This window comes from Aplidium turbinatum, chromosome 6 (assembly GCF_918807975.1).
Source record: "Aplidium turbinatum chromosome 6, kaAplTurb1.1, whole genome shotgun sequence".
In the NCBI taxonomy this organism is placed as follows: Eukaryota; Metazoa; Chordata; class Ascidiacea; order Aplousobranchia; family Polyclinidae; genus Aplidium; species Aplidium turbinatum.
This window is the reverse complement of record NC_137477.1, coordinates 26454394-26595715: the sequence shown is the minus strand read 5'-3', so window position 1 is coordinate 26595715 and position 141322 is coordinate 26454394. Positions and strand designations below refer to the sequence as shown.

Below are 141322 nucleotides of genomic sequence, written 5' to 3'. Positions count from 1 at the left end.
GCTTTTCTACTTCCGACTATTACCCTGTGGAGAAAACAATTAGGCTACACAGTCATGCCAAACATAGAGCGTTTTAAAAAGGTGAAAGTTTGCATAGAAAGGTCGCCTTCTCCTAATCAAAGCATTAAAATGTCGTAGCCCACATGAACCATTAACCCACTTATCTTTTTTGGTCTTCATCCCAAAAAATTTACACTATGATCAATTTTGGATACGAATAAATAGCTAGCCGTGTGAATGCTAGCCGCAATTAACTGCTCTGAAAGCGGAAGCTATGATTAATTTTCAATGAAAAACTATAAACAGCTGATGACAGCACGCAGAAAAAAATGAAAGTAAATTTCTTATCAACATAAATCAGGCTGTTCAAAACAAAAACATTTGGAAATGGTTTCGAAATAAGATTTTAATATTTTGTAACCCAAAAAGTCTTTGTTTTAAGCCGTTTAGAAGCAAGTTTTTTGGTGATTTTTTTTCTACAGAAGGCCGTAGGAGATGTCTTGTTTGTGCACGTTTTCCTTTTGTCCAACCACATGCGATTTGTTTAAGTGTATGTTACCGCATGATGTCTCAAAATTTGTGCTTACACTGTATTTTAAAAGAAGTCTTGATCAGATGTCCAGATTGTTCAATCTTTTTCAAAACTTGTTTATTACTTTTATGATGTCATAGGAGATTCATTGGTTTCTGTGGTAAAACACGAGTTAAGCTCAATGCAAACCAAGAGCGTCCATAACTGCAGACAGTGTACACCGTTTCGGCCTTCCGGCTTCCTCAGTGCAGTAGGACACTGGGTATGGCCAGGGAGATAAAAATCTTTATGTGATGTTTTCCTGTTTGTTTAACCTAAGTTAAGAACAATGGTTTTTCAGATCTTACAACCAAAGAAGTTTTCAGAAGAGTAGGCTAGCTAACATTGCTCAACGAAAGGAAGCAGAGCTGTCGGAACGCCATGGCACGTGAAGAAGATAATACAAAACGAAAAAAAGCTCGTATGTTCGAGATATAAATGACCGTAATTCCAGCTCTAAAAAGCATATTGAAAGCAGCAAAACTGACGACAGCACTAAACCTAGCATTGAATGTGGAACAAAACGCATTGTCCGCTCCTATAGCTCAGTGGTAACGCGCCTGGCTCAAGATCACGCGGCGCTGGTTCGACTCTCGGGGTGTGCGTTTGAGCAACGCAATTCAAGACTGCTCTCCATTCTGCAACACCTAGAGAATGGAATAATTTCCCGGCAACAAGACTTCAACAATCGGAAAAACTTCACTCTGCCAATCTCGGTAACCGGCCTTGCTTCAAGAGCCTCTACAAGTATGCGAAGCTACCAGGAATAACCTATCAAGGCTTTGTCAGTCCGAGGATAAAGATCCAAAACCAACAAGCATGGCTTTTTTGTAGAAGACAACGCAACTGCAGAAGTGACACCAGTTTTATGGCAATTTTAAGGATCTTGCCTATCAAAACATTATAAAATACATAACTTATTAGTTTGTTTCTAAGCACTTAAATGTGGTATGAGTTTGAACGTTGGTCTTTTGCATAAATACTTGAATTATTTTTCGCAAAACTTAAGTGGTCCTCGTTGTCAATAAGGTGATATGGGTGCCGGCTGACGTTTTCACCAACACCTCAAAATCTCGGAGACAAATGGGATGTGACCATGGCGGCAAACTACTGCTGGTGCTTGAAAAACGATTATACGAATAATGATATTGCAAGGAAAGCCAAAAGAAAAAAATCACAACACCGTTTGAATATAAACTCAAAAATTTAAACAGAAAGAAGTGCTTATTAGTCTCAATAAAAGCACAAATTTTTTTTTTTTAAATGTCGCCTAGAGTCAGAGGCAGATCTAGGAAGGATCACCCTCTCCTTTAAAATACAGAATAATAACTTTATTCATTGTGTATTTGCAAGGTCGAATTAATGTAGACCTAAGCATCATTGTTTTTTTTGAAATTGTTGTCTTAAAGCTACTTGCTAGATCTTCCCTTGCTTAGATTTGTTTGCATTACTTGTGAACACTGAAATTGTTTCTTGGCTTCCCGTTTGTTTCATTTTAATCTTTAACCACCTGGATCCGACAACAAAATACTGCAGATTTGAAAGAAGAGCACTGCCATCCTTGGAGGCAAAGGATGAACATCCTTCAATATGCTCGACTGTGGCTCCATGCGGCTACGCTGATACTGTCTGCCTAGTAAAGCGTTGAAGCTGTAGAGCAGGGCTACTCAACTGGCGGACCGCGGTCCGAATTCGGACCTTCTGGGTGTTGATGGTAGACCTTGAGTTTTTGGAAGAATAACCTCATTGCCATGTTTCAGGGCTTCTTTAAACAGATTTCTGCTGGGAGGAAGCAATTTTTACTGTGATTATCCTAGTTTCTGGAGGGCTTCGACTCCCAGACTCCCCAACACTTTCTCAAAAATCCAATTTAAATTACATTTTACCTAAAAAAGTGGTTTGGTACAGATAGTTTAACTTTCTTGGTTGCATGTGAAATAACTTATTCACCGGACCGCTAAAAATAATCAACTTGTCAAACTGGACCTTTGTTAAGATTAGTTGAGTAACCTTGCTGTAGAGCAACCCTAATCTTCGGTTTATATAGCGCTATATGAAAAACACAATTGCTATGCTTAGATATCAAAATATCGTTCTAAAAAGTTTTCTATATCAGTTGTAAAAAGATCTATATTTCGTAACAAACAAAGCATCTTCTTGGACAAGCAGTGGGGTTGAATTGCAAGAAATAAAGTGGTGCGTGACCAAAAAAGAATATGTTTGAGTTAATATCTTTATATTTAGCTAGAGATAGAATTTTTACATTTCCTTACTCTTGAGTTTCTAATATCACCATGGAAACAAAACGTCCGTTTTTCTTGGAAGCACTCATAGAATACTTGATAGCAAAATGATTGGCATAGCTTTCTTGGAATAGATTAGAGATGACTGCAACCGCGTCTTTGGCTCGACTATTGAAAAAGGCTGAGGACAGTAAAATAGGTCAAGATAAAAATATGGAAAGGCACCAAAATTTCAACAAAGTGGAATTTAAGACAAAGTAAACGATTTAAAAATTGTATTTCAAAAATGAAAACAGTGTGGTGAGGAATGTGCAGGGCTTGCCCCAGAAAATTTTGATAAGTTTTTTTGTTTTTTTCCATTAGCCCAATAAATAATAGTGTTTGATCAAAACGCACACTGTGCATTTGACCATCAAAAATGGACTCCCGTACGTGTTATAGTGTATGAACCACATTGTATCTCATAACTTCAACAAGCGTTGGAATTGGTCAAATGTAATTGTTAACTCGTAGACTCGTAGAGCGACCAATGCGCTTACTTTGGGATATTGCATTATTATATTATTGAAAAAGCAAAGCGAGCAAGACAATTTTGCAAAAACGGAGAAAAATTAGGCTAGCCTACATATTTTTTTCACAATTTTTTTGGGGTTCACCTGACTAAGTGTCTCCCAGAATCCACCATTGACTGAGGAAACAACATACGCTTTTCACAATTGGAAAGTGTACCACTATTGAACTGCGAATAAAAAGATTGCAAATTCCTTTATTTTTAACAGCACCGTAGCCATAAATAACTGTACTACAACAAATTTTACGTATAAGATTTTAATAATAGAAATAATAGAGCGTTTACATCAAAAGATAATCCCTCAGTAGGTTGTAAAACTCCGAAAAGTTTAAGCTATTTCAAAAAATTAGTTGGATATTCTCGTTTTACTTGCGGGCATAAAAAGCAGCCACAAGTAGTCAAAAATGTTTGGAGTTTTAGAATAGTAATCCAGCAAGTATAAGGATTTAAAAAATCTTCAATTTGTTTTTCTTACACAAATTTCTCGGTTGCTTTGTGGGCTATATAATATTCTTGAAGCCACTCCACATCATAAATTAAATAGTTTTAAGGTTATTGATATTAATAAGCTTTATTTTGACTTTTTATGAATTTTGTGCAGGGGCTTAGTCAGGAGGGGGGCAAACAGGGAAATTGCCCCTTATTTGTTCTCCCCCGAAGTTTTGTGGTGGCCACGCCCCTGATTGTGTGTTATGCTTTATCTATATCACATGATGTCATCAATGACGTACAAAATAGTTTATTACATAGCAATTGTTGCTGTCTGGAACTTGTCTTATAAAGCTAAATTGAGAAATGTACAGTATTAGCCTAATTATTGCAAATGAATGCTATCGAAACCGGCAATATAAAACTAATTCGTATAAATTGAGCTATTGGTGTTTGTTGAAACAAAAAACTTTTCGGAGTTATCTTTGAAAACCTAAGTTTTAAAAATGTAAAAATTTTTTAATATTTATAATAAATGTGTTTTTGGATCGAGTGTTGTTAGAACAGAATGTTTTCCAAGAAAGTAATTTCGAATAGAAACCAAACGACAAAGAAATGTTGTCGTCAACACAAAAATACATTGTGATAATTGTACTTTCAACTGGTTTTGCTCCTCAAGAACCTGTGGTCGATTTGTGTAAGCAAAAAAGGGAAGTAAGTCAGAAACCAAATTATTTTTTACCGAGTCATGAGCGTATACGAATATCCCAGATTAAAATGAAAATCAACTCTTGCAACCAGTACTGCGACAAGGGGAGTCCAGGCGTACTTGTGGGTCCTTGCGTACTTGGACATTAAATATCAGTATTGAAAACTTACTGAAAATACTTCTACGTAAGCACTGCTGAGGATATAGCTTTACTTTTTCACGAAGTGGTTTTTTATTTTTAATATTTGATATGTAGACTTATTTAGTAATTTGTTTATGCGCTTGGCAATTTAACGCAGCCATTTTTTGCTGGAGTTTCATTATAATTCAACAAAGTGCTTTTTTTTATATTAAAACCAAACGTCAAGCTTCCGTTTTGCTATTACGCAAAAGTAGATAAAATTTAGTTCTGCACGCAAGACATTCTTGTAAATTTATTTTTAAACTTTCAACTAACGAAATGCATATGGCTTTTCAAAAATTTTGTTACGTTTAATGCATCAAACATATGACTAGTACAAGTATAGGCTACTCTAAAAAACGCGTCAAATGATATCGAAAAATCAGTGATTTTGAATTTGATTCAAGAATTAAAAAGTTTTCTGTGAAGTATCAGTTTACTTTCGTATCTTTATCGAAAATGTATTTTCTTACATTCATTTTTACGGTATATGCAAATTAGGCTATACTTGAGATTAATTATAGTGCTTGTTTTACGACTGGAAAGAATAATAATGTTGTGGTTTTATTTATTGTTGTTCTACAACAGCTAAGGTCTTTTAGCGACAGGGCTCATTTTTAATTTTATATCAGGTTTACGATGTCATCACATTAATAGCCGACTTATTCTCACTGCTTTATGCGAAAAAGAACACAACCGGAACCATTTTTAAAGTCTTCAGTATGACCAGACCTGGAATCGATCTCAGATCTATCAGCATTGGAGCCGAAGGCAACTTGGCCACTGAGCTGGTTTACGACGGCAAAAGGTCTGAACTAAAATGATTCCTCTATAAAATAATATACGCAAAATTGATAGAATAGATTAGTTACACTTCGAATACCCCTTTCATTTCAAAAATAAACTATATCATCAATTTAGTGTTATGAAACACTGAGGAGCTGTCGTGAGTAGGCTTCAGTGTGGTTTAATGACAGAAGCCCCCAACTCAATCGGCGCACTACTTTTTTAGTAACTTGCATTTCATTTTTTTTAATAGCCTAACTATTTAATTTTGTATTAATGCAATCTTAGAACAATTTAAAACCAAAATTGTGGTTTTGCAAAACAGAGCCAAGCATCTCCCAATTAGTCCCACAACAAAAATGTTAAGATGCTTGATATAGAGAAAGCGTTGCAGTATTTTCGTACTTCTTTGGTGTAGCCTGCTGTAAAGTTGTTTGTCTTTGTAAACAATAGGCTATAATTGAGTGAACTACAAGTGTATCTAAGTAGGCTACCTCATTTTGATATAGGCTACTGTTTCAGTCTATCTACAACTACATGGTTTTCAGTGAAATATTTTAAAGTAAATTTACTTTGCTTGAATACTATCTTGAAAGTTTTGCGCTGTGTTTAAAAAACAATGCACGCTATTACGTTGCTATTTTAAAAGCTGCATATTATCCAAATCAAAAGCGAATTGAAATTTAAAAGTTCCGCATTATTATCAAAACACTTAAAATAGTCTTGCAAAATACTTGTTTATTTGCAAACGCAGAAATAAAACTTTTGGGCATCAGCCAAACACAACAAAATGTAAATTAGGCGTTAGACAAGAGTAGCATCAATCACATCGAGCGCTTTATTGTCTTAAAACTTGTTGTTTGACCTTTCCACATTTTGTTTTTCTGGGAATGCGTATTTTAGTTAAAAATAAACTTCCGGGACTTTGAGGAAGCAATAGCCCGGAATAGATCTCACGTTAACCACGTCACTGAGAATGAAGTCATCTTGTTTTCGGTTAAACTTAATTTTGGAACTTTGTTTAATAAAAACCTATTTTCTTTATAATTATTTTATTTTATTTATAATTAATACCGTATGTAAATTTTCGTTCGTTTTGGTACAGTTATGCTGACAGTGACATCTATTAATTTTGTAGGCTAATTTTTGTTTCAAGTAATTTTGTTTCGATCCAGTTGTGCTGAAGAGTTCTAATGAACGAAAACCGGTTCCACGACATAAATTAAATTTTAAATTTTATTGAAATACTATTGTGAGTGTTTGCCTGGACAAATGAATTAAGGTTCAGACTTTAGGGAAAAAAGGCTATTGATTTGTTTTTTTAGTGATATGCTTTCTGTATTAGGTAGATCGCCCATTTGAGGAAGTGTCATAGTACCAGATCACCTTTTCCAGTTAGTTCTTCCCACTTTTGAAACCTATTTTCTGTTGACTGATAAATAACTCCACGCTCTGTAGCAGTCGTTTATGCTTTTCCAATTGATGTGGTGCATCCCAATGAAGTTTTTGCTCTTTTATGATCCATGAGGTCCAGTGAGGCCTGCTTGGTCCTGTTCAAAGTCTAACAACCTAACTTATTTGTTGTTGATATTCTTAGAGTGCTTGTTGTTGCTTTGTAGGCTATGTTGTTAAATGGTTTAGACAGCTCAGAACATAAGTTTATCTCCCGAAAACTTGTCTTCAGTGGGTAGTAATTTTAGTAAAAATTTAGTTTGACAACATAATAGTTTGATTTTATTATCTTATACAGTCGCATCTCTAGTATACTGCATAATAGCATTAAAATTATGTAATCTAAAAATTGTGAAAAAAACGTGAGTGATGCTCCATGTGTTGCTATGAGGCCAAGAGTATTTTACTTTAAAAGTCATGTTTGCACAATAAACCTTCCAACAAAGTAATGAACACGATAGTCTATAACCGACGCATGTTTCCCAATTAAATGCTTCACAATGTAGGCTACACTGCGACCATCTTTCAAGTTGTCACAACTCTCCACAAGGCTGAGCGCTCAGTGCATAAAGTTACATTTTGTTCTACGTCATTAGTGCCATGCCTGCTCGTCAATCATCAGCAAGAGCCGATTAACTTTGAAGTGCAGATATAGGTGTTGGAATGGCAGGCTAAATTATATTTCCGATCACCGTATATCAATATACAGTGATCCTCAACGCTAGCTATAACGATACAAATGCACCGTTTTTAATCAAGGGTCGGCAGCTTGAGAACCCTTTGTTGTGCGGCTTTTCCTCTTCTTTTGGTTATTTTCCCCCGTATATGTTTATGTGAGTGCTTATCATGTTGAAATTTTTGCTCTTTAAAATTTCTTTGTAATACTCTCAACCTTCTCACTAACATTTGCATGTGTATATATTTGCAATGATGTTTTCTATCTGCATGTACCTGCAGTGATTTTCTAGTAAAATATAAATAGATGAATCAGTGTTTATTTGCCTTGCGATCCCTATAGTAGATCAAGTTGCCTTGTGTGTTAAAAATATAGTGATGTTAGTAATGTTATTAATAGATAAAAAGCAATAACAGCCTTGAGTATTTTAAAAGAGCTTGATATGCTTTTTGAAAATAACGTACTAGGAATGCAAAGTAGGCTACAATTCTGGACAAAAATGCTGCCCTTTGATATCGTGACCGATTGGAAAAGTTTACTTGAGGAATGTTAAGCCCACTTGAATCTAACAACATCCTTGCCTTAAGGCAGCAAGCAACTACGAATATCGTAAAAGAATTACTTATCAATTTTGGTATAATTTGAAACGTCATAAAGTTCCCCAGCATCGCAATCACAGCACGTGATTGAAAGAGTGAAAACATTCCGAAAGCGAAAAAATAATAATTTTATTTGTGTTCGTTGTGACAATATATTATACGCAAGCAGAGCAGTTGTAAATTGTATCAGTACATCAGCTTCTCTAATAAAATGCCAAGAGATTGTTTCTCTAATGTTGTAGTATCAATGTTCTGTCTTTGCGATAAACGGAGATTGTTTATCTTTTTTATATGTCTTGTAACATACTGTGTAGTAGAATAATATTTATCAGGATTTTATGCTTCTCTGAAATGCAGTACATTGTACTGTAGGCCTACGCTAATTTTGATAAGCTTTCGATCCAGACTGCTTGGTACTTTTAATTTTTTTTTTCTTTGTTTTTCTTACTCAGGCGACTTTGCGCAACAGTTGCGAAACTTTTCAAGAGATGAATATGCACTTCGTACAAAGTACAAAGAAATCAGCTAAATTTTTTATAAATTCATTCAAAATGTGGAAATTTTTAAGCATATGATGTACCTACGTAATTGCATCATATCCTTTCGGATGCTCATATTAAAAAAGTAAAACATATTTCGAATGAATTTCTTGTGTCTTAGACTCGGGGACATAGTGTGTGACTCACAAAATCCCCGCTTAAACTTTATGCAATTTCAGAGGTTTCAATGGACATACTTACAACGTGATTTGATGCAAGTATGACGCTGCATGTCATTTCTCATTGTGTAAATCAATTTTTCTTCTGTTTAATTAGGGTCGTGTGAATAAATCACTATCTTAGCGCGTAATATTATAAGGTGAGTTGCAAAGAAAACAATAAACTTGGCGCTTCATAACTTACATATAATTTGTAACAAAATTAAAACTATAAAAATCTTACACTTTATCACTTTTATAGTGTTTTAAGTTTATAAATAAGCTTAAATACATTTATTGTGTTTCTTTTCATAAGAGATGCTAATAAAATATAATAGAAAACATTACCTTAGAAAAAGCGTGTAAAATGTAATTCTGTTTAAAAACTTTGGTTTAATCAGCAAAAGAAGAATGTAAGCCTGGCTTACATCTAATTTGTCAGGCTACATTCTACAGTGGTCCGCTGTATTACATGGCAGCTCTTATTTTCAAGTTATTGCTACCACAACATATCTTTAAAATCATGAGTTACAGCACATGATTGATATTGAAACATATCCTCCCAAATAAACCGTTCCCTTCAATTTTCATGCAATGTCTTAGCAAAATCTCAAAATATTATTTGATAAAATACTTTTTTGTTTCAAACACAACAAAAGCAACTAAGGTAGATGCACCCAAAGGCAACACCAGAAAGATCAATCAACTGACGTCACTAGTAATTTCCAGCACACGTTGTAATACAATTTTGTTAAATATCGCGTCAGTAGTGGATTGAAGCGTATCATTTGTTAAGCAACGTTTTTACTTATGATTACAATAATAACTATAATTAAAATGATCATATTTGAATGTATACAGCATGTAATGTGTCATTAGCATTGATATTTATATTAAATTCGCTGAAGCTTATTTGTCGTCCTGAGACAATGCAACAACCATCTTCACAACTTTGTACACTACGTAGATGTGTGCCAAGTAGCTTAGATTCCCCTTGATTGCATCAGTAGCAGTGAAGCTAATGCAAGGCAAAGATTTTCCGAAACCATAAAATTAGCCTGCTTGTGGAAGAAAAATACGTTTCAAGTTTCAATATTACCGACATGCTGAAAGTTTCTATTAAAAGTAGTTTCACTTGATCACGTCTACAAAAGGTATGAACAAGGTCACATGAATGATTAATTTTTTAAGTATTTACAATCTTTTTGAGTGAAAAACTCACGTTTCGCTTTGGTGAATCACGCAAGTAGTCTTTGATAAAAACATTAAATCAAGACTCTACTATAGACCAACGTCTCTATTTTTTTTACTTCATTTATAAAAAAAAAACGATAATCTTTGAATCATCATCTCAATGAGACAAAAGTTGAAACAGACAAAGTGGCCAAATCTAATTACATTAAAAAATTGGGATTATCGTAAAAAAGATGGCCTACCTTTATTTGAAATCACAGGCTAATCAAAAATCAAAAGAAATCATGGAATATAGTCTGAAAAACAACCAATATAAAAACCATCTACTTAGATTTAATATGACAATACTTTTATCTATTACTCCGGAAAACTTTGCTCTATTGAACTTTTTTTTTCAGTTTATGGTTTTGTTTTCATCTACTTTATGTAACTGCAACAGCTGGTGTTTGAAACATGAAAAGTATAGGTGTGCAAAAAAAAAAAATCAATCAATGCATATGGCAACCTTCACCAAATAACAATATTTTAAACAACACCTGACGGTATTGTTTCTTTCACTCAAAAATACTTTTCATTGAAAAAGCACTTAACCGTATAAACATTATTATATACATTTCTTAATATATCTTTTCAATATACTTGTAAATAATAGTTAGTATTAAAATATTGAAAATGTATATACTTTGAACAAAAAAGTAAAACAGTGCGCCACTGTCTGCAGTTATACTTTGAACAACGCAACAGATATGTGAGGTTTTCTGTTCTTAAGTTATTGTTAGTTTTTTGCTGTAGACATGAAAATATATATAATAGATTGCTGTGTTGAATAGATAAAGATTTGTGTGACGCAAAATAATAGCACTTATATTCTTGCGAAATACAACAACGAGTACTAATTGAAATTAAGGGGTCTCTCTCAAAGTGATAGTCGATGCTTTAATTACACTAGTGAATCATACGTCGTGTCAATTTGAAAATAATTGCCCGTTGTCTTACACAAACAAGTAATTTAAAAATGAATTTATTTTCATGATTTTCGTATTTGTTAACGTATCTATTCAACTTGTAATGCAATTACATCTTTCTGTTGCGTCACAATTATCGCACGCTTTTCCACTCCTTGACTAAACCAATGCTGCCTGAGGCTAAATTTTCAAGACAAAACAGATGGTTTGTCGAGTCAGTTTGCCAGATTGATTTATGCCAGTTTGTTCTGCTTTAATTTTACGAACGTTTACATTACTGTTTGATGGAACATTTACCTGAAATGAGACCTTTAAAGGTTGTTCTATAAATTGCCATTCATCTTTAGTTATTTTGTCATTTTGTATTGCCCTTAGGGTACTGATAACGTAGGAGTGAAAATACAAACAATGGTTTGAATCTCTTGACACCATTGGCATTTAATTTTTGTGATTCCTTGCTAAATTTTGGCTAGTGGCCCTAAGATGAGTGACTTGAAACCTTAGAACAAGTTTGCAGTGCATAGTATACAACAATTTTAGAAAGCTAAATAAAATCAATAGAAAAATGTAAAGTGCCGTACAAAAGTAAGCAACCTGCAATAAAGTTGGTGCCGTGTTTTAGCACACCAGAGCTAGTGACTTTGCCAAGAAGACAGCGTCAGAACTTCCTAAAAGTAAAGGATTGGGATCAGTATAAACTGTTTACTCTTTTTCTAGTCTAAAAATTGTACAACTCGAGTGGTGAGCTGTCCAACAAAAACATATTATGAGTTTTTTTTCATATTGGCGCGCAACTTAACACTAAATTTTGTCCGCTTAAGTTTATCGGTTAAACAATGTTGCTGGGGTCTTAAAAATGTGCATCCATCCACAATGCTCTCAGTTCAGTTTTTTATAAAAAGTCACCGTCAAGCCTTCGATAAAGTTCTACAAACGACATGTGTAGTTATCAAAATCGTTGCAAGGAAGTTATGTACAGAAGGTAGCCACTCCCAGCCAGTAAATCAGTTCTTTTTTTAGACTGATTTAACGTAAAAAAGAACTACATTATTGGCTGGCTAGTAACTCAACGTGAGATGACGCTTTGTCTAAAATGTTGCAGTGGTTGAGTTGTAAATCCTCACTTTGTTACTCTCTGTTTTTATTTTCGCATTTTAGATCTGAAATGTTCTTTGAGATTTTAGACTCAGTGGACTGGTGGTTTCGGAGATTTGTGAGTTGTTAGCAACGCAAAATTGATTTGGTTTTTCAAGCTAGACTTAGTTCTTGCCACTAAAGCAGCAGCCTTGCCTGAAGCTGCAAAAATCTCTTACGGACAGTAAAAAAAAAAACTTGTTATGTGTCAGGTGCGGTGGAGGTTTAACAACAAACGACACATTGGCGAGTTGAAAAGAAGAAAAGCAAGAAAACAATATCATAGTTGCGAATTTCAGTAAAAATATCCTTAGAAAAACGTTGAATTTTCGTTTTTAAGTTAACTGGCGTAATTTTTCTTCCGATTCTTTCGAAATTAGTTGACAGTGAAAAGCATTAAACATTTGACGCATCAAAGTTTTCCAATTTCCAACGTTAGTTGTCAGGGTAAAAATAAACATGGGTGCTGTAAATGCCTTTTCTGTTTGTTAGTTCTACTTCGGCAAAATTGGACTGGCTATAATCACAATTTTCCGATTATTACCGGTAGGCTGTTTGTTTGCCACTGTGCTTCATGACATCATAACTTATCCATAAAAGGGTCAGCTAGCGATTGCTTAATAGTAGGCTGAACTGTCACGCGTGAGAAACGTCATAAGATCGTAATAACGTGATTTCCGAGGCTGTCGCTTTGTCCAATTTTGTCCACTGGGCTTCATGGAAGAGTGGATCTGCGTATAAAAGTGACAATAATGTTTAGATACGTACACAATTTTTGCTTGTTATTGGCTTAATCACCCATCACTTAGTCGAGTAACGATATGGTCAAAAGGATAGCAGAGATTGAGTTGCATGACAGCAAAACAAGGGTGTTTACAAATTTACAGCTAACTATTACGTCAAGGGACACCATGTGACTTTTAGTTTTTTACTGGTTTATAAATATGTTTACTCGGGTTCTAGCACAATTTTGAACCAAGCTTAAGATTGGGTTTAGATTTCTGTAAGAAGCTTTGAAGGGACATTACAGTATGATTAAGTTGTTAAATTGTTTACACTTGTTTTTGCTAAGTATAGTATCTATGCATGAAAGCATGCAAAAAAATTAAAAAGACAGTTCTAGATCTTAAAATCTCTTGAAAAGCATTGATGTTGCATTTGGAAATTCATGGCATAGATGCTAGAGACTATGTCTTCCTATTGTATGTGATCTATGTGTGTTTGTAGAGTGAGACTAGTTACTCCGAGTGTTGTAGCTACAAGAACAGTTTTTATTTATTTTAAAGGAAAATGGAATCTGCATGTAAAGTTTTTCTCTGGCGACTTTTACTTTAGAAGACAACTGAAATTACACGACAGAAGAAGCGATTCCAGATTGCAAATAAATATCATCAGTTTGTTAGGCCTATAGTTATACAGAGAACTTATCTCTCACGGTTTTATCAAAATTTGTCATTCTGATTTTATTCTTTGCAGATTACTAAACGAAGAATTAATTCCCTACGTTTTTTCTATTAGTTTTTATTTATTTATTTATTCTTTTATCATCATGAAATACTTATGCTGGTAAGTTGTTTCATCTTTTATCCTTCACAAGATAATCTAATTTCGTTTTAGCGAAATTTGCAGAATAAACAAGTTGATTAAAAATAAAATCTTCCACCTTGCCACCTTTTATTAGGGGACTAACTGAAGTGATTCTTTGACACCCCAATTTTTCATGTGGAGTTAAATTTCTAAAAGTTAAACAATTTTGAAATTTTGCGCATGTTTACTCGAGAAGAAACCAAATTTTAATTTTTTTAAAGCACCAAAATCTTCATTTTCATGCCAATTTGAAACTAATAGACAAAATATTTTCAACCTGAATGCCATTGTATATGTGCTATTGCATACGCGACTTCCACATGGCGTACATAGTAATAGCTTCAAATAGATACGACGAGCGATAAGGGCGTCGTAATGACGTCGTATAAACCTTTCTCATTGTCGAGTCATTATGAGAAAGCAAACTTGTAAAGGAAATTAATATTTTTCCTATCACATCACTAAACCAATGTAGCCCGTTATTGTCGATAACTTTAATTTGTACGACACAAAAATTACGTAATCTTTATATGAGTCTTAATTAGTTTATGTTCAGTTGGCCACCGATTGTAATTAACGCTACAGACTTTGATTGATTAAAAAACCTCCTTTTTTTAACATGGTTGTTTTCTCAATAAATGTTTAGTACGTGATGGTTTGCAATGACATTGAAAAGTATTTATAAATAACAGCCTTGTTATAAACTCTGTAAGTAAGTGTATAAAGTTGCCCACCTTACGTTACAATTACTGTACTGTAGAAGAAAAAAAATCGAAACTCATCACCAGCATAACTTTTGTGAGAGTATTGTTTGTTGAACCTTTTGCTTTTTGTTTTCAGGTTTGGTCAATCTTTGTTATGCTTGGTATATCTCTTTTCTACGCACGGTAAGCTGATTCACAATTTAAAAGAAGTGGAATCTTTTGAAAATATGTTCTTACAGTAATAGTTAACTTGAATTAACAAAATGTGTTGATTTGCGTTTAGGAAGACTATTTTTAAACATATTGCTGCTTTTTCTTTTTTTTTTCACTCTAGTTAGTACTAAAAAGAATTGATGTCAACCTATTCTTTGATTGGTAAACCAAAGTCGAATATGATTTTGATTCTCCAACGATCACTTTTCATTCTTCATACAGGCGTACACGCAAACACAACAACCGAAGATTGTCTATTTGATTTTATTGAAAGTGTAGAATAAGTTAGTCTAGTCTAGCCTCCTGTTTATTAAGCCCTTAGTGTTGGTTTTCCCGCTTTTCGTATTTCTCTAAGCTTAGCACCCTTTGAAAAAGAGCTTTCCATGCAAGCTCATTGATTTGCCTCAAGACATGAACTTTCAATTCTTGTTTTCTAGTTCACAGTCAAAGTCCTTGTGAAGATACACAACCTTGGTGTAATTCCCAGAAACACCTTTGTAATTTACCGTCTTCCCGAGATATAATGAACAAATTCTGCAAGAAGACTTGTGGTTTTTGTAACATTACGTCAGGTAAGTGCTGCGTGGCTCAGCTTTTTGTGTAACAATAACAAGAACTTTTTTTGAACTTGAGTTTTGCTTGAGGCTGTCTGTTAACTTACTAATGTGTACATCATGCTGCACAATGCACAAAGGGACATAAAAAACACTGGCAGGAGAACTCTTCTTGTCATCTTCTACCAAAGAGCTAAATATAACAACATGGCCTTTTCTTGTAGTTTATAATTAAATAAAAAATCTGTCTAGTAGGGTGAGTATAACTATAGGCTACTAACAGCTGAATTTGTTTTTATTAAATCACAGCCTTAACTACTCAATGTTAGCGTTAAACTTTAACTTTTAACTTTAATCATAGCCTAACCTGTAATTTTTATAGAAACTTTATTATTTACTTTTATAATCATCCCACTATTGAGAAAAACAGCTTGTCTATGTTGTGGTTGTTTTTAAATCTCATGCATGATATAACTCAACCATCACAGCAGTTCGTTTTCGGATTTAACTTTAACAAATGTTAAATCAATGTAAAACGACTGATTTGCTCGCTGGGCATTGTTACACTTTTGATTGTATTTTTATCAGGGAATTAAAGAGTACACAAGTCTACTTAATTACAAATAACCAATAAAACATTGATACAAAACGCGCTTGCTACAACATACAAACATTTTCCAACTATTTTTTCCAGTTTGTAAGGATGCTGGTTGCGAACAAGAATGCAACGAGATTGATGGCCGTCCAAGGTGCGGCTGCTTCACAGGACAAGTCCTCAACTCGGACGGGCGAACCTGTTCAGGTGAGCGACTTTGACAATGCGACACTATACTTTTGGAATTTTTCCTGAGATAAAAAACTCTGCTTGTCTCAATCAAAGTGTTATGCCCAGGCGGCATCCTATATTTTGTATTCGTACTCATAGCCTGCGGTGGGATGGCGCAGCGGATAAGGCGCTCGCTTTCCAATCATGCAATCCTGGTTCGACTCCCGGCTTAAGCTGGTTGTGGAAAAACACCACTCACCTCTACCCAGGGTGTAATAAACTGGGTGCGAGTAGTTGCTGAAGGAAAGGCGGCCGAGAGAAAGGAGCTGGCCACCCTACTCTCATTTGTGCCAAAGGCTTAAGTATACTCAGAACTTTATCTTCTCATCCCCGGATGCTTGGATCAAGTATGGGACTCACCTTTTCTTTTAATTGTAGCCTACGTTGCATTTTAAATTGTAAAAGTTTTACGAGCTGTTATAGTCGATCATTTGTTTTAAAGAAACTTTTTGGCCGAAGCATTGTTGTCTTTAAACTCGCTTCCAGATTGAACCCCAATCACGTATCTATGTAGATCTAGAAACTTCTATAAACTACAAATTTTGCGTTCTTGTATCGTTATAAGGGATGCAAAGTTTGGCCAGGAGAATTAGCTATTGTGAAGTAACACTAAGTAGATTCTAGAAATCTAGATGGTTCTGATCAAATCAGCCTGGGTATAAATGGTCGTGTAGTTTTGACCAAATTATGAAATTTGTCGTTGGAGAGTTGTATGAGCAAGACCTTTGGGAGAATAATTTGGGCCCGGTACCGGTAAGATCCCCGCATCCCAAATCAAGATATCTTAAAAAAAAACTATATCGCAAGAATACGCGTTTCTCCAGGTTTCTGGGCCTCTTGGAAAGTTTTTGGGCCCTAGAATCATTCCTGTCAGGTTACAAAAGTACATTTTGGACCCACCTGTCAACTCACTTTTGGACCCACCTGTCCCTGAGTCGTGGTAGTTGTAAAAGAATTGAACCAGAGTTGTGAATTGAACTTGTTGTAAAGTCGTAGAATAAGTTAGCTGTTGTTCAGAGATTGATGCGATTTGGTTGTTTATCTGTTGGAATGGCTAAACCATTCGTCAGTCCTTAAAAGATTTCGGTCAACAATTTCAAAAGTAGAGTTAGTCAAATTATTTAACTGCTGCTTGGCGTTTGATATTCCATTAATCTACAGTACGTCATCAATCTTTCCAAAGTCTCTTTACGTGTTGGTTGGAGCTAGAGAAAACGTGGTGACACTGTTCCAATGTTTTATCTGTAGAATAAGAAAAAAGCCTTTTTAGGGTCAAGTTTCGATTAAAAATGTTAAAGCAAATTGTGTGCGGTCGAAGCAAAATGTCGTTTTGAAGTATTTTCGTTTCGGCCAACCCAAATTAACTTTGAAACATTTTTTAAAAGAAAAATGCCCTTGCCCCTTAAAACCACTGACCGACTAAAACTTCATGCTAAATCACAGATAGTTTTTATTGTTATTATTATTACTTTTTTGGTATTGATTTTTTGCAGTAGCCTAGCCTACTCGTAGGATTTTTTTGTCTGTTCATTGCTGGTTTTGCAATTCGGAAACTTTCACGGACTCCCTGAGAAATCTTCGCGGAACCCTTGGGGGTCCCCGGACCCCCGGTTGAGAACTGCTGCTTTAGTCTTTTTTAAACGATATGTTAGATGTTGATTGCCATTTTGCAACTATTACAAAACATCTGGTGTTATCGCTTTGTCTTTTGTTTTCAACAAAAGTAATTGAGCATGTCTTCTCGTTCTAGTCACTATTTAATCTTGTTTCATTGCAGATATTAATGAATGTTTGTTCGAAAATTCCTGCCCCGACCCTCAGTTGCCAACGTGCCAAAACACTATAGGATCGTTTGTTTGCACCGTGTGCCCCCCTAACCATATCAATTACTATCAGTCAAACACTTGTTGCGAAAAATCAAGTGAGATTTGTTCTTAATTGTTAAATTTCACCTTTTTTTGTAACAAACAAGATGACGTGATGAATTAAGGTTAACTGTTTTAATCATTTACCTAAATTTGAAAACACAAAAACTCGTTAACCATAATGTTGTCACAACATCTATTCTTTAATACTAACCTGCAAATTCAAAAGCAGAATGACTTGTTTTGAGATTAGTTTTGTCCTAGTTCTGCTAGGTCGAAAACTGTTTGGTTCTTCTGAATTGAGATTTTGTAAGTGGCTGAAAAGTTTCATTCATGCTTTGTTGACTTAAGGGCTGTCATCCTGCGGTCAGAATTCTATAACTGGGGTTCCGTCTCAACCAGGCCCAAACAGTAAGCTGGGACAATGGCCGTGGACGGTAAGAAAATTTACGCTGCATAGGCCAAACAAGTTGCATTTTATAAGTTGATTTAATAATAGTTTTGTTTGATTATTTGAATCTAAACTATAGATCTTTTTGTTTATTGGGTTGTTACTTTCAAAAAGTGTTTTTATTTGAACATCAAACAGTTAAAGAAAATGGATCTTGCATTGCTTTACCTGTACTCTTATGCTCTTAACGTCAGTTTAAAGTGACAGAACTAAAATCGCCCATGTTTCATGAAAAGAATAATAATTTCTCTAAAAAAACATTCACTTGTAGTAATGCCCATTTAAAAAACTTGAAAACCTATTGAACAATAACTCGGATTCAGGAAGTTGGGTTAAGTCGATCGTCTGTTAAATTCTCGACATTTCATTTAACTCTTTCCTAACCAATTGTTTTTGTTCTGTGTAGCTTTACATGTCATTAGAAGTAACTGACTTAACTATTCTGCGACACAGTGAAAACAACTAATTTGAAAATATCTACACATTGTCAAACCTAACTTGAATCAATACAACATTTAGGTATTGGTTTTAGTTGGAGGAAGACCCTGCACTGGTGTTCTCATATCCAATCAATGGGTTGTAATTGCAGCACATTGCTACAGGTTTGAACTGATTTAATAATACTACTGTATATGATATATTTGAGAATACTATCATGCATAATCTCAACTATCTTGTGTGCTTGAAAAAACTGTTTTCACGTTGCTTTACATTTATTCAGTAGCTTACGCACTGGTTTAATTTACCAATATTTTACTTTGTTTTCTGTAAAATTGCAATGAAGAAAATGGCAAAAATAGTTCTTGTGAAGAAGTTTTCGAAATGCATTAATTTTAAACAAATTATATGTTGAAATAACCTATTTAATTGGTCTTCAAAAATATTTGTCTTAAATATATCTTTGTAGTTTACAATAGTTTGCCAAATCATGTGAAGAAAATAACCCTGACAATATTATGTAACTTATTAACATAAACATGTTTGTTTTCTGTTCAAGAGGTGAAAACACAGCCACTGTTGCCAGACTTGGAATCAGAAGCACAAACCAAAATGACTCCAATCGATTTTCAACTCAAGTGAACGTTGATCGGGTGAGAACTGAAAGACTACATATTTTGCAATCTTTTTCTGCAACCACAGCGTTTTGTAATCACAATGTGGTAGTTTAAAATAATTGTGTAAAAATTCTGTGATTTTGGTATCAAAAAATGAGCTTTCAACTGGACGCTTTCAAAACTTTTATTTCAAATTGTTCGATTTAACTTTTTATCTTTTTCTTTTTGTCAGTTGAAATTTTGTTTTCTTTAAAACAGTTGGTAAAAATTGGATGTACTTTCTAACTATCTCTATATCTTTCTTGGTGTTCCAGGTTGTCGTTCATAGGAGTTACGATTTTCCAAATAACAACATAGCTCTTGTCCACCTTGAACGTAGCGTACGGACTTCTTGGGCTGTAAGAAGTATTTGTCTTCCAAATGGAGAGGTTCCCCAAGAGTCCGCAAGATGCTGGATGTCTGGATTTGAAGCTCTTTGTAAGTTTTAAAAAAACTTTTTCTCAAAAAACTTCTTATTGTCCTACTCACTAAATCTTGTGGCTAACACTCTGACTGACTTGGTAAAATAGAACATCGATCAGTTGATGCATTGATATTTCTCTTAGTTTATAATCGTGGCGTCGACAGCATCTTGGTTGATTCCGGAATGAATGTCATCTCAACATCGGCTTGTTCTAAGCGATTGGAAAGCCTTGGACCCAGAAGCAACTTTGGCCACATTCTTTGCGCTCAATTTGAAGAGAAACGACTTCCTTCTTGCACAGGTCAGCATTTTTAAGTTATTCTTTTTCTGCGTAGTTTTGTTTTTGGTGATTTCTATGTGATTTTATAATAAAAATATTTAGGTAAATTTTAAAACGCTGACTCTTTGAAGTACTGACGCTTAATCACGCAGTGTCTTACTGGCCGTTAAAGACTATTTTTAGTTCTTCAAGTAATAGAACAGCTCTACCTCAAAATTCATCATAATTATGCATGCAATGTGCACGAAACATTGTCAGACGGATGTTGGAAATATATCAACATAGTCGGGATAATTGACGGCTCTGGTAATTAAATGTCACCAAACCAAGTTGAATACGTTTTTCAGTTTTTTATTGAATAATGATCGTGTGTGTAATTATCGCCAAATTAATGGTGATAATTTATTTTTTTAAGTTTAGCGCATAAAATATGATATTTGTGCAATATCATGAGGTGATGCACAGTTGATATCAAATTAATAAAAAAATAACAAAGATACAATGAAATCAAGTTATGAAACTAACTAATTAGCCGTAATCTTTGAGCAAGTTCAATTATAACATAAAACCAAACTAAAATGCGGCTACTTTCAGGGGAGACAGGAGGACCACTTATCTGTCAGAGATGCAACAAGTGCGATTTTTACGTCGCAGGAATTATGACATACGGGGATCAATGTCCTCAGAAAGATGTTGATTCTTTTGCTGCATTCTCATCCATTGCAAGCTATGAAGACTGGATTTCAGAAGTTACGAGTCTACCTGTTAATCGAAATGGAGTTTGTGCTTCAAGAAGACCTTGTAAGTCTTCTGATCAAGATGTTTAAAATTTAAAGGTTTTAAACAAGATCTTTTAGAAAAATTATCATTTTACAATAATAAAATGTTTATTAAAGCAAAGCAGGTTTTAGACTACATTCTTGGTTTGAAAGTGGTTATGACTTCATGCGTACTATCTGAATGCATTAGAATTTTAAAATAAATCACTGAAATCATTTTAAAACCACAATTCGTGCGAAAAAGGTTGTATATTTAAGAAGTTTTTGCACATCAACATCACAATCTCAGTAGAGCATTCACAATTTATTATCACTAAAACAGTGATAATAAATCACTACCTAATGACTGTATAAAAGCAATAAAGTTTTTATTTGTATTTCTTCTTTAGTTTGGCAGCAATGGGGAAGATATTCTACCTGCACTCGAACTTGTGGAGGAGGAAGACAAACTAGATCGCGCGCATGCGTCAATGGAGAACCTGGCAGCCCTGGATGCGAAGGTGAAGCAACCGAAACAACCGACTGCAACGAACAACCGTGTCCAGGTACAAGTCCAGCTTACTATCTAAAGTTATATAAGAACGTTTACTGCATTTTGAAACTTTGAGAATTTGAACATGGTTTATAGACTGTGCTCCATTAAATAGTTTTTGTTGCAAATCGTTACTTGTTCTTGGAATGATCGATGCTTGTATATTCAGCACAACTTTTTATGTTTGTATTGCCTGTGACAATTTTCGATAAAACTATAACACATAGTCAAGCTTTAAGCATAGTTTCGTTTGTTTGTAATTAACTGCAACTTCTCACAGTGATTTCATCATAATATCATATGTATCTGCATCGTTTGCTTATCTTTCAAATTCACTGCAATTTTGTGATTTAACATCTTTCAATCGTTTAGCTTGGAGCCGGTTTGGCAGTTGGTCCGATTGTTCTGTTACATGCGGAGTGGGAGTAATTACTCGGACAAGAGTATGTCTTCATGGACCCATCGGAGAAAATGGATGCAACGATGGAACAACGGAACAAACCCAGGTGAAGGAGAATAAACCACAATAGTTTACCTTATCCCAGTCACATTTTCACCTTTCTTGACGTTCATTTGAATTTCATACTAAAAGTGGCACTTTTAGATTTAAAGTAGCTAAAAACTTAAAATGCAAGTGAATTATAAATGTTTTTAGAAAAGTAAAAGCCATACGTTTTGCACAAACAACTTCACAATAGACTGATAAACAACGAGTGCTTATAAATTACCGCCTTGTTGATAGTTGTATGCATAATATTACATACAAATTATGATAAATTTTTTGCAAATTATTCTTCAGTTAAATTATTTTTCTTTTTTCCTTTATTCAACTATTTATGTATAACTTACTGAATATGGCCGAAGGAAAGGAACTGACCACCCTACTATTGTTAGTGCCGAAGACTAAGTATAATGAAAACCTTATCTTCTCGTTCCCCAATGCTCAATAACTGAGTATAAAACCTTTAACTTTACTGAATATGATTGCGTACTTATGCATTTGGTTGATTTACAGTAAGCTTGCAGTTTTAAACATGCTTTCAATACATGCAGGAGTGCATAGAGAAGGCATGTCCTTTCTGGGAAACTTGGTCTTCATGGACTAGCTGCGATCACAGCTGCGGACCAGATGGAGCCCAATTGGCACAAAGACGATGCGTTGGAGGAGAAGCAGGAGAAGGAGGCTGCATTGGTGACGTACACAGACAAAGAGCTTGCAACAGAAGTGAGCTTCAATATTTTATAACAACTTCTTGAAAACATGAAAAATACTTAGGCCTACTTCTCAATTCAACATAATTTTTCAGCAATACTTGATGTTATGAAGCTATAGAACAGGCTGATAAATCAATTTAACCTCTTCATAATTTACTTCAGGATGCCACAACCATCTCTTTTTTAAATCGAACTTTGGTTACGCTACATTACAAATTTGCAATAATTTCATATCTCTAATTAACGTCTCTCATCGCATTAAAAACCTTTACCTTCCTTGACATTAATATTTCCACGTATTGACAGATCAATGTCCAACGTGGAGCGACTGGTCCCCGTTCAGCGCCTGTTCAGAGACGTGTGGCCGGAATTCAGTGAGAACTTCAGGCAGAGTGTGTCTTCATGGAAGTGACTGCCAAGGTCCGGACACGCGAACAGAAAATTGTGATGTACCGTTTTGCTCAAGTAAGTTGAAAGACATAATCAGATCTATTCCAATGCAATCACAAATGTCTATGTAAAACGCAGTGATGTAATTTCAGATTAAATATATTTTCCAATATGACTCCTATAGCTAGCCTACTGACAAAATTTTAAGCCCACAAGCTTGTCAAAAAATTCACATCAATTTATTCTTAAAGGGATACTAAAGGAAAAACCTGACTTGGCGATTTTCCACGTTCTTTGTGTTTAACATGCTACCATAAAACGATTTTCAATAAAATTTTGCCCCATTGCGGTCTGATCAGCATTCCGCGCGTACTTTTGTCAGAGCTTTCAAAACCAGAATGGGCCTGAGCAGCGAAGCGTGCGACTGTACAGTCTACGTCACTATAGACTAGCAATCAGCTGATCACGCAACAATTGTTACTGCGGGCGATTTAACTGTAGGCTATGTATGTATGTACATCAAAACATCAGATTTCAACGTCAAAACATCAGACAGTTTGATCAAAACCTCAGATCTGATGTTAAAACATCAGATGTTGTAACGTGGCCTTTGTTATTGCTGTCTTTTGTGACGTATTCTCGAGCTGTGTTTGCACTTTTTGGTCATTTTGAAAAAAAATGAAAATAAATGAAATATTGGACTTTGGGCCTTGCCAGCGCCATTGAAAACAAATTTTTTTCGGTAATTTTTTTTTGAAATGTATTCTTGAATGTTCAGTTTACGCATTTTAATGCTTCATTCCCGTTTGAAAATTTCATTTAGTATGCCTTTAACATGAAAACCTTAAAATGGTTTGTACTAGCAACTAGTCAGCAGGCTAGACGCGAAGGTTCCAGGTTTGAAAGAACTAAACTACTTCAAGAAGTCAGATGTGTATGTATTCAAGTAGAAGTAAAAGAACGCCATGGTGAGGTCAAAGTGATTGTGCTAAGTAGATTTGCATAATAAAAGCATCAATGACATTAAGTTTTCCTTGTAACCAAGCACAATATTCAATTTTATGGACAGCCTTCCTAAAACTAGTTGAGTTTTCATTGTTGAAGCTTTTTAACGCAGTCTTGAACAAATACTCTTTTTTACTCTTATGTTGCAACTAGTGTTTTTTTTAAGGTGTTTTGGGGGACCGAAACGGTCCCCCAAATTTCTCCAGCAGTTTCCCAAAATTTGGACTTGCAACTACAATAGCCTAATAAATAATTCGTTTAAGCAAATATGGCTATTTTTTGGTATTTAAATGAAACACTTGCGGTCTCAACTACTTAGCGGTCACCCAAACCAAACCTTAAAAAAAAACCTGGTTGCAACTACAGTGAACTAGGTTACTAATTTTTTGTTCAGCATATTTTTAATCAAAGGAGATATTACATGACACACGGATTCTCGATAATTATGGAAATTCCCAGCCGCAAAAAAATTCCCGCACGCAACAAAGATTTAATTACTCACCAACACAAGCTCGCTTTAACTCACGTAAAGCGAAACAAGATTTTAACGCATACAGACGTAAAAGTAATGCAAGAAAAAAGTTTGAGATTTTCAGCTTCACATGTTATAAAGCGTGTTGGTACAAACGTTATTTGTAAAGACTATAGTTTTCTCTTATAAAATTTACCAGTTTAGGTGTAGAATTGTTTTCACAGCCTCGAGCAACTACGTGATTTCACGCCTTCGGGGTACATCGCTACGTCATAAATTAATTTAAGAACTACAAAAACATTTTTCGATTTTTTTTTAAATTTTTTGTTGTGTATAATATGACTTAGATCACGCCCGCGACAAGTTCAACTCAGATAACATTTTTAAAGATCTTTGCAACTTACCGTCTTCTAAGAGATTATAACTTCCTTTATAATAGTCTACAACTACATAACCAAACCTTCTTCTATAGCTACTGCCATATTCTATAACTTTCCACTTCTAGGAGATTGAAAGCATAAAATTTGTATAGGCTATTAAACTGTTATTAAACAAAGGGGTTTCTTATTGTGCGCTTGAGGTGGCAACCAATGGTCACGCTATTCCATCCAGGCGCTGTAGCTATTGGACTGTTTTGCTATCAAGCGCTGTTAACCTATCTTTACTTATCGTTGTCGATATCATTAGATATGGCACTGACTAAAGAAAAAAATTACTGCTAAAATTAAGCATGACAGAAAATTAGTAATAAAACAATAAAGGCATATATATGCCTTTTTAATTTTTGGGATATTTAACTCACTAAATGACACATATTTATGCATTTGAGCTTTACCTGGAGCATTGACTATTTTCCACAACTGATGCATGTACATTGCATTGAAATCTTTTGTATAACTTATTAACTATACTGTGCCCAACGCTTTGTTCAAACTTTCAGCACTTCCCACCTACTCTTCGTGGAGCGAATGTTCGGCCACATGCGGCGTTGGTGAGCAGACAAGACATTGCTTATCCAATTGCGATGAAGTTGTACTAAGTAAGTTGTTTCTAACAACAAAGTATGTAAAGTGTGAACATAAAAAACTAGTCAGTTTTGTTTAAAAAGTAATCAAAAGCTGAAAAACATGCATTTATCTTTTAAAAGAGTCTTGATGATCATGAAATTAATGCGGTAAGTTTTTGTCTTGTGTTATCGATTGCAATCATTTAACGTTTGATTTTTTTCTATTTTTCAGTGCAGCCATGCATGTTGGAGGAATGCGATGACACCACAGAACCTTTCACAGGAAGGTGGAGCGAATGGGTCGTTTTCCAGCCTTGTGATGTCACGTGCGGCAAAGGCGAGATGCTTCGAAAAAGGTGAAATGTAATAATTGACTGCTGTATTTCAAAAACTTGTTTATCAAACCAACAACAATAAGCTTAAAACTAAAATCAATGTTCTGCCAGTCTTTTTTTCCCTTTAACCTTATTTTATGAATGAAACAGAGATGTTCCAAATATGTACGTCGAATATAAACATTTGTAAGCCTACAACTTTTGCTACATTTCAGCTGCAATAGCTTTTAGGTGCAATCCCATACAATTTTTTTTTATTCATGATTTTGTGATATTCGCTTGCAGAGAGTGCCTTGGAGAAGGACAATGTGAAGGAAGTGATATGGAGATCGTGGCTTGCCAGTTAGACGACTGTCCACGTAAGTAGATTTTCAAACTGTTGTAGACACATTACTGCTGTGTTTCCAGCTTGTTATGCAGTAGAACTCACCTATATTGACACCCGAAGGAATCTTGAAAAATGTTACACTATGGCGAAATGACACTGTATCCAAATGCTACTATACTAAACATAGGCTAAATATTGGTGAAGGAAACAGATCAATGTTGCGTAGGCTACCAGTGAGCAAAATCAACCCGTTTCAAATAGATTCAACGTTCGCAACATTTCAATTCATATAAAAAGGACTTTGTTTTTGTCTTTTGTTACCAAAAAAGTTATTTCAAATTTTGACGAAACAGTATACTATATAGACCAACTTGAAATTATAGTTGTAGCCTACATGAATTTTGACGCTTTATTTGGAATTCCAGCTCATCCCGACTGCGCCACGGCGGAAGACCAATACGAATATTGTGACGTGATCAAGAACTTATGCAGAGTATCTAAAGTTATTCGGCAGCGTTGCGCCAGAACCTGTCTCGACTGTTAAAGTATGAAAGACTTTCCTTTTCAAGGAATGCGTTGTATTCACATCAACTGCTCAAGTTTCTAGCAGTATTTGTCGTCAGGATGACATGGCAAGAAAACAAAACAATGAACTTCTTCTTCTAAGTACTTTGCAAGTTAAGACTTTGAGAAGTACTAAACATGTGATAAAGTTTGAAATCATCTTGATTTTTTTCAGGATTCTTAAAATAATTTGATTAAAAAAAAAAAATAGGTTAATATCTACTTATCATAACGGTGTCTTCAGCATAACGTCGTAAACAATCAGCTCGTGGTCTATTAATTTAGTATAGCCTATGCCAAGCTGTGTCGTGTTTTATATTCTTTCAACATGACTGCTGAAGAAATTTTTTCAACATTTAGTCAGCTATACCAAATTACTGTAGCCTGCTGTACGCCCCTCACAAACTTGTGAGGGGCATAAACGTCGCAATCATAGGCATCATGGTAACGAAAAACAAACCTATAAAGTCAAGTGCCTGTACCACTATACAGTATACATGGACATGCGACAGCAGCTCTGTCATGATTATTAGAGTTTTCTGTGTGTGAAATCAGGGGCGCCGGAAGCGGGAGGGCTGGGGGGGGGCGGATGCCCCCCTGCCCTCAATTTTTCTGTGGATGGGGGGCAGAGGAGGCAATGGTGTCCTTTTAAGGTCATGTAAGCTACTGCATATTTTGCAATATAACAATTTCTGCTACCGGTATTCGCTTTTAGCCTAATTACAATCTCTCATTTTTGCCTTAAAAGAACTTTTACAACACAAAATTCTGTATCACAGTAGGTTACATCAACATAGTTTGATGCTCTTCCGTGCCATTGTTCTTTGTATACTGGACAGTGCGGACACTTATTGTATCATTACTCTATAATGAGCTGATAGATGAGCATTATAGCTATATCTTATCTTAAAACTTAAAAAAAGGGCCTTTCAGCAATAAAAGTGCCCTTTTTTCATTATCCTGCCCCCCCCCCAGTCAAAAGTCGTTCCGGCGCCCCTGTGTGAAATGTGAAATATCGCGGTTGTCATCAGAAGGGGTGGTCTTGTTTTTGACTTGAAAATGCAAGTCCATAAAAATATGACACGACGCTGTCTGCAACTGATTATTACCTGCCTATATATGATTAACTTGTGCCGAACTTTTTATACACGTAGGCTTAGTTGTTGTTTATCACTTTACGTAACGATAGACTTTGGTTACAACGTCATAATTAGTATTTACAATTTTTAAAAGGTTGTTTCCATGCACTAGTCTTGATTTCATTTTGCCTGCAAGCTAAATATTTGCAGAAATAATAAACAAAATTATGCTTTCTTTACATGTTGTTATCAACAGCTGTGTGCACAATTCTATTGACCCTGTTTGCATTTTGCAATGCTGAGTTTTGTCATCACGGTGCTATATATCAAAAGATGATATATGCAACCAGTTTAATTTTGGTAGAATTATAAAGGAAGACATTTTTCAGCCAGACTTTTTACTTGGGTATAAAACGTAAACAGGCTACATATGCAAAATTGTACATGTTACACTTTTAACTCAGTCCTGCCAAAGTGGGACAAAAAGAGCGTATATGATTTTGCTGGCAACACTGCATCTAAAAGTTTAGTCCAAAGTTTAACAAAAAATGTTATCACTAATACTCACATAAGAATTGTGTGCTGTAGGCTATGTAACTCATTAACCGAAGCATTTTTTGTTGTTTTGGTATAGGCTTTGGATAAGCAAGATAATAATTTTTTCTTATATCGGTGCGATTGGATTTCGTGCAACTCGACGAATTTCTTGCATTGTAGAGCAGTATTAACAACGCCAAAGTGTTTTATATGTATGATTATTTTGTGACATGTTTGTATATCTTAAAAAAAGTTACATTACTGCAAGAAAAAAACGCGATGCTTTGTTCATCTACTTCTAACCACACCATAAATTGTGAAGAAGGAATCTTTCTGGTTGCCAGCACAAGGTCGAGTACTTATAGTTCCATACAGTATTAGGCAATATTTTCTCAAAAAAACATGCTGAGCGGTGAGCGCCATCACTTTTAAACGCTTCTACGTTTGGTCAGCATTATAGTTAGCAGTAGCCTACAGCTATTTTATTTATAAATTAAAATAGCCTACTGTACATATGAAAACAGCCATTCTTATCGCTTCATATGGACCGCAAGGATTGTAATAAACGGTAAGAATTAACCAGCTATTTTCATTTAGTTTTGCAGATTTATATTGCGTTCTATTTTTGAAATGTTTGTCTTTAATGATTTTGTTGTGTAACCATGGCGTTTTTGGTTTCAAATTTGTGATTCTACAATAATGGCGTATTCAAATATTGATCGTGTAATGAAACCAACTGTTGTAAACATGTGCACATTATGATTTTGTGATGCAAATATGTTTGAGTTAAGAAACCCTGATTCACTTAAAAACGATCCAATATTCAGACTGGCAGATATTTTTACGCTAATAATTAGACTTAGGCTCAAAGAAACGCAAAAGGATGAGAATGTCGGACTTTATCGTGAAATCAATGAAAATAAAAAATGCTAGCCGAAACACAGGAAACTAACTGCAAGACCAATTGTTTGCTAAATATTTGTGCTGGCGGCTTAAATAGTGTAGAAAGCAAAGTAAAATATAGGTATAATAGGCATGATAGAATGTTAAAGTCACTCTGAGATAAAATCTTATTGCCATATCAAGGAGAGGTGTGAAAAAATTAACCGATAAACTGTAGTTAGTCAACAAAGCTTCCTCGTTGCAGGCATAAAACTTTGAAAAGGTTATTCTTACACTTAGCCTACAGAAATAAGTTTTAACTTATAATATTTAAAAAAGTGATTTACCTAGGTAGCCTATCAAACTTTTAATTTTGTAACAAAAATACGTAGGTTACGTTTGTGTTATGCCGTGCGTAGCTATACTGCAGATGTTGAGTTAAGCAAGATAGAGTTCTCGATTTCCTGAAAAGCCGTTTTACCGTGTAAGGCAAAGAATTTCTACATTGTGACCTAAACTTTTTTTTTTGCTTTTTGGATTGTTGCGTTAACAGTGACACAGCGAAAAAAAGCAGAGATACCATTTGGCTAGCCAATTTATAAGCTAAAACAAACGTGTCGGTAGCAGAAAATGTAAACCTATCATCATCATCATTATTGTGACATATATCACTCCCCTAATATCACGATAGAAAAGCATTATTTCGATTTTTTTCTAGGGAACTATTCCCCCTTATAGTAAGGATTAATTGTTAATTAATTTGGTAATTAATTGTTATTTATAAGTTTTAAATATTTGCTTGCATTGACGTTAATAAATAAATTATTAAAAGTAGGTACCAATAAACATATCACGTTTGAATTTCATTTAAGTTTCTCATTTCATGATCAATAGACAATTGGTTTTAGGGCATTGATCCGTCGTTGTGCTCAGTGGCTTCTTATATCGTGACGGCTGTGGGCGCTAGGTGACCTTAGCGTGAGGTGACCTGAGCGTGAGGTGACTTGGGCGCTAGGTGACCTAGCGTGACCTTACCCTTGTATTGTAAAGTTAGTTAATCTATTTCTATCGATAGCGGCATTTATAAAAATAAGACTTCATCAGTTGGAAATATATTAATGCCTATAACTTGTTTGCATTTTTGGAAGCTTGATCGGCAAGGACATTAAAGTGGTTAATCTGAAAATTGTAAACATAAGAGAGGATAAAAGAAAATTGGTAAAAGAGGGGATAAGGAAAAATAGCAATACAAACTTCTTGTTGGTTGATTCCAAAATTGAAATATTTCTGCTTGAAATAGGAATGTATTACGACCAATGCTTAAAAATTTTAATAATTGTTTGTTTATTTTAGGAGTGTATTAAATTTACATTGAAACTTTAAGTGTTTCCTGTTATGCTGTTAGACTACTTTGCTTTATTAATTTCTTGAAATTGTGACAGTGTGTGCTGCTTTAAAACTTTAATTCACGACCTCAATCGACGCTGCATTCATACACAAAGACACACAACTTTATGTGGCATCTCACTTCTGACACAAAAATATTATCATCATCATCCATTTGTATAATTTTTAATAGGTGAGATCTCGCCAGTGCCCCGTTTCTGCAAGTGCCATCGCTTCCCAGCTGGTGTAGAACAGAGTCTACAAGACTATTGACCGCAAGGCATCCCGCCTTGTTGCTAAGGAAGTGTCTGTCTGGTGGCAAGTGGAAACACCACAAAATGGAACAATCTCTGAAGATTTCACCCCAGAAGAATATTCACCAACCGCCCTTCGCCTAAAACTAAACAAGTCACGAGGGAAGGATAAGATCTGCCCTGAGCTTGTGCTCCATGCTACCCCTGCTTCAAGTCCTTGTTACGTAGATTTTTTCTTCTTACTCGCACTACCTCACAATCCCAAAAATCTGGAGAAGAGCTTAAGTGGTTGCAATCCTTAAGCTTCACAAGCTGCCAGAGGACCCACAGAGTTATCGTCCGATATCTCTCCTCTGTGTTCCATACAAAATCCTCGAAAAGCTGATCTATGCTGCGTCAACCTAATTATCGACCTCCCCCCCAAAGGAGCAAGCTGGGTTTCGATGCATAAAATCCACTGTGGGACCGGTCACTTTGCCGCATGGCACCGCAGCTTTACTTGCAAGCTACTCCGCCTGCTTCTAAACTAACATAATGGTCCATATGATCATGGAACTTTTCAGGAATCGAAACTTCACCTTCACCACCGGCAACTCACGGCGAAGCACAGACTGAGAAGCCTGAAAAATGGTGTCCCACAGGGATCCGTCCTGGCTTCACTTCTCTTTAACATCTACACCCACGACCTGTCAAGCACGGTCTCCGCAAAATACGCATTTGCTGATGACCTGGAACTTTTCGACTCTGCAAAATAGTAGGAAAATCTAGAAGACACTCTTAGCCAGAACACAAAAACCCTCTCAGCTTATCCCCAAAAATGGCAACTAAAACTTAGTGAAACAAAAACTGTGACAGCAGCTTTCCATCTAAACAATCGGGAAGCTAATGGTGAGCTGAATGTCCAGTACAACTTAAAATCCTTGTCTTTCTGCACCGAACCATACCATACCTAGGGGTGACATTAGAGTTAGACAGATCGCTCAGATACCGCCACCATTTGGTGTCACTGCGCAAGAAACTGTCATCGCGCGCTGCGCTACACAAGCGCAGCTCCAGTCGGGCCCTCTCAGGCCCGGGACGCAGCCCAGTCCAGCAGCCCTCACGACACTGCCATCAACAGCGCTCTATGCATAGTGACCGAATGTCTGCGTCTCACACCGTTAGACAATCTTCTCATTCTTGCTGGCATCCAACCTGCTGAGCTTTGTCGCGAAGAAGCTACTCTATCTCTCGGTCGACGGGCGTTGGAGCCCAACCATTTTCTCCACTTCAAGGCCTCTTCTCCTTCAAAATGAAATCAAGACAACTATCCATGCTATCCGCTTAACTCTTTATCAACGAAGCTGAGGAACAAGACATCTCTGCGGCTAATTGAGCGGACAATAAAAGGAACTTTCAAAGGAAGTCAAGCACTACCAGCCATACGTTCATTCCCAACGCCGACACCCGTCCCATCGGCCTAACACTTACAGAGACAGGTGTAAGTATGCCTCAACCGTCTCCGTACGGCGTCGGGCTTTTCTGCTGAGCCATGCACTAATGACGAATGGTTTCTTTTTCTCTTGTGAATGTGGTGCTGAGGAACAGACCTCAGACCACATCATCAACGATTGTAGCATCTTCAAGCCACCAAATGGAGTGGAAGGTCTGCGTATCTTGGATGATGAAACCAAAGACTGGCTGCTCTTTGGTATTCTTCCAGCATAGCCTGCGAATAAAGTGAATGTGGGGTAGTACAAGGATAGATTTTCGGCCCCAGAGGCTCACACGACATCGACGGTGAAACCTGGCGTTTGTCCCCGCGCCAGCAGGGGTCCGCCAGGTTTTGCAACCTCTTTGCCATGCTTCTCAGTTGTTGAGATTGTCTATCAAAAATCCTTATATTGATGTCTTCTCTACCAAATCTAGCCATCTCTCCTTTGGTATTCCAATTTTCTTTCTCTGGACAGATGTCTTTTTTGACACTACTAGAGCTTTGTGGTTTGTTTTGCATGGCCAACTTAATGTAAACGATGGTTTCTGAGAAACTCACTCATATTTTCTAGTTGGGTCACCTTTCAGATAATCATTTTTGAGTTTATCCTTCAAAGCGTATCCGTACATGATTCGGAGCGTCTTCAATCATACCTTCAATCTACAAGGGCATCCTTCTATTCCTTGGTGCATTGTACTTTTTCCAAATGCTTTCTAAACAATACTTTTCATTTTTTAGGAAAGCAACCTTGAACACAAAATCTATCAATTTCTTGAATTGTTTTTCATCCAATTTTATGATGATGATATTTAATCATGATGATGATATTTAATGATGAAACTGAATCGGGTACTCTTTGATTTGTACACAGAACATCGATTTCGTATCAGAACTTTTTCATCACTTTTACTTTATCTTCATTCAGAGTGGCTGTCTTTTAACGTCTTTGGCTTAACTTCTCTTGACAACGTTTGCATTTGAAGTCTTTTATCGAACCAGGTTTTGGAAAATTTATGTTCATCTTTTTAATAATTCATTCATTGCAGTAAATACAACGAATAGAGTTGCTTCAACTCTTTTCCCACATACTGGGCTAGGACCAATCTTTGCTGGATTTCTACGTTTCGTTACCAATATGGTCCGTCACCTTCTGAATTAAAAAATCTTGGTTTGACAGTTCATGACAACTAAACGAATGACATAAAGGTGAAAAAGAGATGCCAGGCAGGATGGGTAGCGTAGAAGAAAACCACAGGAGGCATGTGTGACAGAAACATGCCAGAAAAGTTGAGGAGGAAACTTTATGAAACGATGAAGACCAGAAATGTTGTATGGGATGCAGGCGGTAGCCTTGACAAAAATTCAGGAAGAGAAAATGCAAGTGGCAGAAATGAAAATGTTGCGATGGTCTCTAGGGTTGACAAAGAAGGACAGATTAGAAAATGAAATCATCAGAGAACGAATGCAAGTTGGAGAGCTGGAAGACAAGCTGAGAGAGACACGCCTTAAATGGTTGGGCCACGTCGTATAGAGAGACGAAGGTTATGTCGGAAGAAGAATAAGACAATTAAAAATTGGTAAAAGAAAGCGAAGAAGGTCAAAAAGATGATGGAGAGATTGTGTGACAGAAGATATGGAAATAATGAGGGTAAAAGAGGAAGATGCTGCTGACAGAGTAATGGAAGACTGAAGAGCTGTAATCTCCACCGGCGACCTCACTTGCAGTGGGAATAAATCCAGAAGAAGAGTCACCAGTATTAGATCCTGTTCTTTTGCTCACTGGCTTACATCTCTGAACCAGATTTCAAGAAGTACCAAGGTATTCACATATCAGAAGCTTATTCCTGTTATATCAAACAAAAACACATTTTAAATAATATTTCAACTGAAATCATGGAATAATAGGCTACTAATAGTAAGTATAGCATCTTTGCTTCTATACGTTTTTCACAAGCCTCGTAACTTCTCTTAGGAATAAATTGTTTCCTCTTTTGAGTAAGAACAATTTTGGTGACGTCAGTTCTTGAAATACTGGACGGCTGAAAACAAAAATTAATTTAATAGCATTACCCTATCAGTGATTGTTTAGAATTTTTGGATTAATTTTCTTTGTACCATAGCAAAGCTTCCCAAACTGTATGCTAGGTATGTATGCACAGAGCGTCACAACTGTGACAAAAACATGACGTAGGAAGGCAACCTCACCAAACCAAGTTGAATACGTTTTTCAGTTTTTTATTGAATAATGATCGTGTGTGTAATTATCGCCAAATTAATGGTGATAATTTATTTTTTTAAGTTTAGCGCATAAAATATGATATTTGTGCAATATCATGAGGTGATGCACAGTTGATATCAAATTAATAAAAAAATAACAAAGATACAATGAAATCAAGTTATGAAACTAACTAATTAGCCGTAATCTTTGAGCAAGTTCAATTATAACATAAAACCAAACTAAAATGCGGCTACTTTCAGGGGAGACAGGAGGACCACTTATCTGTCAGAGATGCAACAAGTGCGATTTTTACGTCGCAGGAATTATGACATACGGGGATCAATGTCCTCAGAAAGATGTTGATTCTTTTGCTGCATTCTCATCCATTGCAAGCTATGAAGACTGGATTTCAGAAGTTACGAGTCTACCTGTTAATCGAAATGGAGTTTGTGCTTCAAGAAGACCTTGTAAGTCTTCTGATCAAGATGTTTAAAATTTAAAGGTTTTAAACAAGATCTTTTAGAAAAATTATCATTTTACAATAATAAAATGTTTATTAAAGCAAAGCAGGTTTTAGACTACATTCTTGGTTTGAAAGTGGTTATGACTTCATGCGTACTATCTGAATGCATTAGAATTTTAAAATAAATCACTGAAATCATTTTAAAACCACAATTCGTGCGAAAAAGGTTGTATATTTAAGAAGTTTTTGCACATCAACATCACAATCTCAGTAGAGCATTCACAATTTATTATCACTAAAACAGTGATAATAAATCACTACCTAATGACTGTATAAAAGCAATAAAGTTTTTATTTGTATTTCTTCTTTAGTTTGGCAGCAATGGGGAAGATATTCTACCTGCACTCGAACTTGTGGAGGAGGAAGACAAACTAGATCGCGCGCATGCGTCAATGGAGAACCTGGCAGCCCTGGATGCGAAGGTGAAGCAACCGAAACAACCGACTGCAACGAACAACCGTGTCCAGGTACAAGTCCAGCTTACTATCTAAAGTTATATAAGAACGTTTACTGCATTTTGAAACTTTGAGAATTTGAACATGGTTTATAGACTGTGCTCCATTAAATAGTTTTTGTTGCAAATCGTTACTTGTTCTTGGAATGATCGATGCTTGTATATTCAGCACAACTTTTTATGTTTGTATTGCCTGTGACAATTTTCGATAAAACTATAACACATAGTCAAGCTTTAAGCATAGTTTCGTTTGTTTGTAATTAACTGCAACTTCTCACAGTGATTTCATCATAATATCATATGTATCTGCATCGTTTGCTTATCTTTCAAATTCACTGCAATTTTGTGATTTAACATCTTTCAATCGTTTAGCTTGGAGCCGGTTTGGCAGTTGGTCCGATTGTTCTGTTACATGCGGAGTGGGAGTAATTACTCGGACAAGAGTATGTCTTCATGGACCCATCGGAGAAAATGGATGCAACGATGGAACAACGGAACAAACCCAGGTGAAGGAGAATAAACCACAATAGTTTACCTTATCCCAGTCACATTTTCACCTTTCTTGACGTTCATTTGAATTTCATACTAAAAGTGGCACTTTTAGATTTAAAGTAGCTAAAAACTTAAAATGCAAGTGAATTATAAATGTTTTTAGAAAAGTAAAAGCCATACGTTTTGCACAAACAACTTCACAATAGACTGATAAACAACGAGTGCTTATAAATTACCGCCTTGTTGATAGTTGTATGCATAATATTACATACAAATTATGATAAATTTTTTGCAAATTATTCTTCAGTTAAATTATTTTTCTTTTTTCCTTTATTCAACTATTTATGTATAACTTACTGAATATGGCCGAAGGAAAGGAACTGACCACCCTACTATTGTTAGTGCCGAAGACTAAGTATAATGAAAACCTTCACCTTCCTTGACATTAATATTTCCACGTATTGACAGATCAATGTCCAACGTGGAGCGACTGGTCCCCGTTCAGCGCCTGTTCAGAGACGTGTGGCCGGAATTCAGTGAGAACTTCAGGCAGAGTGTGTCTTCATGGAAGTGACTGCCAAGGTCCGGACACGCGAACAGAAAATTGTGATGTACCGTTTTGCTCAAGTAAGTTGAAAGACATAATCAGATCTATTCCAATGCAATCACAAATGTCTATGTAAAACGCAGTGATGTAATTTCAGATTAAATATATTTTCCAATATGACTCCTATAGCTAGCCTACTGACAAAATTTTAAGCCCACAAGCTTGTCAAAAAATTCACATCAATTTATTCTTAAAGGGATACTAAAGGAAAAACCTGACTTGGCGATTTTCCACGTTCTTTGTGTTTAACATGCTACCATAAAACGATTTTCAATAAAATTTTGCCCCATTGCGGTCTGATCAGCATTCCGCGCGTACTTTTGTCAGAGCTTTCAAAACCAGAATGGGCCTGAGCAGCGAAGCGTGCGACTGTACAGTCTACGTCACTATAGACTAGCAATCAGCTGATCACGCAACAATTGTTACTGCGGGCGATTTAACTGTAGGCTATGTATGTATGTACATCAAAACATCAGATTTCAACGTCAAAACATCAGACAGTTTGATCAAAACCTCAGATCTGATGTTAAAACATCAGATGTTGTAACGTGGCCTTTGTTATTGCTGTCTTTTGTGACGTATTCTCGAGCTGTGTTTGCACTTTTTGGTCATTTTGAAAAAAAATGAAAATAAATGAAATATTGGACTTTGGGCCTTGCCAGCGCCATTGAAAACAAATTTTTTTCGGTAATTTTTTTTTGAAATGTATTCTTGAATGTTCAGTTTACGCATTTTAATGCTTCATTCCCGTTTGAAAATTTCATTTAGTATGCCTTTAACATGAAAACCTTAAAATGGTTTGTACTAGCAACTAGTCAGCAGGCTAGACGCGAAGGTTCCAGGTTTGAAAGAACTAAACTACTTCAAGAAGTCAGATGTGTATGTATTCAAGTAGAAGTAAAAGAACGCCATGGTGAGGTCAAAGTGATTGTGCTAAGTAGATTTGCATAATAAAAGCATCAATGACATTAAGTTTTCCTTGTAACCAAGCACAATATTCAATTTTATGGACAGCCTTCCTAAAACTAGTTGAGTTTTCATTGTTGAAGCTTTTTAACGCAGTCTTGAACAAATACTCTTTTTTACTCTTATGTTGCAACTAGTGTTTTTTTTAAGGTGTTTTGGGGGACCGAAACGGTCCCCCAAATTTCTCCAGCAGTTTCCCAAAATTTGGACTTGCAACTACAATAGCCTAATAAATAATTCGTTTAAGCAAATATGGCTATTTTTTGGTATTTAAATGAAACACTTGCGGTCTCAACTACTTAGCGGTCACCCAAACCAAACCTTAAAAAAAAACCTGGTTGCAACTACAGTGAACTAGGTTACTAATTTTTTGTTCAGCATATTTTTAATCAAAGGAGATATTACATGACACACGGATTCTCGATAATTATGGAAATTCCCAGCCGCAAAAAAATTCCCGCACGCAACAAAGATTTAATTACTCACCAACACAAGCTCGCTTTAACTCACGTAAAGCGAAACAAGATTTTAACGCATACAGACGTAAAAGTAATGCAAGAAAAAAGTTTGAGATTTTCAGCTTCACATGTTATAAAGCGTGTTGGTACAAACGTTATTTGTAAAGACTATAGTTTTCTCTTATAAAATTTACCAGTTTAGGTGTAGAATTGTTTTCACAGCCTCGAGCAACTACGTGATTTCACGCCTTCGGGGTACATCGCTACGTCATAAATTAATTTAAGAACTACAAAAACATTTTTCGATTTTTTTTTAAATTTTTTGTTGTGTATAATATGACTTAGATCACGCCCGCGACAAGTTCAACTCAGATAACATTTTTAAAGATCTTTGCAACTTACCGTCTTCTAAGAGATTATAACTTCCTTTATAATAGTCTACAACTACATAACCAAACCTTCTTCTATAGCTACTGCCATATTCTATAACTTTCCACTTCTAGGAGATTGAAAGCATAAAATTTGTATAGGCTATTAAACTGTTATTAAACAAAGGGGTTTCTTATTGTGCGCTTGAGGTGGCAACCAATGGTCACGCTATTCCATCCAGGCGCTGTAGCTATTGGACTGTTTTGCTATCAAGCGCTGTTAACCTATCTTTACTTATCGTTGTCGATATCATTAGATATGGCACTGACTAAAGAAAAAAATTACTGCTAAAATTAAGCATGACAGAAAATTAGTAATAAAACAATAAAGGCATATATATGCCTTTTTAATTTTTGGGATATTTAACTCACTAAATGACACATATTTATGCATTTGAGCTTTACCTGGAGCATTGACTATTTTCCACAACTGATGCATGTACATTGCATTGAAATCTTTTGTATAACTTATTAACTATACTGTGCCCAACGCTTTGTTCAAACTTTCAGCACTTCCCACCTACTCTTCGTGGAGCGAATGTTCGGCCACATGCGGCGTTGGTGAGCAGACAAGACATTGCTTATCCAATTGCGATGAAGTTGTACTAAGTAAGTTGTTTCTAACAACAAAGTATGTAAAGTGTGAACATAAAAAACTAGTCAGTTTTGTTTAAAAAGTAATCAAAAGCTGAAAAACATGCATTTATCTTTTAAAAGAGTCTTGATGATCATGAAATTAATGCGGTAAGTTTTTGTCTTGTGTTATCGATTGCAATCATTTAACGTTTGATTTTTTTCTATTTTTCAGTGCAGCCATGCATGTTGGAGGAATGCGATGACACCACAGAACCTTTCACAGGAAGGTGGAGCGAATGGGTCGTTTTCCAGCCTTGTGATGTCACGTGCGGCAAAGGCGAGATGCTTCGAAAAAGGTGAAATGTAATAATTGACTGCTGTATTTCAAAAACTTGTTTATCAAACCAACAACAATAAGCTTAAAACTAAAATCAATGTTCTGCCAGTCTTTTTTTCCCTTTAACCTTATTTTATGAATGAAACAGAGATGTTCCAAATATGTACGTCGAATATAAACATTTGTAAGCCTACAACTTTTGCTACATTTCAGCTGCAATAGCTTTTAGGTGCAATCCCATACAATTTTTTTTTATTCATGATTTTGTGATATTCGCTTGCAGAGAGTGCCTTGGAGAAGGACAATGTGAAGGAAGTGATATGGAGATCGTGGCTTGCCAGTTAGACGACTGTCCACGTAAGTAGATTTTCAAACTGTTGTAGACACATTACTGCTGTGTTTCCAGCTTGTTATGCAGTAGAACTCACCTATATTGACACCCGAAGGAATCTTGAAAAATGTTACACTATGGCGAAATGACACTGTATCCAAATGCTACTATACTAAACATAGGCTAAATATTGGTGAAGGAAACAGATCAATGTTGCGTAGGCTACCAGTGAGCAAAATCAACCCGTTTCAAATAGATTCAACGTTCGCAACATTTCAATTCATATAAAAAGGACTTTGTTTTTGTCTTTTGTTACCAAAAAAGTTATTTCAAATTTTGACGAAACAGTATACTATATAGACCAACTTGAAATTATAGTTGTAGCCTACATGAATTTTGACGCTTTATTTGGAATTCCAGCTCATCCCGACTGCGCCACGGCGGAAGACCAATACGAATATTGTGACGTGATCAAGAACTTATGCAGAGTATCTAAAGTTATTCGGCAGCGTTGCGCCAGAACCTGTCTCGACTGTTAAAGTATGAAAGACTTTCCTTTTCAAGGAATGCGTTGTATTCACATCAACTGCTCAAGTTTCTAGCAGTATTTGTCGTCAGGATGACATGGCAAGAAAACAAAACAATGAACTTCTTCTTCTAAGTACTTTGCAAGTTAAGACTTTGAGAAGTACTAAACATGTGATAAAGTTTGAAATCATCTTGATTTTTTTCAGGATTCTTAAAATAATTTGATTAAAAAAAAAAAATAGGTTAATATCTACTTATCATAACGGTGTCTTCAGCATAACGTCGTAAACAATCAGCTCGTGGTCTATTAATTTAGTATAGCCTATGCCAAGCTGTGTCGTGTTTTATATTCTTTCAACATGACTGCTGAAGAAATTTTTTCAACATTTAGTCAGCTATACCAAATTACTGTAGCCTGCTGTACGCCCCTCACAAACTTGTGAGGGGCATAAACGTCGCAATCATAGGCATCATGGTAACGAAAAACAAACCTATAAAGTCAAGTGCCTGTACCACTATACAGTATACATGGACATGCGACAGCAGCTCTGTCATGATTATTAGAGTTTTCTGTGTGTGAAATCAGGGGCGCCGGAAGCGGGAGGGCTGGGGGGGGGCGGATGCCCCCCTGCCCTCAATTTTTCTGTGGATGGGGGGCAGAGGAGGCAATGGTGTCCTTTTAAGGTCATGTAAGCTACTGCATATTTTGCAATATAACAATTTCTGCTACCGGTATTCGCTTTTAGCCTAATTACAATCTCTCATTTTTGCCTTAAAAGAACTTTTACAACACAAAATTCTGTATCACAGTAGGTTACATCAACATAGTTTGATGCTCTTCCGTGCCATTGTTCTTTGTATACTGGACAGTGCGGACACTTATTGTATCATTACTCTATAATGAGCTGATAGATGAGCATTATAGCTATATCTTATCTTAAAACTTAAAAAAAGGGCCTTTCAGCAATAAAAGTGCCCTTTTTTCATTATCCTGCCCCCCCCCCAGTCAAAAGTCGTTCCGGCGCCCCTGTGTGAAATGTGAAATATCGCGGTTGTCATCAGAAGGGGTGGTCTTGTTTTTGACTTGAAAATGCAAGTCCATAAAAATATGACACGACGCTGTCTGCAACTGATTATTACCTGCCTATATATGATTAACTTGTGCCGAACTTTTTATACACGTAGGCTTAGTTGTTGTTTATCACTTTACGTAACGATAGACTTTGGTTACAACGTCATAATTAGTATTTACAATTTTTAAAAGGTTGTTTCCATGCACTAGTCTTGATTTCATTTTGCCTGCAAGCTAAATATTTGCAGAAATAATAAACAAAATTATGCTTTCTTTACATGTTGTTATCAACAGCTGTGTGCACAATTCTATTGACCCTGTTTGCATTTTGCAATGCTGAGTTTTGTCATCACGGTGCTATATATCAAAAGATGATATATGCAACCAGTTTAATTTTGGTAGAATTATAAAGGAAGACATTTTTCAGCCAGACTTTTTACTTGGGTATAAAACGTAAACAGGCTACATATGCAAAATTGTACATGTTACACTTTTAACTCAGTCCTGCCAAAGTGGGACAAAAAGAGCGTATATGATTTTGCTGGCAACACTGCATCTAAAAGTTTAGTCCAAAGTTTAACAAAAAATGTTATCACTAATACTCACATAAGAATTGTGTGCTGTAGGCTATGTAACTCATTAACCGAAGCATTTTTTGTTGTTTTGGTATAGGCTTTGGATAAGCAAGATAATAATTTTTTCTTATATCGGTGCGATTGGATTTCGTGCAACTCGACGAATTTCTTGCATTGTAGAGCAGTATTAACAACGCCAAAGTGTTTTATATGTATGATTATTTTGTGACATGTTTGTATATCTTAAAAAAAGTTACATTACTGCAAGAAAAAAACGCGATGCTTTGTTCATCTACTTCTAACCACACCATAAATTGTGAAGAAGGAATCTTTCTGGTTGCCAGCACAAGGTCGAGTACTTATAGTTCCATACAGTATTAGGCAATATTTTCTCAAAAAAACATGCTGAGCGGTGAGCGCCATCACTTTTAAACGCTTCTACGTTTGGTCAGCATTATAGTTAGCAGTAGCCTACAGCTATTTTATTTATAAATTAAAATAGCCTACTGTACATATGAAAACAGCCATTCTTATCGCTTCATATGGACCGCAAGGATTGTAATAAACGGTAAGAATTAACCAGCTATTTTCATTTAGTTTTGCAGATTTATATTGCGTTCTATTTTTGAAATGTTTGTCTTTAATGATTTTGTTGTGTAACCATGGCGTTTTTGGTTTCAAATTTGTGATTCTACAATAATGGCGTATTCAAATATTGATCGTGTAATGAAACCAACTGTTGTAAACATGTGCACATTATGATTTTGTGATGCAAATATGTTTGAGTTAAGAAACCCTGATTCACTTAAAAACGATCCAATATTCAGACTGGCAGATATTTTTACGCTAATAATTAGACTTAGGCTCAAAGAAACGCAAAAGGATGAGAATGTCGGACTTTATCGTGAAATCAATGAAAATAAAAAATGCTAGCCGAAACACAGGAAACTAACTGCAAGACCAATTGTTTGCTAAATATTTGTGCTGGCGGCTTAAATAGTGTAGAAAGCAAAGTAAAATATAGGTATAATAGGCATGATAGAATGTTAAAGTCACTCTGAGATAAAATCTTATTGCCATATCAAGGAGAGGTGTGAAAAAATTAACCGATAAACTGTAGTTAGTCAACAAAGCTTCCTCGTTGCAGGCATAAAACTTTGAAAAGGTTATTCTTACACTTAGCCTACAGAAATAAGTTTTAACTTATAATATTTAAAAAAGTGATTTACCTAGGTAGCCTATCAAACTTTTAATTTTGTAACAAAAATACGTAGGTTACGTTTGTGTTATGCCGTGCGTAGCTATACTGCAGATGTTGAGTTAAGCAAGATAGAGTTCTCGATTTCCTGAAAAGCCGTTTTACCGTGTAAGGCAAAGAATTTCTACATTGTGACCTAAACTTTTTTTTTTGCTTTTTGGATTGTTGCGTTAACAGTGACACAGCGAAAAAAAGCAGAGATACCATTTGGCTAGCCAATTTATAAGCTAAAACAAACGTGTCGGTAGCAGAAAATGTAAACCTATCATCATCATCATTATTGTGACATATATCACTCCCCTAATATCACGATAGAAAAGCATTATTTCGATTTTTTTCTAGGGAACTATTCCCCCTTATAGTAAGGATTAATTGTTAATTAATTTGGTAATTAATTGTTATTTATAAGTTTTAAATATTTGCTTGCATTGACGTTAATAAATAAATTATTAAAAGTAGGTACCAATAAACATATCACGTTTGAATTTCATTTAAGTTTCTCATTTCATGATCAATAGACAATTGGTTTTAGGGCATTGACCCGTCGTTGTGCTCAGTGGCTTCTTATATCGTGACGGCTGTGGGCGCTAGGTGACCTTAGCGTGAGGTGACCTGAGCGTGAGGTGACTTGGGCGCTAGGTGACCTAGCGTGACCTTACCCTTGTATTGTAAAGTTAGTTAATCTATTTCTATCGATAGCGGCATTTATAAAAATAAGACTTCATCAGTTGGAAATATATTAATGCCTATAACTTGTTTGCATTTTTGGAAGCTTGATCGGCAAGGACATTAAAGTGGTTAATCTGAAAATTGTAAACATAAGAGAGGATAAAAGAAAATTGGTAAAAGAGGGGATAAGGAAAAATAGCAATACAAACTTCTTGTTGGTTGATTCCAAAATTGAAATATTTCTGCTTGAAATAGGAATGTATTACGACCAATGCTTAAAAATTTTAATAATTGTTTGTTTATTTTAGGAGTGTATTAAATTTACATTGAAACTTTAAGTGTTTCCTGTTATGCTGTTAGACTACTTTGCTTTATTAATTTCTTGAAATTGTGACAGTGTGTGCTGCTTTAAAACTTTAATTCACGACCTCAATCGACGCTGCATTCATACACAAAGACACACAACTTTATGTGGCATCTCACTTCTGACACAAAAATATTATCATCATCATCCATTTGTATAATTTTTAATAGGTGAGATCTCGCCAGTGCCCCGTTTCTGCAAGTGCCATCGCTTCCCAGCTGGTGTAGAACAGAGTCTACAAGACTATTGACCGCAAGGCATCCCGCCTTGTTGCTAAGGAAGTGTCTGTCTGGTGGCAAGTGGAAACACCACAAAATGGAACAATCTCTGAAGATTTCACCCCAGAAGAATATTCACCAACCGCCCTTCGCCTAAAACTAAACAAGTCACGAGGGAAGGATAAGATCTGCCCTGAGCTTGTGCTCCATGCTACCCCTGCTTCAAGTCCTTGTTACGTAGATTTTTTCTTCTTACTCGCACTACCTCACAATCCCAAAAATCTGGAGAAGAGCTTAAGTGGTTGCAATCCTTAAGCTTCACAAGCTGCCAGAGGACCCACAGAGTTATCGTCCGATATCTCTCCTCTGTGTTCCATACAAAATCCTCGAAAAGCTGATCTATGCTGCGTCAACCTAATTATCGACCTCCCCCCCAAAGGAGCAAGCTGGGTTTCGATGCATAAAATCCACTGTGGGACCGGTCACTTTGCCGCATGGCACCGCAGCTTTACTTGCAAGCTACTCCGCCTGCTTCTAAACTAACATAATGGTCCATATGATCATGGAACTTTTCAGGAATCGAAACTTCACCTTCACCACCGGCAACTCACGGCGAAGCACAGACTGAGAAGCCTGAAAAATGGTGTCCCACAGGGATCCGTCCTGGCTTCACTTCTCTTTAACATCTACACCCACGACCTGTCAAGCACGGTCTCCGCAAAATACGCATTTGCTGATGACCTGGAACTTTTCGACTCTGCAAAATAGTAGGAAAATCTAGAAGACACTCTTAGCCAGAACACAAAAACCCTCTCAGCTTATCCCCAAAAATGGCAACTAAAACTTAGTGAAACAAAAACTGTGACAGCAGCTTTCCATCTAAACAATCGGGAAGCTAATGGTGAGCTGAATGTCCAGTACAACTTAAAATCCTTGTCTTTCTGCACCGAACCATACCATACCTAGGGGTGACATTAGAGTTAGACAGATCGCTCAGATACCGCCACCATTTGGTGTCACTGCGCAAGAAACTGTCATCGCGCGCTGCGCTACACAAGCGCAGCTCCAGTCGGGCCCTCTCAGGCCCGGGACGCAGCCCAGTCCAGCAGCCCTCACGACACTGCCATCAACAGCGCTCTATGCATAGTGACCGAATGTCTGCGTCTCACACCGTTAGACAATCTTCTCATTCTTGCTGGCATCCAACCTGCTGAGCTTTGTCGCGAAGAAGCTACTCTATCTCTCGGTCGACGGGCGTTGGAGCCCAACCATTTTCTCCACTTCAAGGCCTCTTCTCCTTCAAAATGAAATCAAGACAACTATCCATGCTATCCGCTTAACTCTTTATCAACGAAGCTGAGGAACAAGACATCTCTGCGGCTAATTGAGCGGACAATAAAAGGAACTTTCAAAGGAAGTCAAGCACTACCAGCCATACGTTCATTCCCAACGCCGACACCCGTCCCATCGGCCTAACACTTACAGAGACAGGTGTAAGTATGCCTCAACCGTCTCCGTACGGCGTCGGGCTTTTCTGCTGAGCCATGCACTAATGACGAATGGTTTCTTTTTCTCTTGTGAATGTGGTGCTGAGGAACAGACCTCAGACCACATCATCAACGATTGTAGCATCTTCAAGCCACCAAATGGAGTGGAAGGTCTGCGTATCTTGGATGATGAAACCAAAGACTGGCTGCTCTTTGGTATTCTTCCAGCATAGCCTGCGAATAAAGTGAATGTGGGGTAGTACAAGGATAGATTTTCGGCCCCAGAGGCTCACACGACATCGACGGTGAAACCTGGCGTTTGTCCCCGCGCCAGCAGGGGTCCGCCAGGTTTTGCAACCTCTTTGCCATGCTTCTCAGTTGTTGAGATTGTCTATCAAAAATCCTTATATTGATGTCTTCTCTACCAAATCTAGCCATCTCTCCTTTGGTATTCCAATTTTCTTTCTCTGGACAGATGTCTTTTTTGACACTACTAGAGCTTTGTGGTTTGTTTTGCATGGCCAACTTAATGTAAACGATGGTTTCTGAGAAACTCACTCATATTTTCTAGTTGGGTCACCTTTCAGATAATCATTTTTGAGTTTATCCTTCAAAGCGTATCCGTACATGATTCGGAGCGTCTTCAATCATACCTTCAATCTACAAGGGCATCCTTCTATTCCTTGGTGCATTGTACTTTTTCCAAATGCTTTCTAAACAATACTTTTCATTTTTTAGGAAAGCAACCTTGAACACAAAATCTATCAATTTCTTGAATTGTTTTTCATCCAATTTTATGATGATGATATTTAATCATGATGATGATATTTAATGATGAAACTGAATCGGGTACTCTTTGATTTGTACACAGAACATCGATTTCGTATCAGAACTTTTTCATCACTTTTACTTTATCTTCATTCAGAGTGGCTGTCTTTTAACGTCTTTGGCTTAACTTCTCTTGACAACGTTTGCATTTGAAGTCTTTTATCGAACCAGGTTTTGGAAAATTTATGTTCATCTTTTTAATAATTCATTCATTGCAGTAAATACAACGAATAGAGTTGCTTCAACTCTTTTCCCACATACTGGGCTAGGACCAATCTTTGCTGGATTTCTACGTTTCGTTACCAATATGGTCCGTCACCTTCTGAATTAAAAAATCTTGGTTTGACAGTTCATGACAACTAAACGAATGACATAAAGGTGAAAAAGAGATGCCAGGCAGGATGGGTAGCGTAGAAGAAAACCACAGGAGGCATGTGTGACAGAAACATGCCAGAAAAGTTGAGGAGGAAACTTTATGAAACGATGAAGACCAGAAATGTTGTATGGGATGCAGGCGGTAGCCTTGACAAAAATTCAGGAAGAGAAAATGCAAGTGGCAGAAATGAAAATGTTGCGATGGTCTCTAGGGTTGACAAAGAAGGACAGATTAGAAAATGAAATCATCAGAGAACGAATGCAAGTTGGAGAGCTGGAAGACAAGCTGAGAGAGACACGCCTTAAATGGTTGGGCCACGTCGTATAGAGAGACGAAGGTTATGTCGGAAGAAGAATAAGACAATTAAAAATTGGTAAAAGAAAGCGAAGAAGGTCAAAAAGATGATGGAGAGATTGTGTGACAGAAGATATGGAAATAATGAGGGTAAAAGAGGAAGATGCTGCTGACAGAGTAATGGAAGACTGAAGAGCTGTAATCTCCACCGGCGACCTCACTTGCAGTGGGAATAAATCCAGAAGAAGAGTCACCAGTATTAGATCCTGTTCTTTTGCTCACTGGCTTACATCTCTGAACCAGATTTCAAGAAGTACCAAGGTATTCACATATCAGAAGCTTATTCCTGTTATATCAAACAAAAACACATTTTAAATAATATTTCAACTGAAATCATGGAATAATAGGCTACTAATAGTAAGTATAGCATCTTTGCTTCTATACGTTTTTCACAAGCCTCGTAACTTCTCTTAGGAATAAATTGTTTCCTCTTTTGAGTAAGAACAATTTTGGTGACGTCAGTTCTTGAAATACTGGACGGCTGAAAACAAAAATTAATTTAATAGCATTACCCTATCAGTGATTGTTTAGAATTTTTGGATTAATTTTCTTTGTACCATAGCAAAGCTTCCCAAACTGTATGCTAGGTATGTATGCACAGAGCGTCACAACTGTGACAAAAACATGACGTAGGAAGGCAACCTGCCAGTATGTGTATGGTAGTCTAATAAAATCGGCAGTATTTGTAACATAATCGGCTCGGTGGCTTACCGGCTCGGTGGCTTACCGGCTCGGTGGCTTAGTGGTTAGTGCGCCCGCCTCTGAATCGGTAGGCATGGGTTCGATACCTTGTCGGGTCATACCAAAGACTTTTTAAAAATGGTACTGAATCTAATTTCTGCTTGATTTTCCACTGAGTAATGGAGTGGATTCGGGTAATAATGTACTGAGTTGCGCCTTTATACGGCTGCATTAACACTGTCTGCTTTGTAAAGCGCTGAGGAGCAACGCATTCTGTGATGGATACAGCGCTATATAAAAACTAACATTATTATTATTTATTATTATAATCGGCAGTGTCTGCAACACAAACGGAGGCAGGATTTTAACCACTCGTCCACTGACTCCTTTCTGAAACAGAGAGTTGTTTAGTCTCAAAAAGTAAGCGCAATTTAAAATAATTTCAAGTGATTCAATCGTTTTAGTCCATACCAAGCATATTAGCCTAATATTGTCTTTATTAGATGATTTTTTTAATCCTAATTTACCATCAACAGATAATAGCCTACATAATAATAGTTTAACATCAAACTAAAAAAATGTCATAAATATGAATGTATGTAATTTACTGGTCATTGGATTCATCACTTTTGTTCCAAAAATGCTTCCATCTTACATTAAAATTCTCAAAATTTCCCATAGCTTTTAAACATGCTTTAATCTGCATGCATATTTCCTTTTCTTCGAAAATCCAAACGTTTTCTTGTTTTTGGCCTTGCGCCATTATTGGGTTGCAACATTTGTTTTTCCATTCATTAGCACGTTCCACTGAAAAATGTCTGCTCGTCCTTTTGATTTTGTGATCGTCTTGGAAGCTGAGAGAAACGCCGGTTGTTCGTGCAGTTGGGCGATGTTCGTGCATTGGATCATGAGATTCATCGACAGCGGACTGTGTGGTAATTTGTCATTCATACTTAATGAAATTATTTCGCAATAACATACCAATAAAAACATTTTAAAGTACAAAATAGTGACCAATTGCTTCATCACAGAACCAATAGCCTATAAGCCAGAACTTTTTTGCTGATTGTAAAAATTATTTGCCAAAAATGACAGCTTATCACTTCACTTTCACAATTTTGCGACCATGTTTGTCTAGTCTATACATGAGCTCAAAACCGGATTTGTCGCTGTCCAAATCTGTCTATAAAAGGATCTTTTCTTTTCCACTTTTCAAGCGGACTGACTCTCTGGTTAGCTCAACTGGCATTGCTTCCTCCTATCATGTTTAAAGCGCAATACCACATTGTTCCTGTTGTCTTAGTTGCACTGCGCAGGCCAAAACAAAATTTCGGTTTGACTGTGAAAACAAATTTTGATTTCTATTGTTGAAGTTACACGGTTTGCAGGCACACGCCAGGATTGTTTTGAAAGTCTCGGTTATAATATGACAAACAATATCTGTCATGGTTAAGATTAATAAGCACATTAGCATCACGTTTTTCGATGTAATTGAATTCGTGTTTTCGTAAATAAAAATTAAAAGTCGGTATTTAGACTGATTAAGAATTGCAATGCAATGTCTGAGCTTGATTAACGCGATTGGCATTTCATAATTATTGAAAAACTCTGTTAATTAATTTCTTTAATGTATTAAACTTAAAGTGATGTGCTATTCAAGATTTATAAACACATACTTCATGGTTAGACTTAAAACGTGTAACCTTTTTGGTTTGTGGTTAGATGCTGGTTTCTGCTGGTGGTAAAAAGTTATAGATTAAGTACATGGGACGATAAAGGAACCCGTTTTTGTGGCCACTTTCAAGGATGTTACCTTATGTCTTACTGAGATGTAGAATCTAGAATATTTGGATTGGATTTGGGTCAACTCTTCTACATAGTCCCGCAAAATCTATGCTGCATATATACAACACAAGGTATACGTTGTCATGTCTAGAACACCCCAAATTTTGACCTAAGAATCAGAAATTTGGATTTTACATTTTTTAAATGTTGACCTATAACTTCCTGCGTTTGCAAATGCAAATTGCAAAGCATATTAAACATCAAACCAATTAGTAAAAGCAAGCTTCTTTTTGTGTTATCCGGTAATGAGGCACTACACGGTGAAGGAACATATAACTAAAAATTATGTTAAAAGCACGCAAGATAGCCGAGTGGAGAAGCCATGGTTCGACTTTCAAAAGGCCGCCGATTCGATACCGCTAAAGCATATGGTTGTGTCTTTGGGAGGACACGTAAATGCATGCCATCGACTGCAGAATGGCGCCCGATTATAACCCTTAATTTCTCTCATGATTATGAACAGTAAACTGCTCTAGAAAGAAATGTCGACGGCCCTTCTTGGGGCTGTTGCATGCTCAACGGACGATGAATATATGCATTATTTTTGAATTTTGTGTGGCTTGCTGTTCTCAACTCAATGATTCAATGTTGTCAAAATCTTCTCTCCGCTCCTAGCTAACTCTTCATCTTTCATTTACTTTATGCGGAAAATTACCGATTTCTAACATACCCTAAAGTTACGGAAAGCGTTCTGTCATGTTACAATATATTTTAACACCATTTGTATGTTTTATATATGAAATTTTTGTCCCTTTTACATACTTCATTATCTAAAGAAGATTATTTCAAAGGATGCGAAGGTGATTTGGGCTTTCATTAGCAAATTGTACACATTTTGCAAAATATCATTTCATACCAATTCACTTAATATCGTTCCTTGATATTTTTTTCTTAAATACATTTTCAAATTTGGAAACCATCCACAGCCTACACCAGAGTGAAATTAGACCATTTCCAAATTTCCAAAAATTAAGTTGTAGACTCTTCATAAACACTAATGAAGATAGAATAAAAATGCCTTTATTTACATTTAGTTACCCTGGTCATGCCGCATGGTCAGGCCGCATAATGCGATACACGAGTTCAGCGAGTTATAAATGCTGGATACAGTACACAACCCTAAGTTATTGCGTTTAAATGCTTGCGTGAAGAATTGTTCTTTGGAAAGCAAGATTCTTGTTCGTAGAAAAAGATGATCAGAATAGCATACATAGGGTCATGTTTAGCTTTAGCTTGTTGCAATGTTCCTGTAGACAAATCTTATTTTTTTTTTTTTAAATAAGAAGCAATCAAAGAAATTAAAAAACAAACTAATGACCAAGCTGCAATACAACACAAACTAATTTCAAAAAGTGACCTTCGAGCAACTTGTTCTGCCATTTTTCTCATTACTTTATAAGGACACAATCACGAAACTCAGTTTATACGAGCAGTAAAATTCAACTTTGGCTTTCCTGTGTTCTGAATAGCTGTATTCCAAACAGAAATTACATAACTTCTTTTTCCAGTTTTTGCAACTTTTCTGATCTGATAACACAAGCTCGGCAAAATTAAACTTTGAATCAATTTCGACAAATTGCGATGTATTTCCTTGATCTTAACGGCATCGGCTATTTTCAAGAATTCTTATTTGAAAATCGTGATTATTGAAGTCCAGAATTTGAAATGTTGCACTGCATATGCCATCACACATGCCAGACATGTCAAACAGAAACATTTGATTGGTCAGTTTTATCTTGATTATGCCATATCACTGCATCTCGGAATGTAAAAATATTTGGCATTAACGTCACTAGAAAATATTAAACCGTTTTAAAAGTTCAAATTAAATTATGTCAAAATTATTTTTAGCTTTGCTTGATATTATAAAGGAACAACTACTACGTATAATTTTAGCAAACTTTCACAAAGTCATTGATCAGCAATTTATACTTTTCTACTAAAATTAACGGAGCTATACTCGTTCTAAAGCATGTGTGGACACATTCTGCTGAAATAGTTTTTGCTGCTGCGCTGATTTATAATAAGGTCCAGTGGCGTTCGTCTATTTAGACAGAGCAAACGTAACATCAGAGATATCTGCAAGATAATTTTCAGAAAGCTGATTCAAGAGCCGGCAGCTATCGGCTCTCTTAGCCTAAAACAGTTTAGTTGCCAGAAAAGCTAGCTACTCGTGGCTGCACACAGCGAACAGAAATTCACGTCATGGCAGTGAAATCAGGTGAAAAGATATTTCTTGAACTAAAAAAAAGACCTGAGAGCTTTAGTGGCTTGGGTCATTGAGTTACAGATTTACATAAAAATTTGCGCAAAATTAAAGAAAAAGACCATATCAGGTAAGAGCTATAGTTTGAAGTGCATTTTACGATATTTTGTAATATCAAATATAGCTATAACAACTACATATTTTGCACATTTATTAAACCTATTTGAAAAATAGAATTGCAGGATATTGATGATAGGTTACGTTATTGACAGTGGCGTAAGCTCTGCAGGGCAAGAAGTTGTAAAAGAAATTGATTTATTTTTTTTTGTATTTTTACCACATGCAGTCTATTAGCTTTGTTTATTAGCCTACTTTGAAAACATAGGTTATCGAAATTCAATCGTCTCTCAATTATATGTTGTTAGAAAAATTGCAAATTTTAGCCAAAATCTATCATTTACTTGGAAACAATATTTTTCTTTAAGCTGGCTTTTGCTCAGCAGTGACTTTGAAAAACTGTAAAAAGACTTGTATAAAGAAAGAAGTAAAATTTGAAAGATAAGCAACTGCTATGTTTAAATTGCATTTGAAAATCAGCTTAGCTGGTGATAATGTGGCCTACGTATTGTGAAGATCAATAAAAACATATGAATTGGCAGATCAGTAATTAGTAGCCTACTGTGCAATGCTTATGTGGAAAAGTAACGTAAGAGGATCATCAAAACATGAGTAGCCTACACCTATTGTAACTTGTTTTTCGGTATGTAAAATTAACAGGGTTATGAATATAATTGTTGTTTTCATACAGCACTGTCTCCATGGAGAATTTTTGTGCTTTGCAGCGTTTTGCAAAGCCTACACTCCGCACAACATTAGTTTTACCTCGACCCCAACCCTAACACTTACAATTTTTTGGTAATTCACTGAAGAAAGCAAACCTATTTCAACAAAACGCAAAAAAACATTTTTCATTCCATGAACAACCTAGATGTTTTTATGTGGTTTTCGTTGTATATTTGTCGGTGGTAGTCGCAGGCAGAAGCGTAGCGTCTAAAGGGCACGGAGCAAGTGCCCCATCAATTATTTTGAAAGTGCAAAAAAAATTATTTATTGATTATAGAAAAAAAATGTTTTATAAAGTTGAGATGAACATTTTCTGGTTGAAGTAAAATTACAAAGTATCAGGGGTGATGGGGTAGGGGTAACAGATCACTTAAATGACGTAATTCATACAACTGAAACAGTTTTGATTTCAAAACTCAAATGCAAAGTAGAGAAAAGCAATGCCATTTCAAGAATACGCCACTAATACATTTAGTATCGGGAGAGAGTTTGCTTGCTTGTACCAAAGACAGGCAAAACACAACAAAACAACAGGGTTGAGCATTAAAACAATATATTTTACATATTTACAAATTGCTTTAACTGTCGAACGTTTTCGGCTTAAATTAAGCTCTCATCAGGAATCTGAAAATATTTTAAAAAATGCAATAAATTTCAACTTCTTGAAGGTAACTAGCCAACTGAATATAAGCATCCAGAAATACTAATAAATTTGTCTTTTAAAAAATATTGTTTGCAATTAAGTGTTGTATTTAAAAACGTGTTTATGACATCTTTATCCTTTTTCGGTCACACTAAAGTTGGTTAATTTCCTGTCATGTCTGTTGTTAGCTGTGGTCAACACGTTCAAATTAGGCGATGTTGGCTGTTTTATGACGTACAGCTTTAATAATTACGGATAAAGGTATGTCTTGTGGCTTCTACATTGGCTACCGACAACTGTGCAAAAGTAGCTTAGCTCTAAATGTGCAATAGTTAGCAAAACCGCACAGGATACTCTGCTTTTCCGATTTGTCGTCCTATAATGTTTAAAATTAAATAAGGTAAAGGGGAGTCCCATACTTGATCCAAGCATCGGGGAAGGTTCTCATTATACCATGCCTCCAGCACTAACAAGAGGTGGCCAGTTCCTTTCTCTCGGCCGCCTTTACTTCAGCAACTACTCCCACCCAATTTATTACACCCTGGGTAGAGGTGAGCGGTGTTTGTCAAGAACCAGCTTAAGCCGGGAGTCGAAGCAGAATTACGTGATTGGAAAGCGAGCGCCTTATCCGCTGCGCCATCTCACCACAAGTTGCAGCGTAATAAAATGTGATTTGAAGACATTTTTTTGAATTTGGCTTCTGCCAACAACAATGCAATCAAAAATCACGTTGTCTCATGTAGAGCTTTGCTAAAGCAACCTTGCGATAGATCAACTTGAAATTCTGTAACATGGTTGATTGGGTTTAAGCTAAAACTTGATGATAATGTTTGCTCTTTGTTTTCGAAAACGGCCAACGAATCGAAAACATACAACTCATTTGAAAGTTATGTCAACCAAAATAAGCCTCGTTGACTATACGCTTGTGACTTGTCTTTGTTGAGCTATGCGTTTTTTGATTAATTTTGTTTACGTCTGCTTTTTTATCTTTTGCCCATTATGTGAACTGTTTCTCACAAAGTGGTGTGATGTTTATTTGTCATTTCTGTAGTTTGGTGTCAATTTGTGCTAAGTTTTGAATGCAGCAATTGCAGGTTTACTATTGTAAAACTTCCAATTTTTATTGCTAGGCCTATATTTAGCTTTCCAGCTATGGGCCCCTTAAAGCTGGAAATCGAAGCTATTTCTTTGCATAGTTGTGTATGAGTTAAAGGTATGCTAAATCGTTAGCTGATACTTACATACTTTATACAATCAAGCTGCATTTCTCGTAAAAGCATGAACTTATAACGTTGCAAGAAAACATGGCCAACAAAACCAGTTTCACGTGCTTTGATGGGAAAGAAAAGTTTCTCTTTTCAGTGTTTTGAACGATTAATAGCATTGTTTAAACTTTAACAATCTTACATCACCTGGACGAAGTTGAATGCCTGAGGCAGAACAGCATCTCTATTTGATAGCATGCATAAATTGTTTTTCATTAAAAATGAATTGATTGCAGAATAATGACTTAGCATTTTCATCATCTGAATTGTTTGAGTTGCCAGTTCAACTAAACTGTCTGTTTTGCTTGTCATGTCAAGCTTGGATATTCATTCGCAATCGCAGAGCAATCTTTTCAAGTTAGTCTTTTCTTATTCCCACATCGCTTTCTGCTTCAATCATAGCAATAATTAGGGAACAAAAAAACGGTATCCGCTAAACGACATTGGTCGAAGGACCAGCATATCTTGTTTGCCAGTTCATTAATTTTCAAACCAAAAAGTTTTGAATATAGGATATAGCCTACCGCGAAAATCTGCAAAAATGGACTGCCAACATTTTATATGCAGTATAGCTTGTAGACCAGTATAGCTTAAACTCACGTTGCATTTTGTACGATTTGAATAAGGCACAAATAGCAATGCAGTAGAACACTGAGTGGTACCGCCATTCGCGACTAACCCCTTGGCTAATGACTGGTGAAAACTTGCACTTTTCTTGTTGAGATAACTTGCTTTGTATTTGCATTAATTTACGTTCAGCAAACGATATTAAAACAATAACAAGCTAATTTCGATATAAACACTTCACTTCGCCAATGTCATGCTTTGTTTCACGGCCAATCATTCTTTAATTTTCAGTTTCAAAGCAGTTTAGAAGTTACAAAAGGTATAAATTCGCAGTTTTTCAGTATCTGAATAAAACATCTTTATAGTTGCGTAGCACCTTAGCTTAGAACAGAAGTTTACGATCATTTTATACCATCTTATTTTTCAACTTAAGCTGGTAAGCAGCAATTGATTAAGACAAATAAGTAATTAGTAGACCAAACAGTCTTGTTTTGTCACATCTGATATTAAAGAGCTAGTTATTTGATTCGTTAAGTAATCTTTTCTAGCCTATGCATAATATAATAATTTACTATGCACTCAAGCCACTAATTTATCTTCTACATTATGAGCAGAAAGTAGCATTTGAAAGTTTATGTGTCATAATTTTGTTTTTAAAAGTTAAATCTAAACATTCTGGTTTTGTGGTTTCAATCGATGATTCAGCATTTTGGACGATGAGAGCTTTCTATCTTATTTTTGCTGCTTATGCCTTGCTCACTTTTGCTTGGATCTCAGGAATACAAGGTAAACATGTTTCACAAACATCAGACTGCAAATGCTTTAAAATTGATGAAAAAACACTCACTGCAACTAAGCTTTAGTGGTAATAAATCTACCAACTATTGAAATTTTCAGCGACGCTACGTTTTTCAAACGGTATCAAAGTTGCAATGCGAGCAATAAACGCATTGCTACATTTGCCTAAGATTACTGCTTGATGCAAAAAACAATTGCTGGTCCTCCTAAAACAAGCCATCGCTAAAAAACAAATCAAAAACAAGACAACTCTTAAAGCACATGCACCTGAGCAAAAAAAACAGCAGTAAAATCATTGAAAAAAGAGGTAATTTTCTACCAAAAAGCAGGAGTAGTCTCCAACGCAAAATGGATTTGTTGTAAATGCATTACAGCAATAACATTAACAGTATTTTACAACTTCAAGGCCCACTTATAAGATTTTAAGCTCCTAACTCCCCTCCCGGATCCATTTCCAAAACTACTTTCTGGATTCCTGTCAAAGCTCCTGCTTACAACCTTTGGTATGACCCGACCTCAAATCGAAAACAGGCTTATCAAAATCAAAGAAGAGCGTACTCGCCACTTTGCTGTAAAGATGAGGCTAAACCAATATTAGCAATATAAAATAAAAAGGTCATTCAACAAAGAGAAGCGATGGCGTCAGCGTTTTATTTTATTTTTTCAAGTTTGTTGCAAAGTAAGTAGGCCTATAATAAACTTGCTGTCCTTGTTATCAATCTTGTTAGGATGGCATGGAGTTTAAATGCAATGATCACGCATCCAGTCATTGGCTTGCTAGTCGTATCCTACTATTTGCAGGCAACTCAACTTTCCTCAACAGCTTTTGTTGAATGGGTCTTGAGATTTCAAGACAAACGTAAGGTCGAAGCATGTTTACGCCATTGTAAACTTTGCATGCTAGTAGTTGAGCGTATAAAAAAACTGTTTATTTGATAAAACTATTGTCTATATATCTACTCTTTGTATTCTAATCTTTGTTAATGTGATGTAAAACATTTTGAATAGTTTGAAGAAACATTTTTGTCACACAACATTCAGGTTGCCACAACACCGCAACCGGGGAAAACGGTAATGGTGAAACTGGAGAAGGTCTTGGTGAAATAGATTTCGGAGAATTTACTCGAAAGAAGAGACAAGCTCCCAATGTCATATCAGAAGCTGAGAGAGAAGTAGAAAGGACGCGTCTACTGAGAAATTATTTTACTGCTTGCATGGAAGACCGTGTAAGGGAAAAGTTTTTCATATATAAACCTATGAAGATTTTCAATACCATCCCTTGATAGTTAGTAGTTCTTGAAATGTGTTATTTGTATTATTCACGTTTTTCCATCGATTTTGCACTCTTATTGTTATTGTTAGTTCGAAGTAATCTCATTTTTTTTACAAAAGTTAGTGCCAAAAATGATAGTTCCTTGTTGTGTGAAAGGCAAACAAAGCCCACCCACTTCACACCCCCAAACGTGACATCGAGTAAGCCAAACTTAGAATATGACCATGGGTATTTCATTAGTCAGATCACCAAAAGTGATGTGCAAGAATTAATTTGTTATTAACAAGACAAGCAGGTTTGTCTTGCTCAGTAGATTCCAACGTTTTCCTTATAAATCTTTTTATTGGTCTCAGACTTTCTATGCATTTTGCAGTCTCTCGTCCACTGTAGGGTTGAATGACAATCTACATCATATGAAGAACCAAATTTTAAGCTTGACTAATATTGCAATACCAGTATGCAACCGACAGGTTGAATGATATGTATTCCTGCTATGTTTTGTTTTTGTTTATGCTATCTATGTTTGTTTAGTCAATTAATCAAAAACAATGCAAATCATTGCAATGTTATGGAAGTTCTTCTTCATTTTGCTTATGAGGTAGCGATTCAGGCAACATCTCTCAATTGCTGCAACCAGTGCAATGTCTTGTCTGCTGCAGTGTCAATGCCAGTGCAATGTCAATGTCTGTAACCAGTGCAAACCAGTGTAGTGCAATGTGCAGGGTCTATGAGATCCACATGCTCTGCAGGTCGAAACACTAGACAACGGTTTATGATGTGCTGTTTGAGGTTTGCCACAGAGGCTGGTGAGTTACACAAACCTCAGGAAAACATGTTGTGTTTGAAGTGACCAACATGAGTAGCCTACGGAGGCGATTTAAAGTCACCCATTCTTTTTTGGCAAGTTTGAGCCAGATGGTAGGCAACTGTGTCTGGTGTGACTTGAAACTGGTCGGGCCCTGAGATGTTATCATTGCATAAGATCGAAGTGATCTTCATGAAGCGCCATGATGTGGCGAGAATAGGGGCACCTAGAAGGCAGACGTTGACGTGTGAGCTTTTGTGCGTCAAGAGCTGCAGTGTGGGGAAGGTAGCGATTATTGACATCTGCCTTTAATGTGAGCCGTATGGTGGAGTTCTCTCTGTTCTGGTGAGGCGATGCCTGAAAGCAGTGGTGATAAGTTTGTGCAGGGATATCTAAAGAAGGGGATACGAAGGCTTTTATTACGTCTGACAATAGAAGGGCTTTTGCTTTCTGTGTTTATCGTAAAATGACAATTGGCACCGATAGTAGTTTAATAAATTTTGTTATGATAACTTGCATTGCGCTATTAGCATCAGGCCTGGATATTCACAGCATGCTCATGGTTGCTTGTTAATTCAACTACCCATATACTTGCTTTACATCTAGCCTACCGCGAAGGCTTTGTTCAAAAAAACAGCTTACTGGTAACTTTTCAACTGTCTTTGGAAGCAAGTATTCTTTAAATATGCTCTACGTAACATTTGTTAACTGTCTCCTGTAGCTCACTGTACCAGCTGCACTACAAAACTTTCTACGATTTTAAAAAGAACCACATGTTTAAAGCACTACAAACTACCGCCCTGGTAGTGTCACGAGAATAAGGCAATCGCTGCGAGCCTTCATATCCCCTTCTCTAGATATCCCTGAGTTTGTGGGGGTTGGACGCAGAAATCCAATGATTATTCGCAGTGTTGTTCAGGACGATGTCTACCTTTTTTGAGCGTGTGCTGCGGCACTGGACTGGAGAAGCATATTCGACAGCACTGTAGGCCACACAAGCGCAAGGGCAATGGTGCACAGTGTTAAGGTTTTGGATCCCCAAGTCGACCCAACTAGGCATCTAAGAAGGTTGTTTCTTGCTGATGCTTTAGCACGAACTGAGTCAGAGTGTTTTTTTATTTTATTTTATTTTTTATAACTGAATTACCGATCCAGGGTCACTTCCAAGCATGTAAGTGTAGGGCAGGAGTCGTGTCGTATAACGGTTCCACCCAGAATAACTCGTAGATGACGGCCAGCTTCCTTGTTGTTGAGGTGGAAAGAGGTGATGGTGGTTTTAGCTGTGCTGAGTTTTAGCGTTCAGTTCTTCAGGTATTATGAGATGAGCTTCATATCCTTGGTAAGGAATCTTTTACATTAGTCCAGTTTTTATCTGAATATAGTGGGGCCAAATCGCCTACATAGCTGTAGGTCTACTGTGTGGAGTTTGTCTGGGGAATATTGCTCGTGTGAATATTGAATAACATGGGTGCTAAGCAAGATCTTTGAGGAACACCTTTAAAAAAAATTGAACTCTTGGTCTACAAATAAATTGATCAAGGTATTTTGCAAAATAGTTTATAATAATGATGTCACGTTATCTCTAAAATACAATTCAGTCTTACCGTTTACCTTGGTTGGGTCGCTTTTGGATATGTTGTGTTCCAATATTCTGTTTATTTTGCCTGACACTCACACTTTGTGTTTAACTAAATTTATCTAATTAAAAACTCCATTTTTGTACAAGTTAAAGCCATAAGGTTTAATATTGAAGTTAAGTTTCAAATCATTTTTTCTTCATTGCCACAGAATGATTTCAACGACTTGTTTTTTTTACAAAGTTTTACTCTTGTATTGTATCACATATACTCTGTTAGAAAACTTTCGAATATCCATCCGTGATATTATTATCATTGTAGGCACACAAAGAACATTTTGCCTCATACTAACATTGGAATAAATTAAATTAATTGTTAACTAGTTGGACGAGCAATGTGTTTTACTTCGGGATATTGTATTGTAAACAGACATAACTCAGCAACAACACTACATTTAACATTATAAAAACAAAAAACAATAAGCGAACGTTTTCGCCTAGTCATATAGCCCTTTTCAAGCCTATAAGAAAATACATTTTAAAAAGAAATGCTAAAGAATCATATAGTATCACAGCAAAAATATGGTCAAATCTAAACATTTGAGAAACTGCCTCGCTCACACAAAATGATAACTGAAAATTACACAGCACAACGGGTCAAGTATTTCAGAGGTAAAATTAATTGATTGTTTAGACAAGGACTCAGGCAGATTACACAAGAAAGACGGAAGCACAAGAGATAGTGGCACAAAACAAAGTAAATGCATTATTTTCTTATAGGCTTGAAAAGGGCTAGATGACTAGCCGAAAACGTTCGCTTTTTGTTTTTTGTTTTTATAATGTTAAATGTAGTGTTGTTGCTGAGTTATGTATGTTTATTGTTTAAAAGAGTTACCTCTCTACCCAAATTGTAATATTGTATTGTTTTTTCAGTTTTTGATCAGCACAAAAAAACGGCACCCCTTATATTTACTGCTGAAAACGCGTGGTTTCTAAAAGTGTGTGCACTGTTCATGTGCTAATGAAATTTATCTAACCCATGCCATTGTATTACTATACTTCTTATAACAAAAACTCATGGTGGTAATTTTACTTATTTTCATTGCTGACAAAACAGTGACTAAGGTCACTTTAATAAACAGTAACTCAAAATTATCTTTTTTCTCCACCGCAAACATATAGCAAACAGCGTAGCTATCCGTTAACCGCAGAAGAAACAATTAAAAAGTGTATAATTAAAAAAACAAAGACAGTTTTTAAAAAAATGGAATAATTTGCGAAGAAATTTATCAGTTTCTTTTTTTTTCAACTCTTTGCACAGGCTGGCGATCTATTCAGCTGGGACGGAGTGATAGACTTCACTATCCTTGACACACGTTGGTATACAGCAACTGATGACAATACTTGCAGGTCAGTGAATTTTATCAAAGTTGATTAATCCAGTTTATTGCAGATTATACTAGGATCGTAATAAACCGATGAGGAATGCTGTGGCATTCAATCATGATGTTGGAAAAGTTTACAATTCTATCCATTCATAAGTTCCTGAAATAGACTTCTTTTAAAGATGCGTAAGCCTTATCTCTCTTTGGTTTTACAAATTCTGCAGGTCTTTAGGTCTTATGCACCTGCACGCGTTTCAAAGCTCAATAAACTAGCTTAGGTTGAAAAAATATTTTTTTTGATATCAAAAAAGTATTAGTAAATGAATCTATTTCTATTTATGAGTATACAATATTATCATAGATCTGACATGCCAGATTGCTGGAAACAGAGACTCCAAATTTATTTGAGACCAGACTCGAACCTCCTTCAGCCAAGCAGGGATTGCATCGACCAATTAGCCGTTGATGTCAACGCTACAGGAAGAAGTCAGTAGAAAACAAAGTGAACAATTTTATCAAACGGTTTCTTTGTTTAAAACTTTACTGTTCAAACAAATCTAGCTGAAACAAACATAATGTTTTACTATTACAAAAGTATTTTGAAAACGAAGTTGCATTTTTGAAGTTTCTTTTAAGAATAGACTAGCCTACTTGTATTTATTGTTAATAGAAATTGTAAATTTTTATCCAATGTCACGAAAATTTGATGAAACAAACATAACTTTAAAATTACGCATTTTACATTATAGCCATTGTCATACTCACTGCATCTGCACAATTCAAACGTGATATAAAATATAATATATAAATTTAACACTACACGAATAATCTCTAATGACAAAAACAAACACGGTCACGTGAATCATTTTGTGTTTTTTTTTTGCAGTATTTTATAGAAGAAGAACAAAGCGCAATGTTTCCAGATTTCCTTCTTCTACGAGAAGACCAAATTCTAATAACCCAGATCAACTTCAAGATCAATATGCTGCCTGCGTTCAGCAGGTCGCAGTGTTGCCTAGAAACAGAAGATCGATTAATTTAGACTCACTGGTGGAATTTGTAGAAAACCACGCTTTCTGTGGGTGAGTTTTCTGCGTTTTTAACACTAAAACAACGAGGAATTTCCCAAAAAAAAGCAGCTCTCTCAGAAACTGAGCTTTATACTTCGAAGTGGTTTTCAAGCAGTATTTAGGCCACGGTATGAATGTGATCAGTAGCGGCTCTAGAGAAGAGTTTGGGAGAGCATCAGAGGTTTTAAGAAGCAAAAATGTTGAGGCAAGTGCCCAATGTCAAACATGAAGCTTGAAAAGACAATCTAAGTCCGGTAGGAGGTCTTGGGGCTTGCACTCATAGAAATTTAACAAATGATATTTTTTTGGTAACTTTTTGCTTATTTTATAGTCAAATACCTTTGTCGCACACATTACATTTGATCAAGTTTATAAAATAAAAACTAGATTTCTGTGGAGATTTATTGGGTTCGTCTACTGTAGTTTAAAATAATATTTTCCATCGACAAAAAAAATTTCAATAAGTTATCTTTTGATTAAGCTTTAGTAGTAATATCCCAAAAAAAACGAGAAAATTTCATATGCGTTTTTTGGTTTTATTGACGCACGTAAGCCTTAACCAAGTTCTCCCTCTCCCCTCTGGATACGCTACTGCATGTAATCACATGATTGATTGGATGGACTAAATTGACAAATAACAGGCGTTGTATTTCTTTTTTAATTAAATTAGCCTATGATTAAATGCCTTTTTGCATAAACCTCTGTTCGTGCAACCATTGGTATTTATTGTTACGAATGCAGAAGAGAATTGAATAATATATTGTTTTTTTCAAATTTTGTTCTTTTTTTTAAATCATTATCTTACAATTGGCAACTGAAAAGCAAGGTTTAAATCGTAAATGTCAAGTATTTTTGTGTTATAGAGAATGTGGGGTTCGCTCTGATCCGCCTCGAGTTCCAACTCCAACTCCATTTAGAGGAAATATCAGACCTTCAAGATATCCTAGATATCACGGAAACTCTGGATCAAGTGGAAACTCTGGACATTACACAAGTTCTGGACCAAGTAGAAGTTCTAGACATTACGGAAATTCTGGATCAAGTGCGAATTCTGGACAGTACGGAAATTCTGGATCAAGCGCAAGTTCTGGACATTACGGAAATTCTGGATCAAGTGCAAACTCTGGACATCACACAAATTCTGGATCAAGTACAAACTCTGGACATTACACAAATTCTGGATCCAGTGCAAACTCTGGACATCACACAAATTCTGGATCAAGTACAAACTCTGGACATTACACAAATTCTGGATCCAGTGCAAACTCTGGACATTACGGAAATTCTGGATCAAGTGGAAACACTGGACATTACGGAAATACTGGATCAAGTGGAAACACTGGACATTACGGAAATTCTAGAACAAGCGGAAATTCTGGTCATTTTAGACCAAGTGGGAGTCAAACAATTTTAATCCGACCCACACTCTTTTCAAGACTTCCTAGTGGTCTTCCTCAATCACCCAGTAGGTATGTCCATAGAATTGTATCAGGAAGAAAAAAACGCTCAGCACCATTTTCATCAACTCGTTCCATGAGAGACATGATTTCTTCTATGGCATCTTCCTATACTCCCACAAATTTGGACAGCATAGAAGAAGTCGGTTGTACTTCGGCAACAGTTTATCCATTTGTTTTTGAAAGTTTGACGCAGGAAACATCTCCATTGATTGATCCCATCTCTATTTGTAACCAAAGATTTATGGATTTGTTCATACCCAGTAAGTAAATTTCACAAAAATATGCAGTAAAATTAATTATAGTTAATTAATTATTTACTTACGTGTTCTAAACTGCTAGTATTTAGTGACGTAGTTTATTATTAGTTGTTTCTTTTTCATGCCATTGACCTGTTGATGTTTTGAATGCAGGCTACTATAATTGCAGTTTTAAAATATAGGTAATTTATGAAAGCTAGCCATCAATAAAGGCTACTGCATACAGTATATTTTGGTGTTACAAGCTGTCATTTCTTTTATTTATCGCACTTCTCAACATGATATGAAGTTCTACTGAAAATATTCAGCTAACTAATCGATCACCCACAAACGGCATTTCGGTAAAAATAATGAGACCGGAACGTTCTTCAATGTTCAGTTCAATTGTTAAACATCTGTTAATTCTGTCATTACTTCATTCACAGATCCCTGCGCTGGTCTCAAAAACTACTATGACGATGCTTTCTGCAAAAAGCAGCAATCCTGGTGCGATAATTACGGTCGGTTTATGTCTGAAGGTTGTGCCAGAACTTGCTGTGAAAGGACCAACAGACCAGTGGGTAAGGAAAGGTTCAATCTTTCAATCGTTTGGCTTCCTTAGTGTAATCTTGTTTAGATTGCATTAAAGTTAATGCTGTGATGGCGATTGATTGCGCGGTCCAGTGGTAGGCCACTCGCAACACCTTGCCCACCCCACACTCTTAAACGATTCCAGAACTAAACCTCAGAAGAGGCTCTTTCAGTCCGAGGATAAAACTTTCTGCAATTTACATTTCAAGGTTAATCACTTGATGCTTGCTAAGACCTCCAGGCTGCATCTCAAAAATGCATAATATATAATGATAATATAAAAAATAATATAATAATATAACTAATAATAATTAAGTGAGTATAATAAATAATAATAATAATAAAAAAGAAACTATTGTAGTTACGAAATAAATCTTCTATAAAATTCTATTCTATGAAATGCTCTTATTTGCGTCTTTTATTAAACTTGCGTTTTGATAAAACCTTGAAATCAAAAATCTTTTTGAAGAAACTTGAGATAAAATTGCTTCAGTGTATAAGATATCAGGTTGGCGACTAACATATTGTTCGATTCAACAACAGACCAGTTCTTGAGTGTGCAACTACTTTACCTCATTGTAGCCTACACTAATGGAAGAATATGTCACCGATTTGTTTTTGTTTTCCAGTGGAGCCACCGATACCAGGCTGGACCGAATGGTCACCCTGGGGAGACTGTCCAGCTCCGTGTGGTCAACGTGCGACGCAAGTGCGTCGAAGAATGTGTCCACTAGGGGTTCCTGGTATAACACCATGCGATGGAGCGGCGGTTGAGACAAGAGTGAGAATGAAACTCTTGTTTAGATGCAAACTATACTATTGTCATTCTTGTGGAGATTATAGCTTACAAGTTGTGATATCTGAAAGAAACAAAAGCAAAAGTTTGATTATGAGATACATGCTGCCCAATGCTTTGTTCTATCGTAAACATAAACAATGCGAAGTCTTCTTCTTCTCTCGTTTGACTTGTAGTAGCTTAGATTGGCAATGCCTCCTCGTGCAGCCAAGATGCGGTAGTTGGGTCTAGTTGTCGAATACCAGTGATTCCACTTGGGGGCCGTAAGATGGAACATTCGTGGAGTATGTGTTGCATTGTTTGTTCTACCGCTCCGCAGACACATATCGGCGTATTATGCAACCCTCACCTAAACAGATTAGCTCCAGTGCAGCCAACGTCACATCTGATCCTGTTCAATGTGACCCATGCCTTTCTTGAGAGGTCTGCTCCAGGAGGGATGGAGAGTGCTGGTATAACTGAAAACTGGGGAGGGATATGTGGCAGCTCGTTCCATTCCTGGGCCCATGTTTCCATGCAGCTGAAGTTCTTATCCACAAGTTGTGTAGCATACCGATGGAATGGGCGCCTTGATGATAGGCGTTGAGGTCTGACCGGTCCATTTGTTTGGGAGTGACTGTGGAGAAGGTGTTGAGGATCGAGTCTCGCATGCAAAGCCAGTTTGTGAGAGGCTTCTTCTCTACGGACATGAGCAGGAGCAATGCCAGCCAAAGTTGGCAGATAAGCAGTAGGTGTGGGGCGGAGACAGCCAGTGATGATGCGCGAGGTGTCGTTAATGCTACATCCATTTTTTTGTGTGTCTGGTGCGGTTCCACACAGCTGAGGCATATTCGGCTGAGCTGTAGACCAAGGCTAGTGCACTTGTACGCAAGGTTGATGCTCGGGCTTCCCATCCTGTTCCTGCAAGGCTTCTCAAGAGGTTATTTCGCGAGGTAACCTTGGCACGGAGTGACTCGATGTGGGGTCTGTAGGTCAACTGCCGGTCAAGTTTTACTCCAAGGTAAGTTGGGTTTGCAGTATATGGTAAAGGATTTCCTTTTAGCGAGACAGACAGTTGACGCTGAGATTCCCGATTATTTAGATGGAAAGCAGAGATTGTTGTTTTCGACGCATTCAGTTTGAGCCTGCACTTGTCCAGATAGTCAGCCACCAGTTTCAGGTCAGTTTCAAGTTTTCTTTCCACCTCATGCCAGTTCCTGTGAGAATATAGAAGAGCTAGATCATCTGCATAGCCATACTGTTGCGATGTAGTGCATGGTAGGTCACTTATATAAATATTAAATAGGAATGGCGATAGTGTTGACCCTTGAGGGACGCCATTTTTCAGGCGGCGTGGTCTGCTGGGTTTTCCCTCGTTGGTATGCAGTATGAAGGTACGGTTCGAGATGGTCTCTACCAGAAACTTAACCATGTGTCGGTCAGGAATGAGTTGTAATAGTTTCATAGTAAGACCGCGGTGCCACACAGTGTCATAGGCTGCTGTAAGATCCACTAGGAAAACACCCACCTTCTCACGGCTTCAAAACCACTTTCTATGTCATCAGTAAGCTTGACAACCTGGTCAGTTGTGCAGGGCGGACATCAATGAATGTCGTAAGGGAAGGAATAACCTTGCTGAAGCTCAATGTGGAAGGCTTTTCAAAAGCCAAGTCTACAGTTTTAGAACACCTGATTGAACCCTTGCAACCGACTGCCATCCTGCTCCAAGAAACTCACTGCGTGGATGTTTCGCGCCTGAAGATAACGGTCTTCCGACTTGCCTCCTACACTCTTAGTAAATGCGAAGTAATAGTTAGTATTAAATATACTGCATTAAGAATAGCACAAACAGAGTGTACATGTGGAAAAATGTGATTCAGCGGTATTCTTGTTAAAAGGTTGTCAAAGGTTTCCAATCAAAAAATTCTAATAAACTAAAAAAGCTCTAGTAAAAATTATGAAACAACAATCATGACAATGATTTTAAAGCCGCATGTCTTTATTTCTTTTGCATTTTTTATGTAGACTGTTTTCATCATTGCTTTCTACGTACTATTCTGGCCATAATCCCAAGTAAAAATCATAGTTAGTTTTTAAACCATCCAAAATGTGATAACGCGCAATGTGCAAGCGATATCCGTTAAATCAACGTTATCAGAAACATAAATACAGTACAGAAAATACTTAAAAAACATCTTTTAGTTCTTAATCATCAAACCATTGACAATATATTCATCTGTTGCACTGTATTTGTAGGAATGTGAACCGGAAGGGTGCCCTTCATGGAGCAATTGGAACTCATGGTCCCCTTGTCAAATAACCTGTGGAAAACTGAACCAGATTGCATCCAGGACTTGCATTGGTGGAGCTCCTGGAGAACCAGGATGCGATGGAAGTGCAACCAGGAGTAGGGTTTGTGATAGAGGAGAGTGCTTTGGTAAGATTTTGGCTCTGGACACAAAGTAATATATTATTTATGAAAGGCTCGCCATTAATTTTTGATCTTGTTTTATCAATAGTTGTCGCACGTAGGCCTACTTTGAATGCTACAGAGTAGTCGCTGTTGTCATGCATACTGAAGATGTTGTTTGGTGATTTGCCGACAAACTGCAGACCTTTTTTGTTCACGTTTGTTTTGATCTTCAGTAAACTTAAATAATATAATGAAGTTTCATGTCTGCTTTACAAAAAATAAAATACACTTCACTTTCTTTTTCCTACCTATTGTCGCTGCGTATCGTTTTTTATACATGTTAACATTTCTTTAATTATTCTGCATAAATGAGTTGCCCAAAACTGAACATGTTTTCATAACTCACTTTAAAGAACGGCTTTAGTTGTCTGGCATAATTCATTCCTACTTTTTCACAAAAAGTTTAATGTTTATGCAGGCACATTTACTCCTTGGTCATCTTGGTCGCCTTGCCCTGTTTCTTGTGGAGGTGGGACACAACAACGAAGAAGAACATGCGAAGGAAACTTCCGATGCCTTCCGGATCAAAGTAATACCAGGACACATGAGGCGCAAACATGCAACACAAACATATGTCCTGGCCGGTGGAGTAAATGGGGATCATTCAGCTCCTGTCAGGTTACTTGTGGAGGAATAAAAACTTATAATAGGAGGACTAGACGCTGTATAGAAGGAACAGTTGGAGGACTTGGATGCGAAGGATCAGATGTCGATCGACGAAAATGTGGTCGAGAGTCTTGTCCAGAACCGATCTGGGCAGATTGGGGAACATGGTCGAATTGTAACTGGAGGCGCAGAGTAAGGACTTGTATGCATGGTCCTCCTGGAGCATGTCAAGGAGAAAATACTGATTTTGGACAATGCAAAGGATGCAAGACGAAAAAGGAAGTGCAGGCTCATTGGGGACCATGGTGGGCTTGGTCAGAATGCAGAGGATCTTGTAGAGGAACTCGTCAAAGGCGAAGGTAATATGATATTACTTATATGATATTATTACTTATATTACTCATAGGTAATATGATATTATGATATATGATATACCTCCATGTGACATTTTCCTATTTGTGATACGTAAGCACCAAAAATAGTACTACTGCCAACCTTGCCAAAGTGCTCAAACTTCAAGCAGTGAGCTTTGCGCAATGCATGGCAAGGTGCCTCCAGTAAAGTGCTCAATCGGCGTAAGCCAAGAGCGTCCATAACTGCAAACAGTGCACACAGTTTCGACCTTCCGGCCTGCTCAGTGCAGTAGGTATACTGGTATGGCCATGGAGATTGTATATGTAGTATCCACACAAAGTGAAAATTGCATAACTTATTCATTCTTTTTTATTAAAAAATAATAAAATAAAAAAGTCAATAAGTCATGTAATTTTCATTTTGTGTAAAGCTACATGTAGGCCTACTTGATAGGATACTGATATTTTTTTTATTCACTTGTTTTGTACATATCAGTTTGTATCGTCTGAAAATCCTTCTTTAGTATCATGAGCCAATGCTAGTATAGATGGTTGCTGGTAGCCTACACCTCTTCATGTTCTTTAGTTTTAACTAAGCATTGTAGGATAATAATTCTTTCTTTTCCTATGCAAAAGCTTAAAACATATAAAACGAATACTTTACGGACAAACCTGAATATTCTGCTGCTGATCCATAATGCTTTTTAATTTCAGAAATTGCAGACGCGGTCAAATTGGTGATCCCGGTTGCTACGGAGCTTCTGCTGAAACTCAAGCTTGCGTTTCACAGATCGCGTGCCATCCAGGAAAATGATTTTTTTTTTCTGTTTTGTTTATTGTAACACCCTTAATGGAGTTAGTTTTTTGTATTGATTTTTTGGTATAAACGCATGTGTAGTTTCCGAATTTTCTTTAGTAGCCCATACAAAGCGCTGGCACTTTCATTAGGTTTGTTTGCTCATAAACTGGGATTTTCTGAAATAGATATCACTGCACAGCAATACAAGTTTAGTTTGAGTGATTGCATAGTTTATGTCATGAGCACTCCGAGCAGTGTTTTGCTACTAAAAACAGGTTATAGCAATCTATATTTGTATTTTTTGCATACTTTATTTGCCTTTGCTTCATTGTTAATTGAACGTATTATTCCTTATTCACGAGAAATAAAATATCGTATTTCAATTTTACCACAGACTTCTAAGTAGACGGTATTTGAATGCCTTTATTGGTTAATCTGACATCGAACCTTCTTGGGCCGCTTTGTAATGACATTTTCCTCAATAGCAAGAAATCCCTACTTAGGTCAATAACTTGATACATAAATACAAGTACTCTACCTACACGCATGGACGGAGGCTGTTGGACGTTTTTTCGCTTTACTTAACTATAGTTTATAAGAGATAGGTAAACTTTTTACCGAGGGCCACATTCAAAAGTATACACGCTCATTTCCACTCCGCTAGAACAAAAGGCCATCATCCTCCTTTCCTCTCTAACAAGCTTTGGGCGGGACAAAAAAATACCGTAATTTGACTGATGCAGTTAACGCAGTATTTCCACAACAAAATTTGCCTTTTAAAACTGAAAGAGTGCACGTTTACAATTACTTTAAATCATGACTGTAGAATGTAGATGATTTGTATAATCTCCAAATTGCAAGGAAACTGCTTTGAGAAAATATAGTCAGAAGAGAGGCCCATGTTTTAGGCCTTTCATTTCGAATGTTAACTACTATATTCTATATTTTTGCCCCAGAGTATTTTAGGATCGTTGTAGTTTGGTAGTTCAGCATCGACGACAATAGCAGTGTAGATTTGACGAGTATCTGGTATTCAGATAATGAATTTTGTTGGAACCAAATTTTAAAAGTGTGGTGGATGCAAGATAGGTTAAGGTAATCTTTGATGGTGTGGTCAGATTTCTGCTTCCTACAGCTGGTCACAGCGGTAAACCATAATCTCTTCGTGGGAAAATTGTAACATAAGATTCCCGAAACCGTTCGTCTGTATGTGATGACCGAAAAAGAAACACTCCTTTGAAACGTCTATTCAAATTTGTATTTCTGTAAAATTAGCCACCTGGCTGTCGAAAATGGAGTGCAACGCGATACACCACTAAAAACTTGTCACTACAATACAAACTACTTAGATATAAGGCGGAAATTTTGTCCAGCTTATTCAAGCAATAAGCAAAACAGTTAAATATGCGACCAACTTCCAAGTAACAATTTTAAGAATGACTAGAATAATTTGCGATATCTCAAACTCACGTACACAGTAACTGTGACGCAATAACGAAAGACATTGTCACGCAATTCAAACAGGTGTTGAAAGGCGATGATGCAATGTTTCATCAGGTCTTACGAAAGATGGTGCAATATTTGGACATTTTCTAGCAATTTCCATGACGTAAGATGCCAGCTAGGTTAAGTAGACCATAACGGTGTTTATGTGACGTTGGATTTGGTGAAAATTGTCGGGAACAACAGCCACACTGGCAGTACAAAGATGCCACTCCCATTGGTGGACGATTACGACCTAACCACTGTGCGTGAGTCATCCATTTCTGTCTCAGTAAGGACAGATCAATGGGGCGGCTCCGAGATCAAAAAATGATTCTGCTTGTACTGGTAACCCATTACGCTTTCATTTATGAGGTTTGCTACGTTAGTCGCAGACATGCTTTTGTCATCTTCATTAAGCAGAAATTGGTCAGAGGCACAAATGAATGTCTTGATTTTAGTCGACGAAAGTGTTTGTATGGAGGAGCATTAAACCTTACAGAGGAAGAGATGGTTTGCCTCCACGCTTCTTGACCTAGAAACAGAGTAGCTTCTTTGCATAAAAACTTAATGGTTGGATGCCTACAAGAACAAATAGATTTTTTTTAGTAGTGTTGGACACAGGCATCTATCTGGAAGAACAAAAACAAATCGAAAAGCTTAGACTAGACAACAAAGAACTCTTAAACGTTTGATTGCTTTACAATTAGAAAATTGACAAAAAGGGGAAATTTTGAAACTAAACGTTTACAACGAAAGTTTCAGTTTCTTGGCAAACGAAAATAACTACTGTATACCGCAATCAGCAGCGAAACTTTCAGTTTGTATATAATCAAAATTTGTTTTATCACAGCAAACCGCTTTTGACATTTAAATCAGACGTCATTGTGCAAGTCAGACATTTTAAACGTTGAATGAGTCACAAATTTTAGATGCAATAATTGAACAGCTCATTTTTCACATCTTGTGCAGAATTTGTGTCGTTTATAACAGGAAATGTTGTAGTAATTGCTTCAAAGAAAGTAGGTTATAAACCGTAAAACGCTGCAAAGGAAATGAGTTTTTTATCTTTGTTATAGAAGAAACTTGATAGTTGTACAAAATGTCTCAAACGCATTAGTTTCGTCTCACGTTTTTATGATGAATTGAAATTAAAAAAATATAACTTTATCTCACACTATAAGGAAATGTTAGCGACATCCCCGGATGGTTTACAAACACTAATTAACAAAACTTCAGACATCAGTGCAAAATATGGAATTGAAATTAATGACAAAAAAACAAAATGCATGACTATCTCCAAACAAAGTCCTGAACCCCACTTTGTACTTCACCAGGGAGGCAACACAATTGAACAAGTGTCTTCTTTCAACTATCTTGGTTCTCTCTTAACAGCGGACGCACGATGTAAGAAGGAGATACGAAGAAGAATAGGCCTAGCTAAAGACGCTTTTAATAGACTACGACCTATTCTATTGGATCGCAAGCTTTCTATTCTTCTGAAGGTGCGACTTCTCAAAGTGTTAGTGTGGTCTGTTCTCCAGTATGGTTGTGAAACATGGACCTTCAACACAGAAACTAGGCGTAACATTGAAGCAGCTGAAATGTGGTTTTACAGAAGAATGCTCAGGATTTCATATACGGATCACATCACAAATGCAGAAGTTTTGAACCAAGTACATCAAGATAAGGAACTATTGAACAACATAACTCAAAGGCAACTCAAATTTCTCGGGCACATTATCAGAAAGGAAGATTTCGAAAATCTCTGTCTTAGCGGCCGCCTTCTCGGGAAACGTGCTCGTGGCAGACAAAGAACAACATTTATATCCAATTTCAATACATCAATCAGCCAACCAAGAACACTTTGGGACACTGCGCGACAAAGGGAACACTGGAGAAATTTACGAACTGAGCATCTAGTTCATCAAAGGCCGCATCGGCTATGATACTGTTGATGATGATAAGGAAATGAAACAACATAATACAAAGAACAATTGTTTGCAGTTGTCTACAAGTGTAACTCAACATTAGGCCTATTCACAATTTTAATTGATACATTACGGAGGCAGATTTTAAAGCATTTCTTTTTAATGTAGCCTAAGTTGCCTTTTTGTTTAAAGCCTTTTCAATGCTGACTTACATTGAAAGGTTCAGCAGCAAAATTTTAACATACGAATTCAGTTGGAAATATTATTTTCTCAATATTAATTAATATTGGTTCAGTGACAAACGAGACAATAAATGATCATAAACCTGTTTGTGCTGGAGTACCACTAAAGGTTCCATTCTGTCTCCGCTTATCATCTTGCTCCATGATAAGTTCACGGAATTAAATATCACTATATTCAGAAAAACACAACAACATCACTATAACAAACGCAACTCAAGTGTGTCACAGACATACAAATACTGTATATAAAACTTTATCACATCAATGGTTTTAGAATTAAAAAAAAACATGCATGCATTAACATAAACAAGTAAGTTATAGCTATTTTTATCTTGCAGCTGAAGGCTAATCATTATTAGACAAGAATGATAATAAATATTGTGATTGTTGATTTATATGATGTAAAAACGAACTTGCAAAGGCTCTAAAAATCCTTGAGATTGGAGAGCGACAACGCCTCAGCCACAATAATATTCTTATTTTTATATGTACAGTAGGTTACCCAACGTGGTGTACGCTTTGGTGGCCACTTCTCTCCAACGAAAACGACCCCGACAATCGTTAAAAAAGAAAATTGTAAATTTTACTTTGGTCACTTTTTGGATTTTATTCATAAAATTGAATAATCGACCTTTTCCCAGCGAGCCTTCCATTCCTCCTTGTAGCCTATAGCCTAGTATTTGGCACTTCAATACTACTTTACCAAAACATAGCCAAAAAATTCGTGTTGTCTCTTTATTAAATTTATAATAATTAATGATACTGTGCTTCCAATATAAGTAAATTTGTATTTTCGGCCTCTATAGAAAAATGCAAATAAGTTCAGAATAAGTCTTTCCTCAGCGTATGGTAGAAGTTGTCCCGTTGACACTGTTGACATTGTTCACTCTCGTTGTTAACATTGTTGATACTTGTTTGACTCTTGACCCTTTTTGACACTTGACTCCCGTTGACACTTTGTCACCATCCCAGTATACCAGCATCTTGTCATAAACTGTGTTGTAAGCTTATTCAAAGATGAAATTTGAATCACCATAATCACGAGATTTCATCAAAAATGTTTTTTTTCACAAATTTTCTCGAAATGTTTGCTTTAGCAATGAGGTATCGAAAACGAAAATAAAACATTTTTCTAGGGTTGCACGAAAGTAAGCTACGCGGTCGCGGAAATCAACTCGTTTATCCGTGAAGAAGCAATCTTTCATTTTCGAAATTCCCCGACAACAAACTCTCTTCATAGATATAATCTTTACAACGACATTTAAAAATTGCTTGTGGCTAAAAATATTGTCATATTTGTTTCTCCGTGGCCTATATATGAGCAGAAGCTTTCAGACAAAGTCACAAATAAATTTATTGTTTGGGTTGCCCGTTCGATAAAGAGTAACAAAATTACTATGGTGTTAGTGTTACAAGCAAAAGAGTGTTAATCTAATATTTAGTCTAGGTGCACTTTGAAAGAAATAAGTTTCGTTACTTAAAAATTTAAATTTGTAGAAACTAATTCGCTACACATCGTTTCAGCATTATTACAGGTTAAAGTAACTTAAGAAAAATTTAGCTTTTGCTAGCTGAAAAGACTTTTCATCCAGAGGTTCCATACAATAGAGAATCATTTAAACTTTAAAGTATCTTAAACTATTTTAATTCCTGCTGATTCTAGTAGGCCATAAATGAACTTAAACAGTGTAAAGAAAAATATATCTACCATTCTTTTATGTAGGTTAAATGTATTTATCTTGCAAACGTGATTATTTTCATCTATGGATATGAAGCTATATCTTGGTCTTACTGCTTTGCTGTTTGTATCAGCGACTTACGGTTAGTTTCTTGTTACGACTAATAGTATAGGCTTGCAATTCTACTCTCCATGAAAATATGCAATTATTAATCATCACAATAATGAAGTAAAAAGATTTAACAAATTGTGGTTTCTCCTCTTGTTAAGCCTATTACTTATGCTTCTTGATAACTATTGAAATTGAATCTATGAGATTCAGAGATTAATCGATCAGTTGTGTGCCTTTTTTCTCTATCAGTTTTCTGTAATTTCTTGCGATTGCTTGAACTTGGACTTCCTAACAGTGATGTACGCGCATACAAAAAATATTGACGCCGTCAGAGTAAACGCAAACGTTCGAAAAAGCATACGCCGTATGCGTCAACGTAACTTGTAAAAAAAGTTGGCGGCGTCAGCGCATACACTAGCGTAAACCAACTTTGTTTGCTAGGTGCCAAACATTCACACGGTATAAACCACTCGAAACAAACAAGTTTTATTTTGAATTTCCACGAAGAAACACAAGCATCTGAAAGTGTTCATCTGACATTTTAAATGCTGTGTTTTGGTTCCAATATGTCTGTGCCCATTCAAAACATTCTTTCAACTGTAGCGCTAGAAGGTATTGGCGTGTTGTAGCGAAAAAAATACATTAAAAAATATGCGTTGACGCTATGCGCTAGAAAAACCGCAAAAACTTTACGGTGTAGCATCAAGCGCAAACTATCCAAAAAAATGTGGCGTGCGTGCGTGTGTGCAAGTGTGCGTGCGCAAGTGTGTGGCGTATACGTACATTTCTGCTTTCTAATAGTGTAAAATGATTTCTTACCTGATTATGTCGTTCTCGTACGAAGTCGATTTTGGCATGTGTCAGTCACCGTAAGTTTAACTGTGACGTTTATAAACGGCGCATGGTATGGTCGATGTTTTCTGCATTTGAAGTTCAAGCAACAATTCAAGTAGGCTACCGGTAATTTTATAGGATGTCACTACAGTGATGACGACTCAGATGAATACGACAGACGAAAACGACAAGTCGTATCTGAAGTTGACAAAACTAGAGTTTTGCGTGACTTCTTTGTGAGCTGCATGAGAAACAAAGTAAGTTTTACAAACTAAGCTAAATTATAGCACTTTCCTCTTCACAAGTTAATAACATTGAATTCTTTCAAAGATATAATACTGAAATCTTCTAAATTGAAAACATGTTTTCATTGAACAATTGTCACAGCAACAGGGTGATGTTGTTTACCACGATTGCAACACTCCGGCAAATGCAGCATAAGGTTTCCAAGTTAATTTACACAGAGCTTTCAGCAAATTGAATAAATAGACATTTACAACGGTGTTTTGTACAAAATAATGCCATATCTTTCTGTATTCTGTTACTGTAAAGCTTGGAAAACTCTTCGCTTCATGGGAGTCTGCCATCGATTTTACAATCCTTGACACTCGGTGGTATCAAAACAGCGATGAGGAATTTTGCTCGTAAGTGAACGGACTTTATCACTATATTGCGTAAAACAGCAACAGGTTGACTTGTAAGAGTAGAATGCAGTTTACTGTACAACTTATGTTTGTAGCTGATCGGTTGGTGTCCCTTTATTGCGATTGGCGGCTTCAGTTCGATCCCAGGTATAGCAAAAACCTCAAACGACTTTGTTCTTTCTTGCGTAAAGCATGGATAACAATATCAGAGTGATCAGTGATATGATTTTTACATCAAAAATAGCTTAATGGATGATTCAGTCATCTCAAAGAGTATCTGCTTTTGCCAAATTATTGCAGCTTTTTGTATGTGTGACAATAAACAAAGAGATGCAACATAATGTTTCAGGTCTGTAGGCTACTCGTGCAAAAAACTTGTAGAAAAGATTTTCTACAGTAATACAATTCTTGTTATTTTATCTACAATTAAATTATTTTCAAAACATTATTATCATCTTAGATGAAAGATGGAAGTTAGTTTTTATGTCATGCACAGTAATAAGTAGCTTACTATCATTTAGAGCTGGATCTGAGGCTGACTCTACTGAATGTTGGAAAGAAAGGCTGAATCAATATGTGAGAAATGACTCTTCGCTTGCTGTACCCAGCGCACAATGCATCGAAGAATACGATGTTATACACCATCAGGAATATTGTACGTAGTTTTGAATATTTTTGATTTGTCGTGACATTTGAATAATATGCCATCGTCTTCGCTACTTAAAGGTTAAGAGCAGTTGTATTGCCTCTAACTAGCCTTAGGCTTTAGAGCGGGAAGCACTTAATCCTTTCAATAACATTACTGTGCTTTAGCCACACAGATTAGGGAAAACATATGTTTGACAACAAAATTTATTCTTGTTTATAAATTATGAACAGATGAGAACCCCTTGTGGGTTGAATAAATATCAAATGGAAAAATGTTTTTAATTTGTTAAATTTGAGCAAAACCAATAACTTAAAAATTAGCTACATTCTTCTGCATATTAATTGACTCAGGACAGTTTTTCACGTTTTTCGAAGATATTGTTTTATGATTCAATCCTAAACCGATTTTTTTTATGGTAGTCATGTTATTTAATAATGTTAGTTGATATGCTTCAATAAGAGCATTTTAAAGAGATTACACATTATTGCGTCACATTACACGTCACATTAGGCGATTCCAGATGGTTTAGGGGTGTTTCAACAGGACTTTGCTCCTTGCCACACGTCGCAAACTGTGACCCATTTTTTTCAAATTAAACAAAATAAAAACGTTGAATCGGCCTGGAAACTCGACAGATTTAAATCCTATCCAAAGTCTATGGTCAATCGTAAAGATTCGTCTCCGCAAAAAAAAAAAAAAAATTGGACAAGCAAAACCAAGCTGATAAAGGCCATAAGTCAGGTCAAGCCCCACGACGAACAAATACAAGAGAACTACGAAAATTTAATCAACTCCACGCCCAAGCGAGTTTTACAGGTGATAGACAATAAAGGTGGTCGCACTTTGCATTAGAATGTGAAAAAATAGTGAAAAATAATGCGAATAAACGAATATTTTGGTAAAAATGAAATTGTTTGAGTCAGTTAATATCACTATAGATATCCCTGGTTAATATGCACAAAGGTGTAGGTCGATGTCCAATAGAGTAGCTCGTTTTTGAACTTTTTTTTTAATTCTCTCGGGGTAGTGGGGAAATGGTGCCAATGAGTGAGAAAACGCTCATGACAAAATTTGAGATTCGTAACAGATTGTCTTTAGCCTCCTCATGGAGCTCAAAAATCGAAAAATGGGGTCAAAAACGCAATTTTTCCAAAAAATAAAAAAAATATTTTGAAAAAATATTTTTAGTTTGGGTAGATACAATATTGTTTAGATATATCTAATTAACCTAAGAAAAAAAATTGGAGTCATTTGAACTATTCCTTCAGCTTCCTCACAGCTTTTGAAATTTTTGCATTTTGCTTAAAATTTCGCATTTTTGTGTGTGGTTACATAACCACAAAACGTCATTGCATTTCTCTTTATAGACCTGCCCGGAGCTGTTGCGTCATTTTTTAATGGAATCGGGTTAATTTGGTAGAATATAGTGACGTCTTCTATTGAATTTGCGTCACTGACGAAGCCATGGTTGTCACAACGAAAGCTTTGACAAAAAAATGAAAGAATTTAAACAATACATGTTTCTGTTGCTGTTTTAAGGTAAAAGTAACTTTTTCTTATTAACACATGATGTTTCAAATGAATATTTCGGTAATGCCCTGAAGAACGATAATACACAGTAGCAACAGCAGTTACTAAAGGTTACAATAGCAAACAGCAAGGCTTCTGAAAGCGATTCAAACTAGCGAAATTATAATCAACAACACAAGGAAGGTTTTCAACAAAAACACAATCAACGAATTCAACAACAACGCAATCAACGCATTCAACAAAATCAACAAAACCTTAGACTACAGCAATGTTGAACACAGTAGCCTAGTGCTAAATTTTCTGTTCAAATGTTAAATTGTTTTTTTTTGTCAAATTTCGGCGTTATCTTTCGGCTCAGTAACGTTGTTTTAATGAAACCGTCTCTGTTTTCTTGACCACAAACTGTGCTGTATGCTGCCGTTACCAACTTTATCATTCTTTCCACTGCTTGTGTGTGACAGGGAATTTTGAAGAGCTCAATTGGCACCGGTAGTGGAGTTCCTTGACTGATTGCTTTGCATATTACGTCATCTGTTACATCTTGCAGCAAAGGTGGTGGTGTGAGATCAACGTTTTGCCAGTCAATTAATTTATGAAATGCCGTCGCGTCAAAATTTATGATTGGAATTTTAAAACCTCTCACAATGCTGTTTCGTTTTGCTATCAGTTTTCGGGCACGCAAAACTCTTCTCAATCCAAGTTTCCGGATAATTTTACTGTCGTCAGCAACCACGGATAACAAAACACTTTCTGGATGGGCATTTTATCCATTTTTTGCATCACTGGAAGAACGATTTGTTTGACTTCTATTGGCAGGCAGCGTGTTCTCATAATTGTTTCATACATGTGCTTAGCACCATGTGTAGCAGATGGATCGCATTTTATTTTGAACCACATTGGTGTATACTGTATATACTTTCATAATAAATTCCACCAAAAGAATTTAAGTGCCAGATGGGTTGGATTTCGTCACATAGAGACGAAAAAATCTGTTTGCTGTCGTCAGCCAGCGTGAATGACATATTGTTCCAGGATTACGTTGAAATACAGGATCATTCACAGTGGCTTTTGATACTGCTCGTTGGATTTCATATAGATACTTTTGGTCAGTACTTAGGTCATCAAAATCCACTTCAATAGTTTCTGTTACAATTGCGCGAAATTTAACGTTAACAGCAACTTGTTCGCAATTTCCTAATGCTTGGAATGGCCAATTTCTCCCGTGAATCCACCTGATCCACTTGTTTTCCCATCAAGTTTTCGAATTAAATGTCTTAAAGGCAATTCATTCCAATGAAGTTGGCAAATTAACCACTGTAATGGCCTGCTAACCGCTCTTTCCAACAGTGCAACAGCTCCATTTTCTGTGCCTGTATTTACATTTGTTCCGTCGCAACCAATTGCTCTCACGTATGTTAAATCTAGATTGGATGTGTTGGAATTAAAGAATTTTATAATAGCTCTCAAAATGTTTTTTGAAGAACCAGATTCCGGAGTGACATGGCTAATGAACTTTGATCCAGGCTCTTGCAACATACATATATGTTCTTTTTTAACCAGTGATTTTGAAAACTTGTTGCCTTTTTTTACATTTGTAAGTGTTTCATCAATGCGCCCATCAAAATAAATGGCAAATGGGGAAACAAAATCTGCATCACTGGAGCTTTGTGCTTCTCTGCGGACCTTTTTTCTTTCTCGACAAATTTTATGTCGATCTATAACAGAGCTGTCATCATTTTCACTTATCACCCCAATGTCCAGCAACAATGAGCCTGCAATAAAGGCAGCTGTTCTATCAGACACACCTGCTGTCCTGCTCTGTCGCACACTTGAGCTACAGATGAGAGACTTTGATTCCTCCTTTGGTTGCTTTTATCGAAAATATTCTCAGAGTGAGCAAGCTCTTCTTCACAAGTTAATCCATCACTATCTTCACATGTTACCGATGTGTCTGTGTCACATTCAGACGATGATGAAGCCAGTTTAATCCTGCGTTCAACGTATTGATTTGTCTGTGCTGCTTGGCACTGTTTCCGTTTGTTTTTCTGCTGATTCATTTTTCTAACTCTGATAGTTTCAAGTTTGTCAATACCAAAAATAATCATTTTTCTATTCGTGCACTGGTCAATCAAGAAGTCCTGCTCCTTACAGGGCACTTTTTTAGAAGCAGAACATGTGCAAGATGTAAAATCCAAACATTTACATGCAGCAATATCAAAAAGCTTCTTTCCTTGATTTTGAATATTTTGTAGTTTGTCTTGGTACAAAGGAGTTTCTGCTCTGAATGGATAATTTTTCTGGAATTTCTTGAGCTGTGCATGATAAGTATTTAACATATCATTGACACGTTTTTTTGAAACAATGGGGATAGAAGCTGACTCCCATATTTCCATTACTGAATTAGTGACTATTTCAGAAATTCCTGAGAAGGCCGGTTGTTTAGATGACGATTCCAGAAAAGACATTCTTTGAAACTGGCATGCTTTAATGACATCTTCGTAGTTTGGCAATACAGTAGCTGGCAAAGAGTTTGGCTGTCCAAATACAGGACACTCAGTACTTTTCCTGGTTAATTTGCTCATCATTTTAAAACTTTTACAAGAACCAAGCGTAGGCCTTTATACACATAGCAAACTGCAAACACATAAGAATTCATATTTTGAAAGGTTAGTACAACTATAACTGTTTTGCAGTCAGTTGAATCAGTAAAATAACTAAGTTAGTTAGTTAGTAGCCAACCTACTAACTAACCTACTCTTCCTGCTCAAACAAGAAGAACTGGGTCAACGTCAACAATATGTGTTTTTACAAAAGTCACGCCATATTAGCTAACAAAGTAAACAATAGGTTGATTGTGATGCTATTGTGGTGTGCTATTGTAACCTTTAGTTAGTAAGTGCCACTGATAGTAACTATTTCAATTTTTTGTCTAAGCTTTCGTTGTGACAGCCATGGCTTCGTCAGTGAAGTAAATTCAATAGAAGACGTCACTTTTTCCTCCAAATTAACCCAATTTTATTAAAAAATGACGCAACAGCTCCGGGCAGGTCTATGAAGAGATATGCAATGACGTTTTATAGTTGGCAAAATGTCTAACGCAATTATGTAACCACACACAAAAATGCGAAATTTTCAGCAAAATGCGAAATTTTCAGAAGCTGTGAGGAAGCTGAAGGAATAGTTCAAATGACTCCAATTTTTTTTCTTAAGTTAATTAGATATATCTAAACAATATTGTATCTACCCAAACTAAAAATATTTTTGCAAAATATTTTTTTTAATTTTTTGAAAAATTGCGTTTTTGACCCCATTTTTCGATTTTTGAGCCCCATGAGGAGGCTAAAGACATTTTGTTACGAATCTCAAACTTTGTCATGAGCGTTTTCTCACTCATTGGCACCATTTCCCCACTACCCCGAGAGAATTAAAAAAAAAGTTCAAAAACGAGCCACCCTAATGTCCAACTGTTGTTTGTCTTGTATTGTTTCTTTTACCATCACTAAAACATTGCGCTAAATGTTATTTGCGTTTTTATCAATATTATACAGAACTTGTAAGTGGTAAACGTGGGTTTTATAATTTCAGCTGAGGATAAGGATTGTGAAAGAGGAGGATGGACGTCATTTTTCTACGTCGATTCAACCGAAGATGATCCTGTAGGGTTGAGGAACTTCCATGAAAGCTTTCCAGGTGTAATTTGCAACAGTCCAAATAGCATTGAAGCTCAATTGCAAAACACAACTAGTAGGCCCAATAAACAAACAGTTAAAACTTCAACTGATGGTTCATTTCTATGCTCCAACAAAGAGAGAGGAAAAGGAAGAAGTTGCAAAGGCTATACATTTCGATTTTGTTGCCCAAAATCCCAAGGTAAGCTTGAAAAACGTAGTTTTATTCAACAACTTGTTTAGCTGCAACTTGAGTGGCTTATCTTGTTACACAGTAGCTCAAATAGTACAGTAGTAGTTATCTCTACAGCTTATGTAAGTAAATGAACTCACTCTTATCATATGAGCCTATCAGACTGTTTCCTTTTTCGTGGCGTCTTCAAAATGTTTTTATTCAAATATATCTATTCAATATAAAACAATACAGGCTATTAATACTAGGAAAAGTGCTCAATGTCAAGCAAAAATCAAAGCAGAGCGAATAACGTTGAATATATTTATCTACCTACATACCTACACTATTTAAATATATGTTTTATAACACGTTATTCGGCAAATATCAAGTCAGGAAAACGTTGTGGACATCTTGTATTAGCGAGATATATACGCAACCTAAGTTCTGTGGCCTATCTAATCCACAAGCTTAAAATTTCAGAAGTAAATCCGCAAAACAACAACGGATTAGAGAAAATAGAATGTCACAGTAGCCTACTAACTTGTTTTTTTTTTAATTTAAGAGCGATACCCTAGCTGTGAAGATGAGGGTTGGAGTCCTTTTTTTGATAATCATCAAAATCGTAGGACGGGTGATTTTGAGCTTTTGGCCACTGCACGATTGGCAAGAAATGGGAATTCTATATGTGCCTTTCCAAGTGCAATTGATGTTCGATTGGCCGATGGCAGAGATTATAGAGTAGAAAATCAAGTTGTCTCTTTGAGTGTGCGGAAAGGTTTTCAGTGTCGAAACTCAGATCAGCTTCGTGGAAGACCTTGCTTGAACTACAAAGTCCGGTATTGTTGTCCAAAAGGTAAGCACTTTGCTTAAGATGAGTTCACTATACCTAGATTTCCTATACCGTACTGTAAGTTAAGTATATTATGCAATTACAGCCTAATTCGGGATGTAAGTTTTTGATGTTAATGAAGTTGTTTTTATTTTTTGGATTGTGTTCAGCTGTTGTGCGAGAGTACTGTAAGCCGATTTGTGTTCTTGAACGCAAAGTCGATATGTGGACTTTTACCTGAGGTTGAGCACTGATTGCATTGCAGCACTGGAAGGCAAAAAAAGAGAAAGAAGCCTCAGTCAATTAACAAATGATGTGGATTAATTAAACTTTCATTATTTCACACAACTTAGACCTACGATGTATATTTTTTGCTTCAAAGTTTAAATTTGCATTCATGTTTTTTTAGTTCATACTGATGAAAGTTCAAGAAGAAAACGTCAGGTTATGTTCTCTCCAAACCAACAAATAATTTCAAACTATGAAAATTGCATTTCAAGAAACACGGTTTTACCATCCAACAGAAGGCCATTGGACTACTTAACTCTTGTTTCGCTGGTAGACGAACATTTAGTCTGTGATGTGTAAGTAATTGTACATGATACCTTAGTACAGTTATTTTGCATTCATCAAATGCTGACTGTAAATATACGATTTCAAGTAAGTTAAATCACTACTATGAAAGTAATCTTTACAGCCTATTTCACCCTTGCGGGAATATCAGATACACATTAATCAAAATAACCACCTTTATTCAAAGGCCGTTAGTTTGGTTAATGTGTTAGCCAATACTGAGCTTTGTTGCATTATTTATTATAGTTTTAAAGTCTATGTTTATCGGATTAACCTTCTAACTGCTACTTTAACTTGGACTCTTTAAAGAACTCAAGCCCTAAAAAAATACACACTTTTTGCAATCACCATAACTCTGGTCTTTGCTTGCCAAACTGCATGGGTTTTACTTTAAACAGAGGAAGGCTTGTATTGTCTAAAAGTTGAAAAAAATTGATTGCATTGCTCGATTTGCATATTGACTAAAATAAAGAAACTATTCTCAAATTAACGAACTAGTATTGGTTTTTGCAGCTCTGGGCCTGGAGATTGCTTTTCAAATGCTTCTATACAGTACCCAGACGCTGTTTCAACTTGGCCTTACCGTTTTGAGGCTTTAAGTAAAGATGACTCCCCTTTGACAAATGTTCTAGCAGAATGCAATGACTTGGTTTTTCCTTTGGAAGAAATACAAGGAGGTAGGTTAGTGTTCTCACAAGACATAAACCGAAAACAGCATCACTTTGATCTTTGAGTGATTCAAAATCAAAACACACAAAAAGTTGAAAATTACCCAGCAATACATACTTTTGATGTAGTCCTACATCTCCTTCTTCTTTTGTTTCACTAAACAACGTAAATCGGTGACTTTGCTTTGTGTCTTTAATTAAACTAATTAGGCTGATATTTTTAATATGCCAACCTTCTTTTGAGATGAAGATCTAGAAGTCATAGCTTTGAAATTAAATCCGACTGATGTGAATAGGCTACATTTTACATTGTTTTGTTGTTTCATTATCGAACTATTATTTCAAATCTTAGTTTGATTAGTGTAAAAGCAGTAAAAATGTCGCTATTCATCCTAAATTGAGGCAAGTTAGAACTTTACTTGAAAAGCCTTTTTTCTTTTTCATCACAATTGTTTTACAATATGTAGCCTACAAAGTTTTTAAAACTTAAAAGAAACATCTGTTGAAAAAAATTTGGAAGAAACACCGTATGTGACATTTCATGCTATAGTTTACAGTACTGGCACACATAAATATTTTACCACCTCCTGGTGAAATTTAGGCTATATTTTTTTAAATTTCATCTCCTTCTCGAATGTCTTGTTTAATGCTATTTCAATTTAATTGAATTCAACTTGACAAGATCATGTAGATTTTAATGCGTCGATCGACTTTGTTAAGATGTGGACAGTTCTATTGGCTCTTTGATTGAACTTGTTGGTGTATAATTTACAACTCTCAAGAAACTTTTATTTAAACAGGCTGGGGAGCCTGGTCCCCCTGGGATAATTGCCCTTCAAGGTGTGGAGAGTCTGAAACACAACTGAGAAGAAGAACATGTCTTGTTGGCCCAGCTGGGATGGCACCTTGTTTAGGATCTATACACGAAACAAGAGTGAGGAACTCAAACTATATCACGTGGTTTAAAAAAGTCATCTGATTTGTATGCTTGGTATCGTCATTGTGAACCATCGCTTTGACTCAAGCAAACAAGTTGTAAATTTTGTATTCGGTAACATGGCATTGTGGAATTAAAGCGATTTATTGTTTATTCAATATGAAGCGTTTGTAATTTACGGACGTAAGATCACAAGAGGTTAAAATGGTAGCAGATTACTTTGTTCCTGTTTGATCAATACCATACCAACTTTTTGCATTTGAATTTGTATAAATTAGGTATTGCAAAAAATAAAATAAAACCAAATGAAATTCGACTTCCTTCTTTCCAGGGAGTTATAGGCTTAGTGTGATTTGAAAACATATTTAACGTGATTCGACAATTTTCAGCTGCTAGATTGCAAAAGTTTCTATTTTCAGCCTTGCCGTCCAAACAATTGCCCTTTTTTCACCGAATGGTCGAGTTGGTCGGTCTGCTCCGCCAATCAGGCGGGAGAAAACCGAAGAAGATCTAGAATTTGTGTAAACGGAAACCCGGGTACATCCGGTTGCCAGGGACCAACCGAGCAGGTGGAGAGTTGTGATTCTTGTGTCGGTAAGTACGAAATACAAAAAAAATTGTGACTTAATTAGGCTACTAGGCAAATAATTTACGCCTTCGTTTAGTTATCAAGTATATACTTTTCCCTCAGACGTTTATAACTTGTAACACAATGTAGACAGTGTCGACGGAGCTGTGTGGTAGCAGAAGAAGAAGGATACATTGCTATCATTTTCCCAACGCTCACTGTTAACCAGAATCGAGCTCCAGTATCATCGTGATACAAACTTTGCTATGAACCGACGGGCATCGAACTCACATTTGTTGTCTCCTCAAACCCTTCGTGTAATAACTTATTGAGCTGGTGACGAGAAAATACTCAAAACGAGATTGGTTGCAACTTTTCCTATAACTATTTTTCTGTTTTTCATTGTACTTTTAGGAAACCAATGTGATGACTTCTCCAAGTGGGGACCTTGGGACCCATGTTCCGCTCATTGTAGTTCTAGCTTAGGAATTCGCCGCAGGCGGCGTTATTGCAGAACAGGCCAAGCTCACAGATGCATGGGTTCAACAGAACAAACCGAGGTAGATTGTGATTTACTGATGTAACGACAAGTAAACTGCCCTTAACTGCCCTTTCAATTAATTAAACTACCCTTTCAATTTTTATATGCTTGTGGCTGGCTGGAGACGATGCAGTATACTCTTCTAATCGGTTGATTGTGTGAAAGTGCATGATGAAATATTGTTACATAATACTTGATAGCTTCAACGAGATTTTACTTATAAGGCCAACACAAAGTTTCAACTTCTCTTTGCACAACTGACGAAACATAAAGTGGAGCGCTACTTTTTTAAATAAACAGAATAACTTTCCACCAAGCATAAACCATTTTAATAGATTTTATCCAAACTTTAATACGTTGTAAAACCTTTGGTTTATTTATTCCCATGCTTAAAAGCAGAAACAACGGATTCAGTATACGTTGAATTGACGGTTTCAGAGTAACCTCAACTGACTAACAATCCAAACCACAAAGCAATTGAAGAACAGCCATATTTTCACTTCGAAATACTTTATTGAAAAACCTTTGACTTAAAATAATCTATTTTCATCACGTACAAGCTATGTAATCTAAGAATACTATTACTAACTTTATCTATTGATATATTTTTCTTAAAAACATTTCCAAACTAAGTTTAACCCGTTTTCAAGGTTTTGCAAAGCTCGAAAAACATTTTGTGATTACTGATGTCAGTTGCATTAATTTCGACATGGTGGATTAGCTATCTGCCTGGTGTTAAAAAATATAAAAACATAAACTAAGCATTAGCTTGCTCCAGTTGATGTGATGCCAATAGTCTTGATACTTGGTTTGGTTTTGAATTTTTATCCCCGGACTAACAAAGCCTTGATTGGTTATTTCTCGTAGTTTTGCGTACTTGTAGAGGCTTTTGACGCATGACCGGTTACCGAAATTGACAGAGTAAAGTTTCCGATTGTTGAAGTGTTGCTGCCGGAGAATTATTCCATCCATAGGTACCGCTGGATGGAGAGCAGTCCTTATAGAATGCGTTGCTCAAGTGCACTCCCCTAGAGTCGAACCAAAGCAGCTTGATTTTAAAGCTTCTTCTTTCACGAAGTCACGAGATAACCGACTGAGCTATCGGGGCGGAGGATAAACTGTCATTAATGATGAATAGAGTTTGTTGATGGTATCTTTTACATCAAAAATGTTTTATGGAAATTCCAGTTCCCCTTGATACCAATCAAAGTAGATGTTTTGTGTTCTAAACTTTCAACATTTCAAAGTATACTGTACATGATCAAGCAACTACCAACTTCTAATCATTGTTGTTTCACATGCAGGAATGCCAAGCAAAAAATTGCCCTTCTTGGACCACTTGGGGCCAATGGAGCGGTATTTGTTTCAACACCTGCATGCTCACTCAGCGAACAAGAACAAGGTCGTGTCTTCTGCGAGGGGCTTCACGTCACGAATGCCAGGGAGATTCTCAAGAGACAGAAGCGTGCGAAATGCCCCCAAATTGTAATTTAGATACATTTTCATCAGGCTATCCCTTTTCAAGCTCTATAATCCTGTACTTGTATCATTTTTGTGACCGTATCTGCAAAATTGATTTAGTGTTACTCCCACGTAGTTACAGCTTTCTATGCAAAAAAGAACACAATAGTCGATACAAATTTATATTGACATAACCCAACCAAGAATTGAACCAAAGCCTCTACAAAACAGGAATGGAAATATACAACAAATGGGAATCTTTATTCTAAAAAAGCTTCCTTGTACAGTAAACATTGTCCTGAAAGTTTCGCATACTTGTGGGGGGTTTGGAATCACTGGCACAGGCCAAGTCACTAATACTAGCAGAGTAAAGTTTCTGCTGGCTGTTGTCTGTGAATTATACCATCTAGTCGGTGCCGCTAAATGAAGAGCAATCTTTTGAAACAGCGTTGCTCAAGAGCACACTCCGAGTTGAACCAGCACTCATTGATCTCGCCGTTTCGGCGTTTGTGGAGTCGGTCACTTAACCAACTGATCTATTGAGGCTGACAAACTACATATTTGCTCACTGAACTGGAAAGTTTGAAAAGCGTGATGATACCTAGGTGCTAGAGATACTGTTTGATAGGCCACTTTTAAAGATTCTAGATTTTCTTTTCTTTATTTACAAATTTCAAAATATCATATAACCTGGTAATGAACATGGTTTAATAAGAAACCGACATGTATTTCTTCAGGCAGCACTGACGACGGCTTTTTATCTCCTTGGTCAAACTTTGACCCTTGTCCTGCTCAATGCGGTCACACTTCATTTCACATGAGACGAAGGTATTGCACCAACGGACCGAATGGTGGACCTGGATGTACTGCAACTTTAATTGACAGAAAGGTAAAAAAACAAAATTATTAACTTTTTCTTCTACATAATTAATCTTTATAGCGAAGTAGCAAGCTCAGTTACCGTACGGTACCTAAACTGGTGCTTTGAGAAATAACTAAGTATGTAAACTTGGTTTTGTTTCATTTGTTTACTAATTACTAAAGTAATAGTTTGTACGGTAGCTTGTTTTTTTTTTAAAAAAAGATCTTTCACCGTAAAATTGAAAATAGCCAGTTTTAATCATATAAAATATAAATTGTTACTATTAATGAGATAAGAGTGATAATCAGTCTGAAATGATTCTACGGTTATTAGTAACGTTTAAATGTTTATAGGCTAGGCTACCTGGGTTTCATGATGTTGTGAGCTACGATTTATATTGCCATTAGTACAATTAGGCCTACATTAATAATATGTATAAAAAACAGTCAATGTAGATTGTCTTTTACACTAATTGTAAGCATAACTTGAGAGCAGCCCTAACGTTTTATTGATGCATAGGAATGCCAGGCTGACAATTGCCCTATGTGGAGTAATTGGCGGCAGTGGTCGAAATGTTCTCAGAGCTGCGGTACATCTCAAAGGACAAGAAACAGGGTGTGCTTGTTCAGAGGAAATCTACATCATAACTGTCAGGGTTCATCTGCCGCATCAGAGCAGTGTGTTGTTCCGAGATGTAAGCTATCCAATTACAATAGTTGATTTTGAAGAGAAGAGTTTATTCAGCTGATCAGAAATAATACCATAGCTAGGGCTAGGCTATATGTGCTATACGCTATTTTATGCTATGCTAATGCAAGACCACGAAAGTTTGTTTTTATTTAAGATTAAGAAATAAAGCAAGTGCTTATTACACAAACAAGTATTTATTACAATTAGGACAAGTATGAGGATTGAATTGGCAGTTTGGAAGCGAAAGCGACAACCAACTCAATGGAACAATAGCATTATTGTCAGACACTTTGGACTCAGGTCTTTTGGTAGTTTGTTTAAGATCACTAACTATCTTGAATAATATTATACAGGCCAAAACGATGACGAGTTCTTGTCTCAATGGTCAGAATATGGGCCTTGTCTTGCTCAATGTGGCCAGAAATCCTCCCACTCGAGAAGCAGAACGTGTACTAATGGTCCCATTGGAGGCCCGGGATGTACTGCTGTTTTGAGGCAGACAAAAGTACGTAAATAAATAATTAATCGTCTTATCGCATGGCTCAAGATTTGCCGTTAAATAAATAGTTGCTGTTGTAGCTAAACTAAAGTTGCAAATGAAGTCATCGCTCTCTTAGGGCTGGATAGTGGATATACCAACAGGTGTAATTCAATATCTACTGAATATTAATTAAAAAGCTTAACTTGCGGACTAATATTTTTTCTTATGTGCAAATGATAATCTGCTGATTAGAATCTCCGATTAATGACTCACAGATAAACTTTTTACGAATTGATCTTCAGTTAACTAACAAAAAAGTAGCTTAAAAAGTTCCTCTGTTTGAGCATTCAACCCTTATTGTCTTTTTTGACTAATAATGTATGGCGACAATGCCTTAATCAGATTAAATTTGCCTTGTTCAGTGGCTTAGTTCACCAATTGCAACAGCCAACTATTGCAAATTACAACCTTTCGCTGATGTTTAGCTCAAACTAATAAAAAGGACAATTTATTTTGGCCACTCTTGAGAAATTCCACTTTGATGGAGCAATACTTAACTCTATAATGATTACCACTGGGTGCATTTACTTCAAACCAAATACTTCACTATTTTCCGGACAAAAAGGCGATTACAACTAACATACCCTCATTTAATATATAAGGTTACAATGTGAATTCAGGAATGTACAAGGACCTGTGCCCGCTGGGGTCAGTGGTCCGTGTTTGGACCATGTCCAGTCACTTGTGGTACGGGAATGCGGACACGAGCACGCTCTTGCATCGATGGAGATCGTGGTGATGAAGGGTGCAGAGGGACGCATATGGAAACTCAAACGTGTGACGCCAACCTTCCTTGCTCCAACTGTATGTTGTTAATTCCAATTGTTTTGCTAAATGTCTCTTGTAAGCATATTATAGTTGAAGAAGAACTATAGTTTAGCAAGAAATTTTGACTTTAATTTATTTTGTGTTGTGATAAATCAGTAAAAATAACAATACCTGAAATATTTTATACTTTATTTAAACAAATGACACACCCAAGATTTTTAATACGCCTGCACTCGTTCGGATTTGTTTATTGAGGGAAATGTCTTCATTTGCAATGCTAATCATATTTCTAAATACACTACCATTTACACAGTTTGACTTATTTTTTTTAAAATCGTACAGCAAATACTAATCTTAATCGGGAATCTGGATTTTCCCCGTGGTCAACATGGGGTTATTGCTCTGCCCAATGCAGGCAGTTTGGGACACGAATCAGACGACGACATTGTAGAACAGGGCCCCCAGGGAGCCCACGGTGTATGGGACTTTTACATGATACTGAAGTAAGCACCGTAGTCCAGATGTGGCATAATCTGGTTTGTTTATGTACTTTGTTTTAGAAAACTGTAGGCTACTGGAGTTGTCAAGTACAACTTACAGTATTGCTGACTTCTGCATTGCATGGTTTGATTTTCATCAACATAAAAGTAATTTTTGCTAACTTGACAAAATTCAATAACTCACTTCAAAGCCAAACATAGGCTATGTCGTTAAATCGGATGTCTGGTTAATAACTTCTATTATTTGCTACAACATTAATTTGTTTTTGTTGGCACAGCGATGTACTAAAAGTTGTGGAACTTGGAGCGAATGGACCAGATTCAGTGACTGCAACGCCCCTTGTGGAACTTCCACACACTCCCGATCACGTGACTGTATTGGCGGGATTGTTGGTCAAGAGGGATGCTATGGTCAAGCGTTTGATTCTCGCCAATGTTATACCGGGCGGCCATGTTAATAAAGCTTCAATATTTGTTATCGCAACCAATTTATTGTCGTAATCATGTTAGTAAACATTAGTGACGTTTTCTGGTTTGTGGTCATACTTGCAAGTATTACACATAATTGGAAAATAAAAGGTTTCCAAAACAATAATAAAGTATTTTATAATAATAAGGTATTCAGCTCAATTAGACCAGTTATATCAATACTAGCTAAAACATTTTTAAGTTTCTCGTGCATGTCACACTTTCTACAAACAAATATAAGGAATATGCTTAGAACAGTTTATCATGTAATATCTGAGTGCCAGACTTGTGCAGTAGCGTACTGTGTTTAGAAAATAAATTGAGTAGGGCATTAGAGTTCACTATGAGCAAAATGTCTAAGATAGAACGTAACCGTCGAAGTATGAATAAAATAAAAAAGGAGCCAGACGTCTTGAGTTTTACCCTCAGAAAATCTTGAAAAATTTTGGCGATTTTTGTCATTTTTGAGTAATTTTTTGGCTTAAAAATTCTTCTTGCGACGCATACTTTGTTTATACAGTACCTTAACTTACTTTCTTTAAATTACTTACATACTTACTTACATACTTTGACTTATACTTTTAATTAAAATCCTCAATCAAAAACTAGGTTTCTGTAGATGTTTGACGTAACAGCTTTGGCTTCATGAAGATCAAAACATGTTGTGTCCAAAACAGTGTCTGGCATGTAATAATGTCTGACACAACTGAAGTTGGTTGTTGGTAATTTAATGATTTATTTTTAACAACGTTTTGAATAACTACTGTTAATTAAGAGAAGATGTAAACAGTTTGGACGAAGAGAGATTTTAAACATTATTTTTTGCCAGCCTTCTAACTTTATAGCTAAATAAGAATTGTGACTAAACTTCTTCCCACTTCCCCTTCTCCAATGACTTCTCAGAGCGACGCATCCCTTTATGTCGTTAGTTGGATTAAATCTTTGCTGTAACGTGATTAAGCAGGCAAAGTGAGCAAGAAAAGTGTGGTAAAACCAAGAAGTTACTCAGTTTTGGAGTGCCTTCATCTTTGGATCCGCTACTGCATGGCAACACATCTTTTCTTGTTATTGCTGTAGATATCATGGCAAAACAATCTCGTTCACACTCTTATCCTCTTTTATTCTTATCTCGGTTATAATTCTTGATATTTCTTATCAAACACAAAGCTTAAAATGATACACACAAACGTAAAACTAATCCAGTAAATAGACTGTACTATTGTTCTTACAATTTTGTTGCAGACCAAAAAAAAAAATGTTCATGGTAAGCACAAAGCAACAACAAACAAGCAAACTAGGCAGTGTGATCAATTAGGGATTATGAAATAATGATTCTCATAATGTCTCAAATAGTAAGTTTTGTATAAAAACTGTCGGATGTCATCAAGTATCAAACTGTTGCTCCATTTAATTGTAATCATTAAAGTACAATCTCTTGTGCACGTAGGCCTAAACTTTTTTTGAAGTGTAAGCTAACAAGGTAAGAGAAATAGTCTTATTCAACCAGATGCCTTTCGTTGATATTGATGTTGGTTCGCGGGAAATTGTAACCAAGTGGTGATTGGTTGAGTATTATGGTTTAATCAGTGTTAATTTCCATCTTAACATGCTCATCAGAGTCATTGTCAATAGTGGTTATCGTTTGAAGATCATCAGGAATACGAGCAAGTATGGTATTGTCATCAGCAAAACTGCAGCTCATGGATTGGAGCGGCAGTGGTTTTCGACTTTGCACGGAAGCGACCAAGATTGAAAAATCTTCCATCCATACATGTTTGCGTTAATGATATCATCTCGGAGTGTCGCCCATCGGTCTTCAACTGTGGTGTTGTCTGGAAGGTTAAATCATTCAGGATTCATCGCCACTTCAAGACGATTAAAACAAGAAAAATTAATTATAAGCCTATCTAGCAATATTATAGATGCGAGGCACAAAATATGTGCGAAACAAATATTCACCTGGTGAGCATTTATGAAAAAATGATTTTAATTTATTTGTCAAAGCATTAGAATTAAAGAAATTGTCGCAAAATGTCCTGTTTATTAAAAGGAGATTAATATAGTGTGTCCGTGTAGGCTACACATTTGTGTATAGATCTGACTTAACAAAGAACATTTTTATGTCCGAGCAAAACCGGTGGGAAATTATTCAGAAACATTTCAATAGAATTAACAACGATTGCGTGCTATACTTATCATTATTTTCTAGCTGGTCTCAAAGTATTCCCTTATAAAATAGTTTTTAACCGGTTCAAGAGACATTTACGTTCAAGCTTATTTAGATTCGAGAATACAGAAAAAATGGGCAACGAAAAGGATTATGCCAAGACGGTGTAAGTAAGTTTAAAACAATTCCCCAATCAAATTTGCTTTGATAAAAAATGCATTAAAAGCAGTAAAATTGGTACAAACATACCACACAGAAAATGTACATGTTCAATTGAACGCCTTTATTCAAATCAAAAAATGAAAAAAAACTTTACAAGGACACTTTTAGGATATATCGCACAAGAATGTTATAACTGTTCATCAAACACAGCCTTCAAAGAAGATTCAAAATAGCAGTTTTGAATATAATGAATATTCAGATTTATTTTCTGTAGACACTCTATTGAATAGGTCTTTTAGTTTGGAGCCATCGTTTTACAGGAAGCTTCCATTTTCTGCCATACATTGCTTCAAGATATATTTCAGGCTTGCAAGGAACTCGTATTTTCATATCCAAAAATTCGGTCCAGCACAGTTCAAACTTGGGAAGTTTAGTTTTGAACCTATCAAATTCTTTAAAATTCTCGATCAAATTGGCTTGTGTTTCGTCAATGAGGCGGACTCCATCGTACAAAAAGTAATTTCCTTCTTCGGGTACCAGAAATACATCCAGTGTTATATTCTCTTTTCCAATAAACTTCAATGGAAAATTCGCAGTTACTTTGTTTAAAGGATATTGTAACTTAAATCCAACCTTTAGCATTTCGTGAACTATTTTCTCGTCATAGTCAGAAGCTAGTATCTCCAAATCAACATCAGTGGTGTAAGGAATGATGTCACATTGTCGATACCAGCCCAATAAAATTCCACTGCTCAACCAAAATGGTGTCTTTGATGCATCCAAGGCTGTTTTTGCTTTTTCTATCATTTTCATAGCTTTTATTTTGAACTCTCTTTCCTCAGGTGATAAAGAGAGCTCATGATTCGCTTTGTATTGTTTTGCTTTTTCATGATCGCATTTTATAAAGGAGAAACTTTTATTTTCCTTTACAAAGGCAGGAGCAACAAAGTCAAAAAAGCCAATGGCAGTAAGCAGCACTATTGCATTTTTACTTTGAAATATTTTCATTTTTAGTGGTAAGTTGTGTTCCTGAAACAATTATATGAAAACTTTAATTTGCAGTATTTCAATTTGCTACTATAATTGATTGATTAATCGAAGAAAAAATTTTCCTGCAATAGGAACAGGTCTTCGTTTTAATTTGATTCAGAAAAGTTTTCATGGTAGTATGCAAAATGTTTTAATTATCGACACATGTCAACTGGCAACTCTGCAACAGTTTGATGAAAACCTAAGAATGCAATCGCCAACAAAACTGTGGGTCACTAATTTAATAACAGAAACAAAATCACTAGATTTTGATAAAATTCATGTAGTCTGCGTTCAGCAAGTCCTGATTTTACCTAGACACTTTCTTGGGCCACCATAGAAGCTAGTTTAAAGAATCGTTCTTAAAAACAAGCTGTATTTAATTTTATATCTTAAACTAGATGCACAAAATTGACTTCACTATTTTTAGACCATGTTTTACTTTTCACGATACTGGTTCTTATAGTTTCCTTTGCTTCAACCAGTTGCTCTTTCATATCTCGTTGCTAGGTGTTTTTTTATGCATTATACAAATTATCTACAACAGTTCACCATTATATCCAACGCGGAATGAAAATATTAACTCGACATTGTAACTTAAATGGGCTCTAAGCTTCCTGTTTTTGGTTTGGTTGCTTGTATTTTTGTCTATTATTTTTCTCGAAGTAAAGTAACAAGTTTTGCAATCTGTTTCCTATGGCTTGTAAATCGCTATGTTTTTAAAGCGAAAACAAGCACATGTAGATCGACCAAGAAAACAAACAAAATACTTTAATAGCATATAACACACTGTGTATGCTTTTTTGCCTTGAGAATTTTTTAGCAATACAACACAGTTTAGATCTAAAATGCATGATTAAAGGAGTTCCATCCTAAAAACTCCACCCTGCCACCCTGTACCTTTGCTGAGAGGAAATTAAATGTATCAAAACGAAGCAATTTCGGGCCAAGGAATGAGCACTATTGTGACACTGATGGCGCTCAGTGAAGCCAGCACTATCTAAAAGCAGAAGGGCCTAGACTTTAGAATCCATGGTACCCCGATCAACAAAAATCAAGGACAAGCTACTTTCTAAAGATTACTTTGAGAAAATTTAATTGACCTTGATATTATACATGAAAGCAGTTCTTTTACAAGAACAAGCACGTTGAACAGAGGATGAACTAAGCTCAACGAGATCATATACAGCAGAGGTCACCAACTGGCCGCCACGCTGTGTCGCTGCGGCCCGCGGAAGGTATCAGCGTACAAGTATAACCAAAAATACTTTTCTTGAGGAGTTAAAGCGCGCAAAGGCAACAAATACTTTCCGGGAAGCATATTTTCGCTTTACATACGATTCCACCGACCGACCAATCAGATTATAACGTCTGTTTTCGAACTTCGAAATTGTCTGTGAACATATAGGGTTGCTTATTTGAAGTTTGCAAATGTCATGTAAACATTAGTATGCGTTTCACCGTTATTGTGTTTCACGAGCAGTGTTCTCTTTATGCAAGTTCTTGTTAGCAAAATAGGTCGGTGTGCCAACTCAATTTATAATAAATTGGCAAAATATTATATATAAATTTAAATACTTTTTCTGATTATATTATGAAAATATTTAGCTTAGTAGGCTACTACAAAATGTTTTTTTTTTTAAAGAAATATGGAACGCTTTACGATTTTGCGTGCCATCCTTGCGCAAGGGCCATGCTAATCTTCTCTGTATTGTTCCAATTTTAGTATATGTACTGCCAAAGCAAGTAGCCTACTGCAAAATGTTGTTAATCAACAAATTCTTGCCACGCTGATAAGCACCGCAAGTGACAGTTGTCTATAATAAATAGGACTACCATATGTCCTCTTTTAAGAGGATTTGTCTTCTTTTTTGAAGAAAAATAAATTGTCCTCCGAGGACACCCAAAAATGCTCAAATGTCCTCTTTTTTTACATTTTCAGTTTTCTTGCTCATATTTTAAACAGGATTTCATTGTTATGTGACATTTTCGCAATTTCCAACCATTTCTGTACCAATGCAACATGCTGATTTATAGATTTTCAAAAAAACATTGACGTACTATTTGATCTGCTGTTCTAAACCAGGGGTGGGGAACCTGCGGACCGCTCTATAAATCAGCATGTTGCATTTTCAAAATTTCTTTACCCAAAATATATCGAAACAACAGCTCAAAAAAGAGTAGGCTCTGCATTCTCGGTATATTGTGAATAGCCTTCTATGACTAGTTAATCCATCATAGTCATGCGGAAACATGCTTTGAAATATGTGTCTCTGTTTGGAAGCACCTATAGGCTACCGTTGCGAGCAGTTTTTTTCCAAATTGAATCTAACAAAACGTCGGCTTCGCTCCAGACCTACTGATAAAAACGTGGAGATGCAGTTAAGAGTTGCAACATTTTCCGTGTCAGCAGACATCACACAACTCACCAAAAATAAAAACTTTCAGCCATCCCACTAGCTGTGAAAGTGAAACAAGTCATTGTCTACTTCGCTGCATTTTTTATCTGTACATAAAATTTCGAAATTTTTAGTGGCCCGCCTGTGTTATTTCTTATTTTATGTGGCCCGCAATACTAAAAAGGTTCCCCACCCCTGTTCTAAACAATCATAGACGTTCGTTGAAACATACTAGGCTACATTGCTTTGCGATTGTCTTAAAAGCCAAATAATGGTCAGCGATGAGTGCGAGTGGAACGGCAAATCCACTTGTGAGAAATTTTCCTCATTTGAGGAGATCTGATCAACCAATTTATGAAAATGAAAAATTGGACAAAATAAAAAAAAATAAGAAAATAGAGTAAATCACTAAGAAACGAAACATTAAAACATGCAAAAACTTGCAAAAGAGTTTGACATATTTACATTTTAAGGTTCTCACACTTTTACAATAAATTATTATTGTACCCAGATCTATTTTGTACTGACGCTTGTAAACGTTGCTGATTACCAACTTAATAGTTTGGCTAATTTGTCAAGCGAAGCAAATCGAAAAATAATCCAAAGTGCACTATGCATGACATACAGCCTGTTTCAAAATAAATCGTGGCATGGATACTTACAACTTATGTGAGTGCAAATGTAGAATGACTTTAATCTAAGACTATGATGCGGCCACAATGGGACCTTCAATTATATTTCGTGCAAGTAATTTTATGATTTCTTTAAAGCTGATCCTTTTTTTTCTGAAAAAAGTTAAGGCATGGCTGCCTGCAGATATTGCCTGATTTGTCACATTTTTTATGACATTATCAGTTATCACATCACATTTTCATTTTGTCACACAAATCTAATAAATCGGCTTTCGAGAAGCAAACTTGTCTGTTTTTTTGGTGTAACTTTTGCTGCATAGGTTTATAAGTATTCAAAAGGATGTAAAAAAATTTTCATACGTAACATTCTACACCCGCATTCTTCTTGTATTTTACTCGCGAAATTCTTGCCACGCTGATAAGCACCGCAGTCCGCAAGTGACAGTTGTCTATAATAAAAGAAAGACGGCTTTATAGACTCTCACAAAAAGGATGAAAAACCAACTCATTGCTTTTTTAGAGGGAAGACTGTTCATGAATTACGATAGCATTACGATTTTTCGGTGATTTCCACAAGCGTTTGCTTCATGGTGCCTGGTTTCTTTTTCCCTGTTATTGGAGCCTATTTTTCGCTGATATGTTTGCAGGTCACTATTGTTGCCTGTATTGCGATGTGTCAAACATTTTCTTGTTTATTGAAATTGTTAATTACAAGATAAAGTCTTTTGTGAAGCGAAGTGACAACACCACTCTTGCTTGGCGATGAATATTCTGATGAAACCGCTTGTCTCGCCTCGTTATAAGTGCGCACAACAAATGGCCTCGTTCATTAGGCATTGCTAAAAAAGTCAAAAGTGTTGTAAAAGGAGCTTGGCCTGGCAGTAGCGTTGTTCGAATAATTTTGTTGCTGCGGTATTCTAACATAGATATGAACAATATGTAACGCTGGATACTGGGTACGAAATGCGTTCTTTTCTAGCATAAGAGTCCACCTACCTAAAATTTTATTAGTGCGTCCCGCCACAGCTCTCCTTAGTGCCAAAGTGGCCCTCATGCAAAAAAGGTTAGTGACCCCTGATATACAGTATTACAAACTAGTGTTGGGTAAAGGAAACATCAAAATAATACAGCAGCGATCACATTTGTTTTGTTTTTTTATTATTTACTCCAAAAGATTTGACTGCGTGGAGTGCCTGAAGCTGTATACACACTGTAGTAGTTTGGAGTGTCTGAACTGTACTTCATGACTACACAGAACACAGCAAAAGCTGTGTTTCTCGGCAGTCGAGTGTAGCAAGAACTCAGCTATAGACACGTATTTCTCCCATGAAATTGGACTCATCAGTACCGCACCACTAGTTCTTGCAACATATTTTGCAACCACTGCTTTTGCCAGTTACTGGCGCCCCCTGAACCCCTGGGCAAAATGGAAATCCTTGAATCGACTCCGACCCAGGGGCTGTACTTAATTTGCAATGGTAAAGTGGGGCTACAACACGAGCCCAGTTACATGTACCAAACCCCAAACAGAGGACCATCTTCTTGTGTGCCCCGATCTTACCACCCTGTGCAGCAAATGGGACCTTTCAATATATAAATCTGTCGCAAAAGAATGTGTCAATCTGTGGTTTATCAACCAAATTTAGAAGACTCGATAGAAGAAGTAGATTTGTGAAACACAACTTATTACTGACTTTGACATGTTTGAGTTTAATTTGAAGGACTAGTGAAGAGAATGGACTGGATTCACTGATTGTAACGCACCTGTGGAACCTCGAGACACTCTCGATCGCGTAATTGTGTTGGCAAAATCGTGTGCCAAGAGGGATGCTATGATCACACGATCGATTCTCACCCATGGTATACCGGATGGCCATGTTGGTAAAACGTCAAAAGATATTATTGCAATCGTGCTTAAATTTAAATCGACCACTGACCAGAAAAATCACCATTGATGTTGGCAATGAAATTGCTACAGTGTGTTGTAGGTGTAGCGCCCGAGCACTCTTTCTGACGTCACGCTCGCTGGAATCCACTTGATTTGTACAAATACCGAGGGCTTTAGCGCAATTCTGCGTCTCGCTTAGAATTTAAGGGATTGTAAGCAATGAATTTTTGGAAGAATGCCTAATCGCATTCTGACTAGTGCTTCATGGACACGTAGATTTGCCGTTATGTTACATTGTATGGTTGTGTACAGTATTTGCAATGCTCACAGTAGCGCTTTCTTAGTCAAAAGTAGGATCCTTCTTAAGCAACTATAACCATGATTCCTGACTCACTTCTGTTACTTAATCTGACTTAGCGGTATTCAGTTTTACTCAGTATTACTCAGAAGAATTCTTAATTTCTGCAGTCAAGCTAACCATATACTGTAGGACGACAGCGCATTGTACTGAGTTCTGGTGGTGGAATCATTAGTTGTTGTGGTGTTTTCATTCGGTGTTCTTGTTTGATTCTGTCGTTCAGCGCTACTCAGTTAAAATAAGTCAATAAACGAATCAATAGTGAACACTTCGTGCATCCCTGCACTTCGTGTCCCGGTCACTCCTCGCCATTCAATCATGCCCAAGAGTGTGGCGGTCCTGCTGACGACTGCGTATGGGCGAGCATGCTAATCAGCAGCTTCCGTTTTACACAGGCTATTACGTAGCAATATGCCCTTAAAAGTATTTTGTTTGTTTTTTGAGCATTGCGTAAAATCATATGAACATCATATGAACAGATGTAGATAGTCTGTAAGCTTCCTGTTTTTGATTTAGCTTATAATATTTTTTTGATTTAGCTTATAGTTCGTTTATAACGTCACTTTAAGCCATCACCTTCACCACGAACGGTCAGTTTTTTAATCGAGCTAGCGCTGCTGCTTGCAAAATGTCTTCCCCTTATTTTGCTACGTCGTTCGCACAAGGGACTTTAATTAACTGAATTAACTTTTTTCCCGCGTGAAAAACTATCACGTGTAAAAAGCAGCTCTACAGCTGCTGACCTACTGTATGTACCGAGCTGTATTGCGCAAATTTCCTGTACCTTTCGCTGTTGGTTATTTTTATTAAACAATTTCTTTGTTTACTGCATTTTCTGCGTGACTTTTGTCAGTTTGGTGGTACACAGTAAACCTGACTGGATTATACACCTCTTTCTTTAATCAATATACAGTTTTGGAATAGTTTGCGGTAGTTCGTCTATACTCTATAACGTCAATTCGGCTATAACGTCAGTTTTTGCAATCCCCTAGACAGGGGCGCCGGAACGATTTTTGACTGGGGGGGCAAGATTACAAAAAAAGGGCACTTTTGTTTAATAAAAGGCCAATTTTTTTTTAAGTTTTAAGATAAGATATAGCGATAATGATAACCCGGTATACAAAGAAGGGCATCATGCTATGTTATAATGATGTAACCTACTGTCAAGCCTTAAAGCAGACTGCGGCCATGGCCGCTAAGTAGTGCTTGAATGAACCGCCGGTGCTACCTCCTCAATCGGCCAAGTTTGGCTGCCGGTCTCTTTTAGCCAATTATTTAATTTCGTAATAGAATGATCGTGGATTAACTGTCGAACATATGTACTATCAAAGAGTGACGCAAAATTAGGTCAGCGCGTCATAATCACCACTGTTGCATTGTGCGGGAAATATTTGTTATTGATGGAATATATCCATTATCCATCTGCGATCGCCAGCGCTGTAAATCTTGTTTGTAATTCCCGACGTTTATTTTAACAAAGTCTTAATCCAAAGAGCTAATTTACATCGACTGGCAATATTGTCGTTTTTATGTCGATTCGATGTTGTCGGACATTGAACCGTTGTTAAAAAGGAGAACTAAGTTAGTTGACATCAATGGGGAAAACATTTTTTGATTATATTTTGCAAAAATTATGCTTCTTTTAGTAATGTCTTTTAGTAATGTACATCATTGAAATAGCTAAAACCTCAATTGCTAATTTAAGGCAACAGGGATCAGATGTCAGTCGATGCAACAGAAAAAATATTTCGCACTTGCTAGTGCATCGTCAGTTCTGATAAACGGCAGTTAAAGCCTACAAGTAATGTTTTAATCATTGAAATACTTATTTTATTACCTTGCCGTCATCGTCAACACAGTCATGTCGAACGTTGTTTTTCGTTGCTAAAAATAATTCTAGGGGAGTGGCAAACTTCTATAAAATCAGCCACATTGGAGACACTCGTGCGAGTGTCGTTTGAATAGTACTGGATTACAATCCCGATAAAGCAGTTATTGCGTGGTGCAACGATTCTGTTTTAGGACGTCGCCCAGGCCCAGACTTCAACAACGCTAAGTGATCATTTTAGCATTGTTGCAAGTTTAATTCTATTTACTTGTGCTATTGTTATTTTTATTTTGTATTTTGGCCTCCAAGCACGCAGATTTGGCCGCCGAGAAGAAGCTCCCGGTAGGCCACGATGGCTGCCGAAAAAAAAACGAGTTGAAGGCCTGTACTGTGTTGCAAAATTTTGTGCCGTAAATATTATTTTGAGGCAAAAATGAAAGATTATAATTAGGCTAAAAGCGAATAGCAGAAATTGTTATATTGCAAAATGTGCAGTAGCTTACATGACTTTAAAAGGGCACCATTGCCCCCCCTGCCCCTCCATCTGCAGAAAATTTGAGGGCAGGGGGGGCATTCGCCCCCCCCCTGCCCCCCCGCTTCCGGCGCCCCTGCCCCTAGAGCAGTGGTCGGCAACCTTTTCTAACAAAAGAGCTATTCTGTTACATATTTTGGCAGATATGACTTGCTGAGAGCCACAAAACGTAATATATGTGTTTCAAGTAGATCAGACCACAGTTTCTTTGCTACCGAACAATTCTTTTTTATGCCGTCATCTCTATCTGTGTAGCCTACGGCTTTCCTCGCTTAACAATCTATTGACCTGCCACAAAACTAGCAGCATTGGTGTGGCATGGGGCTGTTATCCAGTTATTGAAAGCTTCCTTACTCTGCTCCGATCTTTGCATAAGTTCCAATACTGCCTACTTTAACTAATCTTCAAAATGGGATAATGTGCAGCAAAATTAATGCTCTATGGCTGTTCTGACAGTGCCTTTTGAAGTCATTTGTTTTAGGATTTTTTCCCACATAGGCTATTAAGCATGCATATATGCCAACATCATTTGCATTGAATGCAAAGTTCATGTTTATGTCCAATTGTCCATGCTGAGTAACATTTCTGTTTTCGTCTAAAACTTTTCTCTTTTTTATTTGTGCATGGCTACTGATAAAAAAGGGTATGCTGTTCAGTGTTCACGCCAAACGCTGTAAACTGACCTGATAAAGTCAAAACTTGAATAACAAAAATTGTAAAAAAAGTCTATTATTTTCTGACAGAGTAGGCCTATCACTTGGTCACAGCGGTAAACCATAATCTCTTCGTGGGAAATTGTAACATAAGATTTCCGGATCCGTTCGTCTGTATGCAATGACCGAAAAGAAACACTCTTCTGAAAACATCTATTCAAGAATTGTATTTCTGTAAAAATAGCCTCAAGGCTGTCGAAGAATGGAGGTAACACCATACCCACTAAAACTTGAGGGCATAACAAATTACTACTAAACAAATTACTTGGATAAAGACGGAAATTTCGTCCAGCTGGTAAGCACTAAGCAAAACAGTTTAATATGCGACCAACTTTTCAAGCAACAATTTTAAAGGCATACTAAAGGAAAATTTCAAACCGGAATTAAGCATTAAAATGAGTAAACTGAACATTCAAGAATACATTTCAAAAACAATTACCCAAAAAAATTTGTTTTCAATGGCGCTGGCAAGGCCCAAAGTCCAGTGTTTCATTTATTTTCATTTTTTTCAAAATGACCAAAACGTGCAAACACAGCTCAAGAATACGTCATAAAGTCCAGCAATAACAAAAGCCACGTTACCAATCTGATGTTTTGAGCAAACTGTCTGCTGTTTTGATGTTAAAATGTGCTGTTTTGATGTAAATACATACATAGCCTACAGTCAAATCGCCCGCAGTAACAATTATTGCGTGATCGGTTGATTGCTAGACTTTATGACGTAGACTTTATGACGTTCTTTACAGTCGCACGCTTCGTTGCTCAGGCCAATCTCGTTTTGAAAGCTCTGACAACAGCACGCCCACAATGGTGGTCAGACCGCAATGGGGCAAAATTTTATTGAAAATCGTTTTATGGTAGCATGTTAAACACAAAGAACGTGGAAAATCGCCAAGTCAGGTTTTTCCTTTAATACCCCTTTAAAATGACAAGAATAGATTGCAATATTCCAAACGCACGTAACCATCTTCTGTGACGTAATAATGATAAGCATTATGAAGCTATTCAAGCACCTGTTGAATTTGGCTTACACCATCTCTCGTAATTCAAGATTTAACGATGATGTAATGCTTCACAGGTGTGACAAAGGTGATGCAATCTTTGCTTATTTCTAGCAATAGTCCATATGACGTAAGACGTCAAGTTCAGTAGAGAACGGTTTTATGTGACGTTTGATTTGAAAATTGTCCGTAACATCACTCGATCAGAGTTGGCTTATTGCTGCATCATCTTGCACTACTAGTAAACAACGTTTTTTTTTGTTTTTTTTTATCATAGTCGAACGCATAGGCTATATCAAATCATGTCAAATCTGGAGGGAAGCCGCTTCAGAGGAGCTAAAGAGCCGCATGCGGCTCCGGAGCCGCAGGTTGCTTACCACTGCCTGCCCTAGAGGTGCCGTTATAGGCAAAAACCAAGACCGAAAATCTATCACTTCCAACACACAATGCCGTTAAATTTTGACCTCTTGGTAGCCAATATCACACAGCTACTGTGTAGTATAGGCTACCCACTGCGTAATATGGACCGCCGAATCTGTTAGAAGAAAATCAACTGTTTCTTGTCTAATGTTGATTCAAGTAATACTATCTAGTTCTAAAGTATAAGAATAATTTAGTAATTGAAAGATGTTAATCAAAACAAAAAATCAAAAACACATCACGCAGTATAAAAGTTGATGCACAAATAGCAAAAAAAAAGTTATTCCCTATTGTAGCAGAGATATAACTTTGCTTTTGAGTTAGATCACCATATATCTCATGTGCCTATTCTTGGTCCTGGTTTTTATATTTTTATTGAACTTTGCTATAGATATAGTCTCACTGCCAGTGGTGCAATAGGCCTACTTGCCCATAGCAACAACACAAAACCACGTAGCCCGTATTACACATCAGCACGACCTTTTGAATTTTCTCATTTTCCAATCAAATAGCCTATAAACGTATCACTTAAAAGCTTTCTGCTACATTATGCACAAATGTTCTGTGAATGTTTTGAGCTTTTAACTATTTTTCTACTCGCACTAGCTCCAACACTGTAACTTATTTGCGTTCAAGCAAAAAATTATAACAACTCCTACCAAAACCCAATCACTACGCTGCTGCATTCACGCAAACAAAATTTCCAACAAACATCCTAAAAATTGGTTTTAAAAGAGAGGCTACGCCAATTACACATTTTTTACAAGTCAACCTTGCTTACCATTGGTGATGAATGAAGTATAGACCTATACATACACTATACAGAATACAACGCTAACCAGGCCCGGATTTAGGGGGGGGGCAGAGGGTGCAGATGGCCCGGGCCCCCCGACGTTTAAAAGGCACCCCTACGTGGAAAAAATGTGATTTTGTGTTATTTTTTTCTTTCAGCCTTTGAAGTTTCTGCAAAATGCTGTGCTGTGGTGGATTAATGCTACTGAAGACGTAGAGGTGGTTTTTGCACTGGGGCCCCCCGATCTAAAAGTGCCCCGGGCCCCCCCATCAGCTAAATCCGGCCCTGACGCTAACCAAAAACTTTTGTTGTAGGTCTACATCTTTTTTTATGAAGTCTCTGAATAGTGATAGAGGGGATAGCTCCACATTCGTTTGGTGACGGTTGAAAAGTACCAACGTCTATTTCGGCAAAGACATGTTGGTGAATAGGCTTTCTTGAGTACGCAATGGGGTCTGGTTGTGCTCAGTCTCCATTCTGCTTTTCATTTGCGTCCGCTCGACCGGCCACAGTAGTATGTTACTTATCAGTTACATCAGGCAAAATTTTAGCAGACTGATGCAAAAGATTTCTTGCACTCTGACAATTAAAGTAGCCTACATCAGAAAGACCATCGAGTGGTAGCTTATTGTTTTGTCTCTTTAAATGTCTATCAAGAGACAGAGCGGCATCGTAGAGTAGATTGGCTGAGTAAACGCCAACAATGGAAGGTTGTCCATGGGTGCGAAATCCAGACACCTGTTTCCAATGCCCAAGACGTAGTTACTGGTATTTCCATGACTATTGTTATGATACTGTGACTCTGTGAGTGGAAACTTTGCCCTTGATGCGCTATAGTTAACGTAGGCCTCTACACGCTTGCTTAGTTGGAGGTTCCATTGCAGTCGGTCAATCTCAATCACCATGTTTGGTGATTTCCAGTGATTTGTGTTCAAAATGTTTATGCAGAAAATCCGTAGCAACACTGAACCAAGAAATGAGTAGCCTAAACAAGGAAAGTGCCCACAAAACATATAGGCTACTTTTGTTTAGAATCCTGGCATAGCATCTTTTCACATATAAACTAGGTGGGCAATTGCCCGCCTAGTCCCTTTGCTTGCCCTCCTAGCCCTTTCTTTCCCCCCTAGTTTGAAACTAGGTGGGCAATTTTTAAGACTTAATTTTTGTTTAAGTTAGATCCAAGTTAAAGAATGAACAGCTAAATGGAAAGCTTCAGCGCCTACATTTAGAACTTATGAGCCTACCTTTGACCTTACTTATAATGCGGTATCCTTAATGTTCTATTTAAGCAGATTAATTATATCAATTTGTGCTGTGAGTAGGCTAGCTCAAATTTTGTGTGAGATTCTAAATGTCTGAATTACCGAAGTTTGTTTCCTGATGTTCATCAACATAAAATACCAGTTCTTTAGAATCATCTAATTTTGCAAAGATTCAACTCATTATAATATCTTCGCAGTTGTGTTTGATATAGATAGGCTATTATCATAGTTATAGTTGTTTCTTTTTACTTTAGTACAGAGACCTCTGCAACTAGGCCTAAATCAGGGGTCACCAACCTTTTTTGCATGCGGGCCACTTTGGCACTACGGAGAGCTGTGGCGGGCCGCACTAATAAAATGTTAGGTAGGTTGACTCTTATGCTAGAAAAGAACGCATTTCGTACCCAGTATCTAGCGTTACATGTTGTTCATATTGATGTTAGAATACCGCAGCAACAAAATTAATCGAACAACGCTACTGCCAGGCCAAGCTCCTTTAACAACACTTTTGACTTTTTTAACAATGCCTAATAAACGAGGCCACTTGTTTTGCGCACTTATAGCGAGGCGAGCGGTTTCATCAGAATATTCATCGCCAAGCAAGAGTGGTGTTGGCACTTCGCTTCACAAAAGATATCTTGCAATTAACAATTTCAGTAAACAAGGAAATGTTTGACACATCGTAATACAGGCAACAATAGTGACCTGCAAGCATATCAGCGAAAAATAGGCTCCAATAACAGGGAAAAAGAAACCAGGCACCATAAAACAAACGCTTGTGGAAATCACCGAAAAATCGTAATTCTATCGTAATTCATGAACAGTGTTCCCTCTAAAAAAGCAATGAGTTGGTTTTTCATCCTTTTTGTGAGAGTCTATAAAACCGTCTTTCTTTGATTAATAATTATTAGACAACTGTCACTTGCGGTTCTTATCAGCGTGGCAAGAATTTGTTGATTAACAACATTTTGCAGTACTTGCTTCGGCAGTAGATATACTAAAATTGGAACGATACAGAGAAGATTAGCATGGGCCCTGCGCAAGGATGACACGCAAAATCGTAAAGCGTTCCATATTTAAAAAAAAAAGAATTTGCAGTAGGCCTAGCCTACTAAGCTAAATATTTTCATAATAGCCTACAATCCGAAAAAGTCTTTAAATTTATATATAATGTTTTGCCAATTTATTATAAATTGAGTTGGCACACCGACCTATTTTGCCAACAAAAACTTGCATAAAGAGAACACTGCTCGTGAAACACAATAACGGTGAAGCTCACACTAGTGTTTACATGACATTTGCAAAGTTAAAATAAGCAACCCTATGCTCACAGACAATTTAGAAATTCGAAAACAGACGTTTTAATCAACCACTGGGACAGTGTGGCTGGACATCGCATTGGAATAACTTTAAGCAACCCCCACCTAGAACTATAATCTGATTGGTCGGTCGGTGGAATCGTATGCAAAGCGAAAATATGCTTCTCGGAAAGTATTTTTGCCTTCATGCTGTTTAACTCCTCAAGAAAAGTATTTTTGGTTATACTTGTACGCTGATGCCTTTCGCGGGCCGCAGCGATACAGCGTGGCGGGCCGCATGCGGCCCGCGGGCCGCCATTTGGTGACCCCTGGCCTAAATGATGCTAGATTAAATTTTATTACATTATTATTTATAAAATATTGTGGGCTGGGATGAATATAGGCTATGAATCAATTATGGGTCGCAAAAGTTTAGTCTAGGTATGCTTTTTTATCCACAGTTTGCCTGAAAAGTACATTTTTAAGGTTATGTTTTACGCTCTTTTTCCCATCATTTACGCGCGAAAAGTACCCTTTTTAACATAACTCTCGCGCTAAAAGTGGCCTTGTTTTTAAATTTGCCCACCTAGTCCCAAATTTGTGAAAAGATGCTATGAATCCTGGACTTCAATAATTAATAAGAATAACATTTCGTGGCTAGGCCTACTCACCATTCATAGTAAGATGAAATAAGTTAACAAACAAGTGAGCGGATTGAACATATCTATCGGTCATTAAACGACGACGAGCTTGGTTATGAGCAAGTGCATTTTGCATTTTCAATTAGTTTCAATTGAAGCGTTGTCAGCATACAGTGATTAGACAGTTTAATAAATTGGTTCATTATTTCTTTAAGTCGTCATGCCTGAGCCTGACGATGTTTTGCCACACCTAGCTATGAAAATTGCTGTTCTATTTAAATTCCGAGTGTGATGGACTTGTGCAAATTCTTACAAGCTTTGCTTGTGATGAATGTGTATGAGACTACAAAGTGCCAAAGTCTTCGGAATATTAGAAGCTGTAGCAACATGTTTTTCAATCAGGAAATCCGTAGACTGTAATATCCTGAGTTAATATGTAGTAAGCTAGTTTTAAAATGCAAGCAGATATCGTAGTTGCAGTTACTGTAGGGCGTAGTACAGTGTAGGTTATAGTCTGCATACTAGCCTCATGTGTCACTGTTAGTTATACAGTTAGGCTATTTGTTGTTGAAAAGAACAACTACTGCAATAGGCTGAAAAGATAATTAGGAAACCATTGAAATTGAATAACTTGCCTGCATTTCACCCTGAGGTAGATAGCCCAAATGAAAGAAGATGTTTATGTTTTATTTTTGTTAGGCTATATAAGAAAAATGAGATTGCTCGTATTTAAAGGAAACCAGATGGAAACGCTTTAAGAATTTCAAGCAAAACCGTGTAGTCGAAGTCGCATAATTGTTTGGAGCGACTTCATAGCCTGATTTTAAACCATAACCCTCTCCCAATCAGCTTTTTTTTCGTTAGACTTGACTTGATACGCCTATAAATTGTTTCAACCAATTCAATATATTGGCATGCTTTTTAATAGTCTCCTACTTCAAACGTAGCAAAAACATATATATAACATCATAAGAGCAAAAAGTTGGTACGAAAGCTACACCCCAATTTATAAGGGCCATAAAATTTTATAACGTTCCTTAATAATCCAAGGTTCCGGTAAACAAATTTGAGTAAATTTTAGAGAATGCAAAATTAGGATGGCTGCACATTCTTTTTGGCTCTCAAATCGGAATAGCTTATAGCGAAACTAGTAGCCTACACACAGCCTCACTACGGAGTCAGATTAAGGCTAAAACTTTTTCTCTTGATGATTTCATTTTCATATTAAACGATATAAAATACAAAATAACATGGCCCCTAACTGCCGCATAACCGAAGACCACTAAACGTTAATTTGCCCCTGATGTTGACCGGTCTCGGCCCGGACTGTAGGCTACTATGCAGCTGCTGTGTGGTCAACCAGGCAACGAGTTTGATTACTCGGCTCTCACAATTTTAAGTCATTGCTGGTGTTGTTTATCGTAGCGAAAATTTTCACAGCCACTGTTGCAATGCTTTTTACTGGATTACGTTAAATAGTTTTTAACCTTTCACAGCAGTTTCAGAAATTTTCCTTCATTAACAATGAAAATAATTCCAAGGCGAAATAGACAAAAACTTTTTGTTGCTGGACTGATCTTTGTCCTCATCACATCAATTATTGTCGTCTTCTTTGGCAATAAACCTAGCTTTCATGACACTCTAACAGTTTCAAAGAAATTTGAAAACAACCATTTTATAGAATGTGATTACGAACAAGCAAGAAAGTATAAACAAAAGTATGAACTTCATTTGTCACCTGAAGAAAAAGAGTTCAAAATGAAAACGAAGAAAATGATTCAAAGAGCAAAAGCTGTTTTGGACAAGTTGCAGATGCCATTTTGGTTGAGTAGTGGGACGTTGTTAGGCTGGTATCGACAGTGTGACGTCATCCCATACACAAGTGATGTTGATTTAGAGGTATTTTCTTCTGACTATGATGCGAAAATACTTAAAGAAATGCATAAAGTTGGATTTGATGCAGAATATCCTTTGAAAAAGATCAATGACAGTATTCTTCAGTTTAATTTTTTCGGAATAGAAAATATTGAATTGGATATATTTTTTGTTTTTGAAGAAGTTGATCATTTTTGGTACGGTGGACTTATCAAACCTGATCGTGCAAACAAACAGGCTAAAGAACTCCGAAAATACAAATTCAAGTACCCAAAGTTTACACTTTGTTGGACTGAATTTTTAGAAATGAAAGTAAGAGTTCCTTGTAAACCTGAAAAGTATCTTCAAGCAAATTATGGAACACATTGGAAGTTTCCAGATAAAGATTGGATCGTTACTCACCACCCTGCAAATTTGTAGACAAACTTCAACCAGAAATATGGGAAGTAAATATTGAAATACTTCAATCGTTTTGACAAACAAATTGATTAAGTCACGCTGTTATATCTTATATATAGGCTACGTAGGCCTACTACTGTAGTTAAGAGTTTTTTGGTACCTGAAACAATTTCAAAGCCACGAAGAAAAAGTTTCACTTTGAGAAAATTGTGAATTTAAAGAAATTGTGAATTTAAAGAAATAAAATTGTTTTGTGACTAACTCATTGATAGATAGGCTGCAGTACGGTCATATGAAACTTACCTTTCGTCATTAGAGTGAGAACGCTTTCAAACTGTTTTCAACAGTGAACCATTCTCGCTCCAAAAGAACAAATAAGAAACAGTGCAAGTATCAGAGGTACAGAAGTAATTTCCAAATGTAAAATCATTCGATAGTTAGGCATAAGCAATTGGAAATTCGGCGTCGTTATATAATGCATCTTTTTAAGAAATTAAGTTTTTATTTTGTTTAAAAAATAAAACTTGGTAAAGAAGATCGAAAAATTTGTTTTTTCTTTTAGAATTTAAAATTAAAGCAGGCCGCAAGACACATTCACATTTCGACATGCTTACTTTTTCCAAAAGGCTTAGTTTGTCCACAAACATAGGCTACCTGATCTTACGAGAAAAATTAATTATTTGGAACATCTGATCAACTTGATTAAAAAATGAAAAGTCTAAAATGTAGAAAGTCAATTCTTGCTTGGTAAAGATTTCGAAAACTCGTTAACATTTTAGGAGCAAAATGGTTGGAACGCCTGGTTAATCTAATCAAAAAATAAAGAGCCCAAAATGCAGATACCAAACTCATGTTCAGCAAACAAACGTTTCGAAAACTATACTGTCTTCATCATCAGATTCTTCTTCAATGCAGTAAACCAGGGGTCACCAAATGGCGGGCCGCATGCGGCCCTCCACGCTGTATCGCTGCGGCCCGCGGAAGGTATCAGCGTACAAGTATAACCAAAAATACTTTTCTTGAGAAGTTAAAGAGCATGAAGACAAAAAATACTTTCTAGGAAACATATTATTTTCGCTTTGCATACGATTCCACCGACCGACCAATCAGATTATTATAGCTCTAGGTGGGGGTTGCTTAAAGTTATTCCAATGCGATGTCTAGCCACACTGTCCCAGTGGTTGATTAAAACGTCTGTTTTTGAATTTCTGTGAGCATAGGGTTGCTTATTTTAAGTTTGCAAATGTCATGTAAACACTAGTATACGTTTCACCGTTATTGTGTTTCACGAGCAGTGTTCTCTTTATGCAAGTTTTTGTTGGCAAAATAGGTCGGTGTGCCAACTCAATTTGTAATAAATTGGCAAAATATTATAATTAAAATTTAAAGACTTTTTCTGATTGTATTATAAAAATATTTAGCTTAGTATAGGGACTGTCCTTATCTTAGTACTGCAAAATGTTTTTTTTTTTAAAGAAATATGGAACGCTTTACGATTTTGCGAGTCATCCTTGCACAGGGACCATATGCTAATCTTCTCTGTATCGTTCCAATTTTAGTATATGTACTAGGGTGTTTTTAGCGTAATACGCAAAATTCTAACCATTGTTAATATTAATGTACAGGGTGGTGTTCATTTCTTTTCAGTAAAAAAATCCTTTTGGCAAATTTTTGTTGAAATCCGTCGACATTTACTACTTGCGCAAGGAAGCTAAAGTTTAGGTTGTTTAGCCTATAATCTAGCAGCGGAATATAAGCAATTACCGGTACTGGTAGGCTAAGTTACTTCACAGAACAAATAAAGCATTGTTGCGTCACAATTGCAACACCTCGTAAAACTACAAAAATTACACTGTCATGTCTGTTGTGCTGTTGCATTTATTTCAGTTTACTAACAATTTGCGGTTGTACAATGGCTGTGACAAGGTCTAAAGATAAAATTTGGCTGGTAGGTAGCAGTTCAGGTCATTTCCTTGGAGATTGTCCTTGAAAAACATTTCTCTCTGGTAGATGCTGTTTCTAAGTCCCCAGTCATCGCCTTATTCGCTCGGTTCCGCGACTTCTGGCCAAATATAGATCAAGCAAACTTCAGCACATCTCTGGACGATCCTGCTGTTTCTGATCAGTTACAACCTGTCCGCGCAGAAATCCTGAAGTTAGGGGCGACAAGCTAGATCTCAATCATCCTCGGGACGATTACGCTGAATTATTAGAACTCAGTATCATATTTCTCGGAGGAGTGCCGAAGAGTTAAATTCCGTCACCCTGGTGCACTTCATCGAGCCAGATGGATGGCACGAGCGATATATTCCCTTAAAATATGGCTGTTCAGGAAGCAATTCCAACTGGACCTTCGTACCGCTGGCCGAAGACAGACGCAGCCCAAAACGTCCAGTCAATTGCTACGCATGTGCTTATTTATTGTGAGTGTTTACATAGGCCACTGGTACAGCTGTGATTCAGCCATACAGGCACCTCTCAACGACTCGAATTTTATGAAGAACTTAACAACGTATGCTGATGGAGAAGTATCTCAATTAGCCTTCAAGGCTTACTTCAGACACCTGTGGTATTTGTCGGAAGGTCTCATTGCCTTTGCACTGTTTGACAGCAGAGTCACTGACATTGATAAGAGGGAAATGGTTCGCAGTATGGCAAACAGTCATGGATCCGAAGATCCGCCAAGCCGGGCCGTGGTACCTACCGATATTGCTGAGAGAAAAACTGTCTGATTTCTGCGCTACTGCAACTGAACGATTATTCACAATACTTGGTCTAGACAAAAGCTTCTTAACCCTTGATCCTAAATACTGGGCTGATAAATGAGGCGTACCAAAGTGCAAAGAAAACAGTTTCTGCCCTAAGGGTGACAAACGATTTGGCAGAACGAGGAGTGGCGCTTATGACAGAGTTCAATTCGACATTGACCAGAGATGAGGAGCAGAAACAGTACGTTTTGCAGGTAGTGGAGCATCATCGAAGAAAATTTCCCGTAGCCAAAAATAATTAAAAGCCATGTTTGGATGGTCTAGTTCAGATGTATTTAAACAAGGATATTGTACTCGAGTATGATGCAGTCATTGCCATATTTGCCAAGCGCAAACTCTAAGTTTAATGCGATGGCTGTCATTGCGAATCATCGAGAATATTCAAAAGTATTCGAGGTCGGAAGGACTAACTTATTGTTTATGTTCCATTATTGTTTATGTTTTGGAGTGTTTGATATCTTTTGTTGGTTCATTGATTGGAACAGTAACTTACTTCTGCGGAATCGCTCTTGATTTAAAGTATGGGGCCGTTCAAATATCATATGACGGTATTTTTGGCGATTCTGGACCGCTACACGGCTGACTGACACAATGTATTGCCCTCCCTCCCCCCCCCAATAAGCTTTCTAAATACGCCACTGCTTCTGATCATCTCGGTTATGGGTGAAACACGGTGTAAAGGTTGTTAGAGGGATAGTTGCTTTGTTGCTATATTTGCTTTGTTATCCTATAAACGTGCCTGAAATGCGTGCATATTAAAAGTACTGAATAAAGCTGGTTATTTGGTTGCGTGTTGTAAAGTTGCTTGTTTTATTAATTTTGCGAATTTTTCAACCTCCTTGCGCAAGTTGTAAATGTTGAAATAATTTCTTGAAATTTGAAAGACATTGTTTTCTTACCAATTGTAACAACCTGGTGCCCTGTACAAATCAAACTTACGATATGAGAAAATTAAAAACACCCTAATATGTACTGTCGAAGCAACTACTGCAAAATGTTGTTAATCAACAATTAGTTCTTGCCACGCTGATAAGCACCGCGGTCCGCGAGTGACAGTTGTCTATAATAAAAGAAAGACGGTTTTATAGACTCTCACAAAAAGGATGAAAAACCAACTCATTGCTTTTTAGAGGGAAGACTGTCCATGAATTACGATTACGATTGGTGATTTCCACAAGCGTTTGTTTCATGGTGCCTGGTTTCTTTCTCCCTGTTATTGGAGCCTATTTTTCGCTGATATGTTTGCAGGTCACTATTGTTGCCTGTATTGCGATGTGTCAAACATTTCCTTGTTTATTGAAATTGTTAATTGCAAGATATCATTTGTGAAGCGAAGTGACAACACCACTCTTGCTTGGCGATGAATATTCTGACGAAACCGCTCGCCTCGCTATAAGTGCGCAAAGCAAGTGGCCTCATTTATTAGGCATTGTTAAAGAAGTCAAAAGTGTTGTAAAAGGAGCTTGGCCTGGCAGTAGCGTTGTTCGATTAATTTTGTTGCTGCGGTATTCTAACATAGATATGAACAATATGTAACGCTGGATACTAGGTACGAAATGCGTTTTTTTCTAGCATAAGAGTCAACCTACCTAAAATTTTATTAGTGCGGCCCGCCACAGCTCTCCTTAGTGCCAAAGTGGCCCTCATGCAAAAATGGTTGGTGACCCCTACAGTAAACTATAGGTTTATTGGGCAATAAATTGAATTTATTGATAAATTAAATATTCTACTGTAGGCTACATCTATGCTTTTAATATTTAATTTAGTCTATAAACCTACTGTATATATTTTTAATATAATTTATTGCCATTAATTGAGATCAGTTTCTAATCATGATTCGCATTCAAATCATGGGATCCTGCTCACAGTTCAACTCTACTTCGGATGTAATAAATTGAGTGCGCGTAGTTTCTGAAGAAAGGGCGCCAAGAAAAAATAACCAGCAACTTTTCTATCGCTAATGCAGAAGATTCTCATACTAAGCTTGAATTCAAGTTATTATGGGACTCACCATTTAAAAAACTGAATTAATATATAAGCTAGCTTACTTTTCAATGAAATAGCACTAAAGATGACAATAGCTTGCCTTTTTAAACATGTGCTGAATATTATTTTAATTTCTTCATTTGGCCTCTATATTTTTTTTATTAAATGCGCTTGGTTATTTAACCTTCACTTTTTCCACAACACTTTCGATTATTCATTTTCTCCCCGTTTTGTCGGCTGCGTCATAACAGTGCCGACAAGACAAAGGAAAGAAGATTGGTTCTTTATAGAAAGCAACTATCCGTTGGTGTGCTCCTTGTTATGCGAATTATTTGCCGTTTGTGTTTGTATAATAGGCCTAATTGTTATCTCGCCAAGTAGATAAATAAGCTGAACTGAGTTTTTGACATTAAAAAACATGCTTGAAAGTGGACAAGAACTTTAGCTTACTTCTTTTTCGTCCATATAATTTAACATCTTAAGACTTAATCAGTGATCGTAAGCATGATAGATAGTCCATAAAAAAATCACGCCCCAAATGTGTATCCAGTATTCTACAGTGCTTCGTCGTGCTGTCAATGCGTATTCTAAGGACTGCTCTCCATTCAGAGGCACCTAATGGATGGAATAATTACCCGGCAATAACACTTCAACAATCGAAAACTTCACTCTGTCAATCTCGGTAACCGGCCCTGCGTCAAAAGCCTCTACAAGTAGGCTGCTTCTACACAGCGGTTAGCTAAACCACAAAATACTGATCACCTTGCTCACGCAATCATTTCAAAGCTACCACCAACACAGCTAGCTACGATTAACATTAAGCAAGCTATTGCTGTGAGCACAAGCTGTCCCGGTGAGTTATGATGAATGCTCAATCAACACAATTTTTTGTCACAAAGAAACCGCAAGGTCAAACAACGCTGGTTCGGTAGGCCAAACATCGCTAGCGTACAGTAGTCTAGGCTAAGTAGCCTAGCCCTAGATGATTGCCCAAAGCAGTGAGTCTGTCGGGCGAAATCCAAAGACATGCCTTCGAAGATGACACAGCCAGAGGGAAGTCTGGAGGCCCGATCCAGAAATTAAAAAAAAAATATAGCCTAGCCTTCCTTAAAATTGGTCATTCTGGGAGTAGCCTACTTTCAGCCTTTATCAATAGGCTACCGTAGTAAAACTCTGTCAAATGAAGCTGTAAAATTAAGTGAAAAGTTTATACAAGTTACATAAAACAAAAACAGTTGTAAGCCTACAGCCTAAGAATAGAGTGAAGAGGCCTGTAATCAGTGGCGCCGGCAGGAGGAGGGCAAGGGGGGCAGCTGCCCCTCCAATGTTTTAGGCATCATCTTTTTAATTTTTCTTATCTTATTACATACCGTATTATTTTTATCATTATTTTTTTTTACATTTGGATCCAAAACTGAAGTCAACTCAAGTTGCAAGGAGGGGGTGGGGTAAAATCGTTTTCTTCTGTTTTAAATTTGTTCTTCTTGCAATATCTGTGCATATATAACTTTTATTAGCACGAAGCCGTTCGCACAGTCATTTACTTACATGAGACCAGAGCTTCCACTTCTGACAATTGATAAATCCTCTTCAGTTTCCTGTTTTGTCCTGAAAAATCCCTTTTTTTCTCAGTCAAAAATCCTTCAAAATTTCCTTCATAGGCAAGGTTATTTTTGACGTTATTTAAGTTAAAAAAAGGTGCTAATAGCCTACAACTTTAAAGTTATTATAACCTCAATTAAAGCTATTTTAATCTCGATTTTTTTTCAGTAGCACCGGTATGTCGAAGCAACGTTGTTTTATTAGAACAGTAGGCTGCACAAAAGCAGCACATATTTTACAATAACATGGTTTACTTCCTTTGTTCACTGTCCAGCCAAAAAACTGCTTGTCAGCTAGTCGGTTCTGGGACATTTACCACCTGGAGTCCTGGACATCATTTACCAATTGCCACTCTCACCTTTCCTACCCGGACTCCTAACCTATCCCTAACACCGAAAATGTACAGATGGTAAATGTCCAGTAAAGAATTATCCATCCATTAACAAATTTATTTTTGTGTTTAGTTCGGTTTTCCTTGATGCGCTAACTTAACACTATAGGCTAGGCTATCTCTTTTTTCTCCTTGTCAGTAACGTCTTCACAATCATCGGAAACTGATGAAAAACTTCAGGATACGGCCTATTCATGATACTGACTCAGTCTAACTGTGTACACTATAGGTCAAGTTCAACTGTAAATCAACGGATTACCTAATTTTAACTAAAAGAATTGAAAACTAACTCACTCACGTCCTATTCCCAAAATGGCGAGAAGAGAAATCAAGCGACAGAAAGGCGAGAATGGGAAAGAGAGTGTGAGCATAGATAGATGGTGAGAGCTGAGAGGGGGTTCCGGATGGTGAGTGATGACGGAAACCAGCTGATCATCGTTATTCCAGTCGTTTTTAGAACTTTCAAAAGGGAATATTAATAAAATTTTCTTTAAAATTGCTAAAAACAACAATTCCCTTTTTAAGACAAAATTTCGTCCTAAAATTGTTAAAAATCCTTAAAAAATCCTTCCGATCTTCATTTCCTTTTTTTATCCTTCGAAGCGTTGAAAAATCCCGATTTCGGGATAAAATCCTTCAAAGTGGAAGCACTGCATGCGACAAACTGCTGGTCAGGTGACCTCAAGTTCAATGAATACACGTGGAAGGCATTCAACCGTAATAAAATAATAAAGCAGTGTTGCAGGGGTCGGCTACATATAGAACACTTCTTGCTGCTGCTATTATTATGATTTTGTGATTCTAATCATATACTTTGTCTGCTGCCTGTTACGTGACAATTGTTACCGGCAGTAGGCTACAGCAGATTGGCTCTTGCTTGGTTATTTTAGTTCTGTAATATTTCATCATCTTTTTTACCTCATGGTAGAAAAACCCGAAACCAGGGACCAACTTTTTTTTAGGGGGGGCCGAAAAAATGGAATCATTATAATTGTAGCTGTTGCTCGAGAATGTTGGGATTTTGCCAGAGGGGGCAACATTTTTTCAGGTGGGGGGGGGGCGAGGCCCCCTGGCCCCCGGCTGGCTACGGGCCTGCCCGAGACAATGCTGACATTTTGGAGTAACAGCAGCGATTACAACAATTATATTACGTATTAAGATCCAAAAAATGCAGTATGACGAAACAATGCAACTAAAGCCAGCATTTTCCTACGTTTATTAATTATTAGACGTTAAAATACGTTTCACTTGTAGCCTAGTAAAATTCTTTTCTCTTTTTTTTTATTTCTAAGGATATGGCGTTGCTTATTATCTTTATAAGACCTGCGTCCCCTCGAGCAAGATAGTACTTTTTTCCATCCAACGTTGAATCGATGTAAAAAGCAACAGATTTAGTTGGCTGGGTTTTGTGCTTTAATTGATAATTTTTACTACAAGTAGGCCTAAAGCTTTTTTTTAGGTCAAATAAACGCTTTGTCGGCTGCATAGCCGAGTGGTGAGAGCCCTGGAAGGGCAATCGAAAGGGCGCCGGTTCGACACCGCTCAAGATCATGCGACTGTGTCTCTGGCAGTAGGCTACACTTAAAGGCATGTCTAAGATGGACACGAAGATTGGCTTTTTTGCTTTCCCGTCCACTTAATCTAAATCTTCAACCACCGGGTGTAGGCCTAAGCCTGGATGCTTACGACAAACAAAAAATACTGCATTTTTGCATTGTTTGCTAATTCTGTGTTTTAAACTTAATTATTTGATATTGTGCATTCTCCTGATGAAATCTTCGTGGATAGGAAGAAGAAATATTAAGAATAGAAAATCATTTAACACCGGTGAAGCATTTATTGCAGTTGAACTATGCCCGGCGGCCGTCACAGTATATTTAATATTTAGCCTATTCTAAATCTATTAGCTTTTTATTAGCCTCAATGCTCGCAGTGTCATAGGCTACGCATGTGACCACCTCTGTGTTTGGTATATATCTAGCCTAACTATGTTTTGACATCTGTATTTTCTAAGCATGGAAAAACGTTTTCACAGCGTTTTAGTGCAGTATTTGATAATTTTTCTATCAATTAACATACTTTAGGCTAGTCAAAGTCATGAGGCATAGCCTATTAAACTAACAGACTGTTGGAAAATCAGGAAGTGAATTTGTACAAAATGGTTTTTCAATTTGGTAAAAAAAATACGCAGAATTTCGCTAGCCATGGCTTCAGACCAGACATGTCAAAAATGTGGGACTTGAGGTAGGCTATATTGCAGTATATCCAGTGGCGCAACTAAGGAGGGGTTTGGGCGTTTCAATCCCCCTTTGGCACGCGTGTAACGCCACGATAATTATTAAGAACGATGCTTTCAGTCTGTTTATGTCTCTGAAACAAAGTTTGCCTAATTTTACACGAAACTGCATTAAAAGAGTGAGTTTTGCCAATACCAAACATTCAAATATCTCAGCCTGGAATTTAGCAGCAAGAAACCATAAAGACTTAGCTTTATTTCCAAAAAATGCCGAAGAAAACTTGATCTTATTCTTTTGCTATGCCACCGGACAGCACCATTATACAGGAATATTCATACCCACATTTTTGTTGAAAATGCTCTCAGAATGAACCAAATTCAAAGTAATTTTTCAAAATTTTCTGGGGCTCGCCGCTGGGTGTCGTCTTAGGCAAAAAGGCCGTCGGGCTTCGCCCGCCGGACGTCAAAATCCCCCCTTTTAAAATTTCTGGCTACGCTACTGTCAATGCCCCCCCATTTCAAGAAATCCTGCGTACGCCACTATGGTTATTAGTATTTTATATAATGTCCATTGTCTCTTGTACCGTTATCAGCGGTTATTAGCGGTTAGTAGGTCTACTTGCCGAGACTAAACATCACGCATTGTTTTAGGTTAGTAAAATGGAAATTTACAAGTTAAAGTAGCCTATAGCATAAAAAGGAATTTTGCATGCAGACATAAAAAATAATTTGTCCAAACTTATACATTGGTGGTAATGTTGTTGAAAGTGTAAGTAATTTCTGCTATCTTGGCAGTGTCATAACTGACACTTATGATGATAGCACGGAAATTAGAAGGCGAATTGCTTTGGCAAAAACAGCTGTGACATCACTTACAACGGTGTGGAAACAGAGGTCAATTGGTAAAAACACAAAATTAAGATTGCTGCGAACTCTCGTTTTCCCAATTGCCACATATGGATGTGAAATTTGGACATGCAAAAAACGTGACATTAAAAAGTTAAAAAGTTTTGTAACGTGGTGTCACAGAAGACTATTACGCATCAGCTGGATGGAAAGAAAAACAAATGAATTTGTTTCCCAACAAATAAACGATAAATGGAGTCTGATTAATAACATTAACCTCAGAAAATTGAGATATTTCGGACACATAGCAAGAAGCAACTCGTTGGAAAATTCAATGTTGACTGGGATGATGCAAGGCAAACGAACAAAAGGACGTCAAAAAATGAAATATTTTGACAATATCAAGCAAATTACAGGAATAAAAAGCATACCGGAAACACTAATAAAAACAAAGGACAGAACAAAATGGAGGCAGTTCATAAGGGAGATCACAGCTGATCAAACATGATCAATCTGTTGAAGAAGAAGATAGGTAAATCCGCCCCTGCTTACGGTCTACCACCACTCCACCAGATAGGCTATTGCATACTCAGGTGCAGCGTATGTGCTCAATCCACGAGTGCACAAAGTGTGTAGGCCTATTGCCAAATTAAATGTACGGAAATACGTGATGTCATGTTTATTTAAAACTGTGCTATTCAAAGCATGATAAACAGGTAGACTTCACGCTACAGTGGTAATACAGTAGTAGCTGGCCTCAAACTTGCTGCAGAAAGGTTCTGAGAATATTTTAACACCTAAAATTTCCAGCAAAAAATGACATTTTATTTGATGAGAATGAATTGACGGAAATGGTTCGACTCTCGAGGTGTGCCTAGCTCAAGCGCACACCCCGAGAGTCGAACCAGCGCCGCGTGTACAGTGATTTTGCATTTGAGTTTATTTCATGTCTAGAAGATTAAATAATTATAAAACATCAATCTTCTGCAATAAACGCATTTGGTTTCTGTTGTATTCTTACTTCTGCCTCGTTATTAAGTCAGGAGATACTTCGGTAAGATATAGGTTTTTGTATATTGAACGAAACGCTGATAAGTCAGACAACACAATAACAACGCACTGTACTTCACGAACTACTCTTCTCTTCTCTTCCGTCGAAGATGGCGTCTTCTCCCGCAGGCAACCTGCTGAGTGCGTCAGCGTTGCCGTGCTCTTGCGTTTTCCTATACTCAATTGAGTAGTCGTATTGACTCAACATGAGTGACCATCTTGCCAAACTGTTGGCTGCTAAAGCTGGTGTGGCTTTGTTTGGTCCGAATAATGCCAGTAGTGGTTTGTGGTCTGTGATTAGAATAAACTTTCTTCCGTAAAGATATTGGTGGAACTTTTGTAATCCAAAAATTATTGCTAGCGCTTCTTTTTGTATCTGGCTATAACGCCTTTGCGTATCTGTCAATGTTTTTGACACATTGGCGATTGGTCGTTCTTGGCCATCTTGGAAACGATGGAAGAGTAGTACCGCTCCAATTCCAACACTTGACGCATCGCATGATATGCCGACAGGCAGAGAAGGATCGAAATGAGCCAGTACAGAATCTGCGCAGAGCACCTTCTTTAGAGTTTGAAAAGCTTCTTCCTGATCTGCTTCCCATTGCCACTTTACTCCTTTTCGTGTGAGCTTATGAAGTGGTTCTGTCGTGGAAGATAGGTTTGGCAAAAACTTACTGTAAAATTGCACGGAACCAAGAAAAGACCTCAGGCTGGACACGTCGTTTGGTGGTGGCATCTTTAAAACTGCGTCCACTTTATGTCCCTTTGCAATGCCTGTCTTGGATAGCCGGTGACCCAGGTACTCAACGCTTGGTTGAGCAAAGGCGCATTTTTCCAGACGACATCTTAAACCCTTTTCTTGCAAGCGATGCATAAGAGCTCTCAAGTTTTGCAGATGCTCCTCGGCGTTGTGTCCACTCACCAAAATGTCGTCTAGGTAAACGGCTACTCCTTTCAAATCAGAGGTGAGTTGACCCATAATTTCTTGGAAATAGCCAGGAGCTGAGCTGATGCCAAAAGGTAATCTCATCTGGAGTAAGACTCCTTGATGGGTGCTCAGAGCAAGCTTCTTTTGGCTTTCTGGACTCAGTGGTATTTGATTATAGGCATCAGCCAAGTCGATCTTTGTGAACCCATAACCACCTCCCAGCTTGTGCATGAGCTCTTCCGGCAAAGGAAGAGGTTGTCTATGTGTTTCCAGCTGAGAGTTGGCGGTGACGGAATAATCTCCACAAACTCGGAGGGATGCTGTGCTTTGTCCTGGAAGTTTTGTCTTGCGTACAGGCACCACAGGAGTACCGCAATCATTAGACTGGGTTGGCTTCCAAACTCCTTTGGCAATGCCAGCGTCATACGCTTGGGCTAAATCAGACTGTATGGCAAATGGTACCGGTCTGGGCTTGCAAAACACGGGCTTGACATTCGGTTTAAATTTGACATCAAGCTCAAAATCTTTCAAACACCCCAATTCTGGTTTAAAAAGGTCAGGGAACTCATTGCATAATTGCTTACAAGCATTTTGGAGAGATGTGTCTGCGGAAAGGTTATCAAAAACATGATTTACACCAATCAAATTACACACTTTAGTATCAGCAGGAGATATCAAAGCATCTACAGAAATTTGTAATTTAGAAATTGCATCTCTACCAAGTAAGTTCAAATCATTTACATTTGTCACAATAAACGATAAATTGTTACAGTTCACTTTAGAGCCTTCTGTCGTAACGGAATTCGGGTGAAAAATGCCCATAATTGGCAATTTGTGTCCGGAAGCGGACTCGAATTTCGAACTGCAATGTTGCAATGGTGGCTTGCCAAGCTGCAGCCAACGACGTTTACACATGAAATTTTCCCCAGCTCCAGTGTCAACTTCAAAACTAAACATCATGCTATCAATAGAAACACATTGTTGGAGCTGAGGCACATTATTATTGGTTTTTACTTTTTGCAATTTAGTTTTACAAATCACCTTAACATGCGCAGTTCGCTTCTTCTTAAAACATGCCGGTTCGATATGTCCCTTCTTGTTGCAGTAGTTGCAAAAGGAATCTTTGAAACGGCAATCTTTTCCAGTGTGGCCCTTCTTCCCGCAGCGTCCACACTGTAAGTTTCTTTTCGGATCTGCTCGCTCTCTATTGTTAAAGGAATTAGTTTGTCCTCTGTGCCATTGTCTCTTTTCCTCGACCACGTTAACTTGGCCAGGTGTAAACGGCTTTGATCCGTAAACTGTTTCTTTTGCTACCTTAGCAGCATCTTCTGTCTCCAAGGCAATTTGTATGGCCTTGGCAAAACTTAATTCTTCCGCGTCTACTTTGAACAAAGCTTTCAACACCGCTTCATTGTTGACGGAGCAAATAAAGCGTGTGCACATGGCCTCATCTTGAGCATCCTTTATAGAAGAAAAATCGCATGTTGAAGCGTCCTGTCGTATTCGAGCTGCCAGCGTGTTGATAGACTCGCCTGGCTTGCGGTGCATGTCGCTCCAGAACTTAAATCTTTCTCGTATCGTAAAACGTTTCGGGTCGTATTGGTCGTTCATGAACTTTGTTATCTGTTCTAAAACAAGTTTGTTTATCTCCACAGGAGGGCTCTGTTGTGCTGCAAGATTCTGCAACATCTTGTATGTGACTGCACTTTGATTTGTCAAGAAAACTTGCGCAGCCTTTCCTTCGGGGACAGAGTGTGCTCCCAAAAATGTTTTGAATCTGGCGTGATAGTCAGACCATAACTCACTCGACGGATCGAATGCGCTGAAGTTAGGAATAACAGAACTACTCTCTGTTTTAGTAGTAGTTGTCCCTTGGTCTCCAAGCTTTTCTAAAGCTTTCGTGAGCATTTGCATTTGTTGCATCTGCTGCTGCTGTTGTTCCTGCTGCTGCTGTAGTGCATGTTGTTGAGCTTCGTTTTGTCGATCAATTTGAAGTTGTTGCTGCTGTAGCTGTTCTTTCATCAGTTGAATGAGCTCTTTGTTCGACATTTTTATTCACTTTAAAAACCGATTTCAACTTGCGTTAACTTCTTACCAACTCACTGCTTAAAACGAATATCCCATCCTCGTCGCCAAAACTTCTGTTGTATTCTTACTTCTGCCTCGTTATTAAGTCAGGAGATACTTCGGTAAGATATAGGTTTTTGTATATTGAACGAAACGCTGATAAGTCAGACAACACAATAACAACGCACTGTACTTCACGAACTACTCTTCTCTTCTCTTCCGTCGAAGATGGCGTCTGTTTCGATAAAAAAAGCAAGCTAGCTTCGTTTCCAAAATTCAGAATTACAGTAGAACCAGAGCTGGTAGAACAAGAACCAACTCAAGTCAAAGATAATAAATTTAATTTCGATCGTGGCAACCCTGATATAATTGACCTCTAGAATTTTGATGATATCAGAAATTAGAATTCGGGAATTAGATGTTAAGGGTATTTGTTTAAAAAGCATGTATTCGCTGATCAATCGCTTCTGCTCTCAGCCCGAAGTGAGTTTGACTTTTGTTGTTCATTTTCAATTAACGTTGTTTGACTAGATCATATATAAAGCCGTCACATGCCTTGTATGGTAAAAGGTAAAGGGGGTCCCATCCTTGATTCAAGTGTCGGGTATGAGAAGATAAGGTTCTCATTGTACTAAGCCTTCGGCACTAAGGAGAGTAGGGTGGCCAATTCCTTTCTCTCGGCCGCCTTTACTTCAGCAACTACGCCTACCCAATTTATTACACCCTGGGTAGAGGTGAACGGTGTTATCAACAACCAGCTTAAGCTGGGAGTTGAACCAGGTTTGCATAATTGGAAAGCCAACGCCTTATCCGTTGCGCCATCCCACCACCTTGCTATAACGAGGGTACTATAACTTGCTATGACGAACTGAGGGTACGAACTGTTCAGGGTACGAACTAGGTTGCACCCGTGCGGCGTGCAACCTAATTTGTACCATGAACAATTCGTACCATCAGTTTGTACCTTGAAAAGATCGAGAAAATTTTTTTAAAAAGCCGAAGTCGCTGATCGCAGTTTCTGCAAACATTATAAAAGGGTTAGGGTATCGGAGCGGTTAGGTATCAGAATCCGCAAATATACAAACTGAAAAGATCAAGAGAAAAAATAGAACATCGCAGTTTCCGTTTTTCCGTAGTTTCCGCAAACATTTTGAAATTTCCGGTACAGTAATGCAAACATTTTAAAATTTTCAGTAATGATCCTAAGAGTTTGCTGAAGTCGCTGATCGCAGTTTCCGCAAACATTTTAATAGGGTTAGGGTTGATCGGAGTTTTCGCAAACATTTTAAAAGGGTTAGGGTGTTTCCGTAAACATACAAACAGAAAAGATCAAGAAAAAAAAAGAGAACAAAGCCTAAGTCGCTGATCGCAGTTCCCATTTTTCCGCAGTTTCCGCAAACATTTAAAAATTTCTGGTATTGATCCTAAGAGTTTGCCGAAGTCGCTGATCACAGTTTCTGCAAGCATTTTAAAAGGGTTAGGTTAATCGGAGTTTCCGCAAACATTTTGAAAGAGTTAGGGGTTAGGGTTGATCGGAGTTTCCGCAAACATTTTAAAATTTCTGGTAATGATCCTAAGAGTTTTTGTTTTTTGCAGAAAATTTTTAAAATGCTTGCGGAAACTGCAATCAGCGACTTTGGCTTTTTTATTTTTTTTTCTTGATCTTTTCAAGGGACAAATTGCTCATGGTACGAATTAGGTTGCATCCCTTCTACACTAATCAGCGCAATTTAGTTCAAGTCTTACATCACAATGTCTGACTTTGATCTCTGCGTAATATTGATAAGGCAAGGTTGGTTAAAAAATTAGATTATACGAGTAGGCTAAGTTTTGGTACCACAGTAAGAAAGAAAAGGCCCAGAGAAAATCCTATAAGTGAGAATGAATACGATGAACCTACTTGCTCTTCATCACTTTCGCTCACATGATACACAAAAGCAAACCTAAGGAAAAAAGCCTAGTGAAACGTTTGACTCTTCAAGCGCAGGTTGTTGGTCTGATGAAAGCCTTTCAGAGTGACTTGGCTGAAATTTTAAAAAGTCTTCTAAACCATAGATATAAAGTAATTAAGCATGATGATCTACGTTAAAACTGGTGTGTCTGCTGTGAGACTTAATTTGTCTGCCAAGTTAGCTGCTCAGACCTTACACGTTTGTACGCTGTCAACAAAATTGAATTTCGGAGCCTGTAACCTATTTCGTCCCCTGAAAAGATCGAGAGAAATTTTAAAATGTTTGCGCCAACTCCGATCAGCGACTTCAACTCTGTTGTATTTTTCTCTCTCGATCTTTTCAGGGTACGAAATCAGGGAATGAAGTGTTCACTCAGAGGACGAAATATGTTGCATCCGCTGACCATAATATTATTTTATACGGCCGCTAAGGTTTGAGATTGAATACAACCATCATAGAATGTTCACTGTTCAGTGCATATAGATCAAGGCAAAAATGGAAAAATTGATCGCTTAGCTCTTTTAATATGAGTTTTATATAATTGTTATTAAAACATTATTTTAAGTGGAATAGACATTGATTGGTTAACTAAAACAGTACATATATATAAACTATGATAAAAAAAAGCTCACTGCTTGCAGTTTGAGCACTTTGGCAAGGTTGGCAGTAGTACTATTTTTGGTGCTTACGTACCACAAATAGGAAAATGTCACATGGAGCTATATACCTTCATGGCCATTCCAGTGTATACACTGCACTGACGAGACCGGGAGGTCGAAACGGTGTGCACTGTCTGCAGTTATAAACTATTATATACGACATATTTGTTTCAGTTTTTATTTTTTAATTTGTGGTGGAATCAATTTGTCACAATCAGTATTTACTGGTGGGATCGACTTGTCTCAACAGTATATTTTCATAGGATATGTTGGTGTTCAGGAGCGTGACAAAGTCTGGTGGATGAATAAATGCTGCAACACATGTTGTAGTTATCCACCAAATACTGAATATTTCCATCCCAACTTGACATAAACACAAAACTTTGATAACATTATTGTGATGGTAGACCCTTGGGATCATAATATTAACCCAAAAGTAGTGAAAGGGTTAAGGCAGTTGTTTTTGCTCACTGACCAGTGAATACTATCTTCTAAAAAGTAGTTATTTTTTGTCTTATGAGCTTTGCTTATTGCTTAACAATATTTGCATAAAGTTTTACAATCGATAAGAATTCACGTAAAAAAATTGTATTTATGTCACTCTTATTGTCCTTACACAAAGTCATTTTGGAAAAAAGTGACTACCGTATGTTTGAGTTTTATTAGAAGTCTTTTTTATTGAAATTAAACATGTCTGGTTGTATCAAAGTAAGCATTTCCAAGTGTTATAATAACACGGCTCTTGATTTGTGCAAACTAATTTGCTCCTTGAACACTTTATCCCCTGAACTTGTCCTGGAACAAACTGAGTTAGAATAAGGCAGCGTCTAAGCTGCTGATTAGAGTTTTCGCAGTTTGTTTTTACAATCTTTGGTTTGATAACAAATCATCTGAAAAATCATCAATCATTATCAAATTTACTGACCATACCATATTATAAAAATGATAACTTCATGATGTACTGAAAAGACTTGCACATATTTGTGAAAAAACTAATGCACTTATTATTCATGCAAGGCAATTAAGCTTGATAAAAATGTTTTCTATTTTACGACAAAGAGCTGCGGCTCTGGTTGTGAAAAATGCTCGTCAATCAAGTGGCTTATCTCAAGAGCAAGTTTACAAGACATACAGTGAGTTATGTTTTACACTCCACTAATATATTGCTGGCGTGATTGTTGATGCATACATTCTGGAGATAAGTTTTATTTTGGTATTTAACGACTCACTTGTTAACTTAGATTGTGCCTTGGCTCACAGACTTCGGCAACATAGTTTTATAACTTTTGTTGTGATTTCCACAAATTATGAGCATCCTTACTTTGAAACTAATTTGACAAAATACATTAGTTTGTTTTATTAAGTACAGACAAATCCAGTTAATTGGGGTACCTCTAAATACCTATTGTTGGGCATTGTCAGTGTTGCAGGAAGTTTTGACTAAACTTTATTTTTATTTGATTATAGTCGATTCAAAATTATAGGAAATCAAACGAATCAACAATATCACAACCTGCAACTGCCAAAGAATTTTCCAAAATTGGGAAGCAAAACTAGTTCCGTTTGACAAGCAAAACTTGTGGAGCTGGCAAGTCTGGAAAATTATCATGCATTGTCAGCAATTGGCAAACATTTTAAAGAGTTGTTGAAACACAATCTTAATCGTTATCCAGAAAACTGGTCCGATTAGAATTAACAACCCTGACAATGGGTATTTAGAAGTACCAGTCAATTACATAAGTATATATCGGTTGTACACATCCAAATTTTATCTGCTTTATCTATATTCTAATTCTATAGCTTTTCTGGTCTAAATATGCTAAAGTTATTATGCCGAAGTTGAAGGGGTTGTAGTTTAATATATATTTATCGCTTCATTAATATTGTGTTGATTTTCAGACTTGATGAAGAAACTTTCATTATTCGCTGTTCCAACTGTGGTAGGACTGGCAGCACTCAATGCATACTACATTGAAGTGGAACACCAAAGCCATCCACGAAAGGAATACGTCCCATATCCATACCTTAATGTTAGGAGCAGGGTAACTAATGTATTTTTGATTGTTATTGTTTCCAATAAATTTGTGTGTTTAATTTTGCAGAGTGTTTTGTTATCTTAACTTACATTAACTAAATGTTACTTTTGAAAACCAATTATGCATTTTGTTGTCTGTTAACCCTGGTGCTGACTCAGACAACAAAATTCTTCATTTCTACATTGATTTATTATCTGTAGACGTTAAATCAATGTAAAAATGGCGGATTTTGCTGTTTGGGGATTTTCTTGTCAGTAGTCCACGTTCGTTTTTTGTCATCATTTTCTATTCTAAATCTTGCTGTATGCCTTCAACATCATTAAACAGGCCTTAAAACTCGTGTTTTTTTCCGGCAGCCAACGTGGCCTACCGAGAGCTCCTTCTCGGCGGCTAAATCTGTGCGCTTGGAGGCCAAAATACAATAACGATAGCACCAGTAAATAGCATTAAACTTGCAACAATGTTAAAATGATCACTTAGCGTTGTTGAAGTCTGGGCGACGTCCTGCAATAGAACCGTTGTACCACGCATTAAATGCTTTATCGGGATTGTAATCCGGTATTGCGGGACCATCCAACGACCCTAAATTTTTTTAACTGCTCGCAGCTCAGTAAATTGTTTCAACTGCATAGTGCATACCCCCTTTCATAAAACCTGACCATTTATTCCGTTATGATGTCTATGATGTCATTGAGGGTGTGAAGTCACTAACCCACAGCGTTCTCAACTATGAAGACACGTGTTTTACCCACAGAGTCAACTAACCTAGTTCTCCTTTTTAACAACGATTCAATGTCCGACAACATTGAATCGATATAAAAACGACAATATTGCCAGCCGATGTAAATTAGCACTTCGGATTAACACTTCGTTAAAATAAACATCGGGAATTGCAAACAAGACTTACAGCGCTGGTGATCGCAGCTGGATATATTCAATACAACAGTAGTGACTATGATGCGCTGACCTAATTCTGCGTCACTCTTTGATACTATATATTTTCGACATTTAATCCACGATCATTCTATTGCGAAATTAAATAATTGGTTAGAAGAAACCGGCGGCCAAACTTGGCCGACGGAGGAGGTATCACAGGCGGTCATTCAAGCACTACTTAGCGGCCGGTTATAGGCGAATTCTTCGTAAACAATTCTTCGTATAGCAATTCTTCGTAAGCAATTCTTCGTAAAACAATTGTTCGTAAACAGTTGTTGGTGAAATGAAATCCGTAAAAGAATTTTTCGTAAAGCATTTCTTCGTATACATCAAATCTCCATTGCATGCACGAATAAATGCTTTGGGAAGAATTGTTTTACAAAGAATTAAGTTTACGAAGAATTGTTTTACGAAAAATTGCTTACGAAGAATTGCTTTACGAAGAACTGTTCACGAAGAAAACGTCGGACACCTTAGCGGCCATGGCCGCCGGCTGCTTTAAGGCTTGATTAAACAAAAATATATACATCTAAAACACCCCCAACTTGCAAAAAAGTCCACTGATGTGAAAAGTAACTGCTGCAACAAAACGTGCAACCGTCCGCGTCAATACGTCATGAGCGGAGCTAAGCGATGGCAATATCTTGGACGTTGGCACTGGCTTCTATCGTAACGTGGCAAAAGCGCAGTAGTTTTTTTGATAAAATTTCTGGTGATTAGAAAACGCCAGTGGATACTGGATAACTGGAAGAGCGCGTGACTTAAAATCAGATTGAACCAAGAAGCAATCAAGTTCTTTTAAATATAGACTGGCAAAGTAACCAGCATTCCAGACAGCAAAATCCGTCATTTTTACATTGATTCAACGTCTGAATCAATGTAAAAATGACGGATTTTGCTATCTGGGATAGTTTCATTTTTAAGCCAATTTCTTGATGATCCAAATGAGGAATTGTCGTTTTTCTTTTAGCAATGGCCGTGGGGCGATGGTAAGCACTCCCTCTTCCACAATCCGAAGGCCAACTACATCAAGGATGAAGGATACGAAGAAGAGTGGTATACACCCTCCCATTGAACTTCTGTAGACATTCACTCCTTATTTCATGATTTAAACCCGGGTTGGTTTAGATTGCTCATAGTGTTGTGCCTTTGAGGTTCGACATCATTGGCCGTCTAAATCAAGAGGTTACTTAACTATTCAGTTTGGACAACATTGTAATTTCATGCGTGTAAAAACTGCAAGTATCTTTTCTATGATCGTCTTGTGAATTAAAAATATACGCTCATGGGAAACTTCCTAAAATGACGATAGAAGGCAATTTTCAGGATAGAGTTGGCGGCATTGTATTTTTGATTTTAAATTAATTACTGAGGCATCTAGATTTATTTGTAACTGCAGACAGAGCCACATCGTTTCAGCCTTACAGTCTCATTAGTGCAGTAGGTACACTGGTAGACCGAGTATGACCTCGGAGCTTTTAACTCCACGTGGCGATTTTCCAATTTGTGGTCCCTATAAAGAGGCCACCAACCTTGGTACTTTCACTAACCTTGCCAAAGTGCTTAAACTGGAAGCAGTGAGCTGTGCAACAGAAAAGTGCTCAATCGACGTGGACAGTAGCATAACGTTTCGGCCTTGCAGCCTCATTAGTGCGGTATGACCACGGAGCTTTGAACCCCGCGTCGCAATTTTTCAATTTGTTGTGAAACTCGAAGGGTTAAATTGCAAATAGGTTTGCTCAATTCGAAGTTAGATTGTGGGAGTCTTTATCCTCGGACTGATAAAGCTTTTTTGTGGTTTTAATCCTTGTGGATGCTTTGAAGCAGGCCCGAGATTGACTGAGTGTAAACTTCCGCTTGGCGAGTGTCGAACCAACGTCGCTTGATCTTGAAGCTCCTTCGTTCATAAAGTCAAACGCTTAAACAACTGATCGGGGCGGACAGTCACGACGCGTTTATGAAAGTTATAACTAGTAGATCATAGGAATGCAAAACTTCATTCGCTTTTGGCTTATCCGCAACAGTAGGAGGGTTACGTTTTTTCTTATTTATTACAATAATGTAGTTTTTATGGATTATATAAGAGGAGTGAAGTTGGTTTAAAAGTAATTTAAGATTTTTAGTTAAAGTAAGCCAGCAGCGAAGCTTAAAAAATGTGAAATTGGCAAATGACCATTCTAATATTGGCGGAACAACGGAGTTGCGCGTCCCGTTATTTACTGTCTCTAGTTTCAGCTCACACCTTCAGTTTGTTTTTATTTCTGGCCACCATAACAAAAACAATGTAGCCTATGCCAAACATAGCAGACATCCACCAAAAAAGTAGAAGCGACAAAAAATGAACGTGACCTGCATGATATCAAAACAGGACAACCAGTTTAATACAAGGCATCACCTTCTTGACCGGTGCGCTCACTCATCCATTTTCGGATGAAAACCAGTCAACAGCAAGTGTAAGGGTTTCTGTAGCACAAACCTCTATCACATCAAGAAAGCGCAAGGGTAAAAGTGTTGACTAGTTCTCCTTACAAAAAATCTGTTGTGTCGAAACTTAAGAAGAAAAAGAAAATCCGTCCCAGAAAAGTTGCTAAAGCAAAGCTGCCAAAAGCAAGATTCCAGAAACCTATGAATGTCTCCTCTGCAGTGAACCATATAAAGATCCACCTAAATAAGACTGGATCAAGTGCACGAAATGGTGCCATGAAAAGCGTTCTGACTACAATGGAAAAAACGCTTTTGTGTTGAGTTTTAAGATTTCAAATCTTGCATCATTAAAGTGTATTGTGAATTTCATGTCGTTGTCCTTGATCAAAGTAGGCTATATTAGTTAGCTTCGGGAGCTAGGACTAATGTCAAATTTAAGATATAAGACTTAAAACTTTTAATAGTTTTTGATACCGTAGTCTTTGTATTCTAATGCAAGAAAACTAATACTAAATTCATAATTTTCCCAAAATTTCCAGCGAATGCTAGCTTAAAAACACAAAAAAAAATGTTTTAAAAAGTGTCGCTATACTCATAGATGGTAGCCTATTTCTATACGGCTTTGTAATGTTAAAAACAATCATAAAAGCACATATTTCAGCAATAAGCGTAGGTGGGACAAAGCTAGACACCTGTCCCACTTTAACCCGAGCTAGGGCAAAATGGAACGATTTAAAAAAAATTCAATTTGGCTTTACACACTTGGGAGTGCAGGTGCATAATTATTATTATAATCGTTTACATATGTGTAACAGAGGTTGCTAGCTTCCATTTGACATCAAGAAACTATTGATTGAATTCTTCTACGTTGAAAAAAATGAGATTTTCTCAAAATATCCCGCTTCTCCTATCTTTTGAAAATGTTTGCCATCTTTTGTGATACTGAAAGGGAAAAAAAACCTTCTGACACAGCAGCAGAAGAGGTGTCAAAACAAGATGTCACAGTCGTGTCAACAAAAAGCATAAACATCGATGCGCAAGTGTTTTGAAATTTTTACTCCACTTTCTGAAATAACGAATCAAAATTCCAAAAAAGAAGTGCAATCTGGTTTCGGATGGTCACACTTCTCAGTTGACGACTAAGGCCCTTTTTTTTAATAATATAGAACTAGTAGTTTGCTTGCCACCACACAATTCACACCTCCAGCACCCTTTGGACATTTTTTCAATAAATCTTTAAAATCTGTGTGGTCGAACTCGGTTGCTGAGTTTTTTCATATGAGTTTTACTTCTTCCCTGACAAGAAGCGACTTCTTTGAACTGTTCCTTCCAGTTTGGAAAGAGATAAGGCAAAAACGTGGACTCATCGTGAATTCTTTTGCTTATTGCAGTCTTTATCCTGTGAAATAGCAAGTTGAGCACGATGGAGAGTTTTCTAAATCTGAATCTTTTTCGCCCAATGATCAAACTTCGCCTTCAATGAGTTTTCAAAAAGATGATTCCGTTTCTTCGATAACCCAAACAAACTCGGTATGTCTTTGAAAGACATCGAAAAAAAAGTAACCTAACACACATAAAATCACCTATCGCACCAAACACTTCAAAAAAAAGGAAAAACCTTCAAAGTTAGCCCAGTTTAAATTTTAACCTTTCAGCACAACCAATAGTGATGCTATTTCATTGTCATCAACGTGGGTTATTACAATATTTTTGAAAAGATCATCCACAAAAGAAAAGAGCCTCTTTGTGTTGTGTGTGATGACTATTTTGCTGCAAGTTCAACAAAAGAAGACTGGCTGGAGTGTTAGCTTCGGGCATGTGAAACTTGTTTTGACATCGATTGTGGTTACAATCGCGAAAACGATTGAGATTGGCTAACAATAACCCACCTGCCTGGGCTTTTGTTGTTCTGTGTAGTTGGTTTGTTATCTAGGCCAACTCGTTTCGTTTCAGGGTTTTCATCAATTTTAGTGTTTTTATGACATTTAAATAATAAAAACTAGTAATATTGCAAAATTTTGCTAAATTACGGAAAACGTTTTGTTGGCCCATTCACCTCAAAAGGTCTTTTGTTTACAGATTTGTTCATACAAATCTTCCAACTAGCATAACTCTCAATCATGCTCCTATCAGTTATGTTGTCACATAGTTTAATAAACAAATGAATTTTAACATATTTGGAAAACTTTAGCATATTAGCTTAGCAATTTTTGAAACGTTATTCTGAAATATGGCCATTTCACTCCATTCTACCCTACCGGTCTTCAAGAAAGTTTCGGTGAATCTTATTTTACGGCGCTGTTACAAGTAAACAGACAATATTATACACAGCAAAAAAGAAGCAAGTTTATTTGCAGGAAGATGAATTTACAGCACCGTCTCATAAATTGCATAGCTGTTATACATGTTACTCATGTGATATTTCTGCAATGCTTTAACGTCAATGTGAAAATTGTAGATTTTACATAGCAAACACCATAAAGCATCAAGCAAATGTCTTGCAATAGACATATAAACTATAGGGCTACACCTGGTGCAGTGCTGGGTGTCCTACTTAGACAAGAAAATCCGTCATTTTTACATTCATTCAACATCTGCAGACGTTTAATCTATGTAAAAATGACGGATTTTGCTGTCCGGGATCATTACCATGAGTATCGCGAGTGTTGTGACAGTTTTGCTAGACACTGCTTCAAAATTTATGTCCTTACATTCTGAAAAAATCCATTGCATTGGCATGTGATAAAAACACCCTCTTTACGTCAAGCGGATTATCAGATAAACTTGCGAAATAAGTAAAATTTAACAAATAAATTTAGAGGTATACCATTGCTCTGATGATTTGGTAATTCAATGTGGAATTGTGGATTAAGCAAATTTTGAACAGGCGAGCTTTAGGTCACTCATGCATGGTTGAAAATAGCATGTAAAAGATTCAAACACATCTGGCAACACTGTTATGCAGCTAGCGTAATTTGAACAACCTGTGCGGGACTTCTAGAAATCTCTGGGCGATGCATTTATATTAATATAGTAGGCTATATGCACAGCAAGAAAGTTGGATTATAAAGCAACAAGGACCATTACCCAATGGTTCCATTGGCTATTCAAACATCATAAACGTAAAGTTCATAATAGCAGCATCGGAGACTAGAAGCCATAACGGGTAGAACAGTATTTCCTTCCTCTGGATCAACCCACAAGAAAACAACGTAATATTTCAATACTGTCTAATCAACATATGCCTTTAAATGAACTTTTATCACGAAAGGTGTGCAACTGTGCATAGAAATGGAAGTAAGCCTTAGATTATTACGATGAAGCCTACGAATTTGCAAGATTACATTGTGCACAAATTCAAAGTGCCTTCGACCAATTTTTCCTTTTATTTTGACCACACTGGCTAAAGAATTTCGTGAGCAGACAGTTTATTGAAAATAAGTTCTGTCTTGAAATTTATCGAAGTGAGGTTTATCGACGGTTGTGGAATTGACAAGAAACGTTGCACTGACGTCATCATCTTTTCGATAAACGCCTTTGCTCCTTCAATACTCTGCCTAGTCCTGAAGGATTTACAATATCAATGCAAAATACACAATAAAATAATAAACAACTATGTTTGAATAATGAATAGTCAGCTTGTGTTTGGACAGGCTGCGATCATGACGTACAACAAATTATAAGATGAAAAAGGGTCAGTTGCACTTTTGAAAAAAAAAACTGCAGCTCTGCTTCGGATAAGTGCATATAACCCTCGGCGCTTCTGTTGACAAACAATTCTTCAAAAACTAAATTTTGTGCACGCACGAAAGCTTCCATGCACAAATCCATTGAGCAAAACGCTTACTCTAACCGAAAAGGAGCAGTTGGTTATAGGAGTAAATGAGTGATAACCAATGCATAGAATCAGAGACTCAACGTGAAAGCTAGCGGTGAGTGTGGACTGGATAGTGGATAGTGTGTCGATCACTATAACGCGTAGATAATAAAGAAAAGAAAATCTCCACTTTTACCTGAAGGTTTTCATTACTAAAATAAAAAACTCAGTGCAGCTCCCAGTTGTTTCCATTGTCGACAACAATAATGTTCTTTTTTTCACTTAAAATGAATTGATCATTATTATAAAAGATGTCGCCAAGACGTTTTCATCAAGCATTGGTGCGAGTTTGCATCAAAAACAACGTTGAAAAATAGCTGACTGACCAGGAAACTGTAGCGAAAAGTTTGTGGTTTTCCCAACGGAGGACCGGGGTGTTTTATTTGACACACCCCTTTGTAGGTTGCCCAGCAACGAGGGGTCCCAATCTTTGTAGAGATTTAGATCTCCTGGTTTAGAAAGGTTGGGAAGCACAGCAACCCATTAATTCAACAGCTACAGACGTAAAATAAATGTAAAAACGATCTTACTGGCTTGGGATAAACTACGAGAATATAAATATATTAAAGTTGTGAACAGACTTAACTGCGAGAAAGAGAGCGGATAAAAAAAGTTGTGTCCATCAACATCAAATGGGGTAAAACAATTAAAATCGTTACGTTTAAAAGTACAGTATTTCACGAAATAATATGCGAAGAATCAAATAAGAAAACAAATGCAATGTCTATGTACGTTACGTTGTGAAAGGCTCAAGACAAGATTTGTCCTGTGACGCATCAATACAACCCCTAAGATAATAATGTCGTCACACAGACCAGATATGTGAGGTTATTGCCTGGCCTTTCGGCTTCTCTCATATACAAGTTTTATATCGGGTCAAATAAAACAAGTGTTGCTGGCTGGGGCTTATTTTGAGGTAATCCAAGCAGCTTTGTGAACCAATTAGACATTTGTGGTTGTTGAGTCGAGCAAAGTTAGCCAAGACTCCACTTGGAGAAAAGTCTCTGTACAACTTGTGCAATGGAGAAATAACTATCACTTCAAGGGACCGACAATACAATCGTGAAAGATATTGTCAAAGTTTCGTCAACATAAAAGCAACGTATTCACTAAAAAAGTTACTACTCCATCCTACAACATTACCGTCTGAAATCGAAACTCAACGGTTAGGCGTAATGCAGCGTTTGAATAAGAAAAATACAAGTATAAACCTAAAACCGTCTATCTCACTATGACACCATTCGGAGCCTGCATGGGTTTCGGCTCAGACAAGATCACCGCGTGTTCATCTTCGTCAGAGTAAGGATCCGAGCCTTCCTCGATGCTGTTTAATAGTTTTCGACTCTCAGTTTTCCTCCCCTTCCGAAGAGAGGTGTACTTCACTGAACCGCCGCCCCCGGACGAAGGCCTTCCCTCGCTTTTAGAAAACTTCGGTAAATCGGCCAGGGTAAAGTGAATATCTTTGAAAGCATGAAGAAGGAATATCCCGGTGATAATTGTGCCAAAACCTGAAATGAAATCGATTACAAACTTAATTTCAAACCACTGCATCACTGTCGGTTTTGTGATCGATAAGACCTTGAAAGGTTGCCGACTGGGAAGTTGTCGAAAGAACTGGACTGTCCCTTCTCGACACAATGACTTGCTTGAAAGCGGAAGCAAAGCCTGGCTTATTGTCCACTGAAATCAAATCTTTATATACCACCAGAACTTGGTAAACAAAAAACAACATTTAGATGAAGGATTTGAATAATTACAGAAGCTAAGAACATGGTAGCAATCTTGTATCGTTCTAAATTTACAAAATAAACAAATAAACGCTTAGTATGACGAGTCTATTTTGTAAAAAGATTGATCCATTCTAAAAACTGACAACTTTTCTTTCATACAAAACTTTACGGAAAAAAACTGTTTGCCAATTTCGCGACACAAAAGCATGAAGTGCTGGGTGATAAAACTGTATCTGTAGTCTACATACCTGCAAGCATTCCTATAACTGATTTTGCATCCAAATCATTCCATTCTTTAAAGAGTATCGCAGAACATATCAGTACAGTAGTTGTAAATAGGACATAATAGACGGGAGTGACCATCGATGTGTTGAAGACATCCAACGCCTTGTTAAGATAATTGACCTACAAAAACAATATGTCTCATTGATTCCTGGTATTACCTTGCACAGCTATCATAGTAGGCTATTCCGAACTTCTTTCTTGTCGGCAGACACGCAAATGAAGTCGAGTTTTCTACTCGCAAGCAAATGCAGCTTGGTCAATATCACACAGTACAGCGACTTCATCATAGTGCGAAATTTAATACCGGTACTCGAAATGATTTCACATTTATTGTCATTACAAGTAAGTAGCCGAATGACGCAACAACCAAACCAGACATTTCAGTGCCTTACAGTGTTAAGACTAGAGGACATCAAGTTGGTTGCAAAATAAGTTAATCGGTTGCAAGACGAAACACGTTGCACTGAAGTTTAAGTAACGTTGCAGCAACACAAAACATGAAGCAACAAGAAAAAGCCTTTTTGAGAATGCGAAATTTCCGTAAAATCACAATGAAAACAATGACAATGATTTCGTATGATCTTGCCGACACAAAATTAACATCAACAACAATAAACAAAACACTTTGGGCGCTTTAACAAATTATTTCAGCCCTACGTTTGTGAAGACGTCTGGTGCAACCTAATACCGTTTGGTAAAATAAGTCATAATTTGTTAAACATCTGATTACTTCACACCATGAGATAGCGTGATGTCACCTACCCACACTGTAAAGCGAAAATAAACTCAAGCATTGCCGTCGGAGACATTAAAAATCACCTGTGTTGAAATGGACAAGACCAGACTAACAAATAAGACGTAAGTCAATGCATTGGTCCATATATTGAGACCAGCCGCCCAGTCCTTGAACGCTAAGCCAACGCCCTTTACGCAAGAGACGGAAAACGATCCCAGAAGGGAGCAAATGAGGATGTACACCATCACGTTCTTGGTTCCATGCCGTGGAGCAACAAAGAAGATGAGATAGAGAGACACAATGAGGACAACAATTGCATACGTGACAAATACTGCAAAAAATACAATTATTGAGAATGCTGTAAATAACTGGTCAGTGATCACACATAACGTGTCAGGGGTGATGGTGCGCTGTTTAAAAGGGTGAATGGTTGCTGTGATCAGTTTCAAAAGGATGAAGATTGGCGAGTGATTTGTTCAATTTTTTACAACGACCAAACTTTAGGGATACCGTACCGTATTTATGTAGCCGCTATCCCAGTATATTACAAATCTTAAAAGAAGGTGGCAAAAGCACGACAACTTCCATGTTATGGCGCCTTCTGCATTTTAATATTCTCACTTGTTTAATTTCTAGTGCACAATGAAATGAAACCACTTGAATTCTATTCATTACTAATAGCAATTCTTTACTTAATTGCAACAAAACAAACTAAAGTACTTCCACTTTAAACAGCTCTGAAACTCATCATTACAACAAATGAAATCTTTTGTTCAGTTATACACATGCAATTTTTTTCCGTTTTGTGAACCCGTAGAAATCTGACTGCACGTTTCTTACTTGGGTCTTTCAGTTTCGTTCCCATGTCAGCAAGATCAGCTACTTCTTCTTTTTGAGGAGCATGGATGATGATGACAGTCGATCCGAGGATAGAGAGGACGCACCCAATCTTTCCATGAAGATTCAGTCGTTCGTCCAAGAAATAGGAGGATAAAACAGCGCTAGGAAAGGAAAAGCTTAATCAAAAAAAACTCTAAAAACCAACAAGTTTCAACAAGTAAAAACAAGTTTCATGTCTGCGCTATTATATATACATGTGAAAATCACGCCACATTTCCTCATATTACGGTATATGACCTTTCATTAAGAAATAGGTTCAAACACAGTCACTCGTGTAACAAAACAGATATTTGATCAATATTTTCTGCAGTGTATGTATGATGATGATGAGTGTCAACAAAACTAGACAACTA

The 141322-nt window shown here is 36.9% G+C and overlaps 7 protein-coding genes, 2 non-coding genes and 1 pseudogene across 11 annotated transcripts in view; 6 read left to right on the top strand and 4 right to left on the bottom strand.

Moving 5' to 3' along the window:
* Window positions 1-13689: 13689 nt before the first annotated feature.
* LOC145772709 (uncharacterized) lies at window positions 13690-29206 on the top strand. Its single transcript, XM_082584582.1, has 19 exons — window positions 13690-13773; window positions 14635-14681; window positions 15149-15283; window positions 15960-16067; window positions 17869-18012; window positions 18308-18393; window positions 18927-19009; window positions 19405-19498; window positions 19777-19939; window positions 20068-20226; window positions 20800-21006; window positions 21374-21529; window positions 21889-22022; window positions 22570-22741; window positions 23038-23196; window positions 25539-25637; window positions 25837-25960; window positions 26225-26298; window positions 26693-29206. The coding sequence occupies exons 1-19, from the start codon at window positions 13757-13759 to the stop codon at window positions 26809-26811; spliced, it is 2280 nt and encodes a 759-aa protein (XP_082440708.1). The 5' UTR covers window positions 13690-13756; the 3' UTR covers window positions 26812-29206.
* A 4975-nt stretch (window positions 29207-34181) lies between these two features.
* On the top strand, window positions 34182-42767 carry LOC145772555 (adhesion G protein-coupled receptor B1-like). Its single transcript, XM_082584418.1, has 10 exons — window positions 34182-34262; window positions 34922-35128; window positions 35496-35651; window positions 36011-36144; window positions 36294-36297; window positions 36599-36757; window positions 39100-39198; window positions 39398-39521; window positions 39786-39859; window positions 40254-42767. The coding sequence occupies exons 2-10, from the start codon at window positions 34987-34989 to the stop codon at window positions 40370-40372; spliced, it is 1011 nt and encodes a 336-aa protein (XP_082440544.1). The 5' UTR covers window positions 34182-34262; window positions 34922-34986; the 3' UTR covers window positions 40373-42767.
* A 13468-nt stretch (window positions 42768-56235) lies between these two features.
* Window positions 56236-70148, top strand: LOC145772360 (uncharacterized). Its single transcript, XM_082584239.1, has 11 exons — window positions 56236-56398; window positions 57452-57636; window positions 61386-61474; window positions 61811-61935; window positions 62336-62531; window positions 63383-64239; window positions 64662-64796; window positions 65436-65587; window positions 67838-68018; window positions 68473-69019; window positions 69728-70148. Exons 1-11 carry the CDS (start codon window positions 56329-56331, stop codon window positions 69825-69827), a joined length of 2637 nt encoding a protein of 878 aa, XP_082440365.1. The 5' UTR covers window positions 56236-56328; the 3' UTR covers window positions 69828-70148.
* Window positions 70149-75188: 5040 nt separating this feature from the next.
* Window positions 75189-92328, top strand: LOC145772283 (SCO-spondin-like). Its single transcript, XM_082584151.1, has 18 exons — window positions 75189-75288; window positions 76230-76348; window positions 76644-76735; window positions 77257-77390; window positions 82500-82784; window positions 83320-83610; window positions 83996-84170; window positions 84673-84836; window positions 85628-85761; window positions 86184-86358; window positions 86747-86892; window positions 88178-88358; window positions 89072-89223; window positions 89716-89890; window positions 90240-90391; window positions 91048-91231; window positions 91538-91698; window positions 91974-92328. Exons 1-18 carry the CDS (start codon window positions 75231-75233, stop codon window positions 92151-92153), a joined length of 2958 nt encoding a protein of 985 aa, XP_082440277.1. The 5' UTR covers window positions 75189-75230; the 3' UTR covers window positions 92154-92328.
* Window positions 92329-94665: 2337 nt separating this feature from the next.
* On the bottom strand, window positions 94666-95500 carry LOC145772554 (ribitol-5-phosphate transferase FKTN-like). The gene has a single exon (XM_082584417.1). The coding sequence runs from the start codon at window positions 95498-95500 to the stop codon at window positions 94772-94774; it is 729 nt and encodes a 242-aa protein (XP_082440543.1). The 3' UTR covers window positions 94666-94771.
* A 1664-nt stretch (window positions 95501-97164) lies between these two features.
* On the bottom strand, window positions 97165-97267 carry LOC145773056 (U6 spliceosomal RNA). Its single transcript, XR_014289474.1, has one exon. It is a non-coding gene; the product is annotated as a U6 spliceosomal RNA (small nuclear RNA).
* Window positions 97268-108324: 11057 nt separating this feature from the next.
* LOC145773054 (U6 spliceosomal RNA) lies at window positions 108325-108427 on the top strand. Its single transcript, XR_014289472.1, has one exon. It is a non-coding gene; the product is annotated as a U6 spliceosomal RNA (small nuclear RNA).
* A 4607-nt stretch (window positions 108428-113034) lies between these two features.
* On the bottom strand, window positions 113035-113150 carry LOC145773089 (U6 spliceosomal RNA; annotated as a pseudogene).
* A 15886-nt stretch (window positions 113151-129036) lies between these two features.
* LOC145772721 (cytochrome c oxidase subunit 6A1, mitochondrial-like) lies at window positions 129037-132303 on the top strand. Its single transcript, XM_082584594.1, has 3 exons — window positions 129037-129178; window positions 129945-130087; window positions 131988-132303. Exons 1-3 carry the CDS (start codon window positions 129082-129084, stop codon window positions 132090-132092), a joined length of 345 nt encoding a protein of 114 aa, XP_082440720.1. The 5' UTR covers window positions 129037-129081; the 3' UTR covers window positions 132093-132303.
* Window positions 132304-135768: 3465 nt separating this feature from the next.
* LOC145771924 (magnesium transporter NIPA2-like) overlaps window positions 135769-141322 on the bottom strand; it is a 16340-nt gene continuing 10786 nt past the window's right edge. For all 3 annotated transcript variants that reach the window (XM_082583689.1, XM_082583690.1, XM_082583688.1), the window contains 4 exons: window positions 140910-141070; window positions 140153-140400; window positions 139297-139453; window positions 135769-138826 (listed from right to left, as the gene is read on the bottom strand). In XM_082583689.1, the coding sequence (XP_082439815.1) occupies window positions 138540-138826; window positions 139297-139453; window positions 140153-140400; window positions 140910-141070 (853 nt within the window). In that variant the 3' untranslated portion in view covers window positions 135769-138539. The remainder of the gene's footprint in view (window positions 138827-139296; window positions 139454-140152; window positions 140401-140909; window positions 141071-141322) is intronic.

Excerpts from the sequence above, each read along its gene's own strand:
- LOC145772554 (XM_082584417.1), bottom strand. The coding sequence starts at position 95,500 with ATGAAAATATTTCAAAGTAAAAATGCAATAGTGCTGCTTACTGCCATT.
- LOC145772283 (XM_082584151.1), top strand. The coding sequence starts at position 75,231 with ATGGATATGAAGCTATATCTTGGTCTTACTGCTTTGCTGTTTGTATCA. Across the intron at positions 75,289-76,229 it reads GTTTGTATCAGCGACTTACG|GATGTCACTACAGTGATGAC; the intron begins GTTAGTTTCTTG and ends GTAATTTTATAG. Across the intron at positions 89,891-90,239 it reads GCAGTGTGTTGTTCCGAGAT|GCCAAAACGATGACGAGTTC; the intron begins GTAAGCTATCCA and ends AATATTATACAG.
- LOC145772709 (XM_082584582.1), top strand. Across the intron at positions 16,068-17,868 it reads GGACGGGCGAACCTGTTCAG|ATATTAATGAATGTTTGTTC; the intron begins GTGAGCGACTTT and ends GTTTCATTGCAG. Across the intron at positions 19,010-19,404 it reads ATTGCAGCACATTGCTACAG|AGGTGAAAACACAGCCACTG; the intron begins GTTTGAACTGAT and ends TTTCTGTTCAAG.
- LOC145772721 (XM_082584594.1), top strand. The coding sequence starts at position 129,082 with ATGTTTTCTATTTTACGACAAAGAGCTGCGGCTCTGGTTGTGAAAAAT. Across the intron at positions 129,179-129,944 it reads GCAAGTTTACAAGACATACA|ACTTGATGAAGAAACTTTCA; the intron begins GTGAGTTATGTT and ends GTTGATTTTCAG. Across the intron at positions 130,088-131,987 it reads ACCTTAATGTTAGGAGCAGG|CAATGGCCGTGGGGCGATGG; the intron begins GTAACTAATGTA and ends TTTTTCTTTTAG.
- LOC145772555 (XM_082584418.1), top strand. The coding sequence starts at position 34,987 with ATGACATACGGGGATCAATGTCCTCAGAAAGATGTTGATTCTTTTGCT. Across the intron at positions 35,129-35,495 it reads TTGTGCTTCAAGAAGACCTT|TTTGGCAGCAATGGGGAAGA; the intron begins GTAAGTCTTCTG and ends TTTCTTCTTTAG. Across the intron at positions 35,652-36,010 it reads CAACGAACAACCGTGTCCAG|CTTGGAGCCGGTTTGGCAGT; the intron begins GTACAAGTCCAG and ends TCAATCGTTTAG.
- LOC145772360 (XM_082584239.1), top strand. The coding sequence starts at position 56,329 with ATGAGAGCTTTCTATCTTATTTTTGCTGCTTATGCCTTGCTCACTTTT. Across the intron at positions 68,019-68,472 it reads TGATAGAGGAGAGTGCTTTG|GCACATTTACTCCTTGGTCA; the intron begins GTAAGATTTTGG and ends ATGTTTATGCAG. Across the intron at positions 69,020-69,727 it reads GGAACTCGTCAAAGGCGAAG|AAATTGCAGACGCGGTCAAA; the intron begins GTAATATGATAT and ends TTTTAATTTCAG.